The 121,234-nt window shown below is 44.7% G+C and overlaps 5 protein-coding genes across 7 annotated transcripts; 1 reads left to right on the top strand and 4 right to left on the bottom strand.

Moving 5' to 3' along the window:
• Positions 1–27,213: 27,213 nt before the first annotated feature.
• Positions 27,214–36,578, bottom strand: ppox (protoporphyrinogen oxidase). The gene is made up of 13 exons (XM_029622919.2): positions 36,471–36,578; positions 34,204–34,311; positions 33,914–34,048; positions 33,705–33,820; positions 33,434–33,566; positions 33,198–33,342; positions 32,876–33,069; positions 31,057–31,117; positions 30,792–30,910; positions 30,555–30,668; positions 29,578–29,727; positions 28,549–28,591; positions 27,214–28,389 (listed from the first exon to the last, which is right to left on the bottom strand). Exons 2-13 carry the CDS (start codon positions 34,288–34,290, stop codon positions 28,256–28,258), a joined length of 1,431 nt encoding a protein of 476 aa, XP_029478779.2. The 5' UTR covers positions 34,291–34,311; positions 36,471–36,578; the 3' UTR covers positions 27,214–28,255.
• A 165-nt stretch (positions 36,579–36,743) lies between these two features.
• On the bottom strand, positions 36,744–40,235 carry zmp:0000000951 (uncharacterized). Its single transcript, XM_029642767.2, has 3 exons — positions 40,090–40,235; positions 38,236–39,145; positions 36,744–38,015 (listed from the first exon to the last, which is right to left on the bottom strand). The coding sequence occupies exons 2-3, from the start codon at positions 39,126–39,128 to the stop codon at positions 37,205–37,207; spliced, it is 1,704 nt and encodes a 567-aa protein (XP_029498627.2). The 5' UTR covers positions 39,129–39,145; positions 40,090–40,235; the 3' UTR covers positions 36,744–37,204.
• Positions 40,236–44,440: 4,205 nt separating this feature from the next.
• Positions 44,441–47,725, top strand: LOC115114038 (uroplakin-1a-like). Its single transcript, XM_065005963.1, has 7 exons — positions 44,441–44,591; positions 44,873–45,074; positions 45,250–45,324; positions 45,458–45,565; positions 46,192–46,368; positions 46,659–46,742; positions 46,941–47,725. The coding sequence occupies exons 1-7, from the start codon at positions 44,533–44,535 to the stop codon at positions 46,983–46,985; spliced, it is 750 nt and encodes a 249-aa protein (XP_064862035.1). The 5' UTR covers positions 44,441–44,532; the 3' UTR covers positions 46,986–47,725.
• Positions 47,726–49,849: 2,124 nt separating this feature from the next.
• LOC115114049 (rho GTPase-activating protein 33-like) lies at positions 49,850–101,568 on the bottom strand. The gene is given in 24 exon segments (XM_065008448.1): positions 49,850–55,712; positions 56,008–56,328; positions 56,331–56,353; positions 56,515–56,701; positions 56,814–57,559; positions 57,869–57,943; positions 58,107–58,246; positions 58,360–58,516; positions 63,114–63,262; positions 63,456–63,563; positions 64,155–64,237; positions 64,339–64,483; positions 66,183–66,285; positions 66,633–66,782; positions 68,018–68,068; positions 69,711–69,777; positions 70,417–70,494; positions 71,175–71,297; positions 71,740–71,832; positions 72,183–72,320; positions 72,593–72,679; positions 85,201–85,285; positions 87,595–87,686; positions 101,084–101,568. Coding segments are annotated over 24 exon segments (5,649 nt in total). The 5' UTR covers positions 101,090–101,568; the 3' UTR covers positions 49,850–53,270.
• Positions 101,569–102,393: 825 nt separating this feature from the next.
• On the bottom strand, positions 102,394–114,914 carry rbm42 (RNA binding motif protein 42). 3 transcript variants are annotated; one of them, XM_065008431.1, is made up of 11 exons: positions 114,836–114,914; positions 113,401–113,461; positions 113,091–113,226; positions 112,869–112,938; positions 111,240–111,311; positions 110,935–111,101; positions 107,619–107,795; positions 107,277–107,423; positions 106,980–107,097; positions 103,477–103,671; positions 102,394–103,074 (listed from the first exon to the last, which is right to left on the bottom strand). In XM_065008431.1, exons 1-11 carry the CDS (start codon positions 114,897–114,899, stop codon positions 102,962–102,964), a joined length of 1,320 nt encoding a protein of 439 aa, XP_064864503.1. In that variant the 5' UTR covers positions 114,900–114,914; the 3' UTR covers positions 102,394–102,961. The 3 variants fall into 3 exon arrangements, with proteins under 3 accessions (XP_064864503.1, XP_029478791.2, XP_064864510.1); XM_029622931.2 differs by lacking the exon at positions 114,836–114,914 and adding an exon at positions 113,725–113,816; XM_065008438.1 differs by lacking the exon at positions 114,836–114,914 and adding an exon at positions 113,712–113,804.
• Positions 114,915–121,234: the final 6,320 nt, after the last annotated feature.

Here is a 121,234-nt window from a genome sequence, read left to right as displayed (position 1 = left end):
ACTTTCATTAATAAGAGTAATAATTTTTTTCTCAGCGGGAATGCTAAGATTACCTTCTGAAAAATGGTAGACAATAAGAAATGCAGAGGTAGGTGACTGCATGACCTATCTATGAGTCATTATAAGATACATTACATTGTATCAGCCATAAATGCAGAGGTGTGAGGCACTCTTGCATGATGAAAAACCTTGGCTGAGACCAAAAACTTGCTTTAACTCTCCAAGCTAATGACTATCCACTGGGCACAGCACAGACCTCAGTTCAACTTCTAGTTTTGATTTACATTTGGTTGAGCTGTCAACTAACCTGAATTCAACTTGAAGTCAACAAAAAAAGGTCACCATGTCATTAGATTTATGTTAAACGTTGGGTGAAAAAATGAAGAAAATCCCTTACTTTGATTACTTTTTTCAAATCCATTCAGTTTTCCACATTGATTCAACGTCATCACATAGAATGTGTCTGTTGAAATGAAGTGGAAACAATGTTGATTCAACCAGTTTTTGCCCAGTGGGTATGGCTATAGTTCAGTGGGCTATCTTCTGACATACAGATGGCCTGGGATGACTGTGGAGAGGAGGTGGTTAAAGGGGGGTTAAGGGGAGTGTAGGAAGTTTGCTTGACTACATTGTCACATAACTATATCTAAAGTCTCAAGGTTAATTTTAGCTACCTGAGCGGATGCCTTGGGCTTTAGTTAACTGAGCTCAAATAGTCTCTGAAGTTACACAGACACCCTGGGTCAATACTGTCAGATTCACCTGTCTATCATGTAAAACATGGAATATACTGTATTTCAACCATTATGTAAAAAATGAGTAAGTGGCTGGGGAAAGAAAGAAAATGATGCCAGTGTCTTCTTGTGTAGCCTAATGATTTAGAGAGAAAGAAAGATGCCAGTGTCTTCTTGTGTAGCCTAATGATTTAGAGAGAAAGAAAGAGATGCCAGTGTCTTCCTGTGTAGCCTAATGATTTAGAGAGAAAGAAAGAGATGCCAGTGTCTTCTTGTGTAGCCTAATGATTTAGAGAGAAAGAAAGAGATGCCAGTGTCTTCTTGTGTAGCCTAATGATTTAGAGAGAAAGAAAGAGATGCCAGTGTCTTCTTGTGTAGCCTAATGTTTTAGAGAGAAAGAAAGAGATGCCAGTGTCTTCTTGTGTAGCCTAATGATTTAGAGAGAAAGAAAGAGATGCCAGTGTCTTCCTGTGTAGCCTAATGATTTAGAGAGAAAGAAAGAGATGCCAGTGTCTTCTTGTGTAGCCTAATGATTTAGAGAGAAAGAAAGAGATGCCAGTGTCTTCTTGTGTAGCCTAATGATTTAGAGAGAAAGAAAGAGATGCCACTTTCCAATTCCATCTTGAATCACAGGTGCAGACAAGTAACTATTGACAATGAATCAAGGTTGGAACAATTTTATTTTCTGGAAATTACACTTCTCCAAACTACCGTTGCTAATTGGCTCGTGGGGCTTTCACTGAAATCACATTAATTTTTTTATGACTGCTGTGTAGTAGTGACTGAATTATTATTTTTCCCCAGTAAAAAAAACATTACATCTTCAAATCTACATGCACCTTATTTGTGAATATACTTCAGAACCAAATCATGGCATCAGGGAGCTGACAGAATATAGATTTCATGATAATTCTATGGAAGAGATATATGCCTGCTGCAGATATGGAATATGGAATTAGACTCTCACAGAGGATTCAGAGGGCTTTAATGCTTATTCAGCCTCGCAATGCTACACACAGACAGGATGTACACAGACAGTATTAAGCCTATCTATCCAATTGTACACTCCCAAAAAAGTGTTGAAGTTGAATACCATCAGTCCTCCTAATACCCACAAGAGTAAATCAGTGATCTCAAGGCTTACCGTCTTTTCCATTCCCAGTTGAAGTCGTGAAGCACACGAGTCCCCAAAGCACTGTCACAATCTGTTTAATGACTCCATTCCATCACACTGGGTGAAAGCAGTGTGGAAAGGCTAATTTAGGGCTCCTAATCTGTTCACAGTATTAGCTACAGAGTATATGCAGGAAATGTTAAATGTGTAGTGTATTTGAGCTTTTAAAAAGGCTTCTGAAGTTTGTAATTTTCCCTTACAAAAAATGTATCAACCCAGACAAAAATGCCCATTAATTATAATCCATATGATAATTCACATTTCCTGTTGCTGCATAATTATTTTGCTGCTGTAGCAAACTGGCTCAAATTAAGATCCTTCATCTGTATAGACTCATGTCCTCAGAGAGGGAAACACAGTAGTAGCTACATCCAGTAGTATAGACCCATGTCCTCAGAGGGGTGTTCACAGTAGTAGATACACAGTATAGACCATGTCCTCAGACAGCCCAGCCTCACATTCAATTCACGCATACCTCAGAGGGCTGTTCACAGTACTAGATACACAGTATAGACCCATGTCATCAGAGGGCTGTTCACGGTACTAGATACACAGTATAGATCCATGTCCTCAGAGGGCTGTTCACAGTACTAGATACACAGTATAGACCCATGTCCTCAGAGGGCTATTCACAGTACTAGATACACAGTATAGACCCATGTCCTCAGAGGGCTGTTCACAGTACTAGATACACAGTATAGACCCATGTCCTCAGAGGGCTATTCACAGTACTAGATACACAGTATAGACCCATGTCATCAGAGGGCTATTCACAGTACTAGATACACAGTATAGACCCATGTCCTCAGAGGGCTGTTCACAGTACTAGATACACAGTATAGACCCATGTCCTCAGAGGGCTATTCACAGTACTAGATACACAGTATAGACCCATGTCATCAGAGGGCTATTCACAGTACTAGATACACAGTATAGACCCATGTCCTCAGAGGGCTGTTCACAGTACTAGATACACAGTATAGACCCATGTCCTCAGAAGGCTGTTCACAGTACTAGATACACAGTATAGACCCATGTCCTCAGAAGGCTGTTCACAGTACTAGATACACAGTATAGACCATGTCCTCAGTAGGGAACAGAGTGGAGCTTGGGTGTAGAGAAGTACGCTGAACTGATTTTCTAAAGGTCAAAGAGGTTACGGGGGGCGAGGAGACTTAATAATACATTTCTCCCATTGGTCGGTACTGATCCATGGCTTTATTTATACATCACCTGGCTGAGGGGAGAGAGGCAGAGAGTGACAGCCAGGGGAGGAGAGGAGGAAGGTAATCCTGGATTTATACATCACCTGGCTGAGGGGAGAGAGGCAGAGAGTGACAGCCAGGGGAGGAGAGGAGGAAGGTAATCCTGTATTTATACATCACCTGGCTGAGGGGAGAGAGGCAGAGAGTGACAGCCAGGGGAGGAGAGGAGGAAGGTAATCCTGTATTTATACATCACCTGGCTGAGGGGAGAGAGGCAGAGAGTGACAGCCAGGGGAGGAGAGGAGGACGGTAATCCTGTAATTATACATCACCTGGCTGAGGGGAGAGAGGCAGAGAGTGACAGCCAGGGGAGGAGAGGAGGACGGTAAATCCTGTGACGCTCCGGGAAAAGGTAGTGTAGTGTGGTGTGGTCATTATCACTCCCTTCCGCACAAGCACATCCTCAGGAGACCAGAGATGAGCAGCTAGTAGAACTCATATAGTTGGTAAATGATAACCTCACTGAATCAAGCCAGAGAGAGATGAAGAAAGAGATGGCAAGGGGGTCGAAGAGAGAGCTATGGGGGCAGTGGTGGAAAAAGTACTCAATTGTCATACTTGAGTAAAAGTAAAGATACCCTAATAGAAAATGATTCAAGTAAAAGTGAAAGTCAGTAAAATACTACTTGAGTAAAAGTCTAAAAGTATTTGGTCTACTACCAGTAAAATACTACTTGAGTAAAAGTCTAAAAGTATTTGGTCTACTCTAAATATACTTAAGTATCATAAGTAAATGGAATTGCTAAAATGTATTTAAGTACAACTTATAAATAATTTTAAATTCCGTATATTAAGCAAACCAGACAGCACAATTGTATTTATTTTATTTATGGCCGGATAGCCAGGGGCACACTCCAACACTCAGACATAATTTACAAATGAAGCATTTGTGTTTAGTGAGTTGGCCAGATAAGAGGCAGTAGGGATGACCAGGGCTGTTCTCTTGATAAGTATGTGTATTGGACCATTTTCCTGTCAAAATGTAACAAGTACTTTTGGGTGTCAGGGAAAATGTACATTATTTTCTTTAGGAATGTGGTGAAGTAATAGTTGGCAAAAATATAAATAGTAAAGTTCAGTACAGATACCCTAAAAAACTACTTAAATAGTATTTTTACATCACTGATGGGGGGGGGGGGAGCATAGGATGGAGAGGGAGAAGGAGAAAGAGGGAGAGAAGAGGAGTGGCGAGAGTGTGTGAGTGAGAACAGAGTGATGGAGAGAGACTGCTCATGAGAGGTAATGAATGTGATACATGACCAAACAATTGTGGAGTCAATTCTAGACTAAGGAATATCAATTAGCATTGTGGTATGTTTTAAAAAAATCTTCTGATTCAAGCATATTTCCTCATGGTTAAGGAATAGATATTTGAGTGATAGACTGAATGACAGGGTAATCAAGCAGGTGTCATATTTTATTAATCTCTAGTGCATAATTTACCCAGATTAGTAATTGACAAAGTCAGACATTTTACTCATGTCCTAAATTTCACATTGTTCAAACCCCTCATACCTCCCTCCAATTTACTGCATCCACAATGACCTTAACGGTGAGGACAGTGCTCTCTGTGTGTGTCCGTAATTTGTAGTTTGAGTAATGTTAAGTAGTTTATGTGGGAATAAACCCTGTTTTTAAAGAGAAACTGTTAAGGTCCAGAGAGATCTGCTGTCTCTTGCCATGAGCATTATTTAGCCAAATGATTTTCTAACACTCAATAGTGCAACAGATATTTATGTCATTGTACATAACAAACAAGAAGTGGTCCTTTTATATATATACATAAATAAATATCTCTCTCTCTCTCTCTCTCTCTCTCTCTCTCTCTCTCTCAGGCCGTCCCCCGTGAGGAGCTTGTGGTGCTGTTTCTTCTTCTCAGCGCGTCTTCAAATGTCTCCCCTAATTATGAGTGACGAGGGCCTTTTGAAGAGCACTAAGAGGGCCCTCTGCCCACTCTGGCTCCACACAACATTACATGTAACTGCACCCAACCTGAGAATAATTATGAAAATGGCATCTTAACGTGGTTTACAGAATACACACCTGCTTCTGCCTCCCTGTTACTGAGCCAAACACTCAACTCACAGTCAATGATGTGGCCATTAGCTACCATTCTCCATAGATGTCATTATTAGAGACCAGCTCCACACACAGAGGAACTATAATACCAGCAGGCTCACTTAGCTAGGATGCCTGTCTGCAGGGTATGATCCATGACCACAATCCATTCTTAATATCTCCATCTGATGGACTGAGACAGTTGTGCTGAGAATGTCCTCCAGAGTTACACACTAACGCTACATATAGTACTGTAGGTATAACCCTCTGCTCTACTTTGTTTTCAAGGCCAGTGGAAAAGCCTTGGCTACTGCCAATTATCCCTGCTAAAATGCAAGAGGGGGGGGGTAGACCATTCTGCGGCTCAGCGAGGCACACACTCATCCCGGAGACAGCCTTCATCACTGTGAAATGTGATTCCTTCAGGGGCCACAGCCCAGCGTAAATTACCACCAAAGTACCCATCACAATGACTGTACAATGCCGAAATGGTGGAAATGAGGCTATTACAGTGCCTGCCTCCAGGAGGTTCCTGTGAAGGATATGCAGTGGTTGAAGCTCCATAGTGTGAGGAGACATCATGAGGATGAGAGAGACAGAGAAATTGGGAGAGGGAGGGAGAGAGAGAGTGAAGAAAGATGGCAATCAATGAAGAAGTTTGAGGGATGAATTTTATGTCTTTATGAAGCCGTCGTTTTATTGGATGATGGCCTTTGATGCAGCCTCAGAAGTTCTGGCACCATGTCACAGTGACATCACCTCTGATCCGAGATTATTAATTGCAGAATCTCAAGCACATCGATGCATTAATGCAAGTTAATTGAGGATTGAGTCTGGTAGTTTTCTCAAATTATTGTATTCTATTTCACAGAGGAGCCGGTGCTTCTGGGAACTTGAAGTGCTGTCAGGCAGTTTTTTTCCCTGTCCAATCTTCTTCCTCTTTTTTTGTTGTTGAATTTTACCCCGTTTTCACCCCAATTTCGTGGTATCCAATTGTTTTTAGTAGCTACTATCTTGTCTCATCGCTACAACTCTCGTACGGGCTCGGGAGAGACAAAGGTTGAAAGTCATGCGTCCTCCGATACACAACCCAACCAAGCCGCACTGCTTCTTAACACAGCGCGCATCCAACCCGGAAGCCAGCCGCACCAATGTGTTGGCAACCTTGGTTAGCGCACACTGCGCCCGGCCCGCCACAGGAGTCGCTGGTGTGCGATGAGACAAGGATATCCCTACCGGCCAACCCCTCCCTAATCCGGACGACGCTAGGCCAATTGTGCGTCGCCCCACGGACCTCCCGGAGTCTCTGCCGGTTACGACAGAGCCTGGGCTGGAACCCAGAGTCTCTGGTGGCACAGCTGCCCAATCTTCTTCTTCTTGTTGTGACATGCTACTTGTTTTTGTTTGACTTAAGACCTACACTTTCAGAGTTCCATGTTGAGAATACCCGTGGTCTCATTTCATCCATCTCCTTCCACTAAGCATTAGCATCTGTTCCTTTTCCTAAAGGGATGATGAGTGTTGAAAGAACTTGTGTCTTGAGGTAGTTCATGCATTATCTAATCTGCAAAGTTGCGTTGTGAGGGGAGAACACTTTGGTCAGTAATGAATGGGAAGAAATCTTGCCAGCGCTGGTGTGTGTGTGGAATTGCACCTTTAAAATTACAGAGTGAAAGGGGGAAGAGGAGGGGAGGAAAAGACAAGATGAACAGAAGACAGGCGGGGCAGGATAGAGCAGTGCAATAGAGATGAGAGGGAGAGAGAAAGAGAGAAGGGGGGAGGGAGCGAGAGAGAGTCAGAGTGTTTGAATTAAATAACTAATGTCAACAGTGCCGCACAAAATTAACTATGGCAGTGACAACATCAAATACCAAAAACTTTAGAGCCTTGTATAGAGAAACACCCCACAAAATTGGGGTGAAAACGGGGTAAAATTCAACAACAAAAAAAGAAGAAGAAGATTGGACAGGGAAAAAAAACTGCCTGACAGCACTTCAAGTTCCCAGAAGCACCGGCTCCTCTGTGAAATAGAATAGAATAATTTGAGAAAACCTTGCTCTGTAAAAAAGTATTGGTACTAGCAACACAGACAAACTTCCCTTGGAACACAAATGTCCCAGACACAGACAGTCTTGCAATAGGCTCTAGTATACCATTGATTTACCTTCCATGACAACCTTGTAAAATGTGATATGTTAGCACTACAGCACTGACCTCAAACGGAGGTCTACTGTCCCATCCTCCCACCCCCTCTCGTCTCTCTGTTCTCCTGCTCACTCTGCAGCTGTTATTTGTTTCATTTCAAGCTAGAATCCTTAGTTGCTACATCCATTTTTCGACTTATAAATTAATTATATACTGTATACCCATTGATTCTTCAAGAATATAACCTGTACATGCCTCATGAGCTTAGTTCAACTGTCGAACCCCATCAGAACCTACAATATAAGTTTTTTTTTTACTCCAATGTTTGTAAATAACTAACACTGTATAGCCTCAAATATAGTTGAAACTATCATTTTTATACCATGGTTAATCAGTCCTTGCATCCATAACTCCGTCTATGAATTTGAGAGTGGTTACACTTCTCCAAGACCATCTTTCAATTTTTTACCAAAACCAAGGTGGGGTGGTAGCTTTGTTATTGTTTCAACTGCAGATTCTAGGTTTAAAGCATCTTCAACTCTTCCAGGAAGCTAGTTTTACACTGAAAATACAGTAGATATGATGTACAGCTCAATTATCCTCCCCTCTCCCATTCTTTATGCTTGTCACCTAAAACCCTGACAAACCTTTACAGTTGCACAATGAGAGCATCCTGTCAGGCTGTATCATCGCCAGGGGCAAACTGACAGCCCTCCAGGACACCTAGAACATCTGATGTCACAAGAAGGCCAAAAAGATCATCAAGGACAACAACCACCCGAGCCACTGCATGTTCCCCCCGCTACCATCCAGAAGGCAAGGTCAATACAGGTTCATCAAAGCTGGGACAGAGAGACTGAAAAACAGCTTCTATCTCAAGGTCATCAGACTGCTAAACAGAAATCACTAACTCAGAGAGGCTGCTGCCTACATAGACTCAAATCATTGGCCACTTGAATAAATGGATCACTAGTCACTTTAATAATGTTTACATATCTTATATTACTCATCTCATATGTATATACTGTATCTTATACCATCTATTGCATCTTGCCTATGCCGCTCGGTCATCGCTCATCCATATATTTATATGTACATATTCTTATTCCTTCCCTTTAGATTTGTGTGTATTAGGTAGTTGTTGTGGAATTGTTAGATTACTTGTTAGATATTACTGCACTGTTGGAACTAGAAGCATAAGCATTTCGTTACACTCACATTAACATCTGGTAACCATGTGTATGTGACCAATAAAATTTGATTTGATTTTCACCACTACCTCCCAACTCTCTCTCCACCCCTCATCCTCCTACCCTCTGGTCTGTCTCACTTGGTCCTTCTAAATGCCTGAAAATCAGCCATGTTAAAAGCACTCCATAAATTCCCAGTGCATGATTGGTCTCCATTTGTGCTGTGTTTTTATGCTCTGGAAAAAAAAAAAGAAAACATCTAACATGCACACACACGGGTGGGAAATTGCCCACTCTCCATTTACTTGAGTAGGGATCAGAGGGGCACTGGCAGGATGTGTTTGTACATTCAGAGACCGAGCTGCCACCTCATGCCACAATGCTGTTGTTCTGTACTGTTCACTGGAAGCTAATGGGGAGCTACAAAATGACATCTCAGTCCTAAGATCCCCCACACAAACAAACTGTCTACACTCTAATTTGCATTTGCATGTTTGCTTGCATTAAGCACATTTATTCCATTTGAAAGAACAATCCGTTGGGGTAGAATTAGTGTTTTTCCTTCCTCCACACAACCCTGATAATTCATTTTTATTTCTTGTCCTGCTATATGCAAATAGCGAGCTGATATGAGACATATGTTTAATTTTGTGTGGTTGGCTATATGCACTTAAGCTTCAGAGCATTTACCTTACACACTCAGGACTGGAGACACCACTGTCTTCAGTTATGTTCTTGTTTTCATCTCTTTGCCAAAACGTTATTCAGCTTGTACCTCTCTCTCTCTCTGTTTCACACACTTCACTGCCACTGGACCCAGACAGTCAGCTTAGTGCAGTGCACACAAACACTCCACTAATATTTTATTTTTATCTTTCCCTCCATTTTCCCCTTTCCTTCTCCTTACCATTCCCCCTCTCCCCATCCCATCCCTTATTCAACTTCCCCTCCCCTGTATCTCAATTCTCATAGGAGCACATTCAGAGACTCCATTCCTCATCGTTCTCTCACAGAAATCATAAAAAAATGACAGCGACTCCCGTAGCAGGCCGGGCGCAGTGCGCGCTAACCAAGGTTGCCAGGTGCACGGTGTTTCCTCCAACACATTGGTGCGTCTGGCTTCCGGGTTGGAGGGCGCTGTGTTAAGAAGCAGTTGGTTGGGTTGTGTATCGGAGAATGCATGACTTTCAACCTTCGTCTCTCCCGAGCCCGTACGGGAGTTGTAGCGATGAGACAAGATAGTAGCTACTAAAAAACGATTGGATACCACGAAATTGTGGAGAAAAAGGGGTAAAATAAAAATAATAATAATACCAGGTGCTGCTGTGTAATCCTATGATGAAGGATGTTTGCAAAAATAGTACAACATACATCACATTTACAGGCCTAATAGATGTGGAGAAACACCCCTAGGAGCTGATGGACTCAGAGCCCCTGTGGAGTCACTGGTGATCCTCCACACCTTAAAACCATATATCTGAAGCCGATTGTGTGGTTATTAAACAACACATATTTTGGAGATGTTTAGAATACCACATGCAGGGAAGTGTTTCAAGAATTGGAAACGGTCCTGATGTGAGTTGGAAGCGGTCCAATTACTTCCAATTTTAGACCAGTTTAATTAGGCGATTCTGAATACACCGTGGCACACAATCTAAACAACTCTCCCCTTTCACATGGATCTGAGAATCTACTTCTTCGGTATGTTGCAAGCAAACTACTGACTCAGAACCTATAGGCAGGCAGTCGCACAAACACACACAGAATTACTAAAGCATTTTACAAATAAGGGAATTATTTCAGAAAATCCCTCTTCAGAATGTTTCTGTGTCTCTGTGCATCTGCTTACTAACAAGCTGTTTGGAACATGGGATTAATGCAGCGATGCACTTATCTAATTAGGTGGTACATTCAGGTCTGTAGGAAGATACACTTCATACCAGGTGGATTACTATATCTTAGTAAAAGGCATGACGTTCATCAGCCTTGTTAATCAAGTTGACAACAGTGTGGGTGGAAAGATGGGATCTAAACACTGTTACTAACATTACTGAATACGTTAACCTTTGGAAATGAAGAGCAAACGTCCAATCGCAGCTAAGGGAATGGTTCATACCAAGAGTCCAGATGGTTGTATGAAATAGCACAGGAGTTAAACCCAGGAGTCATCTAATAATGGACATTACCACCTGGACTGATATAGTTTGGTTGATGTGAAAAGTCATTCTCAGATAGTATGTCCTTCCGTATACAAAAGAAGAAGTAATCTAACCTTTATTTTACTTAGACACGTATACCCTACAGTCAATGGTTCTTACTAGGAGAAACACTGTCCTGGTGTTGCTACTGGTGTTAAATCAATGCCTCTCTCAGGACCTCATAAATCTCTGATTAGATTTACATTTCTCTCACATCCATCCTCTCCTACCCTCTCAGTCTTCTCAATAGACTCCTGACGTGACCAGTGAGAGAGAGCAGTAAAGGTCTCTGCGGTCTCGTTTAATGCCAGCCGCGTCCCAGTCACTTCAGAGAGACCCAGTTAAGTGTAAATGCCAATGACCAGTGATTACCAGGGAAAGAGCTGCTATTTATTCTTGTCAATGCCCCTCAAATGTTTAATCTTGAAATCAATGACAGACTAGTGGCAAATTATGCAAACATTTCTCCCCTTGAGTTTCTGCCCCCCCATTTCTGATTCTTTCGGATCCCCTTAGCTGATTACAAGTCCAAGTAATATATGTCATTTAACATCACCCCACTGTCACACACTACAAACTCTTTAGATCTATTTGTAAAACAGACAGATTGAGTGCAGGTTAAACAAAACATGATGCCATGAAATTGAGCCATTGGTCTGAAAGCCAACAGGACACAAAGGAATTCACATAAACCCCGACAACCTCTCCAGTTTGTTACTTTGCACATGGGTACATAGTTAAATGTATTTGAAGAGGGGCTTTGGTGAGGCCCAAGTCCTCCTCGTGATTTGGCTAAGGATGTGGATAGATGTTAAGCAACTACAGCTCTCTAAGGAAGCAGGCAGGCTGGCAACATGCTGTACTGTTACTACACTTCATCCATGAATGCCTCCTCAGAAAATGCCATCCATGGCAAAAGATACAGACCATAATATAACACGTCTTATGTTTATAACAATTCATACTCATAACAATTTTACAAAGTAATTACACCGGATGAAAACACCCACAGGGCTACATTTCATTCAAACAAATGAGACAATAGAAGAGATCATCAGGAGGCTTGGTTTGGCCTTACTTTACCCCATTATAATACTTTGAATGAAGTAATGAAACTAGAATGGCCAGATATGAAAACAGAAAAAGTGGGTGTTATATAAAGCCTTTAGGTCAAAGTGAGTTTTATTAAAAATCCCTGGCTGATATCAGAGGTACTTAAAGATTAAGAATAGCCATTTTAACCTCACCCGCAAGCCAGACAGGAACTGAATTGAAGCCACAGAAGGGCTTAAGGAGAGGATGGGGGAGGCAGCCGCAGCACTACACTTAAAGACTCCAGGCTAAGCACAAAGTCAACAGAAAACCCACTGCTAGCACAGCTTCTCAGGAGATACAGATTTAGGAGAGTATTTTCAGAAATATCTTCAAAGACTTGAAAGCTAGTCACTGCTTCAACTCACAGAGGCTGTTTGATGTAGATTAGTCATGTTTGGGACGGTCCAGTTTGAGGAAAATACAAAACAGCATTTAAATTGGACCTTTTCTGACTTTTGAGTTAACATTGCAAGAAAACGTAATAAATGTTTAATCCCATAGTAATATAATGCAGTGCTCAAGTGGGTGACTTGAAACAATTCTGCTGTAGTTCAAAATGAAAAGAATGAAATCTACAGCATTTGGTGGATCCAACAGGGAATTAAGCATACCATGTGTGTCTGCATAGTGTCTGTGCGTACACCTTTGTGTGTCTGTGTCTGTATACCTGTGTGTGTGTGTGTGTGTGTGTGTGTGTGTGTATACCTAAATCCATTTCCCACAGTCATATGCACCAAGTGTACAAAACATTTAGGAACACCTCTTTTCATGACAGACTGACCAGGTGAATCAAGGTGAAAGCTATGATCCGTTATTGTCACGTGTTAAATCCACTTCAATCAGTGTAGATGAAGGGAAAGAGACAGGTTAACAAAGTATTTTTAAGCCCTGAGACATGGATTGTGTATGTGTGCCATTCAGAGAGTGAATGGGCAAGACAAAACATTGAAGTGCCTTTGAACGGCGTATGATAGTAGGTGCCAGGTGCACCGGTTTGAACGGCGTATGATAGTAGGTGCCAGGTGTACCGGTTTGAACGGCGTATGATAGTAGGTGCCAGGTGTACCGGTTTGAACGGCGTATGATAGTAGGTGCCAGGTGTACCGGTTTGAACGGATAGTAGGTGCCAGGTGCATTTGATAGTAGGTGCCAGGTGTACCGGTTTGAACGGCGTATGATAGTAGGTGCCAGGTGCACCGGTTTGAACGGCGGTTTGAACGGTTTGAACGGCGTATGATAGTAGGTGCCAGGTGCACCGGTTTGAACGGCGTATGATAGTAGGTGCCAGGTGCACCGGTTTGAACGGCGTATGATAGTAGGTGCCAGGTGCACCGGTTTGAACGGGTATGATAGTAGGTGCCAGGTGCACCGGTTTGAACGGCGTATGATAGTAGGTGCCAGGTGCACCGGTTTGAACGGCGTATGATAGTAGGTGCCAGGTGCACGGTTTGAACGGCGTATGATAGTAGGTGCCAGGTGCACGGTTTGAACGGTGCGTATGATAGTAGGTGCCAGGTGCACCGGTTTGAACGGGCGGATAGTAGGTGCCAGGTGCACCGGTTTGAACGGCGTATGATAGTAGGTGCCAGGTGCACCGGTTTGAACGGCGTATGATAGTAGGTGCCAGGTGCACCGGTTTGAACGGCGTATGATAGTAGGTGCCAGGTGCACCGGTTTGAACGGCGTATGATAGTAGGTGCCAGGTGCACCGGTTTGAACGGCGTATGATAGTAGGTGCAAGGTGCACCGGTTTGAGTGTGTCAAGAACTGCAATGCGGCTGGGTTTTTCACACTCAACAGTTTCCTATGTGTATCAAGAATGGTCCACCACCCAAAGGACATTCAGCCAACTTGGCACAACTGTGGGAAGCATTGGAGTAAACATGGGCCAGCTTCCCTGTGGAACGCTTGACACCTTGTAGAGTCCATGCCCTGACAAATTGAGGCTGTTCTGAGGGCAAAATGGGGTGCAACTCAATATTAGGACGGTGTTCCTAATGTTTTGTACACTCAGTACAGTATCCATTTTGTACGGTGTGGAGCAAGATTACCACAGCAGCATTACGTAGGATACTCAGGGTCTCAGGATTAATTTAAAGTGAGAAACATACACCACTCATTAACTATAATGCCTGCTATTGATGTCCTAGCTGCTCCTATATTCCAACCACACAGCTGGAGTTATTATATGGCTGTTAAAAGCACTACTCTACAGTCCATGGAGTCTTACATGAAGACCATTACAGCCATGCTCAACAGTTGGACTGCGGACACTTTTGTCATTTTTTGGGGAACTCAGTTGAGCTTCGACTCCTGGTATATGAACACACATAAGGAATGGCAAAATGTGTAGAATTGCAGGAAATGTCCTTTTAAATGGCAACAATTTCTCTATGCCAACAAGTGGGTGTGAACAATTTGAGGTTGCATGGGTTGTGAGGTGGGGGCTTGTTACTATGCTGATAAATGACTATCCATTCGGATCTTTGCCACTTAGGACATTTGTGTGACCAGACCTTCTCAAATAGTACTTGAGTACCGCTGCCACACACACACACACAATAGACCCTCTTACAGGCAGAATCCTGATTCAAAGGACATACAGGAGAGATAGTGAGTTAGTAATGTATGGTATCACGGTCTTCACCTCCACACCAGTGTTAAACTCCATGAGTCCTGATGGGGGCTGTTGGCTAGGGTGAGTGGTAGGCCGTCTCATTGAAACTGTCCATATCTTTTCCCCATATTCACCTCTGAATACCCAGGGAAACATCCCGAATGTCTGTCCCTTCAATTAGTCTCCCTTTCCATCAGTCACTTATGGCCTCTAAAAGATAGATAAGGTGAGTGGAGAAGATGAGTGGAGGAGGAGGGAAAAAGGAGTAATGATTCGGGACCATTAGTAACGCGTGGTGGGAGGGGAGCTGGATGAGCAGGTGAAGGGTGATGATAACACATTCATTAACAGGATGTAAAACCACGCTTTAAAGATGAGGGCAATCCATTATTATTTCAGATCTACCAGAGTGAGTGTAGGCAGCTTGGGTAAAAAGCAGAAAGATTGTCACATATGAATGGCACCTCTCGCTCTCAGACAGAGATAGTGCAATTAGCTGATTAATTAGACTCCTGTGGATCATGTTTATGAAGAGATTGGCTGCAAACTCGACAGCTGTGTTTTTTTTATGTTCCTCGCAGACAGCCGGGTAATTGCATGCAGTGGTAATAAGTGTGTTAATATGATCCCTAACATGGAAGGAAACAGGGAGAGTGATATACACTGCTCAAAAAAATAAAGGGAACACTAAAATAACACATCCTAGATCTGAATGAATGAAATATTCTTATTAAATACTTTTTTCTTTACATAGTTGAATGTGCTGACAACAAAATCACACAAAATTATTAATGGAAATCAAATTTATCAACCCATGGAGGTCTGGATTTGGAGTCACACTCAAAATAAAAGTGGAAAATCACACTACAGGCTGATCCAACTTTGATGTAATGTCCTTAAAACAAGTCAAAATGAGGCTCAGTAGTGTGTGTGGCCTCCACGTGCCTGTATGACCTCTCTACAACGCCTGGGCATACTCCTGATGAGGTGGGGGATGGTCTCCTGAGGGATCTCCTCCCAGACCTGGACTAAAGCATCCGCCAACTCCTGGACAGTCTGTGGTGCAACACAGTGGATGGAGCGAGACATGATGTCCTAGATGTGCTCAATTGGATTCAGGTCTGGGGAACGGGCGGGCCAGTCCATAGCATCAAAGCCTTCCTCTTGCAGGAACTGCTGACACACTCCAGCCACATGAGGTCTAGCATTGTCTTGCATTAGGAGGAACCCAGGGCCAAAAGCACCAGCATATGGTCTCACGAGGGGTCTGAGGATCTCATCTCGGTACCTAATGGCAGTCAGGCTACCTCTGGCGAGCACATGGAGGGCTGTGCGGCCCCCCAAAGAAATTCCACCCCACATAATGACTGACCCACCGCCAAACCGGTCATGCTGGAGGATGTTGCAGGCAGCAGAACGTTCTCCACGGCATCCTCCATATCTCCTGATGTACTAGCCTGTCTCCTGGTAGCGCCTCCATGCTCTGGACACTACGCTGAAAGACACAGCAAACCTTCTTGCCACAGCTCGCATTGATGTGCCATCCTGGATGAGCTGCACTACCTGAGCCACTTGTGTGGGTTGTAGACTCCGTCTCATGCTACCACTAGAGTGAAAGCACCGCCAGCATTCAAAAGTGGCAAAACATCAGCCAGGAAGCATAGGAACTGAGAAGTGGTCTGTGGTTATCACCTGCAGAACCACTCCTTTATTGGGGGTGTCTTGCTAATTGCCTATAATTTCCACCTGTTGTCTATTCCATTTGCACAACAGCATGTGAAATGTATTGTCAATCAGTGTTGCTTCCTAAGTGGACAGTTTGATTTCACAGAAGTGTGATTGACTTGGAGTTACATTGTGTTGTTTAAGTGTTCCCTTTATTTTTTTGAGCAGTGTATAACCCTGAAAATATTTTTGCACCCATAATTACTGTAGTACTCAGATAATCTTAAGTGCACAACACCTGAGGACCGTTTTATGACCTTTGACTTTCATAGGAACACAGTGCAAATACACCAGCTATCAATCACCTACGCAGACTTCATAATGATATCAACTCGAGCACAATAACCTGGAGGTCGACAACATTGGCCAACTGCTATCAATATTTGTATTCTAAATAAAAGGGAAGGAAAACTCATTTTGGATAAAGGCAGTAAATTTCAAATGTTCACCTTCACGTGGGGAGTCAGAATTAACAGCGTGATGACAATCATCTTGAACCTCAATGATTCTCTCATCATGCAGAATGTGTTACAACAGGCTTTAGTAAAGAAATAGTAAACATACAGTATAAATCTCTCTCATTGAGATACAGTAAGGGAATATAGTCAGGCAAAGTGAAAGGATACATATTTGATTGACAGTCACAGAGGAGAGACAGTAGACCATTACATTTTGCTCATTTAGCCAACGCCTCAGAAGATAGAGGGTTAGAGCCTAATTAATTAACAGGTGCTTCACTTCAATGTATTGAAAACGGCTGTAAAAAACAACAGTTAACCCCTCGAGGCGAAAGAAAACGCCTAACCACCAGATTGTGATAATGGAAAACAAAACGCTTCAAAGGGAGGCAAAACAACCAATTAAGTAAAACTTGTGCAGAGTGTCTGAAGATGAAATCAACTAATAAAGTATAACCTTTCAAGTATTCTCATTTCAGTATAACCATTCAGATGAGGGAGGACAAACATTGAAGAGGCTGTTGATTTACATAGACGGTGTCTGCTCCAAAAGTAGGAATTGGCATTGGGGGTGACACGTGAGATAAACCTGCTGGAACTCGTGCTACGGGTGGGTGCTGCTATGGTGACCAACGAGCAGAGATAAGGCGGGACTTTACCTAGCAGGGTCTTGGAGATGACCTGGAGCCAGTGGGTTTGGCGACGAGTATGAAGTGAGGGCCAGCCAACGAGAGCGTACAGGTCGCAGTGGTGGGTAGTATATGGGGCTTTGGTGACAAAACGGATGGCACTGTGATAGACTAGATCCAATTTGTTGAGTAGGGTGTTGGAGGCGATTTTGTAAATGACATCGCCGAAGTTGAGGATCGGAAAGATGGTCAGTTTTACAAGGGTATGTTAGGCAGCATGAGTGAAGGATGCCTTGTTACGAAATAGGAAGCCAATTCTAGATTTAACTTGGGTTGGAGATGTTTTATGTGAGTCTGGAAGGAGAGTTTACAGTCTAACCAGACACCTAGGTGTTTGTAGTTGTCCACATATTTTAAGTCAGAACCGTCCAGAGTAGTAATGCTGGACGGCCGGGCAGGTGCAGGCAGCGATCGATTGAAGAGCATGCATTTAGTTTTACTTGTATTTAAGAGCAATTGTAGGCCACAGAAGGAGAGTTGTATGGCATGGAAGCTTGCCTGGAGGGTTGTTAACACAGTGTCCAAAGAAGGGCCAGAAGTATACAGAATGGTGTCGTCTGCGTAGAGGTGGATCAGAGACTCACCAGCAGCAAGAGCGACATCATTGATGTATACAGAGAAGAGAGTCGGCCCAAGAATTGAACCCTGTGGCAGCTTGGCTGTCGGAACCTTGGTAATTAAATTTGTGTGCGGCGCTCTTTCATTTTCAAGTTTTCTACTACGCTAGCCAGCACCTCGCCTAAATAGGTGTGTATTTCTTTTTCTTCTAGATTACCCCCATAGAGACTGCCAGAGGCCCGGACAACAGGCCTTCTGATTTGACACACTGAACTCAATCTGAGAAGTAGTTGGTGAACCAGGTGAGGCAATCATTTGAGAAACCAAGGCTGTTTAGTCTGCCGATGAGGATGTGGTGATTGACAGAGTCGAAAGCCTTGGCCAGGTCAATGAATACGGTTGCACACTATTGTTTCTTATCGATGGCGGTTAAGATATCGTTTAGTACCTTGAGCGTGGCTGAGGTGCACCCATGACCAGCTCTGAAACCAGATTGCATAGCGGAGAAGGTACGGTAGGATTCGAAATGGTTGCTGATCTGTTTGTTAACTTGGCTTTCGAAGACCTTAGAAATGCAGGGTAGGATAGATATCGGTCTGTAGCAGTTTGGGTCAAGAGTGTCCCCCCCTTTGAAGAGGGGGATGACCGCAACTGCTTTCCAATCTTTGGGAATCTCAGATGACACGAAAGAGAGGTTGAACAGGCTAGTAATAGGGGTTGCAACAATTTCGGCAGATAATTTTAGAAAGGGTCCAGATTGTTTAGCCCGGCTGATTTGTAGGGGTCCAGATTTTGCAGCTCTTTCTGAACATCAGCTGACTGGATTTGGGAGAAGGAGAAATGGGGAAGGATTGGGCGAGTTGCTGTGGGGGGTGCAGTGCTGTTGACCGGGGTAGGGGTAGCCAGGTGGAAAGCATGGCCAGCCGTAGAAAAATGCTTATTGAAATTCTCAATTATAGTGGATTTATTGGTGGTGACAGAGTTTCCTATCCTCAGTGCAGTGTGCAGCTGGGAGGAGGTGCTCTTATTCTCCATGGACTTTACAGTGTCCCAGAACTTTTTTGAGTTTGTGTTGCAGGAAGCAAATTTCTTCTTGAAAAAGCTAGCCTTGGCTTTTCTAACTGCCTGTGTATATTGGTTTCTAACTTCCCTGAAAAGTTGCATTGCACGGGGGCTGTTCGATGCTAATGCAGCACGCCACAGGATGTTTTTGTGTTGGGAAAGGGCAGTCAGGTCTGGAGAGAACCAAGGGCTATATTGGTTCCTGGTTTTACATTTTTTGAATGAGGCATGCTTATTTAAGATGGTGAGGAAGGCACTTTTAAAGAATAACCAGGCATCCTCTACTGACGGGATGAGGTCAATATCCTTCCAGGATACCCAGGCCAGGTCGATTAGAAAGGCCTGCTCGCTGAAGTGTTTCAGGGAGCGTTTGATAGTAATGAGTGGAGGTCGTTTGACCGCTGACCCATTACGGATGCAGGCAATGATCACTGAGATCTTGATTGAAAACAGCAGAGGTGTATTTAGAGGGCAAGTTGGTTAGGATGATATCTATGAGGGTGCCCGTGTTTACGGCTTTGGGGTTGTACCTGGTTCATTGATAATTTGTGTGAGATTGAGGGCATCAAGCTTAGATTGTAGGATGGCCGGGGTGTTAAGCATGTCACAGTTCAGGTCACCTAGCAGCACGAGCTCTGAAGATAGATGGGGGGCAATCAGTTCACATATGGTATCCAGAGCACAGCTAGGGGCAGAGGGTGGTCTATAGCAGGTGGCAACGGTGAGAGACATATACTCTTAGAAAGAAGGGTTCCAAAAGGGTTCTTCAGCTGTCCAATATGAGAACCCTTTTTGGTTCCAGGTAGAACTCTTCTGGGTTCCATGTAAAGGGTTCTACTTGGAACCAAAAAAATAGTTGTTCAAATGGTTCTCCTATGGGGACAGCGAGAAGAACACTTTTAGGTTCTAGATAGCACCTTTTCTTTTAAGAGTGTAGTCCCAAAGTGTTTTTGCTTGTCAGCAATCAAGTGTTCAAGATATGTAACTTTCAAAATAAAGAAATTGTCCCCGTATTTTGATAGTTACATATCTTGAAAACTTGATTGCTGACAAACAAAACATTTTGGGACTATGTCAACAATGGACTAATGAAACAAATACCAAACGATCGTTTTGGGTGGAATATTCCTTTAAGAGGTGGGGAGAGAATTAACCCTGTTTCTCAGTCTTCTCCCCTCTTGGCTTCCCGCTACTCCACCAACGTGTGAATTACAGAGCACTCAAAAGGAGAGGAGGAGGAAGAAGAGGGATCAGAGGGAGAAAGAGTAAAGAAAGAGTACAAACTTATGACAAACACTGGCTACAAAAATCAAGCCACCAACTTTAAACTTTCTTCCCAAATCTAAAATGAAATCTTACTTTCTTGATGGCCTACATAATTTTAAATATTCATAGCCTACATAATTTTAAATGCTGACACACTGCCCTAAGACTTATGGACAGGGAACAGAAAGCGAGGAAATTACCTTCAGCCTATTCTTGGAGAGAAATACAGCAGATAGATGGAAAAATCTCATTGTATCCTGACTTCCGGCGCCGACAGAGATGGCCGCCTCGCTTCGCGTTCCTAGGAAACTATGCAGTTTTTTGTTTTTTTACGTGTTATTTCTTACATTGGTACCCCAGGTCAGGTTTCTTAGGTTTCATTACATACAGTCGAGAAGAACTACTGAACATAAGAGCAGCGTCAACTCACCATCAGTACGACCAAGAATATGACTTTCGCAAAGCGGATCCTGTGTTCTGCCTTTCACCCAGGACAACGGAATGGATCCCAGCCGGCGACCCAAAAAAACGACTTCGTAAAAGGGGGAAACGGAGCGGTCTTCTGGTCAGACTCCGGAGACGGGCACATCGTGCACCACTCCCTAGCATTCTTCTCGCCAATGTCCAGTCTCTTGACAACAAGGTTGATGAAATCCGAGCAAGGGTAGCATTCCAGAGGGACATCAGAGACTGTAACGTTCTTTGCTTCACGGAAACATGGCTCACTGGAGAGACGCTATCGGAGTCGGTGCAGCCAGCTGGTTTCTCCACGCATCGCGCCGACAGAAACAAACATCTTTCTGGTAAGAAGAGGGGCGGGGGCGTATGCTTCATGGTTAACGTGACGTGGTGTGGCCACAACAACATACAGGAACTCAAGTCCTTCTGTTCAACTGATTTAGAATTCCTCACAATCAAATGTCGACCGCATTATCTACCAAGGGAATTCTCCCTCGATTATAATCACAGCCGTATATATTCCCCCCCAAGCAGACACATTGATGGCTCTGAACGAACTTTATTTGACTCTTTGCAAACTTGAATCCATATATCCGGAGGCTGCATTCATTGTAGCTGGGGATTTTAACAAGGCTAATCTGAAAACAAGACTCCCTAAATTTTATCAGCATATCGATTGCGCAACCAGGGCTGGAAAAACCTTGGATCATTGCTATTCTAACTTCCGCGACGCATATAAGGCCCTGCCCCGCTCTCCTTTCGGAAAAGCTGACCACGACTCCATTTTGTTGATCCCTGCCTACAGACAGAAACTAAAACAAGAAGCTCCCGCGCTGAGGTCTGTTCAACGCTGGTCCGACCAATCTGATTCCACACTCCAAGACTGCTTCCATCACGTGGACTGGGATATGTTTCGTATTGCGTCAGACAACAACATTGACGAATACGCTGATTCGGTGAGCGAGTTCATTAGAACGTGCGTTGAAGATGTCGTTCCCATAGCAACGATTAAAACATTCCCAAACCAGAAACCGTGGATTGATGGCAGCATTCGCGTGAAACTGAAAGCGCGAACCACTGCTTTTAATCAGGGCAAGGTGACCGGAAACATGACCGAATACAAACAGTGTAACTATTCCCTCCGCAAGGCAATCAAACAAGCTAAGCGTCAGTATAGAGACAAAGTAGAATCTCAATTCAACGGCTCAGACACAAGAGGTATGTGGCAGGGTTTACAGTCAATCACGGATTACAAAAAGAAAACTAGCCCCGTCACGGACCAGGATGTCTTGCTCCCAGGCAGACTAAATAACTTTTTTGCCCGCTTTGAGGACAACACAGTGCCACTGACACGGCCCGCAACTAAAACATGCGGACTCTCCTTCACTGCAGCCGACGTGAGGAAAACATTTAAACGTGTCAACCCTCGCAAGGCTGCAGGCCCAGATGGCATCCCCAGCCGCGCCCTCAGAGCATGCGCAGACCAGCTGGCTGGTGTGTTTACGGACATATTCAATCAATCCCTATCCCAGTCTGTTGTTCCCACATGCTTCAAGAGGGCCACCATTGTTCCTGTTCCCAAGAAAGCTAAGGTAACTGAGCTAAACGACTACCGCCCCGTAGCACTCACTTCCGTCATCATGAAGTGCTTTGAGAGACTAGTCAAGGACCATATCACCTCCACCCTACCTGACACCCTAGACCCACTCCAATTTGCTTACCGCCCAAATAGGTCCACAGACGATGCAATCTCAACCACACTGCACACTGCCCTAACCCATCTGGACAAGAGGAATACCTATGTGAGAATGCTGTTCATCGACTACAGCTCGGCATTTAACACCATAGTGCCCTCCAAGCTCGTCATCAAGCTCAAGACCCTGGGTCTCGAACCCGCCCTGTGCAACTGGGTACTGGACTTCCTGACGGGCCGCCCCCAGGTGGTGAGGGTAGGCAACAACATCTCCACCCCGCTGATCCTCAACACTGGGGCCCCACAAGGGTGCGTTCTGAGCCCTCTCCTGTACTCCCTGTTCACCCACGACTGCGTGGCCACGCACGCCACCAACTCAATCATCAAGTTTGCGGACGACACAACAGTGGTAGGCTTGATTACCAACAATGACGAGACGGCCTACAGGGAGGAGGTGAGGGCCCTCGGAGTGTGGTGTCAGGAAAATAACCTCACACTCAACGTCAACAAAACTAAGGAGATGATTGTGGACTTCAGGAAACAGCAGAGGGAACACCCCCTATCCACATCGATGGAACAGTAGTGGAGAGGGTAGTAAGTTTTAAGTTCCTCGGCGTACACATCACAGACAAACTGAATTGGTCCACCCACACAGACAGCATCGTGAAGAAGGCGCAGCAGCGCCTCTTCAACCTCAGGAGGCTGAAGAAATTTGGCTTGTCACCAAAAGCACTCACAAACTTCTACAGATGCACAATCGAGAGCATCCTGTCGGGCTGTATCACCGCCTGGTACGGCAACTGCTCTGCCCACAACCGTAAGGCTCTCCAGAGGGTAGTGAGGTCTGCACGACGCATCACCGGGTGCAAACTACCTGCCCTCCAGGACACCTACACCACCCGATGTCACAGGAAGGCCATAAAGATCATCAAGGACAACAACCACCCGAGCCACTGCCTGTTCACCCCGCTATCATCCAGAAGGCAAGGTCAGTACAGGTGCATCAAAGCTGGGACCGAGAGACTGAAAAACAGCTTCTATCTCAAGGCCATCAGACTGTTAAACAGCCACCACTAACATTGAGTGGCTGCTGCCAACACACTGACTCAACTCCAGCCACTTTAATAATGGGAATTGATGGGAAATTATGTAAAATATATCACTAGCCACTTTAAACAATGCTACCTAATATAATGTTTACATACCCTACATTATTCATCTTATATGTTTATGTATATACTGTACTCTATATCATCTACTGCATCTTTATGTAATACATGTATCACTAGCCACTTTAACTATGCCACTTTGTTTACATTCTCATCTCATATGTATATACTGCACTCAATACCATCTACTGTATCTTGCCCATGCCACTCTGTACCATCACTCATTCATATATCTTTATGTACATATTATTTATCCCCTTACACTTGTGTCTATAAGGTAGTAGTTTTGGAATTGTTAGTTAGATTACTTGTTGGTTATTACTGCATTGTCGGATCTAGAAGCACAAGCATTTCGCTACACTCGCATTAACATCTGCTAACCATGTGTATGTGACAAATAAAATTTGATTTGACTTCCTCTTCAATAGATTTTTTTATCAAATAGAAGCACAATAACTTCTCTCCTCCTCTTCGAGATGAGGGCCATCTGCTGTGGAGGAAGCCAGTGTCCAGAACCATTCAAAAGTTTTCAACAGCAGCGGCATCTGTCACTGCTCTCCACACAGTAGATGCCAGAAGCAGTAGGCTAGTTAAGCAGGTTGTGTCTGGAATCCAAGAGAGGACGATCGGTCCGCCAAACGGTCCTGATGGAATTTGAAGACCGTCAAACATGAAACGATTCAACAACAATTCTAGGGCACCTTTCATGCCGTTCCGTGTTCTACCCTGCCGCCATGTCACATTCCAACAGTGAATTGTCTGTGGCAATATGCTTGTCTGTTTTCATTCAGAAGCCAGCGCCCCGGGATGATAAACAAGCAGGAATTATTGAACTGGAAAATTGTGTCACTGACCTGTTTACATACACTTAGGTTGGAGTCATTAAAACTTGTTTTGTTTTTCAACCACTCCACAAATTTCTTGTTAACAAACTAAAGTTTTGGCAAGTCGATTAGTACATCTACTTTGTGCATGTCACAAGTAAGTTTTCCAACAATTGTTTACAGACAGATTATTTCACTTATAATTCACTGTATCACAACATTTTCTTTGTAGACCTCCACAAATCTGGTTCATCCTTAGGAGCAATTTCCAAATGCCTGAAGGTACCACGTTCATCTGTACAAACAATAGCACGCAAGTATAAACACCATGGGACCACGCAGCCGTCATACCGCTCAGGAAGAAGACGCGTTCTGTCTCCTCGAGATGAACGTACTTTGGTGCGAAAACTGCAAATCAATGCCCAAACAACAACAAAGGACCTTGTGAATATGCTGGAGGAAAAAGGTACAAAAGTATCTATAGCCACAGTAAAACGAGTCCTATATTGACATAACCTGAAAGGCCGGTTAGCAACGAAGAAGCCACTGTTCCAAAACTGCCATAAAAAAAACAGACTATGGTTTGCAACTGCACATGGGGACAAAGATCGTACTTTTTGGAGAAATGTCCTCTGGTCTGATGAAACAAAAATAGAACTGATTGGCCATAATGACCATCGTTATGTTTGGAGGAAAAAGGGGGAGGCTTGCAAGTCGAAGAACATCATCCCAGCCATGAAGCACGGAGGTTTCAGCATCATGTTGTGGGTGTACTTTTCTGCTGGAGGGACTGGTGCACTTTACAAAATAGATGGCATCATGAGGGAGGAAAATTATATGGATATATTGAAGCAACATCTCAAGACATCAGTCAGGAAGTTAAAGTTTGGTCGCAAATGGGTCTTCCAAATGGACAATGACCCCAAGCATACTTCCAAAGTTGTGGCAAAATGGCTTAAGGACAACAAAGTCAAGGTATTGGAGTGGCCATCACAAAGCCCTGACCTCAATCCTATAGAAAATATGTGGGCAGAACTGAAAAAGTGTGTGCAAGCAAGAAGGCCTACAAACCTGACTCAGTTACACCAGCTCTGTCAGGAGGAATGGGACAAAATTCACACAACTTATTGTGGGAAGCTTGTGGAAGGCTACCAGAAACGTTTCACCCAAGTTAAACAATTTAAAGGCAATGCTACAAAATACTAATTGAGTGTATGTAAACTTCTGATCCACTGGGAATGTGTTGAAATAAATAAAAGCTGAAATAAATAATTCTCTACTATTATTCTGACATTTCACATTCTTAAAATAAAGTGGTGATCCTTACTGACCTAAGACAGGGAATTTGTACTGGGATTAGATGTCAGGAATTGTGAAAAAATGAGTTTAAATCTATTTGGCTACGGTGTATGTAATCTTCTGACTTCAACTGTATATATACACACACAAGTATGTGGACACCCCTTCAAATTAGTAAATTTGGGTATGACAGGTGTATAAAATTGAGAACAAAGCCATGCGATCTCTATAGACAAACACTGGCAGAAGAATGGCCTTACTGAAGAGCTGTGACTTTCAACGTGGCACCGTCATACAACAGGATGCCACCTTTCCAACAAGTCAGTTCATCAAATTTCTGCCCTACTAGAGCTGCCCCTGTCAACTGTAAATGCTGTTCTTGTGAAGTGGAAATGTCTAGGTGCAACGTCATCTCAGCTGCAAAGTGGTAAGCTACACAAGCTCACAGAAAGGGACCCCCGAGTGCTGAAGCTCGTAAAAATCGTCTGTCCTTGGTTGCAACACTCACTATCGAGTTTCAAACTGCCTCTGGAAGCTACCTGCCCCAATGCAGTGCCAACTGTAAAGTTTGTTGGAGGAGGAATAATGGTCTAGGGCTGTTTTTCACGGTTCGGGCTAGGCCCCTTAGTTCCAGTGAAGAGAAATATTAACGCTACAGCATACAATGACATTCTAGACGATTCTGTGGTTCCATTGGAAGAATAATGACTTGAGTACAATAAATACTGATTCATTGGGGCATCAGCCTAGACACACCAATAGCGTTTGCTGGTCGAGAGTACTTAGCACCTCAGAATGTAATCTGAGCACTGATTTTTATACATAGAATCGCGTGAAAAATGTCAGCATTCAGACGTCTACAGCGCGCTGAACGATCAGCAGACGAACGCTAGATCCACATTCGGTGCGATGTGATTGGCCTTGGTGAGAAAGATCGAAAGGTGAGAACTCAATTTAAAAAACGAGGTCAAATCATGACGTTTGTTATCTTCGGGTCGGAATGTCGGGAGTTCTAGAAAGACGCCAGAGTTTCCGAAATTATTTTCCAAGTCGGACCCCGGCTTTTTTTTGGGTGTTGAGAGCGGTTGTATAAAACCAATTGGTATGTCAAGCAAAGCTCTTCACCGTGCCAGGCCGCTCTTAATTTCTATTCAGATCGACTCGCCATAAATTTGGCGCCTAAACTGTCCGTAAAATAGCTTTAAGGAGAGGCAGCAGTAAGAAAAGCTCTCTCTCTCCCTCCTGCTTGCTCTCTCGTTTATGCGACTGACATTCAAGGCCTCAAGTTGCTTTCTTATTTAATTCTGTGAAGTAGATCACAGAGGGAAGTGACTTGTGGCCTAAATCTGTCATCAGCTCACGGTTGTAAAGCTGTTTCTCTGCAGGATCATTCCTCTGACTCTGGCTATGGGCAGTAAAATATATTGGTATTCAATGTCAGTTGAAAAGGACCTGAAGCAAGTCAAAAAATATCTTATTTTTTTTAACAAACACTTTGACCTTCACTAAGACAGTCCATGACATAGACAACAAGATGATAAAGCATCATATTTATTGCTCTGCAACATTCTCCAAATAATAAAGTTTCATTTAACAAATGTGTATAAAAATACATTATCAAGCCATCCACTTGCCACTGTATGTGCACTCTATAAATTAAAAGTTTCCATTATCGAGATCATCACATCAGTGTGTGTGGTTCTGTTACCACGGTGATGAAACATCAGCGCACATACTTTACCATAATATTAATAATAGATTTTTGTCTGCTATATTCAGAGAGGATAGGGTAAAAAAATAGATGGCTGCAAAGTACAGTTAGAGTAGGGATATACACACCACTGATTATCACATCATTTACATGTCTCCCACATCAAATATGCCTGTACATTCATGAAGGGGCGGTGATTTCTGTTAGCAAAAAGGCACCATAACTAAAAGATGAAATCTCATCCTGAATTTAAAATGTTACCTCTACATTCTGAAAATTAAATCCTTGAAGTAAGCTTATGGGGACAGATCAACCTAAAACAGTTCAGATTGTGGTTCCCTTTTACGTAGTGACTACATATGACTTCATTCAGCCCTTTATTTCAAAAACAATATTTTATTAGAACGAGAACTGTTCTGTGGGTTACCTGTGATTTCCAGGCTAGTGGTGATGTCTCAGACAGAGTATTGTTTCTGATAGAATCTCGAGGTTCAAGCTGTACTTTGTCGAAATGAGATAGAAATGGAAAACTTCATAAATATGCTGCTTATAAATCAAGGATATTGCGTGAAAATGACATCCCTTTGCAGAGGGCTTAAATGCAGAGGGTGACTAGTAAGTTGTGTGTACATTTTATTAGTATTTTTATTTAACTAGGCAAGAACCAATTCTTATTTACAATGACGGCCAAACCCGGACGACGCTGGGCCAATTGTGCGCCGCCCTATGGGACTCCCAATCATGGCCGGTTGTGATACAGTTGTGTAAAAGCAAAACTAAATGTAGAACGCAATGCGATTGGGGAAAAAAACCAAGATCTCTTAACAATATAAGCTTATATCCATGGTTGGAACCTGAACGTCTGGTTAGACTTTTCCCACAAGGCCCTCTGCTGCCATCCGTCCACTGAAGATGACATCATTGACCGAGACGCCATCATAAGAGGACCCAGCCAGACTAAGGGGTAGATTGTGGTCTCTGATGTACTGTCTCATATTTTCTGTTGATAGAAAAACCAAGCCCAAATCAACAGATATTCACAGTAGATAGGTATATTAAAAAACCTAAACCTATTTTTCGATACAGGGCACAGAGATCAGAGATACCCAGCACAAAAGCAAAAGTCAAATCTATTAAATGAAGACTGTCCTCATCTTACCAAGTCGTTTCCAATGTCCAAGGTAATATTGAGGAATGCAGTCCTAGAGAAGATAAATGACATATTAAGACAACAATTATATTAGCTGTCCTGATCCCAGACCTGTATGAGCTAAAGCCGTCGCTTAACTATCATCGTAATGCCAAGGAGTTGGCTAAGCACATACAGACCTGGAACCAGACGACAAATGGTGGAGGACGTTAAAACTAAGAGTGACTGGACAGGAAAGCAGGCACTCAGATCACATTTATGGAAGATAGCAGTGAAAGATGAATCCATCCTGTCAACAAATTTTAAAAATAGGACATTTGTTCCTCTACAGTGTCAGTTCGGAAGTGATTATCGCGTCGTCTATCTATACAGACCATACCATTCAAATTCAACTCTTTGTCTTGCTCAAAACTTCCTGCTATCTCTGCTGCTTGGTTGTTGGTTGACATGGGAGCGCAGAGAGATAACACAAATGGAAAAGGATTTGTTGGTGCTGATGAAATAAATGACAAGACCATCTGAGCATACAACAGGGGGAATGACTTGGTACAAGGGAAACATCAGGATTTGAGCTAGAATCAGGGAGACGCAGCACTATGAATACTGATGTAGCTGACTTGGGGTAGTGCGTGTCTGTGAAGATGTGTGTGTAGGAGTAGGGGAAGAGGATCTAACATCCCAGTCCCTCTCTCCATCCTGCCTATCTAGTTCCATAGAGGGAATGGGGAGAAAGACCAATACAGAAACAGAGAGGAGCCATCTATCTGGTGAGATGGTGATCATCAACAGGCTTGTTGATCTGTTTGCTCCAGTCTTGCTCCCCTGGCACAGGGCTAAGTTATGACATAGTGGAGCTCAACTGAATACATCGGTGGTTGGTTCGAATACTAACTGAATCCAGGGCCCAATGAGGACCTCTGGTGACACATAGTGGTTAATGAATGAAATTGAACAAGAAGAGGCCTTTGATTCAAGTCTCTTGAAACACACACACACACACACACCACACACACACACACACACACACACACAACTTACCTTGAGTAATGCAACGATGCTCCAGATAGGTGGTGTGGTAACGCCCAGGTGTGATGTCACGGCCTGGGTAGCCCTATCCAGGAGGAGCTGCTCAGTCACTTTCTCTGGATTCCCAAACACTTCCTGGAACCAGGCCCCGCCCATCATCACCTAGGGAACACAGACAGTACACACACAGCGGATTAAAATCATCAAAGCTTGATGATGAGTTGGTTATTTTAATCAGCTGTGTACTGCTAGGGCAAAAACTAAAGCGTACACCCAGGGGAGGCCCCAGGACTGGGTTTGGGAAACCCTGATTTAGAAAACTGTCTGTCTGCCTGCCAGCCAGCTCAATAATAAATGAATCATCAAACATCCTTTGTCCTAAAGGACCTACAAGACCATCAGTGAAGAAATGGAACTACATTCCAACAACAGCCTTGTTCAGGGCTACTGAGTTGAAGTCCCACGGATGGCTGCACCATATTTGCCTTGGCCAGCAGCTTGTCTGTTTGCATAAACTGACGTGTCTAGAGAAACAGGCATCTGCCCAGTAAACAAATAATTTCTTAAGAAGGTGAGGAGGAACATCAATAATGGAGTGACATATGTTGTAGAAGTCAAGTCACATGGCTCCAGAGGCTATTTGCAGTTAGTTATACAGTATGTCTTCCACACCAGGGTATTCCAAACAGAAACTCCCTCCACAACCTTCCTGTGACATGACCCAATAATCCTAAATGAGGATGGGGCTGGACTGTGTAAGGGACATGGGGATCTGTCATCCTCACGTCTAAAGCATGAATAATTTACGCTGAGCGTAATCCTGTATATCTTGATGGGTTCCACATTGGTTTATACATGGAAGGTTGGTCCCTGCCATGCTGTGCATTATTAACATAGGAAAGTATTCTTGCAAGGCCTATAACACACACATTATGTAATTGTTTGTGTATGAGAGAGAATATAGTACATATATATTGTGTGTCTCTTACTGTTAGTCTGGTGGTGTGTCCTCCAGTGCGGTTGTGCTGGGGGAAGGGCACAGAGTCATAGACCACTCCTAGGAGACCTCTGTCTTCTGAGGATGGCACCAGGTGGCCAAAGCCCTGAGGCCACACAAGACAACACTCATATTAGATACACACACATTCTGAAACACATGCATACCCATACAAAATAACAGAGAATCTTCTAAAACAAATTGCTTCATTCTCATTGAGTGTTCTCACAGTGACAGGCAGGACGGAACCCTCGTACTCCAGGTTTACCACGGCAACGGTCACTGTGGCGATCTCCAGTAGCTGCTGTGACAGGGGCTGTGCAGCAGAAGGCAGTGCTGAGGCCAGAGCTAAAACAACACACACTCACAACTGAAGACCAACACCACACAGGCTTCCAGGTCCACAGGCAGAACGGCAGGGACTGAATTTAGAACCACTGTTTGAAGTTAAAAGATGTAGGTTCAGAGGTCAAGTTTAGTAAAAGTTCATTTACCTTTTGCGGGTAGAGCAGAAATGATATGATCAGCTTTGATGGTGCCGACCTCCAGTTGAATCTTTGTTAAAAAATCAATTCCACAGACATCAGTTGATTAATTTACTCAATTTAATAAACAACTTAAAAATGCATATACAGTGGGGCAAAAAAGTATTTAGTCAGCCACCAATTGTGCAAGTTATCCCACTTAAAAAGATGAGAGAGGCCTGTAATTTTCATCATAGGTACACTTAAACTATGACAGACAAAATTAGGGGAAAAAATCCAGAAAATCATATTGTAGGATTTTTAATGAATTTATTTGCAAATTATAGTGGAAAATAAGTATTTGGTCAAACTTAGACTTATGTGTCTTATCAATACTTTGTTATATACCCTTTGTTGGCAATGACAGAGGTCAAACATTTTCTGTAAGTCTTTACAAGGTTTTCACACACTGTTGCTGGTATTTTGGCCCATTCCTCCATGCAGATCTCCTCTAGAGCAGTGATGTTTTGGGGCTGTTGCTAGGCAACACGGACTTTCAACTCCCTCCAAAGATTTTCTATGGGGTTGAGATCTGGAGACTGGCTAGGCCACTCCAGGACCTTGAAATGCTTCTTACGAAGCCACTCCTTCGTTGCCCGGGCGGTGTGTTTGGGACCATTGTCATGCTGAAAGACCCAGCCACGTTTCATCTTCAATGCCCTGGCTGATGGAAGGTTTTCACTCAAAATCTCACGATACATGGCCCCATTCATTCTTTCCTTTACACGGATCAGTCGTCCTGGTCCCTTTGCAGAAAAACAGCCCAAAAGCATGATGTTTCCACCCCCATGCTTCACAGTAGGTATGGTGTTCTTTGAATGCAACTCAGCATTCTTTGTCCTCCAAACACAACGAGTTGAGTTTTTACCAAAAAGTAATATTTTGGTTTCATCTGACCATATGACATTCTCCCAATCTTCTTCTGGATCATCCAAATGCTCTCTCGCAAACTTCAGACAGGCCTGGACATGTACTGGCTTAAGCAGGGGGACACGTCTGGCACTGCAGGATTCGAGTCCCTGGCGGCGTAGTGTGTTACTGATGGTAGGCTTTGTTACTTTGGTCCCAGCTCTCTGCAGGTCATTCACTAGGTCCCCCCGTGTGGTTCTGGGATTTTTGCTCACCGTTCTTGTGATCATTTTGACCCCACGGGGTGAGATCTTGCGTGGAGCCCCAGATCGAGGGAAATTATCAGTGGTCTTGTATGTCTTCCATTTCCTAATAATTGCTCCCACAGTTGATTTCTTCAAACCAAGCTGCTTACCTATTGCAGATTCAGTCTTCCCAGCCTGGTGCAGGTCTACAATTTTGTTTCTGGTGTCCTTTGACAGCTCTTTGGTCTTGGCCATAGTGGAATTTGGAGTGTGACTGTTTGAGGTTGTGGACAGGTGTCTTTTATACTGATAACAAGTTCAAACAGGTGCCATTAATACAGGTAACGAGTGGAGGACAGAGGAGCCTCTTAAAGAAGAAGTTACAGGTCTGTGAGAGCCAGAAATCTTGCTTGTTTGTAGGTGACCAAATACTTATTTTCCACCATAATTTGCAAATAAATTCATTAAATATCCTACAATGTGATTTTCTGGATTTTTTTACCCCTCATTTTGTCTGTCATAGTTGAAGTGTACCTATGATGAAAATTACAGGCCTCTCTCATCTTTTTAAGTGGGAGAACTTGCACAATTGGTGGCTGACTAAATACTTTTTTGCCCCACTGTACCACCACAACTCCAGTGCAATGGCAGTACACATACATGTGTCCCAACCCCCAGGTCTCCAGCAGTCTCACCTCCCAGCCGGTGCCATTCGTACTTAGCCCCATCACAGGGGTGTCTTTGTGCACCTCTACACGTCCCCCATTCCTCATCCTCTCCTCTAGGGCTTCTGGAAGGTTCTGTAAGCCCCTCTTCAGTGACCACTGGGCCCAGTTCTCCTGAGCGGCCCTCTTGGCCAGAGTAGAGGGGGGTACGTCTGGTTCAGGGCCTGGAGTGACAGTCACACTTGTTATTCATCTACTCATTTAGACAGGTCAGCAATAGGACTGTTATGGGGACCTTTTAGACTCTAAGAATTCCTATGTAGCTTCGGTGTGGTGGCGGACTCTCTCTCACCTGAGCCCAGCAACATCCCCAGGACGATGGAACCTCTGGCCTTCTCTGCGTTGTAGAGTGGCGGGAGACAAGAGCGCACACTCAGCTTCCTGCAGTCCCCTGCAAACACTCCCCTGCACAGGCTGTCGATGGCAATGTCTGCAAGCTGCAGAGGGAAGAGGAGCATACTGTCACTCTGAACTGATGTGGAAGTTGTGTGGACATCATTTAGGGTCTTTTTTTTAACACCATCACACCTCAGTGCCCAGCCTTCTCGACACGAAGGAATGAACAGACTCATCCTCCTCCTTTCCTCTGCTGATCAGTATCTCCTTCAGTACGCTCTGGACCAGAGGACGAGAGAACGGAGGGACTGTACGCACTACTCCACTGGATGGAGGGACAGAGAGGGACAGAGGGTGACTGACTACCTACAGTTGATTCATTTCACCATGTTGTGAATGCATGAACATAGCTGTTTGTGTCTAACATGGTACTATTTTATCACTCATCCTTACCCCCCCTTACCCTAAGCCAGAAGGCATCTTGTGTAGCTGGCCTCCCACGTAGAGGTAACGGTTCTTAGAGGCCACGTGATCATAGGTGACTGGCAGGACCTCACTCTCCAGCCCCAACTCTTCCACCTGTAGAAAAGAGACTTCGATTTTTACCTACTCTCTCTCTCTCTCTCACACACACACACACGTCACACACTTCACACACTTCACAGTGCCTACCATGTTGAGTGTGTTTCGTCCCACGGCTCCTGCAGGTCGAATCCCTCTGGGTCCATGTTCAAACACAGCTCCATCCTCCCTACGAGTTGAGCTTAGCCAGCCTCCGAACCGTCCAGCCCTCTCCAGCAGCACTATCTACACAGACAGAGAATGTTGTACCTGTGCAGGGCCTAGTGGGCATCTCATAATAGTGTAATAACAGCTTAATTACAGTATGTTTGGCCTTACAGTAGAGATGTAGTCTACCTGCATGTAGCATATGTGGAGATAGTTGTGGTAATGATATTTACCTTGGAGACCTGGGGGCTCTTGCTGAGGTGGAAGCAGGCTGACAGGCCCCCGATCCCCCCTCCCAGGACAGCCACTGTCTTCTGCATTTAGCCCTACGATACCCAGCTCTGTGCAATGGGACAGAACAGGGCTGTAGTGTCTATTCTGTACCCTACAAATGGCATTAAAAGCAACTGAGCAAGCCAAGTCATGTTAGTAGAAACTTCGGTGAAGGGACCAAGCTTGGCTTTGGTTAACGAGGGGGGAAACAAGGACAGCTGCACACTATCAGACCGGTAACTGTCAAGTGGCCTGGCCAAGCCTACTTGACCCCATGAGGAAGTGTTTTTGAAGATGAGCTTCCCCACAGGGTGATGCAGTGACAAGGATTTGTGGAATTCAGCTATGACTACATCGATTCGCTCAAGGTCAATACTTCTAAAAAAGTAATTGTTAAACACTTACCTTGTACCTATGTTTGTCCTCTGTAGTTCTGTGCCTGTTCGCTGAAATCCATACTTTTTAATAAAACGTTCATTAAATACAACCACCAACCGTTTCCTATTTTCTGTTGCTCTAAAATGGTATGTCATGTGCCAATTGAATTTCAGATTAAGGCAGGATAATGTAAGTTTTAGAGCAATCTTTGAACAATAGAAAATGTGGAAATGGTCAGTGGTTGTATTTGACAAACGTTTTGGTAAAAAGTATGGACAAAGGCACCCAACTACAGAGGACAAACATAGGTACAAGGTAAGTGTTTCATAATTTTAATTTTTGGCCGATGTAGTCAGTGACTGACTTCCACAAAGCCTGGTCCCTGCTCAACTCCATTGGTGGAGATAATCAGAAACTTCCTTCACCACGGAGTTGAGTTTAGTTAGCTACAAGGGCCCGTTAGTAAAACAATATGACGGTGTCTCTCACTCTTCAAACAGATGACTGACAGAGAGTTGTAGCCTATGTCTCCCACTAATCTGAGTGGAGAAGGAGGGTTGGGTCTGGGTGGTGGCCCCTGATAAGATTACATAATGACAGTCCCTTTTAATCTGCTGTCTGGAGACTCAGAGAGACAAGAGAAATGTACTATTGAAATAAATACTTTCTTGTACAGTCAGTGAGTTTTCACTCGGGAAACAGTTGAGCATATGTCTAGCAGTAGCTGGATCCAGTTGAGCAGTAGCTGGATCCAGTCTAGCAGTAGCTGGATCCAGTTGAGCAGTAGCTGGATCCAGTTGAGCAGTAGCTGGATCCAGTCTAGCAGTAGCTGGATCCAGTCGAGCAGTAGCTGGATCCAGTCTAGCAGTAGCTGGATCCAGTCTAGCAGTAGCTGGATCCAGTTGAGCAGTAGCTGGATCCAGTCTAGCAGTAGCTGGATCCAGTCTAGCAGTAGCTGGATCCAGTCTAGCAGTAGCTGGATCCAGTTGAGCAGTAGCTGGATCCAGTCTAGCAGTAGCTGGATCCAGTCTAGCAGTAGCTGGATCCAGTCTAGCAGTAGCTGGATCCAGTCGAGCAGTAGCTGGATCCAGTCGAGCAGTAGCTGGATCCAGTCTAGCAGTAGCTGGATCCAGTCGAGCAGTAGCTGGATCCAGTCGAGCAGTAGCTGGATCCAGTCTAGCAGTAGCTGGATCCAGTCTAGCAGTAGCTGGATCCAGTCTAGCAGTAACTGGATCCAGTCTAGCAGTAACTGGATCCAGTCTAGCAGTAGCTGGATACAGCAATAGCCTAAATACAACTAGTTTGAAGATTATATTTTTATTGTGAACACTTTTTAAAATATTCGGTACATATATATATATATATATATATTTTTTTTTTTTATAACTCTTTTTGAACTGCACTGTTGGTTAAGGGCTTGTAAGTAAGCATTTCACGATAAGGTCTACACTTGTATTCGGCGTATGTGACAAAGTTTGATTTGCTAGCTATTTATCTAGTTTGATAAGTAAGGCCAGTGAACGTGCAAAGGCATGATGCCAAATTACACTAGGGGCCAAAGGCAGTCATTCGGTTGTGGGCAGGTTTACTGTAAATGACAATACACCGGCAATATATCTAATTCAACAAAGTAACGTTAGTTGTTTTGAAGGAGTCTTCGCTCACAACACCTGTTGTCTGGTGTTATCCAATGCATTCAAAATAAACGTAAACGTTGTTAGCCGGTTAGCAAGCAACACAACTGGGAAAAAGTGTAGCATACGTTGCAAAGGAAGGCACAACTTCACGAGAGGTAAACAGACATATCGATATGCTTATTGGAATAAATGTAGAAATGTCTAGAATTTACCTTTTGCGATCTAAAGTTGGAGTCACGACTCATATGAACCTCCGTGACATAACGTTGATGACAGAGGACTTCGTCGCTGCTTTGAACAACCAATTACAATCCCCGATTTCGTCTTTTTTGCTGGAAATCCTTTGCTTGTTCTTTCTGTTTTCTGTATGGCTGCCATCTAGTGTATCGGAAAGCACTTACAACATGGCTGCTTTATTTTATTGCTATGTGGAGTTCATAACCGTCCATAAATACAATGACTCATTTGAATACCGGTAATTGTATTTAATGTATTTATTTTTATTTGCTTAAAACCACAATGACCCATAACTTCATAAACTGGATACAACTTTACCATACAATGATTATTTGTACATTTGTATTGTATTTGTGAGACATTCTACTGCACTGTTGGAGATAGTAACATAAGTGTTTTGCTGCACCTGCCATAACACCTGCAAATCTTGTAAGTAAGCATTTCACTGTAAGGTTGTATTTAGCATATGTGATAAATACAATTTGATTCCATTTTAAATTCATGTACACTACCAATAAATTTAGATTTGATTTAGATTTTAATATAGAACATGGACCCAGTCATTCAGATTATCCAGAGCCTCTGACGTCTCACATCATGGCTTTGATACAACAGGAGACAGATAAAAAAAAATAATGTACCTAGCTATATAGCTAGTTAATTAAAGGTTAAATAAAACAAAACAAATACAGTTTGTTGAAATTACATGTCACTGAAGCTTACAAGGGTCTGCCTCGTCCTTTCCCCCCCACACCTCTGATTCCAAAAGTTCTACAACATAATGAACAAGGGCAGCCTTTCTGTGGGAAGCCAGTGCACTACACAACAGCTCCTGCAGCCTGGGGAAGTCCAGCTCCCCTGGGTGGAAAGCTGACACCAGGAAAGTGGTATGTTTGAGGCCTAGTCGACCTAGGGCCTCCTCACTCCACCTTCTAACCTCTTCAACAGCTCCTTCCCCCATTAGGTCAGCCTTGGAGAGGACCAGGTAGCACATCCTCCCCTGAGCTGACAGACTCTGCAGCAGCTGGACACAGACCTGGCTAAGCCTGAGAGGCGAGACCAGGATGTAGACATCACATAGTGGGTGCAGAGGAGTCAGAGACATCGGAGGGAATGGAGATGGAGGTTGCGGAGAAGATGAAAGAGCCTTCTGATCTGTCTTGGTCGATGAGGGAGCCAGTTCCCCCACCCTGCCCATGCCTGGTAGATCCCACAGCCAGACATTAGGCAGCTCAGGGTGTGGGAACCCCAGAGCCTCCATGGTGGTTTCAGTGACTCCAGTGGGAGACGCCCTCTCGTCCTGGTTCTTCAAGCCCAGGAGGGAGTTGACTAGGCTGGAGCTTCCGCAACCCGTCTGCCCCAGGACCCCCATGTCCAGTCGGAGGTGCTCCAAGGCCGTGAGGGCGGAGAGAAGTCTGGATGGGGGGTTGGTCAGATCTCTGGACTGGAACAGGTGTCCATTCCGATCAATGTCCCCCGGACGCACCTTATCCATTCTCAGTCCAGCTGACAGCAGAGACCTGCAGGGAAGGATACGATCAAAAGGATGCAATGATACAAAGAAGTGTGATTTGGGTAAAAAATAATAATTATGGTTTGTTTTACAGTATCTCCTCAAGGTACAAACTTGATTATTTACTCTGAATCTGAAAAATTGCCATGTAGCTTCATTAATATGAATTATCTGTACACACACTGTTTGCACAATTAACCATAACATAAGACTAAACACACACTCACTGTTCGTCATTCCTCAGCAGTTTTGGAACTCTGTTTTCTCTGAAAACATCCACCATGAACTGACAGAAGGCTTTCTTTCTCAGCTCAGGCAGAGCTGTAGTCATGGTCGCTCCAATTTCCCTTAACTCTAGTAACGTTTGCTTCACATCCTCTGGGACTTCAGCATCTCCAGCTGTGGCTGCCAGCCTCTTCCTATCAATCTCCATCTGACGGGCTCTCATTCTCTCCCAGGCACAGGTCTTACAGGGTCCTATGAGCTTCTCCTGGACCAGGTCCCACTCCTGTTCAGCTCTGACTAAGAACAGCGGTTGGTCCCTGTCGCGGAGCTCCATGATAGGCCCTGGGAGGTTGTCCTGGTGCTGCACTGAGGTGAGGACCACCAACACATCGAAGTGTTCAATAGGGTGGTTTTGGCCATCGAGGCTTGGAATTGTCCAAATCCGAATGTTGGGGATTTTAGGGTGCAGGACCATTGGTGATTTGGGGTGCAGGACGATCGGTTGGTTCTCAGTGGGAGGGTCATCTCTCTTGTTGTCGTCCTGCTCACTTTCCTTAACCTGTCCTTTTCCTTCTCTCACAAACACTTTAGTCAGAGTCCCCAAAATCTCAATTTCATCATCATCACTAGCTTCCTCATCCTCACTTTTCTCCTCCTCCTCCTCCTCCTCCTCCTCTTCCTCCTCCTCCTCCTCATTTCCTAACCCACACAGTGCTCTGGCCAGTTGAGTGTTGGCCTCATGGGTTCCCCCAGTAACAGCCACATCTAAAGGGAAGTGGTCATACAGTTCCAACGCCGCCACCAGCTTGCCCTCCAGTCCCGTCGCCCGTGGAGACGATCGCCATGGTGCAAGCAGCAGCTCTACCATTTCTTCACTCAGTTTCCCAGTCATCATGAGCTCAGTTCATCTCCCTGAGAAAAAACAAACGAGTATAAGGGTATTTGTCACAATTATGTGTTCCTAAGACTTGATATTGTACAAGATGCTCTTGTTACAAAACCAATAACTAGCCTACGAATATTGTTGCACTCTCTTTGTCTAGGGGTCCTAGGCTCTTGACCTCTTGGTCAGCCAGTCCAAGCATATTATATATTTTTTCAGTTGGTGACTAAACATAAATATGTACCAAAATGAAAAATACCAAAGGCATGCCCAAACTAAAGGCTAAAAACAAACAAAAGGCCTCATGGCCACCAAACAAAACCCACAGCCTTTATGGCTTGCTAGCTGGGATACTGACTGACGATCACCTTCTTCATATTCTTCTTCTTCTTCTTCAATGAGGTTTAACGGCGGTTGCAATACCACCAACATAAACTATCAAAATAAAGAAAGTCACACACTCCATACATAAACTCCCAGTAATTGAATGGGTATTTGCACACTCCATATATAAACTCCCAGCAATTTGTGTGTGACTTTCTTTATTTTGATAGTTTATAGTTTATTCACCATTAGTCAGCACCTCCACACAAACTTTTTTTCTGGGTGTGCGCCAGCTCATGTTTTTTAATCTAGCATTACCACCACCACCAACAATACTTTTTTGGCGGTTGGCATCCAACTTTATGTTCCATTCCTGACACCTACTGAACTGACTATCACCTTCATTGACAGCACCTGCTGCCTCCTGGGGAAATGGAGTTTGGAAGTGTATCCTGTCAATGTGTTGCCTAACTGTGTGCTTACACTACACTACCTACTACATAACACTATGGAATAAGAAATAATCAGATTTGAGGGTTGCATTTTACATTACAGCACTTTATTCCGTCTACTGTAATGTAAAGAGATACTGATTTAGTTGGATGGAGGATGGAGAATACTTAAGCATAAATAATGATAGACTACTTACCTTGCAGAGATAAAAGAAAATTATATGCAGACTTGATTTTAAGGCTAATATCACTGTTTTTTCCGCTTGTATTGAGTAATCCTTGTCTTCTGGAGGTTTGCCGAGGTGGTAAGTTCCTTTAGGAATAACATCTGAACCCCATTCACTTCAATGTTGACCAAGTCAGTCACATGCTGCATTGTAAATAAACCACAGAACCTGCTTCCAGGATATAGATTTTTTTTCAGGTGGAGCAATGTGTGTGTAGTCTGGCTGGCCACGACCCACGGGACAACACAACGAGCTAGAGAGGCTGCTGTTAGCAAGACTACGGTGTGTGAATACAGAGAGACAAACTGGTGACTTATTGGAAAACACAAGAACTGGCTTCTTTTATGACATGAATATTACTTGATATGAAACATGAAAAAAAACATGAGAAGAATATTACTTGGTACGAAACAAGATTCAATTTGTTGTTTGATATTCAGATCATAATTATTACAATACAATTACAAATGCCACTTATTTCACTGTACGTTTAAGACAATAACCTACGAGTTCCTTCATAGGCCAAATGTAATGTAGAGCCAAACAAAATCATTATTATGACATGTGTGCAATGAAATGACTTTCTAGAGGTTTTTAATGATCCATTCATGAGAAACACCATTCTCAACAATGTAGCCTACTACCTAATAAAATTGTCCTGTATCCTGTTTGAGTGTGAACAGTTGAGAAGAGCAATGGCACTTCTCCCCAGCAGATGTCCTCATTGCTTTTCATTTCAACCTACGACTTATTTTGACGTGAGGTAAGTAGAGGAACTGACCTCTTTAATTATTTAACCAGGTAGGCTAGTTGAGAACAAGTTCTCATTTACAACTGCGACCTGGCCAAGATAAACGCATAGCAGTGTGAACAGACAACAACACAGAGTTACACATGGAGTAAACAACAAACAAGTCAATAACACAGTAGAAAAATAAAAAAGAGTCTATATACCATGTGTGCAAAAGGCATGAGGAGGTAGGCGAATAATTACAATTTAGCAGATTAACACTGGAGTGAAATGATCAAATGGTCATGTGCAGGTAGAGATACTGGTGTGCAAAAGAGCAGAAAAGTAAATAAATAAAAACATTATGGGGATGAGGTAGGTAAATTGGGTGGGCTATTTACCGATGGACTATGTACAGCTGCAGCGATTGGTTAGCTGCCCAGATAGCAGATGTTTAAAGTTGGTGAGGGAGATAAAAGTCTCCAACTTCAGCGATTTTTGCAATTCGTTCCAGTCACAGGCAGCAGAGAACTGGAAGGAAAGGCGGCCAAATGAGGTGTTGGCTTTAGGGATGATCAGTGAGATACACCTGCTGGAGCGCGTGCTACGGGTGGGTGTTGCCATCGTGACCAGTGAACTGAGATAAGGTGGAGCTTTACCTAGCATGGACTTGTAGATGACCTGGAGCCAGTGGGTCTGGCGACGAATATGTAGCCGCCTTTCGGCCGCCTTTCGTTCCAGTACTCTGCTGCCTGTGACTGGAACGAATTGCAAAAATCGCTGAAGTTGGAGACTTTTATCTCCCTCACCAACTTCAAACATCTGCTATCTGAGCAGCTAACCGATCGCTGCAGCTGTACATAATCTATTGGTAAACAGCCCACCCATTTTCACCTACCTCATCCCCACAGTTTTTATTTATTTACTTTTCTGCTCTTTTGCACACCAATATCTCTACCTGTACATGATCATCTGATCATTTATCACTCCAGTGTTAATCTGCAATATTGTAATTATTCGCCTACCTCCTCATGCCTTTTGCACACATTGTATATAGACTCCCCTTTTTTTCTACTGTGTTATTGACTTGTTAATTGTTTACTCCATGTGTAACTCTATGTTGTCTGTTCACACTGCTATGCTTTATCTTGGCCAGGTCGCAGTTGAAAATGAGAACTTGTTCTCAACTAGCCTACCTGGTTAAATAAAGGTGAAATATATATATATTTTTAAATAAAACAGATCGCAGTGGTGGTTGGTATAAGGTGCTTTAGTAACAAAATGGATGGCACTGTGATAAACTGCATCCAGTTTGCTGAGTAGAGTATTGGAAGCTATTTTGTAGATGACATCGCCAAAGTCGAGGATCGGTAGGATAGTCAGTTTTACTAGGGTAAGTTTGGCGGCGTGAGTGAAGGAGGCTTTGTTGCGGAATAGAAAGCCGACTCTAGATTTTATTTTAGATTGGAGATGTTTGATATGAGTCTGGAAGGAGAGTTTAAAGTCTAGCCAGACACCTAGGTACTTATAGATGTCCACATATTCTAGGTCGGCACCATCCAGGGTGGTGATGCTAGTCGGGCATGCTGGTGCAGGCAGCGAACAGTTGAAAAGCATGCATTTGGTTTTACTAGCGTTTCAAAATAAAATCTAATAAAATCAAATTTATTTATATAGCCCTTCATACATCAGCTGATATCTCAAAGTGCTGTACAGAAACCCAGCCTAAAACCCCAAACAGCAAGCAATGCACGTGTAGAAGCACGGTGGCTAGGAAAAACTCCCTAGAAAGGCCAAAACCTAGGAAGAAACCTAGATAGGAACCAGGCTATGTGGGGTGGCCAGTCCTCTTCTGGCTGTGCCGGGTGGAGATTATAACAGAACATGGCCAAGATGTTCAAATGTTCATAAATGACCAGCATGGTCGAATAATAATAAGGCAGAACAGTTGAAACTGGAGCAGCAGCACGGCCAGGTGGACTGGGGACAGCAAGGAGTCATCATGTCAGGTAGTCCTGGGGCATGGTCCTAGGGCTCAGGTCCTCCGAGAGAGAGAAAGAAAGAGAGAAGGAGAGAATTAGAGAACGCACACTTAGATTCACACAGGACACCGAATAGGACAGGAGAAGTACTCCAGATATAACAAACTGACCCTAGCCCCCCGACACATAAACTACTGCAGCATAAATACTGGAGGCTGAGACAGGAGGGGTCAGGAGACACTGTGGCCCCATCCGAGGACACCCCCGGACAGGGCCAAACAGGAAGGATATAACCCCACCCACTTTGCCAAAGCACAGCCCCCACACCACTAGAGGGATATCTTCAACCACCAACTTACCATCCTGAGACAAGGCTAAGTATAGCCCACAAAGATCTCTGCCGTGGCACAACCCAAGGGGGGGCGCCAACCCAGACAGGATGACCACATCAGTGAATCAACCCCCTCAGGTGACGCACCCCTTCCAGGGACGGCATGAGAGAGCCCCAGTAAGCCAGTGACTCAGCCCCTGTAATAGGGTTAGAGGCAGAGAATCCCAGTGGAAAGAGTGGAACCGGCCAGAGCAGTTGGAGGCCACGGAAGGAGTGTTGTATGGCATTGAAGCTCGTTTGGAGGTTAGATAGCACAGTGTCCAAGGAAGCGCCAGAAGTATACAGAATGGTGTCGTCTGCGTAGAGTTGGATCAGGGAATCGCCCGCAGCAAGAGCAACATCATTGATATATACAGAGAAAAGAGTCGGCCTGAGAATTTAACCCTGTGGCACCCCCATAGAGACTGCCAGAGGACTAATAGTAACGCCACTCAGTCCACTGGAATAGTGTACTATTGAGCTATGTCAAATAGGCCTGTTGACAATAAATTCAATGTTGGAAACACCCCAATAAGTAAATATACAGTACACACATACAAAACAATGAAGATGCATGTAAACATACTGTACAAAGATTTGTATTCATTTTTAGGAACTTGGGATCAAGAAACGTGCAGACATGCCCCATGACATCATGGAAGTAGACTACATTTAACAGCAAGCTGAGACAGGTGCTGAGCACAGCAGGCACAACAGAACGACAGCTGTTTGGTCAACAGAAAAAGATGCTCAGGGCCTGACATCACTGCAGGGGAGGTAATGTTTGTTGTGTGAAAAAATAGATGATGTGATGATTGCTCTAAGACTTCCTCACCCAAGACTCTGACAGTCTTTAAACCTGCTAATTTAAGAGACTGCTGTAACCTAAAAAGGTCAAGAATGGTTAAATACAAGTTGCTATAGGTGTAATATTATACAGCCTAGGGGTAGACTGAAGATTGATGGCTTCATGCAGAACTGCTCACTTTCTGTCTGGGCCAGATGTAGTCTAGGTTTATCATGAATTCATTTATTTTGTCATATTTTGTAGTCAATATCTCAGTGTTGCCATTCAAAAGGACCATAATGCAATCTCTTGCTGAGCCTAACTGGTTGGACCACTTCTGTTGCTGCTAGTATGAATAAGATCAAGGCCCTCCCTGGACACATTCCCATGTCTACAATACATTACATCCAGCCAGACCCTACATTCTCTTGGATCTGTTAGGAACACTTGTACTTGGGTCTGTTATTTCTTCACTGTCTTCTTCTTCTCTGCTCAGGAGCAGTGGGTTTAGAAGGAGCTGACAGAAGGACTGCTACCATGGCTGATGGAAAGGGATTCACCTGTCTTATGGTCATTCTCATCCTGGGGAATATATTTGGAGCTGTAAGAGTTGCACTTGATTTGATTCCTATAGTAGCTGTATTTTGAAAGTATTTGTTTAATCATATGTAATCATATAGTAGACAAATGGTGTGTAGATCTTATGGTGTTGTCCTTAACATTAAAATCCAGAAGTTTACTACAGTACATTAGATTTCTGGTCCTTTTCAGCACTACACTGTACGGGTTATTGACACTTTCAATTGTAATGTAGGATCCTGTTATAATAATGTTTACAATTTGTTATAACAACTTTTAATATACATGTTATTACCTTATTATAGGCAGCAGGTCTTGCCCTTTGCGCTCTCTGGCATCTGGGTTGCAGTAGATCAATTCAAGCTCTACCCTATATCTGGTGTGTCGGGGAAAGATGACATCTTTGCCGGGGCCTGGATTGCCATTTTCACAGGCTTTGCCTTCTTCTGCATGTGTGTCTTTGGTATCTTGGCTGCTGCGAAGAAGAGCCGTGCCTTAATGCTAACAGTAAGACTTTGATACTAAATTCATCACAATCTCTTTGGTCACCGAAGTTCTTCATTTGATCATCTGAACACTGATCCAAAATATATAATTCAAGTGAAATATATGATATGTCTATATCTCTTTCCCTGTTGTTGTTTTCAAGTAAAGGATAATATTTATTTTGGAATTTTGACAGTATCTGATCCTGATGTTGATCATCTACATATTTGAGTGTGCCTCGTGTATCACTGCAGTCACCCACAGAGACTATGTGAGTACATGGGAAATGGGCACCTTGGGATACCTTCAGATCTTCACATTGCTTGAACAGCACCATTATAGAAACTCCACTTTGAAATGTATTCTCCTGTTTTCTCTCATCCTCTGCTATGTGCTGTTTGTAGCTGGTTGGAAACAGTAATCTGGTGAAGAAGCAGATGCTGAAGTACTATGCAGCCGATGGTGACTCTGGCAGTCAGATCACACTGACATGGAACAAAGTGATGAAAGAGGTGACTGGTCACCAAATCAAAGGAATCTGTCAGGATAATCTGACTAATCAGAGCCACACCACACATTCCAAACTGACGACTAGCACGAAGACCAACTAAACCTAGGTTATTGTGTGTTGTATCTGTTAGGGAAAGGTATCACATTCCATTAACACACACGCACACGCACGCGCGCACGCACGCACACACGCACGCACGCACGCACGCACGCACGCACGCATGCGCGCGCGCGCACACACCCTTGTGAGTAGCAGATGAGTTGTCAGCTCTGACATGACATAGCATGTCCCTCTCTCTCCATCATCGATGCCAGAGTCCCGATGTGTCTCTGCTGGGTGAACCGGTTTGGACAGCCCCATAGTGTGTGAAAGACAAGGGATGGGATCAGTTTGCTGCACAGGGACAGAAACAACCACTGCAGGCTGTGTTGATGTAACTAGGATAAAGAATGTAGAGCTGCACGTTCTACAAATACTTATACAGTAGCTCGCTCAGTTTGAGTGAAGTGAGTTCAGTCTGTCACAACATCAGTTTGTCCACTGACTAACTAAACTATTCCTGTTTGATTGAAGAATATTCCTCACCCATGTATTGTTTCTACAACATCCTCTCCTCTCCTATTTCAGGTGGAGTGTTGTGGAACGGATGGCCCAGTGGACTGGATAGAGTACAACTCCACCTTCAGGGAGAAGTTTGGTACAGACTACCCCTGGCCCACCCACTGCTGCAAGAGGAAGAACAACTATGAGGTGGTGAATGTGGAGGCCTGCAAGAACGGCCAGAACACCACCATGTTCACTAAGGTGAGAAAACACATTCCCATTGCCTAAAACCTAAGAGATTCTCTGGTTCTCACTTGTAGGCTCAACATTTAAGTAGCTCATAACCACAGATTTAGGATCTGATTATACAGTACCTGCCATGAATTATAACTGTACTGTAACTAATAACAGTATGGAAAATATCTGACCCTGTACAGTATCAGTGGTTACGGGTCATTTATACCTCCCACTTGAAGTAAGCACATTGTTGCTTGTCCTTGAACCACCTTGGCACAGGCTATCCTGTTTATACCCTCTATCTTTCTACCCAGGGCTGCTTCAACCACATTGAGTCTGTGTTCAGTCGATATACATGGGCTATCAGCTGGTATGGTTTCGCTGTGCTAATGTTTATGGTGAGTTTTCAGCTGGTCTACTTAGGTTGGTAAATAGTTAAGTATTCGGTTGCAAGATTTATTACCCGAAAATGATTTAATCAGACACTTTTGTATACTCCACAACATACAGTAGAGACATTATCAGAACATAAAGTCCAACAACACTTGCACTTTCTTGCTGTAAGTCTAACGTTCCCTTGTCTTTATTTGATTCAGTTCTGGCTGTTGATCCTGGCCATGGTGTACTACCTGATGTTGTGAGAAGTCTGGAGGAGTCTGTCTCTAACCACGTTTTATACTTTCTGCTGAAGCAACACCAACCCTCACTTCAGCAACTACCTCATTTCTTAAATAACAAATGACTGTGGGAATGATAACAGAAATGTTTTCTCATATATAGAGAATGAACACTGTGTAGGGATTCAAATGTATATATATATATATTTAATGGTTTATTGTACTGTAAATGCTAGATGAACAAATGTGGATTGGCCTGAGAATTTCAATGTCCTAACTGCTTTGGTAATGGGATATATATATATAGTTATTGTCATTAATTGTACAGTACCATTCACACCTACTGATTCTAGGCTGTTTTTTTATTTGTACTATTTTCTACATTGTAGAATAAGAGTGAAGACATCAAAACTATGAAATAACACATATGTATAAAAATAAAAAAACGTTTGGGGTTACTACATGATTATATATGTTGTATGTGGTGTTGTATGTCTAGGGTTTTGTATTGTCTAGGGTTTTGTATGTCTAGGGTTGTTGTAGGTCTAGGGGTTTTTGTATTTCTATGTTGGCCTGATATGGTTCTCAATCAGAGACAGCTGTTTATCGTTGTCTCTGATTGGGGATCATATTTAGGCAGCCCTGTTTCCCCACTTTCTGGTGTGGGATCTTGTCTATGTGTAGTTTCCTGTCAGCACTCGTTTGTATAGCTTCACGGTTAGTTGTGTTATTTTGTTCAGTGTTCATTTTTTAAATAAATAAGAATGTACGCATATCACGCTGCGCCTTGGTCTCCTTCATACGACGAACGTGACAGAAGATCACACCAACAAAGGACCAAGCAGCGTGTTCAGGAGGAATGGACCTGGGAGGAGATTCTGGATGAAGCAGGACCCTGGACGCAGGAGGGGGAGTATTGCCGTCCGAAGGAGGAGATATTACGAGGAGTTGTACCAACGAGACAAGCATGAGGCAGCACACAGGGAGATTGGCTGAGTCAGGTTGGAGACTTGAGCCAACTCCTCGTGCTTACCGTAGGGAGCGTGTGACTGGTCAGACACCGTGGTATGCAGTGATACGCACGGTGTCTCCATTTCGCATTCATAGCCCGGTGCGTTCTATTCCAGCTCCTCGCATTTGCCGGGCTAGAGGGGGTATCCAGCCAGGACGGATGGTGCCGGCTCAGCACTCCTGGTCTCCAGTACACCTCCTTGGACCAGGATATCCTGCGCCGGCTCTGCGTACTGTCTCCGGTGCGTCTGCACAGCCCAGCCCAGGCTCAAGTGAGCATCCAGCCAGGACGCATGCTGCCAGCTCTACGCTCCAGATCTCAAGTGCGCCTCCTCTCCACACTCGCCCTGAGGTGCGTGTCATCAGCCCGGTGCCACCTGTACCGGTCCCACGCATCAGATCTCATCAGATCAACTTTGCCAGAGTGCTGAAAGATCTGATAGAACAGTTTTTATTGGGGAATTTCTAATGTAGTAATCTTCAAAAATGTCTATTGTATGTTTATACAATTCTTATTTTAGTATTCTATTCAATGACAAAATCTGCAGTTTAGGAAAAAAACAAGGACAAATTGTTTCATCTGTGATGTAACCATCAGGTTTTTAATTCACACCTTGGAAAATATTACAAAATAAGCCTAACTGCCCTTTGCCAAGTGCTATAAGGCTGAAAGGGATCGTATTGGACTGAAAATTCAGGTTACACCCACACACACCTGTAATACACACATAGGTAGTATAGCCATTTTAAGTATTTCCAACTTATATGGACTTCAATGTACTTGGTCACTGCATAGATATAAAAGAGAAGAGGGAGGGAGGGATGCATGCTTGCTCACACAACAGGACCATACACACACACACACAGTAACAGAGAACACACATGCGTTCACACAAACAATTATCCTTCAAAAAGCCCAAGTCCAGAGTCATTAGGGAGTTCAATGAAAAATGTGCAATTTTCTTGAGTTTAGGGACACAAAGAGTACCAGGTCCTGTATGCTGCTTTGTACTGTCATAGTAAAGAGCTATAGTGCACGTGGCAAGATACCATTCACAATGTTTCCAGCCCGGACCTAGAGAGAAAGTTACCGCCTTAACATGCTTTATGGAACCAAATGATTGTTCATCAAAAAGGCACGTCAAACAAAAACCAAAGTACATCTCAGCAGTGGCACCATTTTTCACATTCTCACCCCTGTTACAAAACAGCTCTTCCTTCCCTCACACTTCACTACAGTGGTATCACAGCATTAAAACACAGTTGAGGAAACACCCCTGAAAGATGTATAGTTCCCAATGTTCAATGGACAGCACTGCTAAGCTAAACAGCACTGCTAAGCTAAACTAGCCTAATAGAACCTTGTCCTTTGTTTAGCTCTCCTACAATACAACTACACTGGGACATTTGTCTATCTGTGATGGAAAAGTATCCACAAAGACATTAGTGAGACATACCAACGACTGGGAAAGGATTGAACCAGTTTTGTAACCGACACAGTCATAGGGACAGAAGTGAAGTGATATACATGTGCACACACCCAGTTCAATATAGTGGAAGTCTGTGCAAAAACCATTACAGTATAGGTAATGATCTACAGAGATGAAGTGTCTCCCCCTGCTGTCCAATAACAGTATTGCAGTCCCAACACCAGAATGGGGGAGATGCATGAATTAAGACATGGTGGTTTGTTAATGGAATGAAATTGGTTTCTGCCTCCACTGAATCATCACATCACACCTTTAGTAATGTGTTGTACGTGTCAGGTATATGTTGCATAGGGGCAGGCAGTGAGTACAACTCCCAAAATGGAGGTAATGACATCTGGGGTGCTTCTGTTGTATTCAACCAACACGGATACAGAAAAACAACAGAGGACCAGTGTGAGTGGTATTGTATTATCAGCGCAGTACATTGCTTTGGATAAAAGCATCTGTTAGACTTAACATGTACAAAAACATCCTTCAAGGATAAGTACATTAGATAAGACACACAGTACAAACTTTCTGCAGTCAGACAGAGAGAGACACACACACAGCATTCAGAATGACAGCACAAACTAGTGTAGTACCACTAATCCTAAAACGACAAAGTACTGTCTGTAAAAACAGATGATTCCCTAAAACAGAAGGCAATGTTTTGATTCAGTTTTTCATTTGCTGAATTATGTGCTTTTTAGCTCACCATAAGAGACACTCGTCATTGGTTACATGGACACATTTAGACATGCGTACATACATTCACACACTCACATTCTATCCAGGGATAAAAATTAAAACAATCAAATTCTACTTGGGTCGTTCCACAAAATAAGTGCCTTTTGCGTCCTTTTGATATTTTAAGTACAAAATTGTGCACCAATACTGAATTTTAAAAGTGTTATATTTAATGAAGTGGCCTTTAATATAGACCACATGGAGAATTCAATAAATATATATTTTTTATATCAATAAAGACTTGCTAAAGTGACACAATTCTGCATTTGATATGTCCCTCTGTGACTTCCAAGAAGATTAACATTTCTCCATCATTGTAAAGCCCTAGTCATTCTGTTGCTTTGACAGTCATTTCTGATTAATATTCATTTAAAATGTGATTAGTCATTCATTTAAGAAAAAAATAAACCTTTCCCTAATTTTAAGCGCAACCCGGTTATGTGAACTGAACTCGTTTTAATATGGTGAAACTTTTAAAATAATATTCCTTTTTAAATAATAATAAACATTGAACATCTACTAGTCCAAATAATTGAGTAAGAGCAGTTGAGCTGGTTCTTCTGAAATCATTTCTGGTGTTTTGTGGTGGAAAACTGAGCAGGCCGAGCATAACCCTGTTAACCACAGATAACTAGGCTAGATAATTGTATTATTTTGTGAAGTGTGCATTCAATTGCCCCTCCCTGTTGCACACAACAAGCTTACATTTCCTCTGCCACTAGGGGATTTATGGCCGATTTAAGATGAACTTGTCAACCTTGCTACTATATTTGGCACTTGCTAGTCATTTTTAAAAATTTAACCTTGAGATGGGAAAGTTGAACATGTGATCTTTATGACTATGTCTAAAGTAGGTGAAATCAACAAATAATACACATCTCAAAAGGCACCGAATTGGTGGAACGACAGACTTATTATTTCAAACAAATTATTTATATTACATGCATTCCTCGAAACTAAAAATAAAATAAATATAACATGTAAAATCAAGCTTCTGAAAACCACTAAACCAACTCAGCAGCTTTTGAGGTTCTTATTTTTAAAAAAGGAGACAGACTGAGGTTATTTCCCTGTGTAGTCCTTTTTCAGTACTACAACATTGTAAAAAATAAAGGCAAACCCAATCAAACCTAACCCACAGCCAGTCTAACAGCCACTGTGCAGAATACCTAATACTCAGTTAAAAAGTACAGCAGCCAGGGTTTTTTTCTGCATAGAAAAGACTTGGGCGGGCTGCCTAAGTGCTTTTCCAGGCCACTTATGTAAAAAAAAGGAAAAAGACTCAAAATGATGATAAATACAGTACCAGTCAGAAGTTTGGACACACCTACTCATTCAAGGGTTTTTCTTTATTTTTACTATTTTCTACATTGTAGAATAATAGTGAAGACATCCAAACTATGAAATAACACATATGGAATCATGAAGTAACCAAAAAAGTGTTAATCAAATCAAAATATTTTAGATTCTTCAAAGTAGCCACCCTTTGCCTTGATGACAGCTTTGTGCCTCTTGGCATTCTATCAACCAGCTTCATGAGGTAGTCACCTGGAATGCATTTCAATTAACAGGTGTGCCTTGTTAAAATGTTAATTTGTGGAATTTATTTTCTTCTTAATGCATTTGAGCCAATCAGTTGTGTTGTGACAAGGCAGGGGTGGTATACAGAAGATAGGCCTATTTGGTAAAAAAAACATATTATGGCAAGAACAGCTCAAATAAGCAAAGAAACAACAGTCCATTATTACTTTCAGACATGAAGGTCAGTCAATCCGTAAAATGTCAAGAACTTTCAACGTTTCTTCAAGCGCTTAGTGGGACTATACTTTTGTTTTTCAACAGGACAAGGACCCAACACACCTCCAGGCTGTATAAGGGCTATTTGACCAAGAAGGAGAGTGATGCATCAGATGACCTGGCCTCCACAATCACCCGACCTCAACCCAATTGAGATGGTTTGGGATGAGTTGTACCGCAGAGTGAAGGAAAAGCAGCCAACAAGTGCTCAGCATATGGTGGAACTCCTTCAAGACCGTTGGAAAAGCATTCCAGGTGAGAGAATGCCAAAGCTGTCATCAAGGCAAAGGGTGGTTACTTTGAAATAACACATGGAATAATGTAGGAACCAAAAAATGTTCAAGAGATTCAAGATTCTTCAAAGTTTCGATGTCTTCACTATTATTCTACAATGCACAACATAAGAAAAACCCTTGAATGAGTAGCTGTGTCAAAACTTTTGACTGGTACTGTGTGTGTGTGTGTGTATATATATATATATATATATATATATATATAATAAATAATTTTCGGAATGGAAAACATTTTCAATTTGTAAACTTAAATTACTAAAATGAGATGTGGAGTACGTAGAAAAGATAATGAACCTATATATATATATTTTAAATAAGATCATCTTAGAGAACTAAGCATCACCTAAATAAAAGCTAGACAATCAGGGAGAATCTAAAATTCCCACAATTATGCATTCAGGAATTTTTATCATAGCATGGGGGCCACTAGATTTTTTTGAATTTGAGAAAATATGCTTTAAAACTGTCAAATTGTATCTCCGTCACATGGCAAAATGAGTAGAATTGCACAAAATTTGCTTGAAAACCGCTACATTTTGTCACTGCGGCCACGCCCACCACGTAAGCCCCATTTTGATCCAGAAAAGACCCTGGCAGCTATTTGCCATTCTTTCTCAATGTTCACAACAACAGTCTGCTCTGGAATGTTTTCAAATCTAAGCCACTTTTCGGTTCATCTCTTTATCGCCTTCCATCATTGTTCCCTTCTTTCTCATTGGTCCAGTGGTTGCAGGTGGGAAGTGGTGATAGGCCCCAGGGAATGTTCAAACAAGAAACTGGACTGTATGTCTAGCTACCCCAGAATGCCTTGCCCTTGGTCCCATTTCTAGACATGACCTGTTGTCTCACGTTTCCAGGAAGACTTTCTATCGTCCTGTTCCCTTTCTCTGTGGACCATGAGAGTTTTAAATGGTCTCTTCCTAGCTCTTTCTCACTCTTTCACATTCAGTCTGATAGGGTACAGTGTGTAAAAGTCTACTTTGCGCTCCTCCTCAGCAGTAGCTGCGTGTCTGACCCTCAGTATGGATGGTCCAGTTGGGTGATGGTCCAGGTAAGCTGCCCTGCCGTGCCAGCCCTCTCTGGTTCCTCAGACCCTGCGGCCGCAGCACCGGCTCGTGGACCACATCTCTGCGGGGGGGAGGGTTGGGGTATTGGCCCAGCATCGGGCCAGGATGGAATGGGTACCGGCTGTACTGGAGGCCTCCTGGCTGGCCGGGGTAGGGCCTGGGGGCCCCCAGCGTCAGGTTGGAGAAGGCTGCAGACGGGGAGTCTGAGGGCTCCAAGAGGGGCTGGCTGGGGTAGCTGGAGGAGCAGGGGTCCTGGGGGCTCTGGATGGGGTAGGGGGGCTCCTGGTAGTGCTGCCATGGGGGGTAGGGGTTAGTGCCAGAGCTCTGGTGCTCTCCCTGGGTAAAGTCTTGGGGCCGGTAGTATTTGAGCACCTGATCGCCTGAGGGCATGACGTCAAAGGCCTGCCTGTATTGGCCCCCGGGCGAGGACCTCCGGAGCGGGTCTTGGCGTTGGAAGCCCCCTGCCCCAGCCCTCTGAGGAGCCCTGATCCGTGAGGGGCCCGGGGTGTAGACATTATAGGCAGGCGGGGACTGGTTGTGCTGCTGGCTGGGGTAGGGGTTGGCAGGGTGCTCCATGGCAGGGGAGGAGCTGGTGGAGGCAGAGGAGGAGGTGACTGTGGAGGGACCCTCAGCCCTCTCCTCCTCAGCCAGCTTCTCTATCAGCAGGGAGGCAATCTCCTTCCCCGACAGGCCCTGGATGGGCTCCGTACTACAGCTGGAGCTCTGGGGGTCTGAGCGGCTGCGGCAGTGGATCCCTGTCGATGTAGACGCTGTGGGCGCTGGGAGGAAGTCGCTCTCCTGGATGCTCCCTGGGGTCGTTGCTGCAGAGTCATTGTGGGCGGCTGGGCTGTCTGGAGTGGAGGGGGTGAGGCTGACGCTGACGCTGGTGGAGCCTGCCTGGTCAGGGGCCAGGTGGGGGGAGGACTGTCTCTGGTCCTCTGGGGGAGGGAGGTCGTTTGGCAAGGCAAGAGGTTCAAAATCCCGTGGAGAGTCTCCATCCAGGTCTGTGCTGGTCCAGCTCTTAGGGGCCCCAGTAGAGGGGCTGGGGAAAGGGAAGTTGACGTAGATAGGCTCAGACAGGTCCTTGGAGGTCGGTCTGTGGGCCTGGGGAGGAGAGGGCTGAGATGGCTGGCCCTGGAGAGACTTGCCCTGGGGAGGCTGGCTCAGACTCAGAGGAGCATCCTCTGGCTTACGATAGCACACCTTCCCGTTTTCAAAATAGGGGTGTAGCTGGGAGGCGGTGAGGTCTGTAGAGGCTGACCTGTTGGAGCGGTGGAGGTTGCGTTGGTGCTGGTGGAGCGCCAGGGGAACCATGGAGGAGGGGAGGGGGTGCATCTCACTACGGGCCAGCCGGACTGAGGAGGAGGTCTGGAGCTGGGGCCGGGGGTGAGAGGGGTGATGGTGGTGGGCGGAGCCGTCCTGGGAGTGGTGGTGAGAGTGAGAGTGTCCGTGGGAGAATGAATGGGACTGGGAGTGGGCGGCTGCCCAAGCCCGCGTGGCTTCTTTGGACCAGAGCTGGGGCCCACTCTCCCTGGGTCCACCCTGGTTGTGGTGGAGAGGCTGGGGTTGGTGTTGGTGATGCCCCCGAGAGATGGGCCTTTTGTTGGCCTCTGGGTGGGGGGCTGGGCGGAAGTTACCCTCCAGGTCCAGCCTCATGTTCTGGTAGCTGTGGCGGGCGTAGCTGGGGGGGCCCTGCGGGTTCTCAGGCCCGGCAATCTCGTAGTAGAAGTTTTCCATCCTTCCCTGGTCCTCTGAGGTGGAGGAGAGGGGCACGGGCCGGATCTGGGCCTGCTGAGGCGGCTGCTGACCCGGGGATGGTTGGCTGGCTGCGAGGTAGCGGGTGAGGTGGTCTGGAGCTCCACTCAGACGCTCCGAGAAGGCTCTGGCCAGAGGAGGGTTCCCATGCTGACCAAAGATCCGCCTGATGCGCCCTGAGTCCAGGGAGCGACGCATCTCAGTCTGGGCCAGTGGTGCTCTGTGGGGACGCTCCAGATCCAGGGGCTTAGGGGGTACTTTGGGGCGGGTGGGCTGGAAGGCACGGACCTGAGTCAGAGGGGACTCTGACTTGGAGTGCAGGAGCTGGGGGTGGGCTGAGGACGGCTTGGACTGGGTGGAGGTTGATTTCTGTTGGAGGTGAGGGGCAGAGAACTGGCGTGAGTAGGCTGGGGGCTTCCTCTGAGACTGGGATTCAGTGGGGCTAGGTCTCTCCCCAGACTGGCCTGGTTTGGGGGGCTGTGACTGGGGCAGCTGCTTCTGGTTCTTGTAGATGGGGCTGGGGGTCTGGTCGTCTCCAGAGGCGCTCCCACCAGACAGCTCCGAGTTGGACGCCACAGAGTCAGACGTCTCAGAGGACAGGGTCCCCGTATCCTGCAATAAAAAAAGTATAACCTTTTTACCGCCATAGAGTAAGTTACAGTCTCTTCATAACAATGACAGTTAAAAAAAGGAATCTAATTTTGCCCAGGCAACTGTAAACATTGTGCTTGTTATGGTTAGGAAATGAAGGCTCTGCTGAAAATGACCTGACAGCACTGCTGTTGCTCCAGCACAGTCAAAACAACATATCCACCACTTAGAATTTACCACAGTACAAACGGACACAGTTTACACAAAGTTACACCCATACAGTGCCACTTACAGACGTGTGCACACTCCCACACACCTGTCCTGGAGTTCTCTCTCCCTGGCTGTGTCCTGTATCTGCTGCAGTCTCTGTCGCATTTCCCTCTCCCTCGGTCATCCACACAGACAGGGGGCGCACTGTGGAGTAGAGCTGATTGGGGTCAGAGGACAGCAGCGCTCTTGCGTCGGCAGACAGGGACCTCTGGTAGCGGGTGTCGGCTGCGTCCTGGGACCGGGACTGAGGGGGGCGGTAGGGGGGCGAGGCGCCCTGTCTCAGGGCCTTGTTGGCACTCTCAGCCAGGGCCAGGGCCATGAGGCGTGCTGGGTTTTTTGGAGGGGGAGGGGGAGGCTGGGCGAACAGGAGGGGGCGGTGGGTCCCGTTATACCTATAGAAGGGAGAGGATGGTTAAATTACATGACTATGGTCTGCAGTAAAACCTCAAATCATCATTGAAAACAAACACATTTTTGATGATGATTATAAATCAATCAACTAATGCATTCAATCAATCAAACTTGTTGGCCGAATCCATTCCTGTTTACTCACCCTGTCCTCTGATCTTGGCCTCGGGGCCCAGTTTGCTGCGGATCTCCTGCTGGCAGCTCTCCGTCAGCTGGAAGTCACATGACCTCAGCAGCATGGAGATCATCTGAGGAGGCTGCGACTGGGAGGGGCCGCTGCTCGGGATGCCAGGCTGTAATTCACCAGCTCGCCCGCCAATCATGTCCAACACCTACGAGGGAGAAAGTCAAGTTTGGTGAGGCAAATTTATCATACAGAGTATATAGCCAATCCTGAGACACTGCTGTCCCTGTATTTCTGTGACACAGAGAGGGAGGAAGTACCTTAGCTGGGACGCTGATGGATACAGGGTCAGAGATATCCAGTGTAGGGGACTTGGGGGCTTTTTGTGAGAAGGCATTCACCATCTTCCGGGTGAAAGATCTTCTCTCTGGCGGGGGCTGAGCAGAGGTCACAGGTGTAGTGGGCTGGCCCTGGCTTTGACTGTGTGAGGTACTCAGGTTGGCACCCTCCCCTGATTGGCCGGCAGATGGGCTGGTATTGGCCGGTCTGTGTTGACAGAACACCTGAAGGGGCGGGGCTGTGGCGGCAATGATCAGACTTCTCCTGACGGCCGCATCCGATTGGTTGAGCACCGAGTCGGGGTCCTCTGTGATTGAGCGCTGGCTGCTGGAGTGAGAGTGTCCTTGGTGGCTGAGGCAGCGGTAGGGAGGGGGCGCGGCAGTTGGCGGGGACTCCCTGCCGCCCGCGGTGACTATGCTGCTGCCCAAGCCGATTGGTCCGTCCTCCAGGAAGGTGGGGCTGAAGTCAATGACGTCCTCGGCCATCCAGGAAGCAGCCGGGTCCTGGTTGGAGAAGTCAGGCAGCATGTAGATGCCTTCCTCGTCTTCATCCTGCTCATCGTCTCCATCATCCCTGGGCTGGCGGTCCTCAGGCAGCAGGCTGTCATACGAGCGGCTGGAAGGCAGGCGGGACGGGGGGCGCTGGGGCAGGTGCTGGGGGTCCATGGAGGCAGCCAAAGACAGACCGTCACTGCTGGAGCGGGGCCGCCGCAGACGGCTAGACTGTCCTGAGAGAGCGAGGAGGAGCGGTAGGAAAAAAAATAAGCGTCTCTGTAGTGCTCAGTGACTAACACACAGCTCCACCAGCTCCCAAAGGACCCATTCTACTCCGACTGTCCCAAAATCACTCAAACTATCATCACTGCTTCCAGATATATTGCTGCTCTTCCACAGCCTCCACCGAAAGAGAAATCTCATACTCTATACTTAACGGACAAGAAGAGAGAGGCTCTGCTATCGATCAGTCTGCGAGGACTTAACCTGCTGAGATGAGTATCAGTATTAGCGTCAGTGAGTTATGGCCTACTGTGGTGTACCTGCTCCACTGTGCTGGGATGATAAGGATTCCTCACTCTTAGCCGAACGCAGGGTCACACTGTCCACACGACAACCTGCAGGAGACCAGGGAAAGAGAGCCAGAGCCAAAGAGAGGATCAAAAGGGGTGATAAACTGTGGAGTTGGTATTTATTTTCCTTTCTACCTCCATCCATCCAGGTAAATTGACTGAACATAACCCTGGTGTATGTGTGGTCCAAATCAGACATGATATCTACCTGCATGTGAGGTGGTGGGCTGGAACAGGGAGCTGATCCTCATTGGTTTACGTTGCCCCGCCCCCAGGGGCTTCCCGATAGCAAAGAACGTCTTCCAGCTCCCTCCAGCTGCCTTCCGTACCTTCAGCCCTCTCTTCCTCCTGTAGGGGGGAGAGAGAGAGATTTAGGTGGGTGAGACTGCTAAATCAACTGCATGTGATAGTGAAACTACAGAAACTTGCATGGTCTGGAATAAGCCTGGCTTCCCACTCACCTGTCGACAGGGTGGTCCAGCACGGTGTGGAACTGGCCCTGGAACTGGACTGACGCCCCCTGGAGGAGCAGAGGAGCCTGTGTCCTGGCCTGGGCCTCTTCTAGGGAGAGCAGCCTGGTGGACACAAAGGACTTGGGCCTGGTCAGAGAGTGCCGCCCTGCAAGCAGAGAGAGGACCTACCGTTAGTAATAGATAGAGGGTGGGAGAGTGAGGAGGCATCGGTGACGGTGGCCAAAAGCTTGGTTCCAAATGAGATCCTATTCCCTGTATATTAGTGCATTACCTTTGGCCAAAGCCCCTAAGTGGCATAAAAATAAAAAGTGTACTATATGGGAAATAGGGTGTCATTTCAGATTTACCCAACGAGAGCGAATAAGACACAGACACGCTTGCAAATCAGAAATCACATGGAGTTAACAACACAAAGGGAGGGAAGGCTGAGGTATGCAGAGGAAGTTGGACCTTTTCATTTGAAACTCCCAGTTAAAGAGCAACCAAAGTAAAACAGGACACCCGTCAGGGGAGAGCAGGGCATGGGTCATCAGACAAATATGTATTATAATGCAATTAGTACTGTAACAGTGTCTTATAGGGCAATTCCATGCCAGGAAAGCCCAAAAATATTTCTCCCACATTAATATACTGCAATACAATTTTTCACATTAAAATTACTCAACATTAAAGTATTCATATTAATATTTCAAAAGTACCCTTTTTGATTTAGCATATTTTTTGGACATATTGTTTGGAACAACAAGTCAAACACTCTTCAAATAGGTCAAATTTCCAGAGTCCGTGCTCTGCTACTTTTGAAGACTTGACCATTTTATACATAAAAACGGACAGGTCATTAAGCAATCACATTTAGCAAATCACCAGCAGAAGGAGTTCAATTTGAATCCATTTCCCCATTCACTGGTGGGGCTCACATAATTTATCATAACTTCAAAAGTAGCAGAACGTTGGAAAGTTTATGTACTTGTATAGTATATAGTTTAAAACAATGTCTAAAAATTTAATGTACAAAATGTAAATGGTATGAGATATTCACTAATATGTTATGTTGAATTAATATGTTAATAAATAATATAAATATGTGAATAATATAATATGTTGAATAAAAAAAAATCATAATCGCGACATAATCCATGTTTTAGAGCACACTATCATGTACCGTTCACAGATCATAGGGTCTTTTTTCCCCTCACAAATGGTCTGTGATACAAATGTAAAAACCATATCAAACAAACAGTCATCCTCCCAATTACGTTTCTGCGAGAATAGCTAGAACAATCAGACAACCAAAATATTTGTTGACTTTCCTGGCATGGATCTGAGTCTCAGACACAAAGCAAGCATCTAACTGAGCCCTGGCTGGGACGCTGACAGAAACTCTTCAGCTGGAGAAGCACACAGATACTGCTGATCTGTAGACAATACTGAGGTTAAACATTTTAGCTATAGGGCCTATTGATTATTTAGCTAGCTGACAAGACAAAACAGATCATGGAAGCTGGGAATAATCAATGCAACATTGTTTTTTTACCTGGTGGTTCTGGCTCAATGTAATCCTCTTAAAAGAAACATCCACAGCATTTGTGACACATTGATCAAAACAACGTCTATTCTTTAATATTTTGAGCAATACAGCACAAAACAACCTACAAGTTACTTGAATAACTATTTAAAATGACAAAAACAAATATGGGATTAAACACAAAATGTAACCGACCACATTTACTTCAAGATGGGATGAATTGGAACCAGGATGGAAGTTTATTGCCTATTCAACTGTCAATACAACTGAAAAATAATGTGAGTTCACGGTTGACCCTGAAGAGACACTGGGTTCATACAAACATATGTCAGCATGTGTGCACAAAACTTGGCTATATTAAATTCTTGTTTAAAAAAAAATCCAGTTGGTAGTTACAGTCTTGTCTCATCACTGCAACTCCCGTACAGACGACTCGGGAGAGGCGAAGGTTGAGAGCCGCTTCAGAGAACGCACACAACCGCACTGCTCCTTGACACAATGCCCACTTAACCCGGAAGCCAGCCGCACCAATGTGTCGGAGGAAACATCGTACACCTGGCGACCATGTCAGCATGCACTGCGCCCGGCCCGCCACAGGAGTCGCTAGAGAGCGACTCCTGTGTCCATCCAGTTTGATTTCTATTTGTAACTGTGCTATTTCACAAAAGTTCTGAACCTATATACATTTTACAGACCCCGTATATTTACATTTGTTTTTTATCTTGCTATTAGTCCCACCCTTCAGCTCCATTCATCCTCTCCCATCTATCTCTCATCATCATCCATTTTGGATTTCTATTTGCCATATATTTTTCAACTGTGCTGTGATGCTTCACAAACAAATTGAGCCTTTCTATTCATAGCTTCTACAGATTGTAAATTATAACACATATATATACATTCTATTAGTTTCAAGAATTTTGTATAGTAATTTACATTTTTGTTTTAAATCCGGAGTTGTTTTGCATATCAATTCATAAACCATGTGCCATGGAACGGGTACATCGAAAATATCTTCCCAACTATTTTGCAATTTATATGGCACAGCTGTCGTTTTTGGTCCATAAATGAAATTGGTATTTGTTTTTATTTATCACACTTTTCTTTAACCATTTGTGTTCTTTAATACAGGGCCGACATACAAGTTCCTTACTTTGTTCCCCTTTACTTGCCTCTTCCATTTTTGTGGTAATGCTGCAATTAGTTGGTTGTAATTTTGGGTAGAGCAGACATTTCCATATGTCTGTGTTAGCTGCATGTGTAACATAACTCCACCAGTCCTATTTATAATATCATTCACAAAAATTATAACTTTTTTAAACATTTCTTCAAAAATAGTAAAAAAAAATAAAAATACATTTGTATATTTGAATTTAACCACAATATTTGTTATATTATTTGTTCTGTCTTTTCAGGTGGATTAAACTGAAATTGCAACCAACTTTCCAAGGCTTGTTAAAAAACTAAAGATATTTTAGAGATTATTTTAGGAAATAATCTAAAGTGAGCTGGTGTAATCTGAATAAAGGGGAAAAGGCCCTTCCTGAACATAGGATGAGACATACTCACCAATTTACTAGAGAACCAGTTTGGATTTAAGTATAACTTTTGTATGACTGATGCCTTTAGTGAGAGGTCTAATGCTTTAATATTTAATCATTTCTGCTTGGCTATACTTACTATCTACTGGAAAACAACAGACAAAAGCCCAATAGGATGAGACACATTCATCATGAACTCTTTCTTGTGCATATCGTGCAGAGATCTCAGGACAAATGGGTCACACCGAAGCCAAAAGTAGACCAAGCCTAAACTAAACCAATCAACGCTATAGAGTGCTTGTAAGCATCCTACATTGAGAGAGAGAGAAGGCACGGACGGTCAGAACATGGAGTAGTGTCGCCTCGCTACGGTGGCTCCCAAAAGAGGATGCCTGGGGGCCTTAGGGACCTCCTCACCCCTGACCTCCTCCACCTCCTCCACCCCTGGCCTCCTCCACCTCCTCACCCCTGGCCTCCTCCACCCCTGGCCTCCTCCACCTCCTCACCCCTGGTGGCCTCCTCCACCTCCTCACCCCTCCTCCTCCACCTCCTCACCCCTGGCCTCCTCCACCTCCTCACCCCTGGTGGCCTCCTCCACCTCCTCACCCCTGGTGGCCTCCTCCACCTCCTCACCCCTGGTGGCCTCCTCCACCTCCTCACCCCTGGTGGCCTCCTCCACCTCCTCACCCCTGGCCTCCTGCAGCCTGGTTCTCTGGTGCTGCAGAGAGACCTTACACTCCAGCTTGCCCGTTGCTACGGAAACACACAGCTCTCGCTCACTGTCTGCTGCTGCTTCCATTCCACTTGGCATACACTGGTTGAATCAACATTGTTTCCACATCATTTCAATGAAATTACATTGAACCAACGTGGAATAGACGTTGAATTGAAGTCTGTGCCCAGTGGGATGGCTACATCATCAGCGTGGCCGAGGGCTCACTTTTATGTCAAGTTTTCAGCTTTATTCCATATTTAATACTGATGTTAATCAAGAGTAAAGAACAAAATGTTGCCAAATATTGTACTACTTTTTGGAGCAAATGGATACAGTGGAAAAATCTTTCCATGCTTAATTCACTTATATTACTGCCATTTTAGACTATTCATACACATGTTCTACTGTGCTGCGAGGCAAGACAGAGTGCAATGAAATATTAGTATCAGAGTCATTCAAGTAGAGTTGCTTTCATAGACTTACAGCATTTGCGGGGTAAAAAGCGGAGGACAGCGGGTGGTGGTGACAGTTGTAATGGAGGTAGAAGTGTCATCCATTATATACAGGGCTTTAACCAAAGCTCTCTGTTTAACCAGACAACTAAAAGCATTAAGTAGAGGATAGAGGAAGCCTGGCTGGCTGAATAGTAAACCTAGTTACTGTAGGTACTAAAAAGAGACTTTGAGGCTCTGAGGTAAATGCTCTGTGTGTGGCATTGATAACACAAAACCACAGAGCTGATAGAGGGAGAGAGGACAGAGGGAGCACTCTGAAGGAGAGAAGACATTTTCAGTCGAATCCTAACTTGAAATCAACACACGTCACTGACGATTGCCGACTGATGCAAATCATGCATTGATTTCAATGGGAAATGTGTTTTTCCACACAAATGGAACTCAAGTTCGGAGGATTGTGTCCAGTGAGCGTTAGAGAAGCCAGCGTTTGGGTTATGGTGATGTACCTGTGCCTGTGAAGCGTCCTACAGAGGTGAAGGAGTCACTGAAGAGCACGTCCACGTGACCGAGGAGAAACTCCACCACCACAGACTGGATCCGCACCTCCTTAAACGGGTCAGCACCACTCAGACCCACCGCCTCGATCTCCATAGACCTGCCACGGAGACAACACACAGCCACACCAGGGTCACCTCCAGGATGGTTTTGCAGACAGGAATGTCATGAATAGAGCTGACATGATTCCTCACTGTACATGTCAGAGGCACACCTGTTCTAAGCAATATATTTCTATATGAACGATCCACAACGCACACATGTAGGTACAGTAGGTAGGCATAGACACACACCTGAGCAGGTTGGGGGCCCAGACGATGGCCAGGTTCTTGATGTGCATGCTGGTTTCTCCGCTGCAGGTGGCCAGACCAGCCAGGTGTCTAATGAGGTACTCCAGGGTCCTGACAGAGAGAGAGAGAAAGACAACATTAGTCCACAATCTGGGATGGCTGTGTATACCTGTAGTCTCTGTCTCCATGGCTGTGTATACCTGTAGTCTCTGTCTCCATGGCGGTGTATACCTGTAGTCTCTGTCTCCGTGGCTGTGTATACCTGTAGTCTCTGTCTTCGTGGCTGTGTATACCTGTAGTCTCTGTCTCCGTGGCTGTGTATACCTGTCTCCGTGGCTGTCTCCTCCGTGGCTGTGTATACCTGTAGTCTCTGTCTCCGTGGCTGTGTATACCTGTAGTCTCTGTCTCCGTGGCTGTGTATACCTGTAGTCTCTGTCTCCGTGGCTGTGTATACCTGTAGTCTCTGTCTCCGTGGCTGTGTATACCTGTAGTCTCTGTCTCCGTGGCTGTGTATACCTGTAGTCTCTGTCTCCATGGCTGTGTATACCTGTAGTCTCTGTCTCCGTGGCTGTGTATACCTGTAGTCTCTGTCTCCATGGCTGTGTATACCTGTAGTCTCTGTCTCCATGGCTGTGTATACCTGTAGTCTCTGTCTCCATGGCTGTGTATACCTGAAGTCTCTGTCTCCATGGCTGTGTATACCTGTAGTGCGGTGGTGGGAGCTGCTGGATGACATCATGTACTTTCACCATGCGCTCGTCGTCCGTCATCTCTCCCATACAGTCCTACGGAGGAAGACCAGGGAAAAAACAGATGGTTTAGCCTTTGACAATGGACAGTACTTTCAGTTGGAGGGAGTTGTGTTGGGTTATGGCCATGTACTCACAGCAAACTTGTCGTAGAGCTGGTAGGTGAGCAGGGGGTTGGGCAGCTCTCTGAAGTAGAGTTTACACAGGGACCCCACACAGTGGATGTCCTGCATGTACATATCCTTGGTCAGGTCTGGAACATTCTCACTGTCAAACTCATGTCTGGTGGGGAGAGAGAGTGTCAAATAGGGTTGAATGCCAAAAAAGTATTGCATATTTGCCTATATGTACAGTGGGGCAAAAAAGTATTTAGTTTGCCACCAATTGTGCAAGTTCTCCCACTTAAAAAGATGAGAGGCCTGTAATTTTAATCATAGGTACACTTCAACTATGACAGGCAAAATGAGGGAAGAAAATCCAGAAAATCACATTGTAGGATTTTTTATGAATTTATTTGCAAATTATGGTGGAAAATAAGTATTTGGTCACCTACAAACAAGCAAGATTTCTGGCTCTCACAGACCTGTAACTTCTTCTTTAAGAGGCTCCTCTGTCCTCCACTCGTTACCTGTATTAACGGCACCTGTTTGAACTTGTTATCAGTATAAAAGACACCTGTCCACAACCTCAAACAGTCACACTCCAAACTCCACTATGGCCAAGACCAAAGAGCTGTCAAAGGACACCAGAAACAACATTGTAGACCTGCACCAGACTGGGAAGACTGAATCTGCAATAGGTAAGCAACTTGGTTTGAAGAAATCAACTGTGGGAGCAATTATTAGGAAATGGAAGACATACAAGACCACTGATAATTTCCCTCGATCTGGGGCTCCACGCAAGATCTCACCCCGTGGGGTCAAAATGATCACAAGAACGGTGAGCAAAAATCCCAGAACCACACGGGGGGACCTAGTGAATGACCTGCAGAGAGCTGGGACCAAAGTAACAAAGCCTACCAAAGCCTACGTGTCCCCTTGCTTAAGCCAGTACATGTCCAGGCCTGTCTGAAGTTTGCTAGAGAGCATTTGGATGATCCAGAAGAAGATTGGGAGAATGTCAGATGAAACCAAAATATAATTTTGGTAAAAACTCAACTCGTTGTGTTTGGAGGACAAAGAATGCTGAGTTGCATCCAAAGAACACCATACCTACTGTGAAGCATGGGGGTGGAAACATCATGCTTTGGGTCTGTTTTTCTGCAAAGGGACCAGGACGACTGATCCGTGTAAAGGAAAGAATGAATGGGGCCATGTATCTTGAGAATTTGTAGTGATAACTTCCTTCCATCAGCAAGGGCATTGAAGATGAAACGTGGCTTGGTCTTTCAGCATGACAAACACACCGCCCAGGCAACAAAGGAGTGGCTTCATAAGAAGCATTTCAAGGTCCTGGAGTGGCCTAGCCAGTCTCCAGATCTCAACCCCATAGAAAAGTTGTTGTCCGTGTTGCCCAGCAACAGCCCCAAAACATCACTGCTCTAGAGGAGATCTGCATGGAGGAATGGGCCAAAATATTAGCAACAGTGTGTGAAAACCTTGTGAAGACTTACAGAAAACGTTTGACCTCTGTCATTGCCATCAAAGTGTATATAACAAAGTATTGATGAGACACATAAGTCTAAGTTTGACCAAATACTTATTTTCCACCATAATTTGCAAATAAATTCATAAAAAATCCTACAATGTGATTTTCTGGATTTTTTCCCTCATTTTGTCTGTCATAGTTGAAGTGTACCTATGATGAAAATTATAGGCCTCTCTCATCTTTTTAAGTGGGAGAACTTGCACAATTGGTGGCTGACTAAATACTTTTTTGCCCCACTGTATTTCATGCATGCAGTCAATGATCTATGTAGTCTTAAGTCTTTACAGGTTCAGGGCCTGACATGCAGGGTTAGGGTTAGCATGAGGAGTGGTACCGGAGTTTCTGAATGTTGGAGGAGACTCCAGAGTGCCTGTAGATGCCGTCCACCACACCATGCTTCTCTATGAACTCTGAGCAGCTCTTCAGAACCTGTGGAACTGGAGAAGCACACAAAGATCCATGTCACATGTTACAGTAGTACACCAAACCAGACCAGGCTCTCAAGGACACACAGAGATGACTCCCTGAGACTCTAGAATTAGAACTGTAGAACTCTAACTAGGGCAATGGGCCCATTTCATCAACTCCGAAGCACTAATGTGATCCTAAAATGGCATGATTGATTTTAATATTGTACTGAGTTCACTTGACAAATCAAAACCGCTCACTCTCGGCAGCCAGCAACTCACTCTTACGTTACTATAACAATCACAAGCCCAAAGATACTGACAACTACTTTACATCCCCAAATGGTTACGTGAGGATAAGTGTGTGTTTTATGTACCGTCCAGTCCTGAGTTGAGGAGGTGCTCTCCCAGGTCGCAGCCGAACACCCTCTCCTTAAGAATTCCTTTCTGTTTGAGCTTCTGCTTGGTGGGTCTGGACTTCATAAAGTTGCGCAGGAATCCCATCAGCTTGCCGTGCTTCTTAGAAACTGTCAGAGGGGGGCGACAGAGAGCTGCTGAGTATTGACACTACAGTGGGAAAGGGAGACTATTGTGGTGGGTGAGGGGTCCATCTCTGTGAGGGGCGTGAATGTTTTTACATGAATGTCATCATCGTCATCGAATATAAAACATGTGGTAAGACATCAGAAAATAGGAGAGTTTAGTGGGAGCTGGAGCATGGACACTAGTAGGAGGCTGGGTCGTGTTCTGGACCAATGAGCCACGACCATCAACATCATTAGAACATTAACATTAAGCAGCAGCAGATTACTTGGACGCATGGTGAAGATTAGGATTAAGAACAAGGAAATAACGATTGTCATTGGTCATAATAAACCTGTATCGTCTTCCTCTAAAACAACGACTTGCTTCTCATTTATACAACAAGCTCCATTGTGTTCCTATGATTTATGGGTGACTCTAAAATACATGTACACTAATTCTACTCTAAAAACATCCTCACCACTCCTGCAACATCCCTAGGTTTGGCTAGTTGTATAAATGGCTATTTTACGTTTCCTGGTTGGCTTAAGGGGAAATGTGTGTTATACAGGCCTTGCATTAAGGGGAGAGATGAGGCGTTAGGAAAGATAAGGACAGTGGAAGGACTCTGATTAGATGACAAATGGATTAATGAGAGTAATTCCATTTCAGTTGTTGTTACCAGCAAGTCTTAGGTACCAAGGCTGAGGAACTGAGAAAGAGAGAAAAGGAGAAAGGCAATAGATACAACAGGAAGGCGGTTGGAACACCAGCTAAATACATTGTTTTGGGAGTGCGAAGTACAGAACAACAGAGATATACTGTGGTCAGAGATACAAATATGAAGATTGCAAAGATGTTGTGGTGACCACATTAAGCAAGCAAAACAACCTATGGGCTGAGTAATTCTGAAACTATGTAATGTCACGTGATCCGCTGTGTGCATCTGGTTAACACCACAAGGTCATGTATCCTTAAATAAAAAATTGTCGAGAGAAAGATATCATTTTGAATGTTTACAAGACGAAGATACAAGGGAGAGGGAGGAAAAGTGGCTGTTATATACAGTTCAATTAAATATAATAAGCGATATATGCTACATGCCAGAAAGAAAAAAAGTAACCATGACAGTTAGTACTGCATGTTGTCAACTTCATTTCAAGCTCTTACAAAACCTTCGACACACTCTGTGGAGACTAAATACTCATACAGCAGTGATTGGTTGATTGTGTCTGTTTACCGGATGTAGGAGAGGGAGGTCCTGGGGCGTTGGAGTTGGCTGGATCTCCATCTGGAAACACAAACGTCACTCAATACATCTTACATTGATCGGGGGACACAGTGCAGGTGTACAGGACATTTGGAAAGTATTCATACCTCTTGACTTTTTCCCACATTGTTACGGTAGCCTGATTCTAAAATGGGTTTAAAAAAAAAATATATCCCTCAAACTACACACAGTACGCCATAATAACAAAGCAAAAACAGCTTTTCATAAATGTTTACAAATGTATTAAGACAAAAAAATGAAATATCACATTTACATAAGTATTCCGACCGTTTACTCAGTGCTTTGTTGAAGCACCTTTGGCAGTGATTACAGCCGAGTCTTGGGTATGATGCTACAAGCTTGGCACACCTGTATTTGGGGAGTTTCTCCCATTCTTCTCTGCAGATCCTCTCAAGCTCTGTCAGCTTGGATGGGGAGCGTTGCTGCACAGCTATTTTCAGGTCTTTCCAGAGATGTTTGATCGGGTTCAAGTTCGGGCTCTGGCTGGGTCACTCAAGAACATTCAGAGACTTGTCCCGAAGCCACTCCTGCATTGTCTTGGCTGTGTTCTTAGGGTCTTTGTCCTGTTGGAAGAAGAACCTTTGCCCCAGTCTTAGGTCCTGAGCGCTCTGGAGTAGGTTTTCACCAAGGTTCTCTCTGTACTTTGCTCCGTTCATCTTTCCCTCGATCCTGACTAGACTCCCAGTCCCCACCACTGAAAAACATCCCCACAGCAAGATGCTGCCACCACCATGCTTCACCGTAGGGATGGTGTCAGGTTTCCTCCAGATGTGATGCTTGGCATTCAGGCCAAAGAGTTCAATCCTGGTTTTATCAGACCAGAAAATCTTGTTTCTCATGGTCTGAGTCTTTAGGTGCCTTTTGGCAAACTCCAATCGGGCTGTCATGTGCCTTTTACTGAAGAGTGGCTTCCATCTGACCACTTTACCTTAAAGGCCTGATTGATGGAGTGCTGCAGAGATGGGAGAACGTTCCAGAAGGACAACCATCTCCACAGAGGAACTATAGAGCCCTGTCAAAGTGACTATCTGGTTCTTGGTCACCTCCCTGATAAAGGCCCTTCTCCACCGATTGCTCAGTTTGGCCGGGTGGGCCAGCTCTTGGATGAGTGTTGGTGCTGCCAAACCTCTTCCATTTAAGAATGATGAAGGCCACCGTGTTCTTTGGTACCCTTCTCCAGATCTGTGCCTAGACACAATCCTGCCTCAGAGCTCTATGGACAATTCCTTCGACCTCATGGCTTGGTTTTTGCTCTAACATGCACTGTCAACTGTGGGACCTTTATATAGACAGGTGTGTGCCTTTCCAAATCAAGTTGTAGAAACATCGCACGGATGATTAATGGAAACAGGATGCACCGGAGCTCAATTTCAAGTCTCATAGCAAAGGGTCTGAATACTTATGTAAATAAGGTATTTCTGTATTTTTTAATCTTTATTTTTTAACCTGTTTTTGCTTTGTCATTATGGGGTATTGTCTGTAGATTGATGAGGAAAAACATGTATTTGATCAATTTTTGAATAACGTAACAAAATGTGGAAAAAGTCAAGGGGTCTGAGTACTTTCCGAAGGAACTGTATGTGATAATGTACAGTAAGTGGGATTTAGTATGTTGGTGTCATAACGTGTGTGTGTAAGCCACCTATTTTAGCGGCGGACTGAGGCTTCTCGTTGATGAGCTCCACACACTCACTGGGGAAGAAGCCCACCTAAAGTGGGGAAAGACCAAAGTAACTGAGGATGACAAGCATGGACACACACAAAAACTTGGACACACACAATAGCTTACACATAGGTTAAAAAACAAGAAAAAATGAGTTAAAAGAAAAGTAAAAGCTCAGTGAAAATAGAGAACAGTGAAAGAAAGAAATAGAGGGAACAAACGAGAAGGGAAGTACAGAAACATGGAGACGTGAGATAGTGAATGTAGCCATCTGGAGAACTGTTGTTCTGCAGCGGGACTTTTCAGAGTGGGTGGGGAAGACAGGCGTGTGCATGAGGGAGACAGGTGTGTGCATGAGGGAGACAGGCGTGTGCATGAGGGAGACAGGCGTGTGCATGAGGGAGACAGGCGTGTGCATGTGAGAAAGACAGGCGTGTGTATGAGGGAGACAGGCGTGTGTATGTGGGAAAGACAGGCGTGTGTATGTGAGAAAGACAGGCGTGTGTATGTGAGAAAGACAGGCGTGTGTATGTGAGAAAGACAGGCGTGTGCGTGAGAAAGACAGGCGTGTGCGTGAGAAAGACAGGCGTGTGCGTGAGAAAGACAGCCGTGTGTATGAGAAAGACAGCCGTGTGTATGAGAAAGACAGCCAGTGGTGGAATTCTCCTGTGATTATGTTGTGTACCTGGAAGCCATGTTTCCCCCTCCACCAGTTGGAGTCCTCTTTGGGTGGCATATCAATTACAGACAGGATATCTCCCACCTGGAGAGACACACACACACATTAGACAAAGACATTAAACAACCTCCGACTTCAGACAAATTCTACAGGCAAATAAGCCAGATGACTTCATTTAACATCACCCCCCCCCCCCACACAAAAAAAGTACATCAACACACATAATACAGCCTCAGCAGTCAAAACACCAGCCCCAAAACTAAACATTATCCAGACACAACAAGCTGGATCAGGGCATAATGTAGTCCTGCCTGATTTGGATGAACTCCACTCACACTTATTTCAGATAACAGATGAGAAACAGTTGCCATTGCTCACTGCAAGGAGGACAGGACAGAGAGGAGATGAGAGAGAGAGAAACAGAGAGAGAGTAGGGGGAGAGAGACAGACACAAAAAGAGAGAGAGCGCGAGAGAGTGAGACGGAAAGAGAGACGGAGAAGCGCTAAAATGTGCCTCAGTGTTTGGGTCACCCCATTCCGGAGTGCTGTGGCCCAGAAACAGAAAGAGGAGCAGTATGTAGAGCAGTAGGAGGAGAAGAGGACAGGAATAGACAGAACAGGAAGATGGAGGAAAAAGAAAAGGAAAGTGACAGCCAAACAGAGAGACCAAGGCCCAGACAGAGGTGACATAGAAATCTGAAAACTATGACTGCCACTAATGTAAATCTCATTTGGTTCTGTGTATCCCTGCAGCAGCTCCATACCTCAATGGAGATCTCGTCGCTGGCCTGCGCCGTGTAGCGCTTGATGACATGAGCAGCGGCGATGGCGGGAACGTTGAGCGAAGCTTCCTCTTTCAGGAGGAACCGATTCCCACGGTTGTCAATCTGGGAGGAACAGCAAACACAAACCTCTGTTGTTTAAGGAATAGACAGGCAAATAATTACACCATTCTCTCAATATCCCTTAATTATAGTAGTAGGGCTCTCTAGCAGTCTTTCTCTCTCCTACTCTTCTTTGGTCTTCCCCAACAATTGTCTTCTTTCTCTGGCCAATTTCTTATGTTTCCATGTTTTTACAGCTTATTCTCACCTTCACTCTTTCTTTCAACGTCTTTGGGGGGAGGGGCAGCCCCACTCCAAACATTTTTTTAGCTTTATTGAAGAGATCGTACTACTGTGTGAAAAATGGGGGAGGGAGAATCAAAAGGCGGTGGGCCAGATTCGAACCCATGCTGACTCTGGCGTATATGTGAGCCGGGGTCAGCGGCTGTAACCACTGGACCACACAGTCCACGCTCTTATGTTTTCTAAAGACACTTAGTCTCACCTCCATCCAGGTGAGCACAGGCCCACAGTTGAGCTTGTTGTCCACGATCATGGAGAGGCGGCTCAGGTACTCCGACAGCAGCGGGGTGAAGATCTGATAAACAACAAAAACAACTGACACAGGACTTTTAACACACAGCTACTGTAGGAGCCGACAGCCATTTACATACATCTACTCCCAGATACCATAGATGAAGACAGGTGACCCAAATATCAACACCTGCTAGAATCAGAGAACAAATGTGCAGAGACAGACAGGTCACAGACAACCATGACCACATCACCTCGATGAAGGTAATTTCATGTCATTCTCAGAGGTCTTCATGCTAACCTACAGCGGTACCATTGACCTCCATACAGTACAGAAAAACATTCTACAGCTAATTCAGCCAGAATGCTACATAACCACCTCAACAAATAAGCTCTCCCACAGTCCCCACTCACCTCTACCCTGTCCCCGATCTCGCTGAGGGGTGGCAGGGGCAGCAGCTGGGAGTAACGCCGGTCGTAGATACACTGGTGGAGGTGAGCGTCCAGAGTACGGAACTCCTCATAGGAGCGCCGAACCATCCACATCTTAGCCTACATCACACAGACAGACGGAGAGAGAGAGCACGCGAGACAGCGAGAGGGAAAGAAGAGGGGACAGAAATATTCATGTGAGGAGGAGAGCAAGGAGAGGGGGGGGGGGGTCAGACAGGAGGAGAGAGGAAGAGAGAGGGGGAAATATTTTCCCACTCTGTCAAAGTGTACGTGTTGGTGTGAATGTGTCTGGGTTAGATATAGCCCTGGCAAGGAGATGTGTGAGTGTGTGTGCACGTGTTTGGCGAGGGTATGTGGCCGTGACCACTCACCTGGCAGGACACCTGCACCAGGAAAACCAGGTCTTTGGCAGAGCCCGAGATCCAGCTGGCATCGCTCTGCTCGTTCGCAAACTGCAACTGAGGAACAGAAACACACACATACTCAAGCATGGGTCAGAGGAACAGGAGGAGCAACTATATGTAACTATACAAAACATACAGCCTACTGCACACAGAATAAGAAAACACACATACAAGGATACTACAAAGCACTCTCCTATACCTACACACACGATCAGGATACATTATATCCAGGGAAATGGCAATCCTTGCCTGGTACCTTTTACACAACCTCCCTCCTAGTCGCCCAAATTCCGCATCTTCTAATAAAGTAGCCAACTAAATCAGAGGAGATCTTTCAAAATGGCCGACAACATCTCAGCCAACAAACAGTATTAACGTTTAATGGACTTAACAATGCAGAGAAAGCTGTGAAAAGATACACCTGTTAAACTAGTGACATCAGAGCCATGTGTAGCTAATAGAAAGCCTCGGGTGGAGCCGTAGGACATGGGCTTCTACAAACAAGCACAAAGGGAAAACGGTGTGTTTTTTTGTATTTTTTGGGGAAGAGGAGGAAGAAGTGAGGGCGTTGTTGAGGCTCCAGGCAGATTAAAAGAGAAAATACTTTAATCTGAAATGAGACAGTCAGTGTTGTGGACCTCGGACCTTCACATCAAATCCACTATGACTAACGCCTCAGAGGGATACACATAGAGAGACAGGGAGCGAGGGATAAAGAGGAGAGAGTCTCAGTGGAGAGAGGTAGAAAGAGGGGGAGAGGGATAAAGAGGAGAGACAGTGGAGAGAGGGATAAAGAGGGATAAAGAGGAGAGACAGTGGAGAGAGGTAGAAAGAGAGGAGGGATAAAGAGGAGAGACAGTGGAGAGAGGGATAAAGAGGGGGAGAGGGATAAAGAGGAGAGACAGTGGAGAGAGGGATAAAGAGGGGGAGAGGGATAAAGAGGAGAGAGGTAGAAAGAGGAGGAGAGGGATAAAGAGGAGAGAGGTAGAAAGAGGAGGAGAGGGATAAAGAGGAGAGAGGTAGAAAGAGGAGGAGAGGGATAAAGAGGAGAGAGGTAGAAAGAGGAGAGGGGAGAAAGAGGAGAGGTAGAAAGAGGAGGAGAGGGATAAAGAGGAGAGAGGTAGAAAGAGGAGAGAGGTAGAAAGAGGAGGAGAGGGATAAAGAGGAGAGAGGTAGAAAGAGGAGGAGAGGGATAAAGAGGAGAGGGTAGAAAGAGGAGAGAGGTAGAAAGAGGAGGAGAGGGATAAAGAGGAGAGAGGTAGAAAGAGGAGGAGAGGGATAAAGAGGAGGAGAGGGATAAAGAGGAGAGAGGTAGAAAGAGGAGGAGAGGGATAAAGAGAGAGAGTAGAAAGAGGAGGAGAGGGATAAAGAGGAGAGAGGTAGAAAGAGGAGGAGAGGGATAAAGAGGAGGAGAGTGGAGAGAGGAGAGAGAAAGAGGAGGAGAGGGATAAAGAGGGATAAAGAGAGAGAGAGGTAGAAAGAGGAGGAGAGGGATAAAGAGGAGAGAGTGGAGAGAGGTAGAAAGAGGAGGAGAGGGATAAAGAGGAGACAGTGGAGAGAGGTAGAAAGAGGAGGAGAGGGATAAAGAGGAGAGTGGAGAGGTAGGAAGAGAAGGAGAGGGATAGAGAGGACAGACAGTGGAGAGAGGTAGAAAGAGGGATAAAGAAGAGACAGTGGAGAGAGGTAGAAAGAGGAGGAGAGGGATAAAGAGGAGACAGTGGAGAGAGGGATAAAGAGGAGACAGTGGAGAGAGGGATAAAGAGGAGACAGTGGAGAGAGGTAGAAAGAGGAGGAGGGGATAAAGAGGAGACAGTGGAGAGCGGTAGAAAGAGGGGAGAGGGATAAAGAGGAGACAGTGGAGAGAGGGAGAAAGAGGAGACAGTGGAGAGAGATAGAAAGAGGAGAGGGATAAAGAGGAGACAGTGGAGAGAGGTAGAAAGAGGAGGAGAGGGATAAAGAGGCGACAGTGGAGAGAGGTGGAAAGAGGGGGCGAGGGATAAAGAGGAGACAGTGGAGAGAGGTGGAAAGAGGGGGCGAGGGATAAAGAGGAGACAGTGGAGAGAGGGATAAAGAGGAGACAGTGGAGAGAGGGATAAAGAGGAGACAGTGGAGAGAGGTAGAAAGAGGAGACAGTGGAGAGAGGTAGAAAGAGGAGGAGAGGGATAAAGAGGAGACAGTGGAGAGCGGTAGAAAGAGGAGGAGAGGGATAAAGAGGAGACAGTGGAGAGAGGGAGAAAGAGGAGACAGTGGAGAGAGATAGAAAGAGGAGAGGGATAAAGAGGAGACAGTGGAGAGAGGCTGGGGTTGTCGTCACTAGTAACATTACAACATGAGGCTGGGGTTGTTGTCACTACAGTAACATTACAACATGAGGCTGGGGTTGTTGTCACTACAGTAGAAAGAGGAGGAGAGGGATAAAGAGGCGACAGTGGAGAGAGGTGGAAAGAGGGGGCGAGGGATAAAGAGGAGACAGTGGAGAGAGGTGGAAAGAGGGGGCGAGGGATAAAGAGGAGAGACTAAGAGGAAGGAGGTAGTAAGAGAAGGAGAGGTAAAGAGAAAGTAGCCAGAGAGACTTAAAAAAGAAAGCAAATGCAAGAAAGAGAGGAAGAATAGAGAGGGTTTTGACGTGTGTTTGTTTCTGACTCAGAGAGCAAGGACAGTGAGATCTCTTTTCTTCAGGGGCTTCAGACACTAATGAGCAGTGCTCCCTCTGCTCAACACACACACACACACACACACACACACACACACACACACACACACACGCTCCAGCACAGAGAAAGAGAGCACTAACAGCTGTGCTGGGTGGGGAGAGACATGGAGGTGATGATGTCACTCACGACATCAGGTGTATGGAGTTAATCATCATGACCGTGTTTAAAATGGCATTAAAGTTACAAAATCCTTGTTATAGGATGATGTTATATGATTTTTGTTGAAGTAGCGTATGTTTAACAGTGTGTGCATTTAGATTTGTTTTTAGGGGGGGTGGAATTGTACACGGTGTGTGCTTGTATAAGTAAACGACAAGTTTATGAACATAAGAGTGTGAATATGAATGAACCAACTACGTTACAATGAACAGTATGAGAGGTATGAGGATAGGTATGAGAATGTGCTCAGTGTGAATGTCAGAGAAAAGGGAGAGTACTGCTGCTCTTCCACTCCGATGCCCATGGACAGAAAATCTGACTGAGTTTGTATTTGAGAGTCCAGTTGTGGTTGTGTGCCCAGTAGTGAGTGAGCGCTTGCGTGCATGCGTGCGAGTGAGTGCGTGAGAGAGTGTGTAGGTCATGCACAAAGAAAGAGAGCCAGCCTCAGCCCTGGAGATGTTGCTGCTCTCATCTCGCCACTGTGCCCACCCCCTTCCACATCAAGCCCACAGTCCTGACGCATTCTGACTGAAACACCCACAGTGCAGACATGCAGGAACACACACACACACACAGTGCAGACATGCAGGAACACACACACACAGTACAGACATGCAGTAACACACAGCGTAACCCACAGTGAGACCTGTATTGTGAGGTCATTAGGAGAGTCTGTCAGTCCTGTTCACATGTGATAATTACTACAGTAACAGTACAGCATGAGGCTGGGGTTGTCGTCACTACAGTAATATTACAGGCATGAGGCTGTCATCACTACAGTAACATTACAACATGAGGCTGGGGTTGTTGTCACTACAGTAACATTACAACATGAGGCTGGGGTTGTCGTCACTACAGTAACATTACAACATGAGGCTGGGGTTGTTGTCACTACAGTAACATTACAACATGAGGCTGGGGTTGTTGTCACTACAGTAACATTACAACATGAGGCTGGGGTTGTCGTCACTCCAGTAACATTACAACATGAGGCTGTCGTCACAACAGTAACATTACAACATGAGGCTGTCATCACTACAGTAACATTACAACATGAGGCTGGGGTTGTTGTCACTACAGTAACATTACAACATGAGGCTGGGGTTGTTGTCACTACAGTAACATTACAACATGAGGCTGGGGTTGTAGTCACTACAGTAACATTACAGCATGAGGCTGGGGTTGTTGTCACTACAGTAACATTACAACATGAGGCTGGGGTTGTTGTCACTACAGTAACATTACAACATGAGGCTGGGGTTGTCGTCACTACAGTAACATTACAACATGAGGCTGGGATTGTAGTCACTACAGTAACATTACAGCATGAGGCTGGGGTTGTTGTCACTACAGTAACATTACAACATGAGGCTGGGATTGTCGTCCCTACAGTAACATTACAACATGAGGCTGGGGTTGTCGTCACTACAGTAACATTACAACATGAGGCTGTCATCACTACAGTAACATTACAACATGAGGCTGTCATCACTACAGTAACATTACAACATGAGGCTGGGATTGTCGTCACTACAGTAACATTACAGCATGAGGCTGGGGTTGTAGTAACTACAGTAACATTACAACATGAGGCTGTCATCACTACAGTAACATTACAACATGAGGCTGTCATCACTACAGTAACATTACAACATGAGGCTGTCGTCACAACAGTAACATTACAACATGAGGCTGGGGTTGTAGTAACTACAGTAACATTACAACATGAGGCTGTCATCACTACAGTAACATTACAACATGAGGCTGTCATCACTACAGTAACATTACAACATGAGGCTGGGGTTGTTGTCACTACAGTAACATTACAGCATGAGGCTGGGGTTGTTGTCACTACAGTAACATTACAACATGAGGATGGGGTTGTTGTCACTACAGTAACATTACAACATGAGGCTGTCATCACTACAGTAACATTACAACATGAGGCTGTCATCACTACAGTAACATTACAACATGAGGCTGGGGTTGTTGTCACTACAGTAACATTACAACATGAGGCTGGGGTTGTTGTCACTACAGTAACATTACAGCATGAGGCTGGGGTTGTCGTCACTACAGTAACATTACAACATGAGGCTGGGGTTGTTGTCACTACAGTAACATTACAGCATGAGGCTGGGGTTGTCGTCACTACAGTAACATTACAACATGAGGCTGGGGTTGTTGTCACTACAGTAACATTACAACATGAGGCTGGGGTTGTCGTCACTACAGTAACATTACAACATGAGACTGGGATTGTCGTCACTACAGTAACATTACAACATGAGGCTGGGGTTGTAGTCACTACAGTAACATTACAACATGAGGCTGGGATTGTCGTCCCTACAGTAACATTACAACATGAGGCTGGGGTTGTCGTCACTACAGTAACATTACAACAGGAGGCTGTCATCACTACAGTAACATTACAACATGAGGCTGGGATTGTCGTCACTACAGTAACATTACAGCATGAGGCTGGGGTTGTAGTAACTACAGTAACATTACAACATGAGGCTGGGGTTGTCGTCACGACAGTAACATTACAGCATGAGGCTGGGGTTGTAGTAACTACAGTAACATTACAACATGAGGCTGTCATCACTACAGTAACATTACAACATGAGGCTGTCATCACTACAGTAACATTACAACATAAGGCTGGGGTTGTCGTCACGACAGTAACATTACAACATGAGGCTGGGGTTGTCGTCACTACAGTAACATTACAACATGAGGCTGGGGTTGTAGTCACTACAGTAACATTACAACATGAGGCTGGGGTTGTTGTCACTACAGTAACATTACAGCATGAGGCTGGGGTTGTTGTCACTACAGTAACATTACAACATGAGGCTGTCATCACTACAGTAACATTACAACATGAGGCTGTCATCACTACAGTAACATTACAACATGAGGCTGTCGTCACAACAGTAACATTACAACATGAGGCTGTCATCACTACAGTAACATTACAACATGAGACTGTCATCACTACAGTAACATTACAACATGAGGCTGGGGTTGTAGTAACTACAGTAACATTACAACATGAGGCTGGGGTTGTCGTCACTACAGTAACATTACAACAAGAGGCTGGGGTTGTCGTCACTACAGTAACATTACAGCATGAGGCTGTCATCACTACAGTAACATTACAGCATGAGGCTGTCATCACTACAGTAACATTACAACATGAGGCTGGGGTTGTCGTCACTACAGTAACATTACAACATGAGCCTGGGGTTGTCGTCACCACAGTAACATTACAACATGAGGCTGGGGTTGTCGTCCCTACAGTAACATTACAACATGAGGCTGGGATTGTCGTCCCAACAGTAACATTACAGCATGAGGCTGGGGTTGTAGTAACTACAGTAACATTACAACATGAGGCTGTCATCACTACAGTAACATTACAACACGAGGCTGGGGTTGTCGTCACTACAGTAACATTACAGCATGAGGCTGGGGTTGTCGTCACTACAGTAACATTACAACATGAGGCTGGGGTTGTCGTCACTACAGTAACATTACAGCATGAGGCTGGTGTTGTAGTAACTACAGTAACATTACAGCATGAGGCCGGTGGTTGTCGTCACTACAGTAACATTACAGCATGAGGCTGGTGTTGTAGTAACTACAGTAACATTACAACATGAGGCTGGGGTTGTCGTCACTACAGTAACATTACAGGCATGAGGCTGTCATCACTAGAGTAACATTACAACATGAGGCTGGGGTTGTCGTCACTACAGTAATATTACAGGCATGAGGCTGTCATCACTACAGTAACATTACAACATGAGGCTGGGGTTGTCGTCACTACAGTAACATTACAGCATGAGGCTGGGGTTGTCGTCACTACAGTAACATTACAACAAGAGGCTGGGGTTGTCGTCACTACAGTAACATTACAGCATGAGGCTGTCATCACTACAGTAACATTACAGCATGAGGCTGTCATCACTACAGTAACATTACAACAAGAGGCTGGGGTTGTCGTCACTACAGTAACATTACAACATGAGGCTGGGGTTGTCGTCACCACAGTAACATTACAACATGAGGCTGGGGTTGTCGTCCCTACAGTAACATTACAACATGAGGCTGGGATTGTCGTCCCTACAGTAACATTACAGCATGAGGCTGGGGTTGTAGTAACTACAGTAACATTACAACATGAGGCTGTCATCACTACAGTAACATTACAACATGAGGCTGGGGTTGTTGTCACTACAGTAACATTACAACACGAGGCTGGGGTTGTCGTCACTACAGTAACATTACAACATGAGGCTGGGGTTGTAGTAACTACAGTAACATTACAACATGAGGCTGGGGTTGTCGTCACTACAGTAACATTACAACATGAGGCTGGGGTTGTCGTCACTACAGTAACATTACAGCATGAGGCCGGGGTTGTCGTCACTACAGTAACATTACAACATGAGGCTGGGGTTGTCGTCACTACAGTAACATTACAACATGAGGCTGGGGTTGTCGTCACTACAGTAACATTACAACATGAGGCTGTCATCACTACAGTAACATTACAACATGAGGCTGGGGTTGTCGTCACTACAGTAATATTACAGGCATGAGGCTGTCATCACTACAGTAACATTACAACATGAGGCTGGGGTTGTCGTCACTACAGTAACATTACAGCATGAGGCTGGGGTTGTCGTCACTACAGTAACATTACAACATGAGGCTGGGGTTGTCGTCACTACAGTAACATTACAGCATGAGGCTGGGGTTGTCGTCACTACAGTAACATTACAACATGAGGCTGGGGTTGTCGTCACTACAGTAACATTACAGCATGAGGCTGGGGTCATCACTACAGTAACATTACAGCATGAGGCTGTCATCACTACAGTAACATTACAACAAGAGGCTGGGGTTGTCGTCACTACAGTAACATTACAACATGAGGCTGGGGTTGTCGTCACCACAGTAACATTACAACATGAGGCTGGGGTTGTCGTCCCTACAGTAACATTACAACATGAGGCTGGGATTGTCGTCCCTACAGTAACATTACAGCATGAGGCTGGGGTTGTAGTCACTACAGTAACATTACAACATGAGGCTGTCATCACTACAGTAACATTACAACATGAGGCTGTTGTCACTACAGTAACATTACAACATGAGGCTGGGGTTGTCGTCACTACAGTAACATTACAACATGAGGCTGGGGTTGTAGTAACTACAGTAACATTACAACATGAGGCTGGGGTTGTCGTCACTACAGTAACATTACAACATGAGGCTGGGGTTGTCGTCACTACAGTAACATTACAGCATGAGGCCGGGGTTGTTGTCACTACAGTAACATTACAACATTACAACATGAGGCTGTCGTCACAACAGTAACATTACAACATGAGGCTGGGTTTGTCGTCACTACAGTAACATTACAACATGAGGCTGGGGTTGTCGTCACTACAGTAACATTACAACATGAGGCTGGGGTTGTCGTCACTACAGTAACATTACAACATGAGGCTGTCGTCACAACAGTAACATTACAACATGAGGCTGGGGTTGTCGTCACTACAGTAACATTACAACATGAGGCTGGGGTTGTAGTAACTACAGTAACATTACAACATGAGGCTGTCATCACTACAGTAACATTACAACATGAGGCTGTCATCACTACAGTAACATTACAACATGAGGCTGTCATCACTACAGTAACATTACAACATGAGGCTGGGGTTGTCGTCACTACAGTAACATTACAGCATGAGGCTGTCGTCACAACAGTAACATTACAATATGAGGCTGGGGTTGTAGTCACTACAGTAACATTACAACATGAGGCTGGGGTTGTCGTCACTACAGTAACATTACAACATGAGGCTGGGGTTGTTGTCACTACAGTAACATTACAGCATGAGGCTGGGGTTGTTGTCACTACAGTAACATTACAACATGAGGCTGGGGTTGTCGTTACTACAGTAACATTACAACAGCATGAGGCTGGGTTGGTCATCACTACAGTAACATTACAGCATGAGGCTGGGGTTGTCGTCACTACAGTAACATTATACCATGAGGCTGGGAAATGTCGTCACTACAGTAACATTACAACATGAGGCTGGGGTTGTCGTCACTACAGTAACATTACAACATGAGGCTGGGGTTGTCGTCACTACAGTAACATTACAGCATGAGGCTGGGGTTGTCGTCACTACAGTAACATTACAACATGAGGCTGGGGTTGTCGTCACTACAGTAACATCACAGCATGAGGCTGGGGTTGTCGTCACTACAGTAACATCACAGAATGAGGCTGGGGTTGTCGTCACTACAGTAACATTACAACATGAGGCTGGGGTTGTCGTCACTATAGTAACATTACAACATGAGGCTGGGATTGTCGTCACTACAGTAACATTACAACATGAGGCTGTCGTCACAACAGTAACATTACAACATGAGGCTGGGGTTGTCGTCACTACAGTAACATTACAACATGAGGCTGGGGTTGTCGTCACTACAGTAACATTACAACATGAGGCTGGGGTTGTCGTCACTACAGTAACATTACAACATGAGGCTGGGGTTGTCGTCACTACAGTAACATTACAGCATGAGGCTGTCATCACTACAGTAACATTACAACATGAGGCTGTCATCACTACAGTAACATTACAACATGAGGCTGGGGTTGTCGTCACTACAGTAACATTACAACATGAGGCTGGGGTTGTCGTCACTACAGTAACATTACAACATGAGGCTGGGGTTGTCGTCACTACAGTAACATTACAACATGAGGCTGGGATTGTCGTCCCTACAGTAACATTACAGCATGAGGCTGGGGTTGTAGTAACTACAGTAACATTACAACATGAGGCTGTCATCACTACAGTAACATTACAACATGAGGCTGGGGTTGTTGTCACTACAGTAACATTACAACATGAGGCTGGGGATGTCACTACAGTCACTACAGTAACATTACAACATGAGGCTGGGGTTGTAGTCACTACAGTAACATTACAACATGAGGCTGGGGTTGTCGTCACTACAGTAACATTACAACATGAGGCTGGGGTTGTCGTCACTACAGTAACATTACAGCATGAGGCTGGGGTTGTCGTCACTACAGTAACATTACAACATGAGGCTGGGGTTGTCGTCACTACAGTAACATTACAACATGAGGCTGGGGTTGTCGTCACTACAGTAACATTACAACATGAGGCTGTTGTCGTAACATTACAACATGAGGCTGGGGTTGTCAACAGTAACATTACAACATGAGGCTGGGGTTGTCGTCACTACAGTAACATTACAACATGAGGCTGGGGTTGTCGTAACTACAGTAACATTACAACATGAGGCTGTCATCACTACAGTAACATTACAACATGAGGCTGTCATCACTACAGTAACATTACAACATGAGGCTGTCATCACTACAGTAACATTACAACATGAGGCTGGGGTTGTCGTCACTACAGTAACATTACAGCATGAGGCTGTCGTCACAACAGTAACATTACAATATGAGGCTGGGGTTGTAGTCACTACAGTAACATTACAACATGAGGCTGGGGTTGTCGTCACTACAGTAACATTACAACATGAGGCTGGGGTTGTTGTCACTACAGTAACATTACAGCATGAGGCTGGGGTTGTTGTCACTACAGTAACATTACAACATGAGGCTGGGGTTGTCGTTACTACAGTAACATTACAACAAGAGGCTGGGTAGGTCATCACTACAGTAACATTACAGCATGAGGCTGGGGTTGTCGTCACTACAGTAACATTATACCATGAGGCTGGGAATGTCGTCACTACAGTAACATTACAACATGAGGCTGGGGTTGTCGTCACTACAGTAACATTACAACATGAGGCTGGGGTTGTCGTCACTACAGTAACATTACAGCATGAGGCTGGGGTTGTCGTCACTACAGTAACATCACAGCATGAGGCTGGGGTTGTCGTCACTACAGTAACATCACAGAATGAGGCTGGGGTTGTCGTCACTACAGTAACATTACAACATGAGGCTGGGGTTGTCGTCACTATAGTAACATTACAGCATGGGGCTGGGATTGTCGTCACTACAGTAACATTACAACATGAGGCTGTCGTCACAACAGTAACATTACAACATGAGGCTGGGGTTGTCGTCACTACAGTAACATTACAACATGAGGCTGGGGTTGTCGTCACTACAGTAACATTACAACATGAGGCTGTCGTCACAACAGTAACATTACAACATGAGGCTGGGGTTGTCGTCACTACAGTAACATTACAACATGAGGCTGGGGTTGTCGTCACTACAGTAACATTACAACATGAGGCTGTCGTCACAACAGTAACATTACAACATGAGGCTGGGGTTGTCGTCACTACAGTAACATTACAACATGAGGCTGTCATCACTACAGTAACATTACAACATGAGGCTGTCATCACTACAGTAACATTACAACATGAGGCTGTCATCACTACAGTAACATTACAACATGAGGCTGGGGTTGTCGTCACTACAGTAACATTACAGCATGAGGCTGTCGTCACAACAGTAACATTACAATATGAGGCTGGGGTTGTAGTCACTACAGTAACATTACAACATGAGGCTGGGGTTGTCGTCACTACAGTAACATTACAACATGAGGCTGGGGTTGTTGTCACTACAGTAACATTACAACATGAGGCTGGGGTTGTCGTCACTACAGTAACATTACAACATGAGGCTGGGGTTGTTGTCACTACAGTAACATTACAACATGAGGCTGGGGTTGTCGTTACTACAGTAACATTACAACAAGAGGCTGGGTAGGTCATCACTACAGTAACATTACAGCATGAGGCTGGGGTTGTCGTCACTACAGTAACATTACAGCATGAGGCTGGGGTTGTTGTCACTACAGTAACATTACAACATGAGGCTGGGGTTGTTGTCACTACAGTAACATTACAACATGAGGCTGGGTAGGTCATCACTACAGTAACATTACAACATGAGGCTGGGTAGGTCATCACTACAGTAACATTACAACATGAGGCTGGGTAGGTCATCACTACAGTAACATTACAACATGAGGCTGTGATTATAATGCAGGCCACTGGAACATCCATGAGGACCTATGACATTAGTAATAAACATAGTTAAAAACACACTTAATTTACAGTCAGCCAAGCAGGACATCTTTGTAGTTTACATTTCTAAAATGGGCATTTTAGTCCGCACGCACAGTCTAGTTACCTGTCCCAGACCTGCTGTTTTCAACTCTCTAGAGACAGCAGGAGCAGAAGAGATACTCTGAATGATCGGCTATGAAAAGCCAACTGACATTAATCTCCTGAGGTGCTGACTTGTTGCACCCTCGACAACCACTGTGATTATTATTATTTGACCCTGCTGGTCATCTGTGAACATTTGAACATCTTGGCCATGTTCTGTTATAATCTCCACCCGGCACAGCCAGAAGAGGACTGACCACCCCTCATAGCCTGGTTCCTCTCTAGGTTTCTTCCTAGGTTCTGGCCTTTCTAGGAAGTTTTTCCTAGCCACCGTGCTTCTTCACCTGTATTGCTTGCTGTTTGGGGTTTTAGTCTGGGTTTCTGTACAGCACTTTGTGACATCAGCTGATGTAAGAAGGGCTTTATAAATACATTTGATTGATTGATTGCGTCGAAACCTACCTCGATGGAGCCAAACTCCACATTGTCATAGTGGAAGTGGGCACAGTCAACGAGCTTAGGGAAGTGACCTTTCACAACAGACAGCCTGAGATAGAAACACACACAGCAGTCAGATTAGATTAAATAACAGCATTATACAGTCACAGAGTGAGAGTCACAATACAGAGAATGTATTTGTCTTGAACAGCAGCAGACCAACACTGTTCTAACGTTAGTGCAGCAGTAGAAGCCCTGTATACAGTCTGTCTATGTTTGGGTGAATTAGTAGACTTACACTTAGGTTAGGAGAAGCTCCAGGACAAACAAAGCTGTAGCTATGGGAGCTTGAAAGTGACAATGGTTCTCGTGTGAACAGAAACCACCCTGGGCAGACTGCTTTGCATGTCCCTACTCTCAAATGCACACACTGACTGTGGCAGTTCCATTGCATGGTGATTTTTGCAGCTCGATGTTTGTCATGAATCTTGCCCTGCAGGCAAAAGTGAGCGACTTCTGCTAGGTGGGCCAGCTGCAAAGTCAAATTTGGCTATATTGTAAAAATGTATGAAAACAAAAATGTGCTTTTGGTCTTAAATTTAAGGTTAGGCAAACCTGCGGTGACCAGGGCCAGACTTTATCAGTGACACCACTCACTCCTCTAAGCTTCACATCACATCAACCTCCCACTATCAACTACAACATAATCTCACCACAGCCAGGGGGAAATTAAACTGGGGAACGTCCTGTTTCACAGAACTGCGTGGTCTGTAAGGGAAGTTCGGAGGTTCCCTGTATGTGTTTGTGTATAAACTTCTCTCCGACCCGTGTCTCCACAGAAGTGGTTTAATACCTGACAGGGATGTCCATACAAGTGCATTCATCACAGAGCACAGCTACAAAGTATAGTGAACCTGAAATACTACAATATATATAATATACACCCTTCCTCTCAGTCTACGCTTGGCATGCCTTGTCTGGCACCAAAGTTCCATCGGTGCCTAATGGTTCACATTTCCCACCACTTCTACGTCCTGTAACTACACTGCAGTCACATTTCACATCACTTCTGCGTCCTGTAACTACACTGCAGTCACATTTCCCACCACTTCTGCGTCCTGTAACTACACTGCAGTCACATTTCCCACCATTTCTGCGTCCTGTAACTACACTGCAGTCACATTTCCCACCACTTCTGCGTCCTGTAACTACACTGCAGTCACATTTCCCACCACTTCTGCGTCCTGTAACTACACTGCAGTCACATTTCCCACCACTTCTGCGTCCTGTAACTACACTGCAGTCACATTTCACATCACTTCTGCGTCCTGTAACTACACTGCAGTCACATTTCCCACCACTTCTGCGTCCTGTAACTACACTGCAGTCACATTTCACATCACTTCTGCGTCCTGTAACTACACTGCAGTCACATTTCACACCACTTCTACGTCCTGTAACTACACTGCAGTCACATTTCACACCACTTCTACGTCCTGTAACTACACTGCAGTCACATTTCACACCACTTCTGCGTCCTGTAACTACACTGCAGTCACATTTCACACCACTTCTACGTCCTGTAACTACACTGCAGTCACATTTCACACCACTTCTACGTCCTGTAACTACACTGCAGTCACATTTCACACCACTTCTGCGTCCTGTAACTACACTGCAGTCACATTTCACACCACTTCTACGTCCTGTAACTACACTGCAGTCACATTTCACACCACTTCTACGTCCTGTAACTACACTGCAGTCACATTTCACATCACTTCTGCGTCCTGTAACTACACTGCAGTCACATTTCACACCACTTCTGCGTCCTGTAACTACACTGCAGTCACATTTACATTTACGTCATTTCACACCACTTCTGCGTCCTGTAACTACACTGCAGTCACATTTCACACCACTTCTGCGTCCTGTAACTACACTGCAGTCACATTTCACACCACTTCTGCGTCCTGTAACTACACTGCAGTCACATTTCACACCACTTCTGCGTCCTGTAACTACACTGCAGTCACATTTCACACCACTTCTGCGTCCTGTAACTACACTGCAGTCACATTTCACACCACTTCTGTGTCCTGTAACTACACTGCAGTCACATTTCACACCACTTCTGTGTCCTGTAACTACACTGCAGTCACATTTCACACCACTTCTGCGTCCTGTAACTACACTGCAGTCACATTTCACACCACTTCTGCGTCCTGTAACTACACTGCAGTCACATTTCCCACCACTTCTACGTCCTGTAACTACACTGCAGTCACATTTCCCGTGTGCAGGTCAACAGTGTACTTGTTCCACCCTCTTTAAAATGATCTTTAACTGTTCCAATCCACCCTCAGTGAAACGATTAAGACCCGGAGGGCAGTGTGCCAGTCTTAGTGGCAGTATCACCTCTTGCTCATCTTTCCCTTCAAGTTGGCAGTGGTGCCCACGGAGCGGGTAGTGGGCTCCCCGGAAGTGTCCAGATTATCGGTGCTCCAAGCCTTCGGGAGGGAGAAAGAGGAAAAAGATAGTTAGTAAAACAACAGTTAACAGGCCACGTTACATGGTGTCTGTCTGTCTCCAGGGGTGGTGGTCAAGACTGTACCTCAAAAAGGGAGATCGGGAGGACATCAACCAGGAGATATCTAGATATCTACTATCGTCAAAGTATGGTTTATAGGCTACACCATCTACAAAATCTCTTCCTTCTTGACAGTGATTTGACTTGGTCAAAGAAACTTCCTCAGCCCCATGATGTCACTCCTGACTACAGTACAGAACATGCAGAAGATACTTACACAAACACAGCACAACTAACACCACTGCAGAGGACAGAGCAAAGTGTAGTAGCGGTAGCTGTGTTTGATTCTACTTCACATGCTGTAGCATATATAAACTGTTAGTTAGTAAATCCCTGTCCCCTGCGTGTATCCAGTCCTTCCTGTCAGGATCTGCATGACGATGCAGCAGCCGTCACACAGCGGAGCTGAATGCGCACTGGCTCATACTGACTCAACAGCAGGTGGAAACACAGCTCTAACCATCACACGGTTCACACCTTCACAGGCCCTACGGCAAGCCAGACACACACCCCTCCTCTCCCTCTGGCTTTAGGTCTGCCTTCACTCATCTCTAAAAACAGCATACAGCCATGTAATCGTCATCACAAATGAACGAAAGACAAATATTTGTCCCCATTTTCAGTCATACCTCTCTTGCTCTCCCTCTCTCAATGTCAATATCCACCTCCTTTCCATATTATCCAGCTTATGAATGCAAACCAACACACAACACACCCACTCCTACACAAACAGGTAGCAGCACTGATGAGCTGTCAACCACCAGAGGGAACGAACATCAATCACTCACTGTGTGTGTGTACGTAAACAAGCCATTTTTCACACGACCAGTGTATATTACACCCATAAGGCTTTGGTAGAGGCTAACTGAAGTAATTTGTCTGTTGTCAGGGAGCAGGTAGGCAGCAGGTAGCCTAGTGGTTAGAGCGTTGTAACCAAAAGGTTGCTGAATCGAATCCCCGAGCTGACAAGGTAAAAATCTGTCATTCTGCCCCTGAACAAGGCAGTTAAACCACTGTTCCCTGGTAGGCCGTCATTGTAAATAAGAATTTGTTATTAAACTGACTTGCCTAGTTAAATAATAATAAATAAGTAAAATAGGCAGGGTTGTAACCCCCATGAGATGAATTGGTGACAACCATCTCCATTCACAACATAGACAGTGGGAAATGGTTTTGCCCAGATGGAGGGAGGATGAGATGGGAATTAGGCTAAAAGTATGTGGATGAGTGACTCCCGAATCTCCTTCAAATACTCAAATGGGATCAAATATAAAAACCCATGTTCAGACGCTAAAGGCCTCTACCTGAACAAGTGTAAGAGAATCTACCGCTTCCTCAGAGAGTTGGCCTATCTTACAATGTCTCACTCTCACATGCCAACAGCAACTGTGACAATAGCAGACTGGATACAGTTTGGAAGGGTGCAAGCCAGGTTGAAGATCAGATTCTCCACTACTCGGCCTGTCATGGGCTCCTGAAACACCTTTAAAGGATACAGCAATGAAAAGACCTGGGCTTTTAAAACCTTCCCAGTTGTGAATCATTTGTGATTGGGGACAGCGCGTCTGTTCACAGGTTATTCCTCAGCAGAGGATGCAGAGCTGGATAGAGTACTGCAGCTCCAGGGAAAAACATTACTCCTCAGAGTATTGGCCTAGGATCAGTACTACTCCTCCCGTGACTGACCTTACAAACCCAAACTGGGCCTGGTGAATCGCTTAGGGACAACTGACACCCTCACCGTTCCTGGGTGAGTGAGTGGGAGAGTGGGCGAGCGAGCACCTGGCATAGGCTTGCTGTGGTAAATTGACTGTTAACAGTAAGCCTGGACAAACCTGCCTCCACCTGGTGTGTGTGTGTGTGTGTGTGTGTGTGTGTGTACGCACTCAGCGGGGCCCATAGAGGCTGAAAGCACTGGGGCTAAACTGGGCACAGCTAGGCTTAATCAGAATACATCAGCGCTGCATCACTTCAGCATTGAGCGTATCACCAAGATGTGTCTGTTCAGCCCTCAGTACAGGCCGGCCCCTTAGCCTCGACTCAATCACTCTGACAACGTGGCAACAGCAGAGAAACTCAACGAGCTGAGAGTCCATCATTACAAAGCAGGGGATGAGGTATTTATAGACAAGAACCCTGTATCCAGTCTGCACTGACTGTCTGCAACATGCATTCATTCCATCTCCAACATTGTAAAACCTTCACCACCCGACTGGTACATTAATGGATGCTAAAGGTCATTAGCGGACCACGTAGAGAACCACGTCATGTCGTTGCTCTTCCAGTAACTCCACACCCCTCTTCACTCTACACCAGGCTAGAGTTTCACGGGCAGCCGGTATGGCACAATAGACACCTGAAACTGGATCTGCCATGGAAGCCACCGCTTCCAAACAACAGTTAGCTAGACGGTCAGAGACACAGGCAGGCGGTCAGAGAAGGGCAGTATCCACACACAGCCTTCAGGGACAATAGCAGGAGTTAAACCTAAGAGACTAGGCTCTAGTAGGTATTGTTGTACAGCAAAGGTCTTCAGACCAAAACCAAAGACATGAGAATCCTAATGGCATTCATCAGGCAGGGTAATAACCCCTGCAGGCATTCACTCTCACCCCCCTCATTGATTCCACAGCAGCCCACTTTCTCTCCACCTCATGTTCTCTACCTTCTGCATCCTCCTCTTCTTGAACATATTGAGGACCCCTTTCAAGGGGGGCGGGGGTTCTTTTTAGATGTTGGTGTAGTCCATCTCCAGTGCTATGTATCTCCTCTGTCCATCCATCTGTCTGTCACCATCGGTCTCCCATGGTTACCTCCGCCCAGCCATCACTGTCCCTTCTCAGTGCATTCTGCTCAGAGGGACAGGTAAGTGGACCTAGCATACCTGGCGGTTACGTCTGTGTGCGTGTGCACAGACACATGCTTGACTGTTGAATATTTCATGGTGTGAACACACACAGCGATCTGAACCCTGGGCCATTGCCAGAGCTCAGGCTTCTCAGCTGTTCTGTGAGGGGCAGGAGACAGACTGACGGGCGGTCGGTCGCTTTATAGAAACGCTTGGTTTCCTTCCTAATCTATCTGGCGACAACTGCCAGTTACACAGGGCAACACAACCTCCACATCATAGCAAAACCACATAAGGGGGCAATAAAAAGGTGTCACGTTTAATTCTTCGACAAGACCAAGAGGAGGGAGTCTTGGTGGTACAGAGAAGAACTGTATAGTAGGCTGACCTAGAAACCATGTTCTGTTGAGTCTAGAGGATCCAGCATGCTATATAAACCCCCTCTCAGTTTAGACATCTTTAAATGATAAGCCCTGGTTCTCAGTAAGGCCGCTGTCATCAGATCTCACCTGATGAATGTTTGTGCCCTGATCCAACAACAGTCCATGTAATGCATGCCTGGTATTCCAGCCTCTCTTTAGGGACCGGGAAAACAGGAACTCTGATCTTGTTTGGGAAGAGCGGCTGCAGTTGTTCAGCACCAGCTCTACCCAGCATCTACCCAGAGTTGGGGAGTAGTGAACTACATGTAGTTCAACAAGTAACTGAAACTACCACCAACTTCAAAATGTAGTTTACTAAATTCCAATCTTGGTAGTGTTTTAGTACATAGTTAATTACTTTTTTTTTTTGCCATGTAGCAGTGTAGCTAACTACTGGAACTATACACTACTCTTCTTGCAAATAGAAAAGAAGATATGGCTAAAGTAGACAAGAATTTCTTCTCTTTTTTGGCATCAGCCCTTCCCCTAATTCTCATTTGAAAGACAGTTTGTGTTTAATATGCACATTCTGTTATCTTACTTCAGAGAGATCTGTTTTAACAAATTGTAGTCAATGACATTTCAGATTTTGATATGATAATTTATCACAAAGTAGTTGGATCTAGTGAACTACTTTCTCAAAGTAACTCTAGTGTAGTTTTTCTTCCTCCAGTGTGAAGTAATTGGTAGCTTGGTAATCAATATTTTCAGGGGATCATCGCCAACACTGGTACAAAGTCATCCATTGCTGGGTAGTTTCTGGTCCATAACTATGTGCCATAATGAACATTTCCCACTGTTCTGTGGCAAACAGTACCACACAGAGACATGACCACCATGGAGACAAAACAAGCATGCATACTGTACAGGCCACAGAGATAACATAGATAGAATGTCTCCCCAGAATAGCAGATCACTCACACCACACTGGGTAAAGCCACACACACAGACATTATCGTGCTGACGACATACAGAGATAGACAATACTTGTAATAATTGTTGACCGCATGCACAATATTTACACACATGTGCAGACAGACCACCATACCACGCATAGACAGGCACAATAAGTACCCACAGACATAAAGAGGTGCATACAGACAGTTTGGGTAAACGGAGACTTACCAGACATGACTGTCCGGCTCATAGCGCGTATAAACATGGTGCATTTCCCAACCCACTGGGGTCACGACACTTCACACAGAAAAAGAAAACGAAGGAAGCACATTTAATTTCCGTCCCTTCATACAAGAGGCTTAATGTGTGTAGACAAGAGACAATACACTCTAGACTGCTTCCTTGAGGGATTTGAGTAAGTTGAGTTCAACGTTGATTCTGGAGAGAAGGTCAGACTTTTGTTTAGCCTAATTGTTTGAGGGTAAAAATTTTTTTTTTTTTTTAAATAAATAAATAAATAAAAACAATTCTATTGAGCTTTGCTGTAACACGAAGTGGCCTGTGTTGAGAGCTGGAGCGAGAGGACTTGGCTGACTGTTCACGCTCCATCAGAAAGAGCCAAACCTTAACCAACCAGCTCTGATCTAACGTAACAAGGCCATGCATCAACACCACTGCTCTGAAAGCCTTCTCCACTCTGACACAATTAAAAGGTCACTTGATTCCCATTCAGAACAATCCATATAATAGTGCCATCTAACCCATAACCCACAGAGAGAAACAGATCTCAAATGCCTATGCTGGTTTTGAATACTCTTTGTTGACAACAACCCTTGGTATTTCGATAAATCAGTCGCATACCATTTCTAACAGTATAACCTGTGAGGTTGTCAGCACGGACAGCATCATTGTGCTTGGGCTTCCCAGTATTACAGCAGAGTGAAGTGTTGTCACACTGTCTGTCTCAGGGGAGTTGGCTAATCTAGTTAGTTGGAGGTGGGAGAGGAGCAGACAGACATGGGTCACACACAGGGGTCAACACGCTGAGGAAATGGGTTAAATGTGACAGTTTTGTTCCTTCTAGAGTATGCCTAAGTATGCCTAAGTCGTGTGTGAATGTGAATGTGTGTGTAGGAGGGAATTCTCTGCAAGTGAATTCTCCCAATGATCATTCTATTATAGCCTCTGCCATTCAACTCCTACAACAGTCCAAAGTCACATGGTTAGGCTTCGTAATTGTGGGGAGTTCGGCTAGGCCTACTCTACCCTATGAATCACAAGAGTGAGACTGTTCCTTACTAACCTTACTAAGTCACAGGCATCGAGTGTGCTTAAAATGTTGACTAGAGTCAGTGGGCAGCCTGTTGGTCTGTGCAGAGCAGACGTTGGTGTTTATGATGTGGGAAGTAAGGCTCCATGCTTTCTAGTCAGCCAGAGCCTTACCAACAGTTGCCGAGATCTTCCGTCATGTGGGCAGCGTCGCTATGGTAACGCAACGTGTTTTTGCATGTCAGGCCGTGAGAGGGAGATTGTGTGCTTTCTCGAGCTTATAAAAGGACTGCATGGATAAGATTTAGGTGGACAGGATGTCAGAGTAGGATAAGAGTGTGTGTGGATGTCTATGCTAGAGTGTGTGTGTGTGTGTGTGGATGTGCATGCTAGAGTGTGTCACAGGGAATGAAAAATAATGGTGTGAGAGTCTGATTCAACTACTTCTATGCTTGTGCGATTGAGAGGGTTTAAGCAGGCTCAAATGTGCTCGACTATGTGGGGTGAACTGGACGGTGTGTGCAGGGGTGTGTGAGCTTCTCTCATTCCTCTACAGACTCTGAACTTGACACAGATGTTGGTGTAGCGACAGTGGCAAGCAACTCTCTCATGCCTGTAGGTGTGTTGAGTGAAGTGGGTCTCACTCACACACATATATATATATATATATATATGACGACTGAAAAACAAGCTCAAAACCACTCTGCATAAATCAATCCTGACAAATCTCTCATAACTAAATCCCTGGCTGGCTATTATTACGATGATTGTTTTGTCTCTGCCTCTCTGCTCTCTGAGGCTCAGCAGGTGTCCTGGATCTTGACCCCAAAATAAGACAATAGGATAGAGGGTCAGTCAAGCAGAAGAAGAGCCATTTGTTATTGTCCCTTTTCTCCCACGGTCAGTAAACCGCCCCACTCCAAGCGACGCTGTCTTCACAGTCAAGGAGTCTTGGGTCTGTCCTCTTCAGGTCACAGCACAGCGTTGGCTTGGGATGGTTGGCTGGGTCTGGCTTGCCAACAGGCTTGCCAACAGAGAATACTACAGCCCAAAAGGTAAATGTCTGTTTGTGTAACCCAGCTGCTCCAACAGTTTTGCTTGTTGTCTAGAACTCCCCCTGCTACTCCTCCATGCCCCATCCCCTGCTTCTCTCACTCCTCCATTTCACTCACTTTCTGTATGAAAGAGGACAATGAGAATCCCCTACACTTCTCCATCCTTCGTTCCTTCCTTCCCTCGTTCTCCAGGGGGAACAATAGGTTCAAAGAGTGTCCTTTCATGCTCACTCTCTCCCTCCCCCTCTCTTTCGTAGCGACCCAGTGTAAAAGAAGTGTCAGCCCCTCTTTCTCTGAGGACTGAATAAGTGGGTAATTTTGGGAGACGGATCTTGGGAGAATTCAGGGAAGGTGGGGTGAGGAGGATGGGCATCACAAATCTGCTCTTTTCGTTATTGTCATCATCTGCAAGTGGTCGCGGCTGGGCTAATGTGATGTGAATGGGCCAGTTTGGAGCAAGTACAGTCGTGGCTACAAGTGTTGATCTGTCACGCCAGACACACTGCACATGTGGGGGGGTGCTGCACACGTGGGGGGGTGCTCTGGGGGTGACAGAGACAGACAGGGACTGTGTTGTTCAAATCCAGGGGCTACTACGGTGAAAGGAGCTTGGGGACTGGACATGGGGGAGAAGCATCAGCCTGGATCCAGACACGAGAGGCCAGGGGTCAAGTCATTCAGCAGGTTGACAGCCCAATGGCACATGTAAAAACACTCAGTGAGGTACAGTTAGATAGTCACGTCACAACAGTAGACTGCACATGATTACTTTTCATGTTTCACGCAACATTAGGCCCCTTGGTTATTGATGTAGTATGCCATCACTAACACTGTAGAGGTGTACCAGAGGGGTGCTTCTTCTGTCTCCCAGCCTCAAAACAACATTACTGGGAGTCTGTTTCTAATGCATGAGCTCCGTTAGCTCTACCCCCCCCCCCCCCACTGCCCTTTGACCTTTCACAGAACAAAACAGGCCTTCCCATTCAGCCATGCCCCACCATCCCCTCACCTCCTATAGATCCCACCCAACCCCCAACGACACCCCAAAAAAGGAACCGCACTCACCCATCCCTCCCTCCCTATACTCCTTCAGGCTAATGCAACAAACACTGCCCCCCAAATCTTCTCCCATCTCCCCGAGTAAGCATGGGAAGCCATAGCGAAGGCTAGCTGAGATGGAAGACTGGGGAGGGTCTAGGCTGTGTAAGAATGGAGCAAGGTGGGCTCTATCATGGACATTCCAGAAGAGGGTCCCTGGGAAACAGACAGTCCCCCTGTCACCCCCCACTACCCGTTACCCAAAAAGCGCCTCTCTGGGAGCCCCGTCCTCTTTCTTCCACGCGACAGGAAAGACACAGAGCCACCGGCAGCATACTAAACACCAAACACTGCCCTCATCCCAGCTGCAGCCACGTGAGATAGAGACACACAAGAGAGGGAGAGAAAAGACTAAAAAGAAGAAAAAAGAGGTGGGGGAAGAAAGAAGTAGAGGAAAGAAAAAGAAAGAGGGTGAATTCATCAGAAGCCTGACTGTTGTGAACAAGTGTATGGTGTGTGTGTAGCGAGACATGAGGGACAGTGGACGAGGGGGCCATTTGTGTTGGTACGGAACAATGTGGGCATGGCTTCAGAACAGATGTTTCTATAGGGGCAGACAGCTGGCACCCAGAGCATTCTGACTGCAGCGGAGAGAGAGAAAAACCATAAAGGAATTAGGGAGAGAGAGAATGGCTAAATGAATAGTATATGTATAGTATATGGACAGAGGGCTACACTCCAGTATAGTGACTTGGTGGCTGTACTGCATATGCAGGTTTGCTGTCTGTTTAGTCAGTGTCTCTTCAAGCTGCTGTATATTATGGGCTTGGACAACCAGGATATGAATCATAATGCAAAACCGGTTTGAAGGCACTGACTGTACTGTAAGTCATGGATAGAAGGGTGATCCATGAGGCAAACAGATATTGGCATAGCACACATTCCAGCCTCCAGGCCAAAACAGACAGAGAGAGAGGAGTAGTGAAAGGGGGAAGGGAAGAAAGTCGTAGGTTTGTATACAGGTTAATGTACTGTAAATAAACCATATCTGATCGTACACAGTATTAGCACAGAGATCTAATGTTAAGCACCCATTAAAGAGTCTCCAGGGTGAGTAGTGTGTGTGTGTGCGCGCACGTTGGGCGTGGCTGGTGCCGGCTGGCTTCTCCTCTATGAGGGAGTTAGAGGAGATGATGGGTGACAGGGCGTGAGGCAGTGCCCTCACCCAGACCTTCTCTGGCCTGAGGCGGGACTCTGTGACGCCCCTTGCCCCCAAGCTGTCAGCAGCAGCCCTGTGAGCCCAGTTCCAGCTTTAGGCCCTGGGAAAGGGGTCAGGGACAGGGCTGGTGTCCCCAGTCAGGCCTCTTTAGCTCAGCTTATAGCTCACCTCTAGACCTACCAGGGATCAAAGATCCCTTTACTATTCACATGGCATGAGGTACAGCAGAAAGTGCCTGGTAATAACATAGTGATGGCTCATATGAGACGCACACCTTTCTAAAGGGCCTGCTTTGAGAGCAGCTTGAAAGATGCTCAACATGTTAACATGCTCAGCTAAACAGCCCCCTGGCTGTAGCCTAGTGGTAATTCAATTCACCATTATCACTGTAGGAAAAAATAATTTTCATTTAATAAATAAAACTAGCAGACAGCTAGTTGAGGTGATGACCTGTGTTGCGTGTCGGTTAGGGTTATGAGTCCATAACATAGCCTACACTAGGCTACATGGAGCACTCACATTTTGGCGATCTGCTTGAACAATATCCCACTGAATAAAGCACACAGGACAAACAATAGGCGTAGTAGTGCTCCGAGGTGGTCAAACTAGATCTTTCTAAACATCTGTCCCCACGGTGAGTCCACATGCAGGGGGAAGTAGAGACGAGCAGAGAGCAGCACTGAGCACACAGGGGGACTGTCTGACCGTCACCCCTGACAACGAGCTGTGCCCTGCCTAAACCAGTCCCCCCGTGCCGCTCTCCACATCCTCAATTCAGCTCAAACATAAACCGCTTGCTTTGTGACTGAACGTTGTTGCTAATGCAGCCAGGCTTGTTTCGTTTCTCATTATACGGTATGTGATCAAATAATGATCGGTCAGTGAAGAACCAAACCAGTGGCCAATGACAGAGGTGGTGTGGCCAGAACGCCAGAGTCTGTAAGCAGCCATTGATTTGTGTGTGTATTGTGTTTGTTCTCCATTACAGGCAGATCCACACAGGTGTCTATCTCTAGGGAAGATAGAGTGAGCAAGAGATGAGGGTAGAGAGGAAGGGAGTAGGAGGGCCTCACAGTAAACAGGAAGCGATGGAGAGGATTATTGGTGGGCGTGGCCCTGCTGTGCCAACTCTTTGCTTTTTACCTTTCTCTCCATCTTCCTGTCTAGGGTCTCTCTCTATCCCTACCAAATTTGTACATTGAGGACATCTTTATGTAATTTGTGCAGCCCAAGTGGCAAAGGGGGGGAAGGGAATAGTGGAATAGAATGTGAGGTTATGTAACAACAGCAGTGCTGATTCTGACAAACATCAAAATCAACCATTCCTCTCATGTTTTCTTGCGATAATAACGCTGGTGCACCGAGGACAGGGAGGGAGTGTGTGTGTGTGTGTGTACTGAGGCACTTCCCTTACCACTTCAACTCCTCAGGTCATCAATGGTAGCAAGAAGGGACAACAGCTGGGAACAAGCTTCAATAGGATTAAATTATCCAGAGCACATCAGGGCATGATGCATAAATAAAAAGGATGTATTATTAGAGAGTTCCTTTCTGTACAGTAAGAGCCCCCTATCATTCAGCTGTTGGCAGCCACAGGCCAAGCATTTCATTCTCCTGTCGGCAAGTGAGCATCCTAGGGGAGCATTTACATTAAATCAAGTGTGTTGAAAACAACTAGCATTTGAGTTCAGTTGGGGCTGGGATAGGCTAATTTGTGCTGCAACGGAAGCCTAATCTTTATAATAGTCTTACTACAAATCCAAATGCGTACAGAAAAACCACACACACATTGAACTGCAGCCGGCTGCACACTGCGCCAACAACGCAAAGGAAGCAGAATAACTCGTTCGGCAAATGTAATGTCCAACCGTAAAAGGCTCTTAACACAACATTACCATCAGTCTGCATTGATTTTCCTCTTACCGAACATTGCAAGTGACCGTACATGAGACGATTAAACGGAAATCAATTAGGTATGTAGCCAGTGAGTCCATCCAACAGCTGTAAATAAACAGTCTGTCCGAAACAAAGACACAAACAGTATTTTTCTGTCTCCGTCTCAGTCACAGTACAGTATACACACACTCGGTCTCAGTCGCTCAGTCTCTGTATGGTATACACACAGACACACACTCGGTCTCAGTCTCTGTATGGTATACACACACAGACACACACTCGGTCTCAGTCTCTGTATGGTATACACACAGACACACACTCGGTCTCAGTCTCTGTATGGTATACACACACAGACACACACTCGGTCCCAGTCGCTCAGTCTCTGTATGGTATACACACAGACACACACTCGGTCTCAGTCTCTGTATGGTATACACACAGACACACACTCGGTCCCAGTCGCTCAGTCTCTGTATGGTATACACACAGACACACACTCGGTCTCAGTCTCTGTATGGTATACACACAGACACACACTCGGTCTCAGTCTCTGTATGGTATACACACAGACACACACTCGGTCTCAGTCTCTGTATGGTATACACACACAGACACACAGGCACTCAGTCTTAGTCTCATTCAATCTCTGAAACGCACAGCTCCTGCCAGACAGAGTTATGAAGATGCTGGGTTTGTAATTAAACACCTTGATCGCCCACTGCTGCTCACACTGGAGGCAGAGCTAATCCTCAAACTGACTATTGGGGAGAGCAGGCCAAGATACGCTACACCAGCTGGACATGGAATCTGAATGACAACATACAAGGATACTTGGAAAGGGTTCAGACCAGGGAGGTCAACGTAACCAATGGGTCTTGAGATTGTGAGATGGAGGCTAAACTATAGCCTTGAGCGAAGTTTTAGACTCAGGACTGACAACACAGTAATGCTTCTCTAGAACATGGAACCAACTATCTATCTGAAGCCAGTGAGTCAATCCAACAGAGCCAGAATGAAGACCATAAGATTTAGTTCCATAAAGGAAAAAGCAGTAATGACACACATGCCTTGTTTGGCCAGGCATTAGAGAATACATAAGCATAAAATAGGCCTGGCTATTCCTAGTTTTCCAAGGGAAATGTAATGTACAGTCTGAGAATAAACATAGGTGACATAATCTGAAGCTAAGCACTAGTTCAGCCTGTTTCAACTTTAACATACTGGGTCCACTGCAGTTGGGTAGATTAATGATGGATTGATCATTAATGACAGAAATACCCTATGCTGTGGCAAAGAGCCAGTCTTGGGACCTAACCCAGATTACTAATTGTCAGTCTTGAGAGCAGGAGACTCGTGGATGGAGGGGATTTGTATCCTCTGATCATAAACCACCATATTCTCTGGTAGAACGACCTGTTCCACTGGTATGCAAAACCCATGTCTATTGCAAACACAGATGTATGTAAGAATAATGACACGTTCACGTGCTAGTCAGATATAGGAAGTCAGACATTTCCGAGTTTCCTAGATCTGACTAGCACGTGAACGCGGCATAACTCCAGGGGAGTAGACAATATATCAAAATGGAGTTGGCAGGCCAATCACTCCATTCAATAAAAGGCCATTTCAAGTTGCACAGCTATGACTAACCATCAAGTCTAAAGCGCTTTTACCTTAGGAAAACATGAAGTCAGTGAAGTGATGTTATAGCGCGAGACGACAGCATAGCGTTGGAACGGTTTGAAGTGTTACTTCATCACGCCGACACACAGTTACCTGGAACCGATTGTATCTACACGCCTGAGAGGGACATTAAACAATATTATATCTGAAAACGTTGCAGCCCGAAAATGGGAAACAGATTAGTTGTATTATGTTGCGCATATAACATTCGTTTCTTTAGTACTAACTAATTTAAAATCATATTAGCTACATTAGTATCCAGTGCCTTTGTTATGAGAATGACGTTCGTTGGAAAAGAGCTGCACATCACTGTGGCTTGCGCGCAATTAATGAAATGGAAGCCCCAGCCGGAGTAGACAAAAGACGGTCCGTTTTCAAAACTGTTTTGAGCTGCCAATCTAGCAACTAACAAGGCAATCATAATAATATTAGCTAGCTTTGCTAGATTGTGTTAAACGATGACACGTTGTAGACAGCACGTAAATATTCGAATTAAGGCAAGTGATGAATGCCCAGTAAAACCGAATCACCCTGTCTGGCTGACAGACAACGCCGCCATTCATGCTTGCATTTCAAGGGAGGGGCGCGCGATGTGGCTAACTGGAGCTAGCTAGCACACTAGATGAAATAAATAACGTAACTAGTTAGTTAGCTAAATTGAGCTAATAAACGGCATAGCCACATGGGATCTGGCTTTATAGCATTAGCTATAAGATTTAGTTGGTCAGATAAAGACAACCATATCAAATGACTTGAGCGAAGCAGTGACAGGCCAAGGTTCAGCAGTGTCCCTGTAACTAATGGCAACAACGGACTGGACAGCATCTTCTGTTTCAGTTTGCCACACAGACTAGCCATATGTGACAGACATGGTACGAAAAACTAGCCATCACATGTTTTGTTGCCAAACTTATTAAAAAAACGTTTTTTTCACTTGCCTCATGTCTACTGACATATGCAGCCTGAACTAAGACAAAAATGATGACTTACCACCATTCCGATATCCAGGTTCGGGGGAAAAGGGTCGGATGGGCTCCGTCTTCAAATTCCAATCTCACTGGTTTAAATTAATGTTTGATGCATTCGTTAAAGTGGCCCTCCGCTTCTTGATATGTAACGTTAGCAAACTATGCCAATAGTTTACCTCACATTTAGAAAATATTGAAGCATCATTGCTAGTTGTGAATCTAACACGAAAAATGACCTCCTAACCAGCCCTCCAAGACAGGACTGTAAGGAGTGACTGGAACAACGAGGGGGTGACGAAATCTAGTTCGTTGCCTTGGCAAAAAAACAAATTTTCAGCGAGATCCTGATGAAAATGTAGACAACTGTCTCCATATTATAGACGACATAATTTGCTAGTTAGAAATCTGAAGAAGTTCTCGGTTCATGCAAAATCGTCCTTTCTACATCGTTAGTAGGCTGCATTCATTGCCTCAGTTCAGGCAATGAGATGTTTCTACACACGTGTGGTTGAAATGTGGATAAGCAGTGTCTATCCGCCGATACCAAAACTCAAAGTGATGTGTATTTTATGGAAACGTAAAGATTGAGTGTAAGGCTCTAGTTAATCGTAAATAAGATAACATTATTTTAACGTCAACAATGATAAACAATTTTTGTATCTTCATTGATCAGCCAAAAAGACTCGTTTAGACAGAGCTCCCCTATTTTGTGTAAATGCTGAGGTCCAGTTGATGCCCCTGATCGGACAAAGGCGTAAGAAGCAGACTGGCTATCCTTTATTTATGCTTTCAAGTTAAATCTAAATATATTCAGCTAGCTGTCTTTTTCCTCGCATTATATTTAGATTGGTGAGACTTGATACAAGCATTCTTTATCATCCAATTACTTCCCAAGACAGACATCCTAATCTGCTTTAACACATTGCTATTTCCTAGAAATTGTGCACTGAGGGCAAAAGGTTTTAGTTCCACAATACTTCCAATCTCAAATAGAATCCAACAGTATTATCCTATATTCTCCCCAATGTATGGCACAATTGAGAATGCCTTATGCCTCAGGCTATGGTAACGTTGAATACTCCAAATGGTAGTTGGACAAAATATTCAATATCAGTTATCTTAAAAGCTGACCTTCTCGTCCATTTTGTATACCGTTACAATTTAAAGCAAGGTATGTATAGCAACCCTACCTTTCAACGGTCGGTTTATTAAAGAATCAAGATGGTATTGGAGCCCCATCTTGTGACCATTTTATGAACTATCCCACCTCACCTCAGTAACCTCTTTCATTGCCTGGGCTGGAGTACAGGAAAGGTAAGTGCCAGGCAAATATGTCAAGACATTTGGTTTATTTTAAAAACTTTGCATTGGTTTGAATCCACTGCTTCAAAATAAGCCACTTTAATGTACAAACATTTAGATTTGATATTTAAAAATAATAATGGTTTGCTGTATGAATAACAGAGGCTACCTGGAAATACATAATTGCCATTGGAAGTAGTTTCCACAATAGCATATACATAAATGAGATCACCAATCTCACATTTCAGACATTCGAGATGCATAGGAGCCATACCAACTAAGAAAATCTGAGTGATGTTCAGAAATTCTTTACAAATTAAAATGTTAAAATAAAAAAAATAGAGATCAGTAAATTCTAAACTTCATACGGGCATGGTTCATGTCTAACCATTGCAACCAGGGCCAGTGCTATGTACAGTGTTTCGTAGCCTAGTTTAACCATGTTCCATGAGTAAAATGACATCCCTACTCTGTGGTAATTGAAAACATGTCAGATAGCTGGATGAGTGGCCTGGCAACTATATTAGGCCATCAGTGTGATTCTCACACACTCCCAGTCAAAAAACACTTGCACATACATACACAAGGGAAACATTGTCTATCTCAGTCCCAGTTTCTTTTTCTCCTTCTGTTTCTTGCGTACAACTTCCATGTTCCTGTCCTTCCACATGCTCTTTCTCAGTTTGATGGGTCTGCTGCCCACATACTTCCCTGTGAAAAAAAAGAGTTTATGATCAGTTGAGAATTGGACTGGTGCCACCACACAGGTAGGTGTTAGGAAAGGAGAAGTCATTCTCAACACACATAACTGCTCACCATTCATCTCTCTCATGGTGTGGATGTAATCATTAGGGTCCTTGAAGCTGACAAAGCTGTAGCCCTTGGCCGTGCATTTGTCACCTTCCTTAGCTTTCTACCTATGATTTCTTGCTAAATTATGCAGCTAATCCTGTGTTTGCATGAAAAAAGAAAAATCCATGTTCCCACAAGATATTACTTACTACAGAGCCTCAGAATTAAAAGATTCAGATCAGGAGTTACTCCCCATTTTAAAATGACATCTTGGGGTTGGACACAAAACTTGTTGGCCATTTCACACATACTATTGCTCACCGTTCATCTCCCTCATGGCGCGGACGTAGTCATTGGGGTCCTTGAAGCTGACAAAGCCATAGCCCTTGGTCTTGCCAGTGCGTTTGTCCCGCACCACCTTGGCTTTCAGATAGGAGGGGTAGCGGCTGAATGCCCTTGCCAGGATGTCGTCGTTCACCTCATTGCCAAGGTCTCCACAGAAGATTCTGAAATCATCTGGATGGAGGAGGAAAGTCAGATGAGGTGTGATGCTGAGCAAAGAGGGACAAAAAGGGAATGGGACAGTCGCCTGTTTGTAGTGAAAACAAAAATTATACAATTCTATATACAGGTAAGTAGGTAGCTGCTTTTAGCAATGGTAGTATTTTACACACTAGTGTTGCTGGGAATTAGCTTGCGAAAGAAATACAATTCAACGTACTCTGTTAATTGTCCTTATGGTCCTTATGCAGGGGGGAATTTAAGAAAAAAAAGCTGGGACTTATTGAACTGATCCACCTATCGAAATTCTGTCGAGCTATACATTCCTTTAGATGTTAATGGAAGATATAATTAAACAGGATTTCCAAACGTGGGTCTGTTGTAGACCCTGCAGTTCCTCAGAGGCCTCATTGCCTGCATCCGTAATGGGTCTGTGGTCAAACGCCCACCCCTCATCACTGTCAAACGCTCTCTAAAACACTTCAGCAAGCAGGCCTTTCTAATCGACCTGGCCCGGGGTATCCTGGAAGGATATTGACCTCATCCCGTCAGTAGAGGATGACTGGTTATTCTTTAAAAGTGCCTTCCTCAACATCTTCAATAAGCATGCCCCATTCAAAACATTTAGAACCAGGAACAGATATAGCCCTTGGTTCTCTCCAGACCTGACTGCCCTTGACCAGCACAAAAACATCCTGTGTCGTTCTGCATTAGCATCGAGTAAACCCAGTGACATGCAACTTTTCAGGTAAGTTAGGAACCAATATACAGGCAGTTGAAAAAGCTAGCCTTAGCTTTCCTAAGCAGAAATTTTCATCCTGTAGCACAAACTCAAAAAAGTTCTGGGACACTGTAAAGTCCATGGAGAATAAGAGCACCTCCTCCTAGCTGCCCACTGCACTGAGGCTAGGAAACAATGTCACCACCGATCAAAATTTCAATAAGCTGGCTACCCCTACCCCGATCAACAGACCTGCATGCCCTACAGCAACTTGCCCAAGCCTCCCCCATTTCTCCTTCACACAAATCCAGATAGCTGATGTTTTGAAAGAGCTGCAAAACCTGGACCCCTACAACTCAGCCGGGCTAGACAATCTGGACCCTCTCTTTCTAAAATGATCTGCCGAAATTGTTGCAACCCCTATTACTAGCCTGTTCAACCGCTCTTTCGTATCGTCTGAGATCCCCAAAGATTGGAAAGCTGCCTCGATCATCCCCTTCTTCAAAGGGGGAGACACTCTAGACCCAAACTGCTATAGACGTATATCCTACCCTGCCAGGGTCTTCGAAAGCCAAGTTAACAAACAGATTACCGACCATTTCGAATCCCACCGTACCTTCTCCGCTATGCAATCTGGTTTCAGGGCTGGTCATGGGTGCACCTCAGCCACGCTCAAGGTCCTAAACGATATAACCGCCATCGATTAGAGACATTACTGTGCAGCCTATTTCATCGACCTGGCCAAGGCTTTCGACTCGGTCAATCACCACATCCTCATCGGCAGACTAAACAGCCTTGGTTTCTCAAATGATTTTCCCCTCACCTGGTTCACCAACTACTTCACTGATAGAGTTCAGTGTGTCAAATCGGAGGGCCTGTTGTCCAGACCTCTGGCAGTCTCTATGGGGGTGCCACAGGGTTCAATTCTCGGGCCGACTCTCTTCTCTGTATACATCAATGATGTTGCTCTTGCTGCTGGTGATTCTCTGTTCCACCTCTACGCAGACGATACCATTCTGTATACCTCTGGCCCTTCTTTGGACACCGTGTTAACTAACCTCCAGATGAGCTTCAATGCCATACAACTCTCCTTCCGTGGCCTCCAACTGCTCTTAAATACAAGTCAAACTAAATGCATGCTCTTCAAACGATCGCTGCCCGAACCTGCCCGCCTGTCCAGCATCACTACTCTGGACGGTTCTGACTTAGAATATGTGGACAACTACAAATACCTAGATGTCTGGTTAGACCGTAAAATCTCCTTCCAGACTCGCATTAAGCATCGACAATTGAAAATTAAATCTAGAATCAGCTTCCTATTTCGCAAAAAAGCATTCTTCACTCATACTGCCAAACATACCCTCGTAAAACTGACCATCCTACCGATCCTCGACTTCGGTGATGTCATTTACAAAATAGCCTCCAACACTCTACTCAACAAATTGGATGCAGTCTATCACAGTGCCATTCGTTTTGTCACCAAAGCCTCATATACTACCCACCACTGCCACCTATATGCTCTCGTTGGCTGGCCCTCACTTCATACTCGCCGCCAAACCCATTGGCTCCACGTCATCTACAAGTCTCTGCTAGGTAAAGCCCCACCTTATCTCAGCTCACTGGTCACCATAGCAGCACCCACCCGTAGCACGCGCTCCAGCAGGTATATCTCACTGGTCACCCCCAAAGCCAATTCCTCCTTTGCCGCCTTTCCTTTCAGTTCTCTGCTGCCAATGACTGGAACGAACTGCAAAAATCACTGAAGCTGGAGACTCATATCTCCCTCACTAGCTTTAAGCACCAGCTGTCAGAGCAGCTCACAGATAACTGCACCTGTACATAGCCCATCTGTAAATAGCCCATCGAACTACCTCATCCCCATACTGTATGTATTTATTTATCTTGCTCCTTTGCACCCCAGTATCTCTACTTGCACATTCATCTTCTGCACATCTACCATTCCAGTGTTTAATTGCTATATTGTAATTACTTCGCCACCATGGCCTATTTATTGCCTTACCTCCCTTATCCTACCTCATTTGCACACACTGTATATAGACTTTTTCTACTGTATTATTGACTGTATGTTTGTTTATTCCATGTGTAACTCTGTTGTTGTATGTGTCGAACTGCTTTGCTTTATCTTGGCCAGGTCGCCATTGTAAATGAGAACTTGTTCTCAACTAGCCTACCTGATTAAATAATTAAATAAGAGGTCAGTTCCTCTACTTACCTCATGTCAAAATAAGTCCCCCACAAGAACTTTCTTTTTTGTTGTTGCAGGTATGGCGCACGTGCAGGACTTTTATTTTGACATGAAGTAAGCGGGTCTACAACAGACCAACATTTGGAAAGTCTTTAATTTATGTTCTATTAGATGTTCTTTCTCAATTTCCCCCTTGCATAAGGACCAACCCTATGGACAATTGACAGAGTAAGTTGAAATTGAAGTTGATTGAACTTCTGGAATTCGGCGGGCTATTCAGTTTTTTTGCAAGCTACTTCCCAGCAAACCTAGTGTGTAAATACTAGAGTTGCTAAAAAAGAAATTGAACTAGGAATTAATCGTCTCAGTGTAATCTGAAATCATTAGCTATCTTACCCGAGTCCCACTCCAGTAGACTCTGGTCCTCCCAGCTGGTGCCTGCGGCTGTACGGATACACTTCTTCGCCTTCTCTTGCTTACCCTTCTTCTTCTCCTCTGCTGTGCTATCCACTGGCTGCAGAGAAACACAAGATTCTAGAGTCAGACATATTCTAGAGATTGCTGCAATACTGGCCCTTTGTAAGGTTTGGGTCAAGTCTATACCAACTAAATTGTACAAGCATTTTGAATGCAGGAAAGTTTAAACCCTTTAAATAGGGCCAGGGCTGAAAAACAAGACAGAGTGTTCTGTACCTCAGTGTGGACGGGCTCGGGCTCTGGCATGCTTGGTCCGATAACGTTGTCATCTGCGGCGGCCAGGCTGGCCTCCTTCTTAGCCTCCAGCAGTCCGGCGGCCATCACCGCTGCCTGCTGTTCTGCTACAGACGCTGCCAGCTCCTCCTGATGAAGTCAGAGGGAGAACAGAGAGAGAAAAAAACTAATCAGAGATATGATGATAGATGAGATTCAGTGCGAATTTGCAGCAAACAGCAGCAGACTTGGAAAGTATGTAGAATGCAAATTTTAAGTAGTTGCTGAATTTATTTTGAATGCAAAGGGAATTCAACTAAAAAGAGTAGAAGTGAGTGTGCTTACCATGCGAGCCTTTCTCTGGGCATGGATGTCTGGTATCTTGGGTCCGGAGGGAGCCGTGTAGACAGTGGGGGCTGCAGAGATGATGGAGGGGGTGAGCTTAGGAGGGGCCTGGGTCACAGACCTTGAGGGTGCAGACACCATGGAGTGTCCCATGGGTGTACCATGTGTCGATCCCACCTGTAGATGGTAAGATATGGTAACAGCATATAGAGAAATGGAGATAATGAAGCACAACAGAACGGGGTAAGATTGACCAAGCTTGTTCACATTCCTAATTGAAGACACAGTTAACGCTGAATTTCCTTAAAGGCCTTCCCACACTGTACGTCGGATTCAGTCTTCTCCGATTATTACATGTCACACTGTGCGATCTTACCGAATTTAAATCTTTATCAACCTGGCTAGATTGTACGATTTGCTTCAATACTGTCGACACGTTCTGTGATTGGCTTGCGAGGCTACGTCAGCCGATGTATGCTATGTCAACTGCAGCAGTGTATTTGATCTGCACTTGAGCCAGCACAAGCCTCCCTCTGCTTATGAGTGAGTGAAGTGAGTTCGGGAAAAACTGAAGGTATGCATCTTAGAAATAGTTTTATATACAAACTTGATATGTCTGTGATAAAATAACGTATATGTTGAAAGATAATAATAAAATAATTCCACTCTGAAACCTTATAACTGTATGAAATTGATTAGAATCATAAAATTCTAATCTGATGATGTGTGTAGTTTTAGTCAGAATTAGATTAAACAATGTATCTGTATAGTGGAAAAACACAGACTGTCTGAGCAAGGCGTAGCTTAGGATTTGAACTTGTATGTGAGGCCCGAAGAAAAAAACCGAGAACAGTTCAACTGTGTTTGGACCGACCTGGCTAGGCCCCTGAGGAACTTATGATGGCATAGGGAGTATTTCTCAATGTTTCCCTAATCTCGGGGGAATGGAACTGTCGGCTGGGTAGTGATACACAGTGGTGAGAACTATAGAGAAAGATAAAACTCACCTACTGTTTATATGGAAGTATGTGCGTAGGATACCTACTGTTTGTATGGAAGTATGTGCGTAGGATACCTACAGTTTGTATGGAAGTATGTGCGTAGGATACCTACTGTTTGTATGGAAGTATGTGCGTAGGATACCTACTGTTTGTATGGAAGTATGTGCGTAGGATACCTACTGTTTGTATGGAAGTATGTGCGTAGGATACCTACTGTTTGTATGGAAGTATGTGCGTAGGATACCTACTGTTTGTATGGAAGTATGTGCGTAGGATACCTACTGTTTGTATGGAAGTATGTGCGTAGGATACCTACTGTTTGTATGGAAAGTATGTGCGTAGGATACCTACTGTTTGTATGGAAGTATGTGCGTAGGATACCTACTGTTTGTATGGAAGTATGTAGGATACCTACTGTTTGTATGGAAGTATGGAGGATACCTACTGTTTGTATGGAAGTATGTGCGTAGGATACCTACTGTTTGTATGGAAGTATGTGCGTAGGATACCTACTGTTTGTATGGAAGTATGTGCGTAGGATACCTACTGTTTGTATGGAAGTATGTGCGTAGGATACCTACTGTTTGTATGGAAGTATGTGCGTAGGATACCTACTGTTTGTATGGAAGTATGTGCGTAGGATACCTACTGTTTGTATGGAAGTATGTGCGTAGGATACCTACTGTTTGTATGGAAGTATGTGCGTAGGATACCTACTGTTTGTATGGAAGTATGTGTGTAGGATACCTACTGTTTGTATGGAGGTATGTGCGTAGGATACCTACTGTTTGTATGGAAGTATGTGCGTAGGATACCTACTGTTTGTATGGAAGTATGTGCGTAGGATACCTACTGTTTGTATGGAAGTATGTGCGTAGGATACCTACTGTTTGTATGGAAGTATGTGCGCAGCTATAAAGTGGATGTCTTTGTCTAATAGACTTTTGAACGTTCTCTGAATAAACTGTACTTTCTCTGAATAAACTGTACTATCTTTTTGCATAAGCTGAGTCTTTGACTAATTATTATTAAACCCATGGTCTTACAGATCTCGGGGATAGGTCAGAGCTATTGATTGTCAGTTATTATCATTGGGATTGAAAATTCTCGTGAAAACTCAGAATCAAACACGCTTCTCGAAAATAACATGGCCGCTGTGATAGAAAGTTTATTTTGATTGCCGATTGTGCATTTATCAAAATCCCATCAGGTAGCCCGATTTCAGATGTCAACATTTTCAGATGTAGCATAAACAAGATAAGGGAAATTGTTCTTCTTGCAAAGCATTTAAATATTTAAATCAAACTATTACATGGACAGTGAAGCATGTTTTCTTCTTTTGGTTCTAAAATCCCAAAATTTGGATTTGAAATCGAACAATGACTATGGAGGTTAAAGTGCAGACTGCCAGCTTAAATTTGAGGTTATTGGGTGAACAATTGAGAAATTACCACTTTTTGTACATTTTCAGGGGGGCACAAGTATTGGGACAAATTCACTTGCGTGTTAAAGTATCAAAAGTTACGTATTTGTTCCCATATTCATATCACGCAATGACTATATCAAGCTTCTGACAAAAATTTGTTGGATGCATTTGGTCTTTGTTTTGTTTGTTTCAGATTAGGTTGTGCCCAATAAACATTTATGGTAAATATGTAGTGTGTCATTTTAGAGTTACGTTTATTATAAATAAGAATAGAATGTTTCTACATACTTTAATGTGGATGCTACCATGATTACGAATCATCCTGAATGAATCGTGAATAATGATGAGTGAGAAATTTAGACGCACAAATACCATACTTCAAAAAACTAACCTCTCACCTTTACAATAACGGGAATTTAGCATTTCTAACTCACTTCTTATTCACAATTCAGGACTTTCTGTAATCATGGTAGCATCCACATTCATGGGCACTCACTGTATATTAATCTGACTATTCACAATAATCCTACTGTTGTGTGCATACTCAGTGCCGGCCGTGTTCCTATTGGTAAGTCACCGGGATCGGCTCGTGACACCAGCCACACACACTACACGATAAAGGCTCAACATTTCTGACACTGCCAGAACTTTGTCTGAGCCTATGACTGCATGTAGTGGTACTCAAATCGGCAGACCTAGACCATGTCGCACTGAACGAGCAAAGAAAATCGTCTACGACCTAAGAATTTTCCAACAATATGGAAATGTTGTCTGGGAGGGCCAAATAAGATGGCTAAAATCGTACAGTCTGTGTGGGCCTTTAGGGAGAACATTGATATTCGTTGTCCTAAAAGCCTCTGAGGAAGAAAAAGGCACTGCAGCAACTAACCGGGGGTCCTCCTGAGCTCATATGCCCCATTGGGTCCATGGGATGCTGAGGGGGTCCTTGCATGGGGGGTGCCATCATCATGGGCGGGGGAGGAGGAGGGCGTGGCAGTGGGGGAGCCATCATACCCTGTGGAGGGGGACCACGCATCATAGGCATCCTTGGACCCCCTGACAGAGAGATTTGAAATTAGCTTCCCAATACATTGTTTTTAATTTGAAGACTAAATTGACGTAGAGATTTGATCCTATTTCTTATTTCATTTAGCTAGCACTGAGGTGAAGTCAACAACAGTAGAGATAGATTACCTGGTCTCTGCAGAATGTGCGGCATAAACGCTGGTCTCATCATTGGCGGTGGTCTGACACCTGGGGTTATAGCTGAAGAGTAGAAAAAAAAGACCAGCATAAACTGAAGAGACCTGTAGACGTGGTGGTGTAAATGATCAACATTGTTTTGGGGTAAAATAGGTATTTTAAGTATGTCTAGTAATGTACTATGTGGTCCTCTGTAGCTCAGTTGGTAGAGCAAGGTGCTGGCAATGCCAGGATAGTGGGTTTGATTCCCGGGACCACCCATAATGAAAAATGTATTCACGCATGACTAAGTCTCTTTGGATAAATGCGTCTGCTAAATGGCATATACAGTGCATTCGGAAAGTATTCAGACCCCTTGACTTTTTACACATTTTGTTACGTTAGAGCCTTATTCTAAAATGGATTAAAAATAAATCCTCAATCTACACACAATACCCCATAATGACAAAGGAAAAACAGGTTACACATTTTTTGCAAATATATATAAAAATATAAAAACTGAAATATCACATTTACATAAGTATTCAGACCGTTCACTCAGTACTTTGTTGTAGCACCTTTGGCAGTGATTACAGCCTTGAGTCTTCTTGGGTATGGCACTTCAAGCCTGGCACACCTGTATTTGGGGAGTTTCTCCTGTTCTTCTCTGCAGATCCTCTCAAGCTCTGTCAGGTTGGATGGGGAGCATTGCTGCACAGCTATTTTCAGGTCTCTCCAGAGATGTTCGATCGGGTTCAAGTTCGGGCTCTGGCTGGGCACTCAAGGACATTCAGAGACTTGTCCCGAAGCTACTCCTGCATTGTCTTGGCTGTGTGCTTAGGATCGTTGTCCTGTTGGAAGGTGAACCTTCACCCCAGTCTGAAGTCCTGAGCTCTTTGGAGCAGGTTTTCATCAAGGATCTCTACTTTGCGCCATTCATCTTTCCTCAATCCTCACTAGTCTCCCAGTCCCTGCCGCTGAAAAGCATACCCACAGCATGATGCTGCTACCACCATGCTTCTCCGTAGAGATGTTGCCAGGTTTCCTCCAGAAGTGATGCTGAACAAGGCACTTAACCCACTGTTCCTAGGTCGTCATTGAAAATAAGAATTTGTTCTTAACTGACTTGCCTAGTTAAATAAAGGTACAAAATAAAAAAATTCAGGCCAAAGAGTTCAGTCTCGGTTTTATCAGACCAGATAATCTTGTTTCTCATGGTTTGAGTCTTTAGGTGGCTTTTGGCAAACTCCAAGTGGGCTATCATGTGCCTTTTACTTCCATCTGGCCACTTTACCATAAAGGCCTGATGGGTGGAATGCTGCAAAGATGGTTATCCTTCTGGAAGGTTCTCCCATCTCCATAGAGGAACTGGAGCTCTGTCAGAGTGACCATCGGGTTCTTTGTCACCTCCCTGACCAAGGCCCTTCTCCCCCCATTTAAGAATGATGGAGGCCACTGTGTTCTTGGACCTTCAATGCCAATTTTGTCATTATGGGGTATTTTGTGTATATTGATGAGGGGCAAAAAGTATTAAAGCAATTTTAGAATAGGGCTGTAACAAAATTTGGAAAAAGGGAAGGGGTCTGAATACATTCCGAATGCAAAGTATTATGTTAATAAACCTGAATCAAACCATGTCACCTGGGCCTACAAATGCAGGGGGTGGAGGTCCCACGAAAGTGGCAGCCCTTGCATCCAAGGTTTGCTGGACCTGAGAGAGAAAGGGGATTTGAAGGAGTTGGATGCATCCGGCTAACACCACATTCTGTTTGCTTTTAGCAGAAGATAGAATGAACGAACTGAAACCTACGATTGATCTTTCCTATATAATGTTCAATCTATCTTTCCTCAAGATCTCTGTACCTGTCGGTAGGTGTTGGTGCCGATGATGGGCCGGATCATAGGAATACCCATAGGAACACCCATAGGGAGCACCTCCATCACTGCAGGGTCTCCTGCAGTCATTGCCACTTGACCCCCCAGGACCTCCTGCTCAAACCTGGATCAGAACCAACACAAGAGTTACCAATAGATGACGATTGTCATGAGCTGTTGTTTGCCTGTCCTGACAGAGAAGAAAGACAATTTCGTAGGGGTTGTTTTGGCATAGTTACACGTCATTGCAATCTTATTGAAGGTAACCGAAGTGTCATGCCTGAACTCTTGTACTCACAGAGCCATTTCAGCCTCCATCTCCTTCAACCGCTCCTCTCCGGATTTCATCGCCATACTTACTGCAAAGACAAACGTTTTGTTGGTAGTCCATTATTTGGTGTTAAACACATCTAGAGAGCTACTGAAAATGTGTACAGTCATCGTTTGGCTAACACCAAAGGCATTGATAGTTGGCTTGTTTACGTTATAACTACTGTATTGGCTAGTAACGTGAACTGTTTGCTAATAGTTATCGCTAGTTGTCTGGCTAACGTTAACCAGGATGTCAAAATAAAAAATTCAGCAAGTTAGTACAGAACGTATACGTACAAAACGTTATTACCCTAAATCGTGACGTTCCAAAACTCTTGAATCTTAACTAGCTATTTGAAATAAAGCATGAATTGTTGTATTTGTCCGTCCCTACAAACCGAGGCCAACGTTGTCCAAAATAGCTAGTCGCATTATTATGACGCGAGTGTCTTGGTAGCGTTCCATTACGACCGTGTGGTTGGGTCTGTTCCAGGGTGTCTGATCTTCTTCGTGTGGTTTTCCGGCAGACAAGACACTGTTGAATATTGTTGCCTTTCACAGTTCGGAAAGTGCATTGCACATTTGTTCACAAAAAAAAGGGAAATTGCACCACCATCTAACCCTATTTATAAACTGGGTGGTTCGAGCCCTGAATGCTGATTGACTGACAGCCGTGTTATATCAGACCGTATACCACGGGTATGACAAAACATTTATTTTTACTGCTCTAATTATGTTAGTAACCAGTTTAAAATAGCGATAAGGCACCTCAGGGGTTTGTGGTATATGGCCATATCCAAGAACATCCCTTAGCTGTGGTATATTGGCCAAATACCACAGCCCCTCGTGCCTTATTGCTTAAATATATACCACTATCCTCAACGCACCCCACCACCCCTCCCCACTACTTTGGCCCTCACAGATCCTACACCATGCCGTTGGCCAGGGAGCCTGTGTCCCCTTCTCTAAAAAAACTGTAGTTCTTCTGTAGTAAAATCTCTGACACCCAAAAACTTCTCTGCAAGTGCAGAGAACTGTTCAAGTCATTCTGCACAGGCCTACTACTCACAGGGATCCTCTCCCTCATGCTTTGTCCACCATCCTCTACTTTACGCACTGCCTCAGCATAACGCTTTCTGCACTGCTCTTGTAACAGTATAGCTTCCATCCCTCTCCTCTGCACACATAGACAACCGCCACCCTCAAAGCATCGTTACCCATCGCTCCACAAAAGCCACTGCCCTTGCAGAGCAACAACTACTTCAAGGTCTCAGAGCGAGTGACGTCACCAATTGAAACGCTATTAGCGCGCACCCGCTAACCATTTCATATCGGTTACACTCACCCCCCTTTTCCACAGCAACCAGTGATCCGGGTCACGGCCCCAATGTAACAGTATAGCTTCCATCCCTCTCCCCTACCTGAGCTCGAACCAGGGACCCTTCGCACACAGACAACAGCCACCCACGAAGCATCGTTACCCATCGCTCCACAAAAGCGATGGATTGTTCCCCTTGCTACTTCAAGGTCTCAGAGCGAGTGACGTCACCAATTGAAACGCCATTAGCGCTCCTTTCAGCGGAGCTTTGTTCCGGAGAGCAAAGTAGGTCACAGCTCTCATCCCGAGTCGCGAAGCGTGCAGGGCCCTCTCCCTCTGGGCAGCAGACACACACAAAACACAAGTCCACTTCTGGATATTTTGACTTCTTCACCCAGCCAGATACCACAAACTGATCGGCCTAAAGGCATAGATCCACTTTCTAAATGAATCATACTCCCACTGGGCCAGAGTCATCTTAGGCATTTTCCTGATCATTGGGGTGAGTCTCAAAAGCGTTCACCTAACGGTGCAGGTTCTTCCTCTTCACTTCTGTCAGGTTCAATTCGACTACTCACAGTTTCAGGAGTGTAACATGTAATTATCTCTCCTGTACTTGAGTCAAAGGAGAAAGTACTCGGCTTGTATTTAGCTCATCTTGGGTTTGAACCTCGCCCCCTTCTTTCTGCCTCACGTCATCTCGCTCTTTTTTCTGCCTCGTTTCATCTCGCCATCCTCCGTCTTCCCGCAAGTCCACTAGCTAGCTTGCTCCAACTCCAACTCAAACTGTCCATGTCTAGACACAACTTTTTCCAGGGGGTCTGATAATCACACAGAAAGCTGTCAAGTTCAAGATGTATTGATATCCACATGGCAATCAATGAAACATCAAACTGAAATACATGTTGCGGGTGTATACATAAACTAGCGTTGCTCCCTATTGTATTGGGTTGCACAAAAAACAGTCCTTGGGAAGCCAGAAGTTAAATACATTCCTATACAGGCTCCGGGGCCTGTGAGGATGGAGCATTCATCGCCACGATTCCTTCTGTAAAATCCCTGAGTCCCACAAAACGTTCGGCCACACTCACAACAATGCCTATTTCCTCAGATTTCCTCTCCGTTTGTGCAGTTGTGCAGTTGATGATAACCAATGCAATCAACGTTACTACGTCCATCTTCTTTAACATGCAACATGTCAGGGTCCCTCTATTGACAAGGAATATTTTCTGGTGTCAGTACTCCTACTACCATTATTTCTTCAACATCACTCCTTTCTTCTACTTTTCTCACCGCCTCCGGATAGGAGACATGCTGCACAGCCCTTATTCTTGCCACCTCTGTCTCCTTCACACTAACAGGGAACTTCAGGGATTCGGGCATGTGATCATCACCACAATTGCAGCATTTAGGCTCAGCTGGCATACGATAGTCCTCCTGTCTACATACACTTGACACATGGACAAATATTTTGCATTTATCACACTGCATGGGTTTGGGTACAAAAGCTCTCACAGGGTATCTCATAAAACCCAAATACACGTGAGAAGGGAGAATGGATGGAGTGGGATTCCTGTCTCCTTCCACCATGCGGGTCAATCGGTGTGCACCAACCACCTGATCCAATTTTTCACATACTCTACCATTCAAAAGTTTGGGGTCACTTAGAAATGTCCTTGTTTTTGAAAGAAGAGCACATTTTTTTGTCCATTAAAGTAACATAAAATTGATCAGAAATACAGTGTAGATATTGTTAATGTTGTAAATTACTATTGTAGCTGGAAACGGCTGATTTTTAAAGGAATATCCACATAGGCATACAGAGGCCCATTATCAGCAACCATCACTCCTGTGTTCCAATGGAACGTTGTGTTAGCTAATCCAAGTTTATAATTTTAAAAGGCTAATTGATCATTAGAAAACACTTTTGCAATTATGTTAGCACAGCTAAAAACTGTTGTCCTGATTAAAGAAGCAATACAACTGGCCTTCTTTAGACTAGTTGAGTATCTGGAGAATCAGCATTTGTGGGTTAAATTACAGATTAAATAACTTTCTTCTGAAACTCGTCAGTCCATTCTTGTTCTAAGAAATGAAGGCAATTTCATGCGAGAAATTGCCAAGAAACGGAAAATCTTGTACAACGCTGTGTACTACTCCCTTCACAAAACAGCTGAAACTGGCTCTAACCAGAATAGAAAGAGGGGTGGGAGGCCCTGGTGCACAACTGAGCAAGAGGACAAGTACATTAGAGTGTCTAGTTTGAGAAACAGACACGTCACAAGTCCTCAACTGGCAGCTTCATTAAATAGTACCCGCAAAACCAATTGTGTTTTTTTGTTCGTTTATTTGCATTGTTTGTAACTTATTATTTTACTTATTTTGTACATAATGTTGCCGCTACCATCTCTTATAACTGAAAATAACTTCTGGACATCAGGACTGCGATTCCTCACCACAGACTAGTAGAATCCTTTTTTTCCTTTCACGAGTCCGACGAGCAAGACGCCAAGGATATACTGCTTTCTGGGGTACAGACCCAGATCCCCGTGATTTGCGTGAAGAGGAGATGGCAGAAAAAGGGGCCGAAGGGCGGGCTGCCTTCTGAGAATTTGTTGGCGATCGAATAAACACCAACTTCCTTCCATTCTGCTAGCAAACCTGTAATCTTTGGAGAATAAAATAAATTACTTACACAGAAGATTTAAAAAATGTACGCGGAAGATTAAAACTAATATTTTAAGCTTCACGGATTCGTGGCTGAACGACGACACTATCAACATACAGCTGGCAGGTTATACGCTGTACAAGGTGTCACATAATTCGTGCTATTTGATGGGAACTAGCCCCTGTCCCCCTACACACCTCAAGTTTGCTCTTTCGGGCCCACAAAGGTAACAAGAAAAATGTTGCCCCATTAATTACTTATCTGAGATTTAAACTCTCAAACTCTCCTTTGGAGATCAACCAACATAACCACTACTCTACCAGTCAGACAGATTTAACATAGAGCATTGAGACTCCTTCCCTTTTTTCACACGCTATTACCTTACAGCCTTATTCTAAAATAGATTACATTTTAATTTTCCCTCAATCTACACACAATACCCTATAATGACAAAGCGAAAATCGGGTTTATACATTTTAGCTAATTCATTACAAGTAAAAAACAGAAATACTTCAGAGATCAACCAACATAACCACTACTCTACCAGTCAGACAGATTTAACTTAGAGAATTTGAATGTATTGAGACTCCTTCCCTGTTTTCACACGCTATTACCTTACAGCCGTATTTTAAAATAGATTACATTTGAATTTTCTCTCAATCTACACACAATAGACAAAGTGAAAATCAGGTTTTTACATTATAGCTAATTCATTACAAATAAAAAACTTAAATGCCTAATTTACATAATGATTCATACCCTTTGCTATGAGACTCAAATTGAGCTCAGGTGCCTCCTGTTTCCATTGATCATCCCAGAGATGTTTCTACAACTTGTTTGGAGTACAGCTGTGGTAAATTCAATTGATTTGACATGATTTGGAAAGGCACACACCTGTCTACAGTTGACAGTGCACCCCACAGCAAAAATCAAGCCAAATCAAATAACATTTTATTTGTCACATGCACCAAATACAAAAGCTGTGGACCTTACCGTGAAGTGCTTACTTACAAGCCCTTAACCAACAATGCAGGTCAAGAAATAGTTAAGAAAATATTTCCTAAATAGTCTAAAGTAAAAAAAAACTAAGTAAATTCATAAGTAACACAAGAAAATGACGTAACAACAACGAGGCTATATACATGGGGTACCGGTAACGAGTCAATGTGCGGGGGTACAGGTTAGTTGAGGTAATTTGTAAAGTGACTTTGTGTAACAATAAAGCTTCCGTCCCTCTCCTCAACCTGGGCTCAAACCAGGGACCCTCTGCACACATCAACCACAGTCACTCACGAAGCAACGTTATATATCGCACCACAAAAGTCACAGCCCTTGCAGAGCAAGGGGATCAACTACTTCTCGGTCTCAGAGCGAGCGACGTCACCGACTGAAACACTATTAGCGCGCACCACCGCTAACTAGCTAGCCATTTCACATCGGCCACATTTGCATAGACATTAATGTCAGTAGTCTGGGTTGCCATTTGATTAATTGTTCAGGGGTCTTATGGCTTGGCGGTAGAAGCTGTTAAGGAGCCTTTTGGTACTAGACTTGGTGCTCCCTGACAATTTCTTGGCCCTTCTTCTGTCACCGCTTAGTATATAGGTCCTGGATGTCAGGAAGCTTGGTCCCAGTAATGTACTGGGCCGCACGCACTACCCTCTGTAGCGCCTTATGGTCAGATGCCAAGCAGTTACCATACCAGGCGGTGATAAAACCTCTAAGGATGCTCTCGATGCTGCAGCTGTAGAACCTTTTGAGGATCTGGGGACCCATGCTGAATGTCAGTCTCCTGAGGGGAAAAGGTTTTGTCGTGCCCTCCTCACAACTGTGCTGGTGTGTTTTGACGATGATAGTTAGTTGGTAATGTGGACACCAAGGAACTTGAACTCTCGACTTGCTCCACTTCAGCCTCGTCGATTATAGTGGGGGCCTGTTCGGCCCTCCTTTTCCTATAGTCCATGATCAGCCCCTTTGTCTCACTCACATCAAGGCAGAGGTTGTTGTCCTGGCCCCACACTGCCAGTGCTCTGACCTCCTCCCTATTGGCGGTCTCATCGTTGTCGGTGATCAGGCCTACCACTGTTGTGTCGTCAGCAAACTTATTGATGGTGTTGGAGTCGTGCTTGGCCACGCAGTTGTGAGTGAACAGGGAGTACAGGAGGGGCCTAAGCACGCACACCTGGGTGGCCCCAGTGTTGACGATCAGCGTGGCATATGTGTTGTTGCCTACCCTTACCACCTGGTGGCGGCCCGTCAGGAAGTCCAGGAACCAGTTGCAGAGGGAGGTGTTTAGTCCCAGGGTCCTTAGCTTAGTGAGCTGTAGTCAATGAACAGGTTTCACACATAGGTGTTCCTTTAGTCCAGGTGGGAAAGGGCAGTGTGGAGTGCAATTTGAGTACACGTCCTGGTAATCCTTCTGGCCCCGCTGCTTTGTGAATGTTTACCTGTTTAAAAGGTCTTGCTCACATCGGCTACGGAGAGCGTGATCACACATTTGTCCGGAACAGCTGGTGCTCTCATGCATGCTTCAGAGTTGCTTGCCTCTTAGCGAGCATAAAAGGCATTTAGCTCGTCTGGTAGGCTTTCGTCACTGGGCAGCTTGGTTTCCCTTTGTAGTCGATAATATTTTCCAAGCCCTGCCACATCCAACGAGCATCAGAGCCGGTATAGTAGGATTCAATCTTAGTCCTGTATTGACACTTCGGCAATAATCTGCATAGATCTGGGGAAGGGTAGGTCAAAAATTTTGCAGCATTGAATGTCCCCAAGAAGATAGCGGCCTCCATCATTCTTAAATGGAAGAAGTTTGGAACCACCGACACTTAACCTAGAGCGGGCTGCCAGGCCAAACTGAGCAATTGGGGGAGAAGAGCCTTGGTCAGGGAGGTGACCAAGAACCCGTTGGTCACTCTAACAGAGCTCCTCTGTGGAAATTGGAGAACTTTCCAGAAGGACAACCATCTCTGCAGTACTCCATCAATCAGGCTTTATGGTAGTGGCCAGACGGAAGCCACTCCTTAGTAAAATGCACAACAGCCCGCTTGGAGTTTGCCAGAAAGCACCTAAAGGACTCTCATACCATGAGAAACTAGATTCTCTGGTTTGATTAAACCAAGATTGAACACTTTGGCCTGAATGGCAAGTGTCACGTCTGGAGGAAACCTGGCACCATCCGTACGATGAAGCATGGTGGTGGCAGCATCATGATGTGGGGATGATTTTCAACAGCAGGGACTGGGAGACTAATCAGGATTGAGGGAAACATGAACGGAGCAAAGTACACAGAGATTCATGATGAAAATCTGCTCCAGAGCGCTCAGGACCTCAGACTGGGTCGAAGGTTCACCTTCCAACAGGACAATAACCCTAAGCACACAGCCAAGACAACGCAGGAGTGGCTTCGGGACAAGTTTCTGAATGTCCTTGAGTGTCCCAGACAGTGGTGGAACTAGAGTTTTATACATGGGGTGGCCAGGGGGTGGCTAAGGCTACTTCAGGGGATCCATAGACCATGACAGAAAATTTGTGTGTAACCCTAACCTGGCATCTAAGTAGCATGAATGAATCCTATGATTGCTGATTAGAGGCAGAAGTGATAATTCACTTAACCCGGAGTTCTTCAATGTGGCAGATAGTAATATCCCTTTAGGACCAGACTTCGCTAGAATTCTTTAACATACTTTGAATAGTCAGTGTCTCTAACTTGAAACTGCAGCTCAATTTCTTTCTCACACACACACACACACACACACACACACACACACACACACACACACACACACACACACACACACACACACACACACACACACACACACACACACACACACA

Source organism: Oncorhynchus nerka, linkage group LG3 (genome assembly GCF_034236695.1).
Source record: "Oncorhynchus nerka isolate Pitt River linkage group LG3, Oner_Uvic_2.0, whole genome shotgun sequence".
Taxonomy (NCBI): domain Eukaryota; kingdom Metazoa; phylum Chordata; class Actinopteri; order Salmoniformes; family Salmonidae; genus Oncorhynchus; species Oncorhynchus nerka.
This window is presented reverse-complemented; position numbering and strand designations above follow the sequence as displayed.

What these genes read in the sequence shown, in the direction of transcription:
- ppox (XM_029622919.2), bottom strand. Translation starts at nt 34,290, where the DNA reads ATGCAGAAGACAGTGGCTGTCCTGGGAGGGGGGATCGGGGGCCTGTCA. An exon ending in CGAGAAGGCTGGGCACTGAG is followed by an intron (nt 33,343 to 33,433) that starts GTGTGATGGTGT and finishes TTCCCTCTGCAG; the next exon opens with CTTGCAGACATTGCCATCGA. An exon ending in GACACACCACCAGACTAACA is followed by an intron (nt 29,728 to 30,554) that starts GTAAGAGACACA and finishes TGTGTTCCCTAG; the next exon opens with GTGATGATGGGCGGGGCCTG.
- zmp:0000000951 (XM_029642767.2), bottom strand. Translation starts at nt 39,128, where the DNA reads ATGATGACTGGGAAACTGAGTGAAGAAATGGTAGAGCTGCTGCTTGCA. An exon ending in CTGCTGAGGAATGACGAACA is followed by an intron (nt 38,016 to 38,235) that starts GTGAGTGTGTGT and finishes CCTTCCCTGCAG; the next exon opens with GTCTCTGCTGTCAGCTGGAC.
- LOC115114038 (XM_065005963.1), top strand. Translation starts at nt 44,533, where the DNA reads ATGGAAAGGGATTCACCTGTCTTATGGTCATTCTCATCCTGGGGAATA. An exon ending in ACACCACCATGTTCACTAAG is followed by an intron (nt 46,369 to 46,658) that starts GTGAGAAAACAC and finishes CTTTCTACCCAG; the next exon opens with GGCTGCTTCAACCACATTGA. An exon ending in TCGCTGTGCTAATGTTTATG is followed by an intron (nt 46,743 to 46,940) that starts GTGAGTTTTCAG and finishes TATTTGATTCAG; the next exon opens with TTCTGGCTGTTGATCCTGGC.
- rbm42 (XM_065008431.1), bottom strand. Translation starts at nt 114,899, where the DNA reads ATGGGTAACGATGCTTCGTGGGTGGCTGTTGTCTGTGTGCGAAGGGTC. An exon ending in CCGAGCCCGTCCACACTGAG is followed by an intron (nt 107,098 to 107,276) that starts GTACAGAACACT and finishes GTTTCTCTGCAG; the next exon opens with CCAGTGGATAGCACAGCAGA. An exon ending in TCTACTGGAGTGGGACTCGG is followed by an intron (nt 103,672 to 106,979) that starts GTAAGATAGCTA and finishes TCCTCCATCCAG; the next exon opens with ATGATTTCAGAATCTTCTGT.